Source organism: Felis catus, chromosome B1 (genome assembly GCF_018350175.1).
Source record: "Felis catus isolate Fca126 chromosome B1, F.catus_Fca126_mat1.0, whole genome shotgun sequence".
NCBI classification, from domain to species: Eukaryota; Metazoa; Chordata; class Mammalia; order Carnivora; family Felidae; genus Felis; species Felis catus.
This window is the reverse complement of record NC_058371.1, coordinates 155,544,962-155,689,140: the sequence shown is the minus strand read 5'-3', so window position 1 is coordinate 155,689,140 and position 144,179 is coordinate 155,544,962. Positions and strand designations below refer to the sequence as shown.

The 144,179-nt window shown below is 36.8% G+C and overlaps 1 protein-coding gene and 3 long non-coding RNA genes across 41 annotated transcripts in view; 3 read left to right on the top strand and 1 right to left on the bottom strand.

Annotated features, from left to right (window-relative positions):
• The first annotated feature begins 35,278 nt into the window (after positions 1 to 35,278).
• On the top strand, positions 35,279 to 75,085 carry LOC102901912. Of its 9 annotated transcripts, XR_006597061.1 has the most exons (8): positions 35,279 to 36,015; positions 36,336 to 36,486; positions 41,589 to 41,682; positions 43,610 to 43,840; positions 44,426 to 44,496; positions 62,535 to 62,609; positions 65,948 to 67,273; positions 74,715 to 75,085. It is a non-coding gene; the product is annotated as an uncharacterized LOC102901912 (long non-coding RNA). The 9 variants fall into 9 exon arrangements; XR_006597063.1 differs by lacking the exons at positions 62,535 to 62,609; positions 65,948 to 67,273; positions 74,715 to 75,085 and adding exons at positions 46,499 to 46,666; positions 47,939 to 49,547 and having other exon boundaries at positions 35,283 to 36,015; XR_006597065.1 differs by lacking the exon at positions 65,948 to 67,273 and having other exon boundaries at positions 35,284 to 36,015; positions 62,521 to 62,609.
• A 2,263-nt stretch (positions 75,086 to 77,348) lies between these two features.
• On the top strand, positions 77,349 to 93,326 carry LOC109499148. Of its 2 annotated transcripts, none has more exons than XR_006597437.1 (5): positions 77,349 to 77,503; positions 91,021 to 91,143; positions 91,532 to 91,640; positions 91,970 to 92,107; positions 93,193 to 93,326. It is a non-coding gene; the product is annotated as an uncharacterized LOC109499148 (long non-coding RNA). The 2 variants fall into 2 exon arrangements; XR_002741528.2 differs by having other exon boundaries at positions 92,606 to 93,326.
• Positions 93,327 to 123,559: 30,233 nt separating this feature from the next.
• Positions 123,560 to 137,538, bottom strand: LOC109499147. Its single transcript, XR_006597059.1, has 2 exons — positions 135,266 to 137,538; positions 123,560 to 123,802 (listed from the first exon to the last, which is right to left on the bottom strand). It is a non-coding gene; the product is annotated as an uncharacterized LOC109499147 (long non-coding RNA).
• A 3,014-nt stretch (positions 137,539 to 140,552) lies between these two features.
• Positions 140,553 to 144,179, top strand: part of ADGRL3 (adhesion G protein-coupled receptor L3) — an 823,449-nt gene continuing 819,822 nt past the window's right edge. For all 29 annotated transcript variants that reach the window (XM_045056306.1, XM_045056308.1, XM_045056303.1 and 26 more), the window contains exon 1: positions 140,553 to 141,132. The gene's annotated coding sequence lies outside the window, so the exon portion shown is untranslated. The remainder of the gene's footprint in view (positions 141,133 to 144,179) is intronic.

Sequence of the window (144,179 nt, the reverse complement as noted above, 5' to 3'; positions counted from 1 at the left end):
GAGAGGTAAGAACATTAGAGAGACAAGATGTGACATTGATTTGGGATTAAAATCCTTGATCTTATTCTAAGCCAGTATTCCCCAACTAGTAGTCCCAATATTAGTGGTTTGCATGAGGTTAAACGATGAGGCTCTACCCTTTTGGTAGAAAGGGAGACCAAAGAGTTATCATTAGCCAACATTCAGAGCAACAGGAAGATGAGTATATGTGATGCCAAAGGAACCCAGATGAGGCACCAATACCATTTATTGTATAACTCAGATCCACTTGTTTGTCACATTAAATGTACTTCATCTGAGCATAGCTTTTCTATGATTCTGGTTAATCTCATTTCCATAACCCTTACAAGAGAAGGGTTAGTGGGATGAACTGCCTCACCTGCTGCTGTACCTGTTTCTAAACCCATAACCAAAACATCTCCCTCTTCCATTACCCTTTCTACGTTCTCTTGCTCACTTTCTGGTGTTTCTGATTGTCAGAATTTCTTGTTTGCCTTGTGAGATAACCCTTGGTTATCATGCCTTTTTCAAACCATGGTTACTATACTTACCATTCATTTTGTTACAGCTATAGAGATGTCCCAATATATAGTAGCAACTATGCTTCCTCATGATGATCAGAATCAATTATCCCTGCCAGTATGTTAGAGTCAACATACTCAGAAACAAACATTTCCTTGTTTACTGGTCTCCTAGTTTGAAGTGTACAAAGAAACCAAGTAGTATCTTTAGGTTTAAGTTTGGTGAAAATCTCACTGTGTCCTCTAGCAAGGAATCTCTGGATCCTTCTGCAAATCAGAATCTCAGGATCTATAGAGGCTGAAGTTGCAAAGATGAAAATCTCAAATTCCTAAATGGGTAATGATTACAAAAGGTTAGCCACTCTTGTTTCCTAGACCTATGTATTCTAACTATTGGAGACACAGCTCCATATAGTGTTACCTATTAGTTAATGGCTATTAGTTTCAGACGTCTTTGAGGACAGCACCCAAACAGCTCAGTGATTCATTACCAAACTGATTCTCTCAGCCAGCAGCTTTTAGATGGTGTGCTATGTGGATTCTATGGTTAGAGTTCACCACTACAACTTATTTCTAAAACATACGTATATGAAGTCAGGGCAATATTCTACAAAATCCCACATTGTTGGGTCAGATACCATGAGCCCTTAAATAATGTTGTGGAGGGAGGAACTGAAGGGATCTGGATCTCAGATCAAGCTCAATCAGAAACATTTTCTTTTTCATAATGTGTCAAGAATGATATAAACCACTTGACACCAAGCCACTTAAGTGGTATCCTCAAAGAATTATGCTATGCTGGGAGCTCAATGTCATTCTTTGTTGTGGGCAGCTTGAATGTCCAGCCTTCATGTAAGGGAGCCCATGCTGCCAGGTCCATGCCTCCTTCACTGCCACCATAGGGCACTAGCATTAAGAAGGCCAAGGACAGAATCTGACTGATATCTATTAACTGAGACATTTTGTCCATCTGGTTCTTCAATTCTTCTTCAGCAGTGGATGCTCTCTGGTGGGCATCAGAATATGATACAAAAAGCCTCACCCTTTGTGCTTACTCATTTGGGCCCATCCACATGTTTCTTTTCCAGACCTTCTTATCCCTAATCTTCCAATCTTGAACTTTCCAAGCCATTGATTATAAGGTAAGCAATTTGATACTGCTCGTGTGTCTGTATACACATTTTCCTCAGGCCATTTTTCTCTTCACAAAGAGTGGATGGGGTGCTACTCTTCAAAATGCAGTATAGACTTTTAGCCAATGGTAGTTGTATGGTGATGTGTTCCTAGTAGTTAGAATGCATGCGTCTGGAAACCAAGGTTTAGAAGTTGAAGTGACCCAGATGGAAAATTTGCTTCCAGATATCAAAGAAAGGAGTCACCATACTGGCAATAATTGACCAGTGGTCATGAGCCACTGTTCATTTGCGGCTGCATGCTAGGAATATGTTGGGCAATTCTATAGGTAAGGGACCATCTGTGAGATGAAATGAGATAAAACATACAGCAACTAGGGAATAAGTGTCTGAACCAGTCAAGAGGAGCTGAGAGAAACACCAACAGCATCTACTACCCCCATTGCTTCCAGCAGTTAGAGAAAAACTGCTTTCCATCAGTCTATCCATTTCTGCCTGGTACGAACTCTGCTGCTAGGTATTGTTGCCATTTTGAGTGCATATTACCATCATGCCTCTTCCAGACAATGCTCTTTCCTGTGATATATCACCACTTCCACAGAGAACTGTCCCATCTGTGAACACTTCCACCTCTCCCTCTGAATGTTATACAACAGCCTCATGCAAACACTGCTGCCTCCTCACAATATACCACCAGTTTTTAAGGAATAACTGATTCTGCTGACATCTACTGCTGCTCTCCACAGCCAATATTATTGATACACGGGAGATCTTGAGAAGCCAAACTCCATTATGATCTTTGGCTACATGGGAGAGAATGTCTCTTGCTTTTTTGTGTCTCTTAGGGAAGAATTTAAACAGCACGGCCATGGTCCCCAGTGTTTTGCATGATGTACTCAGAGCTCTCTTGACTTAGGATTCAAACATGAGTTCATGAAAGGCAGGATAGGGATTAATTTATATGGCAAACCTTTATGAGTATTCTCAGCATCATTCCTTCTATTTGAAAACTGAGGATAACTCCCTCATCTCTTAGGAGATAATTCTTTCCTAGAAGGCTTCTCTGTCATACAAATAAGTTTCTGCAAGCTCCACCTGCTCAGTCTGTCTGTCTGAGATTTCCAGATGTATCTAAATCCCAAAAGTAAATATTGCTTAGGTTTAAGCCAAAACAGTATATATAATACTTTGGCAGATATTTTATACACTCAAGTGTCTTCTAAATCTAATTGTTTCATCTGTCTCCCAAGTCTGGTCAGAAGCCCACTGAAGACTGAGTTTATACCCTGAGCCTCCATGAATTTTCTCAGGCAATGTGACGCCATTAGGCCTCTCTGGGGACTTCAAACAAGTTTCTCCTCTATGTACCCCAGACTCATTATTGTCTCATCTCCTTCCTAAAACAAATGCATTTCCTACTCTCCTTGTTTTTTCATTATATTCTTATGAACTACATTTTTATCATTTTTATTTAATTTTGTAACAGATGCAGATTACAAACAGCAGCAATGATTCAGAAGCTACCAAAAACAAAACCCAAAGGTTGTAAAACACATGCTGCATATGGTTTATAAACATTTTCATTTCCTAATTGTCTCTGTGAAGATCTGAAATGTTTGAATAATGCTTGAAGTTGATAGTATTCAACAGGCTTAAAATTGTTATTTTTTAACTGCTTTTCAAATGTTAGATTTGCTATTACTTTATCTATCCATCTATCTAATTTTCATATACAGATAATCTTTATACGTAAATATATAAATTTATAAATAAATAAATAGATATAGATATAGATATAGATATAGATATAGATATAGATATAGATATAGATATAGATATAGATATAGATATAGATATAGATATAGATATAGTTACAGATATATAATCTCTACAAACATTAAATCAATAGGGGCTCCTGGGTAGTTCTGTTGGTTAAGCATCCAACTCTTGATTTGGCTCAGGTCATGATCTCATGGTTCATGAGATTGAGCCCCACATCAGGCTCTGTGCTGACAGCGTGGAGCCTGCTTGGAATTCTCTCTCTCTCCCTCTCTCTCTCTGCCCCTCCCCACTCACACAAATGTGTGTGCTCTCTCTCTCTCCCTCTCTCTCTCTGCCCCTCCCCACTCACACAAATGTGTGTGCTCTCTCTCTCTCCCTCTCTCTCTCTCTGCCCCTCCCCACTCACACAAATGTGTGTGCTTTCTCTCTCTCTCTCTCTCTCTCTCTCTCTCTCTCTCTGTCTCTAAAAATAAATAAGTAAACATTAAAATATTTATAAAAGAAGATTAAGGCAATAAGGTATATCAAATAGTAAGTAGTAGTCCCTGGAAAATAGACATAATTAATTTTTAGATGACTCTAGGTATAATACTTCCAGTAATGTGTTTTCAAATGAACAAATACTATAATTTGGTAAGCAACAAAAGGAGCATAGTTTCTCGTATAAAATCTTTGGTTTTAACTTCATGATACATGGTATTCTTGTGACTCAAAAAATTATTAAATATATTTTAAAAAGAAAATAAGGTTAAACAATTTGGACTTACATTTCATCTCTCAACAATTTATTGAAAAAGATCAAAATGTATTTTCCTAGAGAGACATGTCATGAATATTTCTGGGGGGAAATAGATTAGAAAGCTCATGCTATTTTAGCATTTGTTTGAAGTCTGAAAATCTGAGTTCTATTTACAACTCCAATCAACATAATCAGCTAAGACCAAACATTTCACTTATTCTTCCTGGAGTTTCTATTTGTGTACTATCAAATAATAATTGCTGTGCTGAATTAAAAGAGTAACAGTAAGTTCTTGAAGTAAGTTTGGTACTTTAGAAATGGAGCATGTAGGGGCGCCTGGGTGGCGCAGTCGGTTAAGCGTCTGACTTCAGCCAGGTCACGATCTCGCGGTCCGGGAGTTCGAGCCCCGCATCAGGCTCTGGGCTGATGGCTCAGAGCCTGGAGCCTGTTTCCGATTCTGTGTCTCCCTCTCTCTCTGCCCCTCCCCCGTTCATGCTCTGTCTCTCTCTGTCCCAAAAATAAATAAACGTTGAAAAAAAAAATTTTTTTAACTAAAAAAAAATAAAAAATAAAAAAAGAAATGGAGCATGTATTACTGGAGAACCTGTAACATGGTGATATCGAGCATACATTCCACACAGTCAGTCTACCTAAGTTCAAATAACAGCAACAACTGTACAACTTTGAATAAGTTATTTATTGTTTCTCTGCCTCAGTATCGTCATCTACTAAGTAAGGAAAGTATTAGTACTCATCAAGTACAGTCATTTTGAGCATTCACAATGTCAAAATCTATAAAGCTTTAGAAGAGTAATTGACACATAGTAAATGTAGCACATGAAATGTTTGTTTAAAAATACTTTAAGGTAACTGTCAAAAATTTAACATTGCTTAATTTATATAAATGTCTAAGACAACAGAAACAAATCATAATTTTTTTAAATATATAAAATAAATACACCCATAGCAGAAACAAAACAAAAAGTGTATTTTTCTTGTTGTTGTTTATCAGCTAGTAAGCCATCAAGTATAGTGTTTCTGTCTCTGTAGTGGAAAGAATGGTATATCCAAAGTATATGATTTGACTTAGATTTTTAAAAAATGGTTGAAACGGTGAAAATCAAATCTATATATCTTATCAACATAAATTTAACTTAAAAAGCACCATGGAATTCTCTAGGCTTCATAAATAACTTCAAAATAGTTCATAGAAAATTTAAAGTTTTAGACATAGAAGAATCTGAAATTTTATTTGCAGCATAGGGCTTAAAGTATAATTTTCTTGCACCCCTAGACCAAGTATGTTAATGTGACTCTGTGCTGATAACTAATATCTAAACATACGTGCTATGTAATTCCAGCATAGTTAACATATAACATTTTATTAGTTTCAGGTGCACAATATAGTGATTCAACAATTATATATTACAATGTACTCTTAAAACCCGTCACCTGGGGCACCTGGGTGGCTCAGTCGGTTGGGCGTCAGACTTCAGCTCAGGTCATGATCTCACAGTCCGTGAGTTCAAGCCCCGCATCGGGCTCTGTGCTGACAGCTCAGAGCCTGGAGCCTGTTTCAGATTCTGTGTCTCCCTCTCTCTCTGCCCCTCCCCCGTTCATGCTCTGTCTCTCTCTGTCTCAAAAATAAATAAACGTAAAAAAAAAAAAAAAAAAAGAGTGACAACTGTTTAAAAAAAAAAAAACCCGTCACCTATTTCACCCATCCCCTCATCTGTCTCTCCTCTTATACCATCAGTTTGTTCTCTATAGTAAAGGGTCTGTTCTTTGGTTTGTTTCTTTATTTCTTTGTACGTTTTGTTTTTTAAAGTCCACATATGAGAGAAATCTTACGGTGTTTGTCCTTCTGTGACCTACTTCACTTAGCATTATTCTCTCTAGATCCATCCATGTTGCAAATGGTAAGATTTTACTCTTTTCTATGTCTGAGTAATATTCCAGTGTGTGTGTGTGTGTGTGTGTGTGTGTGTGTGTGTGTGTGTGTGTGTACCACTTCTTTATCCATTCATCTATTGATGGACACTTGGGCTGTTACCATAATTTGCTTGTTGTTAAGTAATGCAGCAATAAACAAGGGGCACATAAATCTTTCAATAAGTGTTTTTGTTTTTGTTTTTGTTTTTTGATACAAATATCCAGTAGTGGCATTCCTGGATCATATGCTAACTCTATTTTTAAAATTTTTGGAGGAAACTCTACCCTGTTTTCCACAGAGGCTGTATCAGTTTGCATTCCCACCAACAGTACACGCAGGTTCCTTTTTCTCCACATTCTCACCAACACTTACTGTTTCTGGTATTCTGATGTTAGCCACTCACACAGGTGTGAGGTGATATCTCATCATGGTTTTGATTTGTATTTCCCTGATGATGAGTGATGTTGAGCATCTTTTCATATGTCCATTGGCCATGTGAATGTCTTCTTTGGAGAAATGTCTGTTCATGTCTTCTGATCATTTTTAATTGCATTATTTGTGTTTTGGTGTTAGGTTGTATACATTCTTTGTATTTTTTGGATACTAACCTTTTTTTTTTATTTTTTTTTCAACGTTTATTTATTTTTGGAACAGAGAGAGACAGAGCATGAACGGGGGAGGGGCAGAGAGAGAGGGAGACACAGAATCGGAAACAGGCTCCAGACTCTGAGCCATCAGCCCAGAGCCCGACGCGGGGCTCGAACTCACGGACCGCGAGATCGTGACCTGGCTGAAGTCGGACGCTTAACCAACTGCGCCACCCAGGCGCCCCTGGATACTAACCTTTTATTGGATATGTCATTTGCAAATATCTTCTCCCATTCAGTAGGTTATCTTTTAGTTTTGTTAATATTTCCTTTTCTGTACAGAAGCATTTTATTTTGATATGGTCCCAGTAGTTTATTTTTGCTTTGTTTCTCCTGCCTCCGGAGACACATCTAGAAAGAAGTTGCTGCGACCAATGTCAGAGACATTATTGCATGTGCTCTCTTCAAGGATTTTTATGGTTTCACATCTCACATATAGGTCTTTGACCCATCTTGAGTATATTTGTGTGTATGGCATAAGTGGTCCAGTTTCATTCTTTTACATGTAGCTGTCCAGTGTTCCTAACACATTTGTTGAAGAGACTTTTTCCTGTTGTATATTCTTGCCTCCTTGTCAAAGATTAACTGACCATATACATAATCATGGGTTTATTTCTGGGTTCTTTATTCTGTTCCACAGATATCTGTGTCTACTTTTGTGCCAGTTCCGTGCTGTTTTGATTACCACAACTTTGTAGTTTATCCTGAAATCTGGGATTGGGATACTTCCAGTTTTGTTCGTCTTTTTCAAGATTGCTTAGGCTATTCAAGGTCTTTGGTGGTTCCATACAAATTTGTGGACTTTCTGTTCTAATTCTGTGAAAAATGCTATTGGTATTTTGATAGGGATTGCACTAAAATTGTAGATTTCTTTGGGTAGCATGGACATTTTAACAATATTTGTTCTTCCTATCATTGAGAATGGGATATCTTTCAATTTGTTTGTGATGTGTTCAATTTTTTGCATCGGTGTTTTACAGTTTTCAGAATACATGTCTTTCACTGCCTTGGTTAAGTTTATTCCTAGGTATTTTATTCTTTTTGTTCAATTTTAAAAAGATTTTTTTAAATTTCCCTTTCATTGGTGTAGAGAAATGCAATGGATTTCTGTATATTGATTTTGTATCCTGAGACTTTACTGAATTCATTTATCAGTTCTAGTAGTTTTATAGTAGTGTCTTTAGGGCTTTCTATACAAAGTATCGTGTTACCTGCAAACAGTGAAAGTTTAACTTGTTCCTCAGTGATGTTATCTCTTTTTCTTGTCTGACTGCTGTGCTAGGACTTCCAGTATATGTTGAATAAAAGTGGTGAAAGTGGACATCCTTGTCTGGTTCCTGACCTTAAGGGAAAACTCCTAGTTTTTTACCATTGAGTATGATGTTAGTTATATATTTTTCAAATATGGCCTTTATTATATTGAGGTATGTTCTCTCTAAACCTACTTGTTTAGGGTTTTTATCATGAATGGATGTTGTATTTTTTCATATGCTTTTTCTGCATCTATTGAAATTATATGGTTTTTATTCTTTCACATGTTGATGTGATGTATCACATTGATTGATCTGTCAATACTGAACCACCCTTGCACCGCAGGAATAAATCCCACTTGATCATGGTGAATATTTTTATATGTATTGTTGAATTCAGTTTGCTAATATTTTGTTGAGGACTTTTGCATCTATGTTCATCAGATACATTAGTCTACAGTCCTCTTTGTTTGTAGTGTTTTTTATCTTATTTTGGTAATAAGGTAATTCAGGGCTCATAGAATGAATTTTGGAAGCTTGTCTTTCTCTTCTATTTTTTGAATACAGTAGGTATTAATGTTTATTTAAATGTTTGGTAGAATTCACCTGTGAAGCCCTCTGGTTCTGGACTTTTGTTTGTTGAAAGTTTTTAAATTAGTGATTCAATTTCATTGCTGGTAATTGGTCTGTTCAGTATTTTGATTTCTTCCTGATTCAGTTTTGGAAGGTTATATGTTTCTAGGAATTTATTCATTTCTTCCATGTTATCCAATTTGTGGACATATAATTTTTCATAGTTTTTGTAATCCTTTTTATTTCTGAGGTGTTAGTTGTTATTTCTCCTCTTTCATTTCTTTTTTTTTTTTCTCCTCTTTCATTTCTGATTTTGCTTATTTGAGACCTCATTTGTTTGTTTGTTTTTTTGTTCATGAGTCTGGCTAAATGTTTATCAATTTTGTTGATCTTGTCTAAGAACCAGCTCCTGTTTTCACTGAGCTGTTCTTTTTTTTTATAGTTTCTATTTCATTTATTTCTGCTCTAATCTTTACTATTTCCTTCATTCTGCTGTCTTGGGGGTTTTTTTGTTCTTGTCTTTCTAGTTCCTTTAGTGTAAGGATGTTTATTTGAGGTTTTTCTTACTTTTTGAGGTAGGCCTATATTACTATAAACTTCCCTCTTAGAACAGCTTTTGCTGTATCTGAAAGATTTTGGACCACTGTGTTTTCGTTTTCATTTGTCTTCATGTATTTTTTAATTTCCTCTTTGGTATCTTGTTTTACCCATTCATTGCTTAGTAGCATGTAATTTAGCCTTCATATATTTTTTCTTGTGGTTGATTTCTTGTGGTTCCAGATTTTTTCTTGTGGTTGATTTCTAGTTTCATAGCTTTGTGGTTTGAAAAGATGTATGGTATGAATTTAATCTTTTTTTAATTTGTGGACACTTGTTTTGTGGCCTAACATATGATCTTGGAGAATGTTCCAGGTGCACTTGAAAATAATGTGAATTCTGCTCTTTGAGATGGAATGTTCTGTATATATCTGTTAGATTCATCTGGCCCAATGTGTCATGCCACTGCTTCTTTGTTGATTTTCTTTTTGCATGATCTATCCATTGATATAAGTTGGGTGTTAAAGTTCTCTACTATTATTATATTATTATCGATTATTTCCTTTATGTTTGTTATTAACTACTTTATGTATTTGGGTGCTATCATGTTGGGTGCATAAACATTTAGTACTGTTATATCTACTTGTTGGATTGTTCCCTTTCTGATTATGTAGTATCCCTTTTTGTCTCCTATTATAGTTTTTATTTTAAAATCTATTTTCTCTGATGTAAGTATTGCTACCACAGCATTCTTTTCACTTCCATTTGCATGATAAATGTGTTTCCATGCCTTTACTTTCATCCCTTCACTTGTCACAAGTTTGAAATGAGTTGTAGGCAGCATATAGTTGAGTGTTTGTTTTTTTTAATCCTGTCACCCTATGTCTTTTGATTGGGGCATTTAGTCCATTTATATTCAAAGTAGTTATTGGCAGGTATGTACATATTGCCATTTTGTTACTTGTTTTATGGTTGTTTTTGTAGTTCTTCTCTGTTCCTTTCTTTTGCTCTTTTCTCTAACAGTTTGCTGGATTTTTTTTAGTGATATACTTGTATCCCTTTCTCTTTATTTTTTTTGTGCATATCTATTACTGGATTTTGATTTGTGGTTACCATCAGGTTTATATATAATACCTTATGCTTATAGCAATCTACATTAAGTTGATGATTGCTTAAGTTTGACCTCATGCTTTCTCCTTCTCCACTACACAGTTTAGGTATATGGTGTCATACTTTATGTCCCTTTTACTTTGTGAATCTCGATTGATTTTCATAGATACACTTAATTTTATTATTTTTGTATTTCTTACTTTTCTTACTGCTGCTATGGTCTTTCCTTCCCACCCAAAAAGTCCCCTTTAATATTTATTGTAGTGCTGGTTTAGTGGTCATGAATTTCTTTAACTTTTGTTTGGGAAACTCTTTCCCTTTCTATTCTGAATGATAGCCTTGCTGGGTAAAATATCCTTAGTTGCAGGGTTTTTTGTTTTGTTTTGTTTTGTTTTTTGTTTTTTGTTTTTCCCCTCTCAGCACTTTGAATATATCATGCCACTCCTTTCTGGACTGCAAAGTTTCTGCTGGACAATCTGCTGATAGTCTTATGGTGTTTCCCTTGAGTGAACACATTTTGAAAGTTCCTTACATATAAATATTTTCTCAAAACTTGGTAGTTAATAATTGAAGAGGCAGTGACTATTTTCTGTATTGCCTTTATGTTTCTGAAAATGTACTAATTATATTTATTCTGAAGTAATTTTGTTGTATGAAGTTGCTAGATATACTTTATATCAGGGGAAGTTTGTATTATAGTCCTCATCTACTTCCTCATTCAGCACTGGACACATAGACATTGAACTCTTAATGGTAAAGTATTTTCACCATAGTTATGAATTGGTGGGCCTTTTAAAATGCAAATATTTGGGTGCCCATCTTTTACCATACAGGAGTGTTTTAATACATATTATTTACTGGTTCAGAGTTCAAGCTACAAAATGCATTTGGATTAGATACTCCTCATTTTCCATGTCAGTTCTTGCTCATTCTATTATAATGTCTCTTTTCAACAGTTTCAGAAAGAATGTCACTTGCTGCAGGTTACACAGTTGATTTGTTTTCAGAGTCAGATCCACAGTCTATGTCTATTGACTTATAATCCAGGGATGTTTTGACTACATCATTTTGCCTCCTAGTTGGTAAAAGAGAATATATACTATTTTCTGATGAAAGGCTCTCAATATTAAATATTTCTTCACAGAAATTTCAGGTTCTTAAAATTACACTTTGCCAGTAAAATCTTAAGCTCTTTCTCCTCTATTGCCAGTATTTGTTTTCTTGGCAAGATTTGTGTTTTCATCAAAAATTTCTCTTAATTTTATTCTATTTTAACTATATAAAATGGTATCTAACTTGTGCACTTGCAGCTTGCAAGAAATAAAGACAAGGTGATAGTACTTCAGATATTGCGGCAAGTCAGGCATCAAAGTGAATGGTGAACCAACATACAAAAAGCAAGTCTTTTGGAAAGCATTTCTTGGGGGGAAACTCACAGAAACTAGTGCCCTACAGTCTACTGTTGACCATCACCTTCAAAGGCAGAAAACAGATGTATCAATGACAGGAATCTAACTTGAAAATTTGAGGTCTGTTAAATATCTTTATTAGGAAATCATTAGTCCTTCCTATGTCATGCATCATCAGGAGCTGGGATACAAGAGTAGCATCAACAAATAGTAAATCCTAGTTTAGCCCCATTCCACCAGTATGGTAGAACAAGCCTCAGACTCTCCCTTGACATAATCAGGGAGGACACATTCCAAGATTCCTGCTACAGCCTTCCTGAGCTAGTCAGTAGACCAGTGACCTGGTAGACCACCTCCACATCCTGCTAATATTGACTGGCTTACACACACAGTTGCAGCCAATTTCCATGGTGTTCTAGAGGAGCCCTGCTTGATAGTTAACAAGTAGTTTAATTTTACCTCTCATGCAAGTAAGAAAAACAGAAAATAGTGTCTAAGGTTACTAAGCTAGGTCTCACAGAAGTGCGGCCTTGTTTAGCGAGAGTAGAGTCTAGAGATGGAAGGTCAAGTCTCATGGTTTCCCTCAACTTTGATGTTCATAATGACTCAGTCAGTTATGTGACTCAGTTTATTTGTGTGTTTTGAGTATAAACCTGAGAGAGAGGAGAATTTTCTTGTTTAAAGATTATCCCAAATACCTGTCCATATCCTTAAATCATCTTTATCAAGTTTATAAGAGACAAGTAAACTGTTATATTAATAATTTTTATTTGTCAAAAGGATTATTTCTATATTTGTTTATTCCAGTCTCTTAGACAATATTTTTTTGAGGTGTTTAAAATAACTGTCTGCATGGTCCAAACACTCTTCACTGCAGGCAAGAAGAAACTCTGCAGAGGACTAACCTGAGGAAAGGAGCAGCCAAAACACAACAACAGAGTACACATTCTGAAACACTTCCTGAATCACCAGATGCGAAACAGTACAGGACCTCTTCTTAATATAGCCATTAATATAGCCTGCTCTCAGGAGCAGGAATATACCAGGCTTTCCTAACACACACACACACACACACACACACACACACACACACACAAGAAAACAGTAAACTAGACAAAATGACAAGATGGAGGTATTCCTCCATTAAAATAAATGTCTATTCAAGATCACCCAAATCTACTCCTAAAATTTAATTTTAGCTCACATGTGGCTGGAGGCATAAGTATTTAGATCATCCAAATCTCCACAGCCAGCCATGTCTTTGAGTAGTTGTTGATCATGACACCAGGCTCTGGCAATATCATCCATTTTATTCATTTTCATGATTGATGTAGATTACATCAGACTTACAGTGGTTGATATCAGCTGTTATATTGGCTGAAATAATGGATTAATTGTGCCACAATTAATATATTTCATATGTAAAGACAACACTTTAAATAAAGGTCAGAAGAGGGGCTGAAATTTCAGACTTTAGTAAAACTGAAATAGTCATGATGGAAAATTTCAACTTACAAATGAAAACTGTTCTATCGTCACATTTTGGTTGTAATATAAAACATATATATGTATATATATATATATATATATACACACACACATATATATGTGTATATATATACACATATATACACATATATATACATATATATGCACATATATACATATATATATATATACACACATATATATGTGTGTGTATATATATATATACACATATATATGATCTTTTATTTGAAATTGTGTTTAACTATTTGATTATTGCTATGGACTCAAAATTCTGGAATTCTGGGATTTGGGTAACAATGACTTCAGTGAAACTTGACCTTTAATAGTTGATTGAACATTTATAATATATTTGTCAAAGTGAACTTTGGAGGTTAGGAACAGTAGAAGTCTTTTGCTTTGCAATTCAGAATTGTAAAATCAATCCCTATGAGTCCAATAATAGAGAGAAATTATAGTTGAAAGTTTTGTTTTACCATCATACTAACCTCCATTAGAAGAATGCAAGGCTATTGTAAAGAAGCACATCATAGAAGAGACTAAATTTTAGTTCCATGATTTCCAGTTTGATACATTAGGCCACTTGTTGAATAACTGTTAGAGCAAAAATAATGTTTCAATTTTTAAGAATAGTATAAAATTTTGAGTCTGTATCATTTAACTCCTTTTTCTTTCTAGTAAAAATCCTCAGGCATCTGGGAAGAAATAGGGAAAATTTTTAAAATATTTTCTGTTGCTGGGGTGCCTGAGTGCTTTGAGATTCCAACTCTTGATTTCAGCTCAGGTCATGATCTCAGGGTCATGAGGTCAAACCCCACATCCTGCGCCATGCTGGGTGTGGGGTGTGCTTGAGATTCTCTCTCTCCCTCCCTCTGCCCCTCCCTGATTGCAGGCTCTCTCTTAAAAAAATATTTTCTCTTGCATTTGGTTAAGTATTACCACCTTTTGAGATGTTATAAAATTCTCAACCTTTTAAAATTATGCAATTTAATGCCAAAATATTATCATGAGACCAAAGGCATGGATTTTTTATAAGTAACTTCTTGACATTATAATAATATTTCTGCACATATATAAAGAAATAGAAAATTGTCACCAAAAAAAAAGTTAAAGATAAATGATTTTGTGGTTGGATATTCTTGAAAGAATAAATGGACCTGCCATGTTACAGTCTGCTCTTTCAGAACATTATCCTTTTGGTATTATTATTAACCATATGGCCTTTATAATTGCTAAATATGTTGATCATTTTATTATGCTTTCTACTAATAAGGTTACTGATTCTCCTATAGTATAAAGAAAAGAGGCTCAAGCCAGGCAAATAGCAGTGTCTTGCTGTCCTTATTTTTCTTCCAGAGGATATTTTCTTTAACATGGGAATAAAAAAGGTCAAATAAGTTTGAGAAACATGAAATTGAATAGAGTTTATAAAGTTCATTTTGTAGGATTTCTTTGAGTCTTTACCATGCTAGTGTGAACTATGAATCATCAAATAAGGATTTTGTCTCTTTCTTTCAATATATTTTATAACCCTCACCCATCACCACAAAGTATCTATCAGCTGTGGTGTTTTGAGCAACACACTTTGGTAAATATTGGTTAAGTTTGAGAGGTAAAAGGTCTTGAGTAGATTTTCTTTTATCTTTAATGAGAAAATGATTAAAGTTTGTATTGTACACTTAATTAAAGTTTGTATTGTACACTTCTGATGTCAGACAAAATGTTATTTTCTATTTGTTGATAGATATTTGTTTTCTATCGCTATTGTAACAAGTTACAACGTACTTAGAGGTTTAAAGCAACACAGTTATTTTCATGCAATTCTGTAGGCCAGGACCCTGACACAGGTCTCACTAGGCTAAAATCAAGGTGTTAACAGGTTCTGTTACTTATTGGAGGCTTTTGGGTGAAAATCTTCCCTTGCTTCCAGTTGTTGCCAGAATTCAGTTCCTTGCAGTTGTAGGACTGAGATCCTCGTCTTCTTGCTGACTGTCAGCTGAGGGCCATTCTCAGCATCTAGAGTTCTCCCATATGCTTTGGCTCCTTTTTCAGTCTTCAAAGCCAGCAATGATGAGTTGAGTTCCTCTCTTCAAACATCTCCTCCATCTTTTATTTTTCTGAGCCAGGAAAGGTTCTTAATTTTAAGAACTCGTAATTAGATTGGGCCAACCTGCTGTAGTCCAGGATATTTACATCTAAAAATCCCTTTTGCTATTAAAGTAATATACTCCTAGTTTTCAGCCATTATTCGGCCTACCACAGATGATAATAGAAGACTGAATGAGACTCTGCCCTCCAGTGACTTTTAGTTAGTATGGGTTCAATGCTCCCCTAACTCATATATAAATATTAATCATTAATATGATATTTTAAGACATTTATGATGAGATCTGAAGGTCACAATATTCACACATCCCTTCAGTATCAGAATACTTGCTAGAGCAGCTGTGATATATTTTCATGTTAGGTTCGAGTGGATATTCTCGAGAGAAATTCTACCTACCTGGCCATGATAAAGCATGTATCCTCAACCCATTCCCCAGTCCTTATTTGGAAATGACTGCGCTCACGCTCTCGCTCTCTCGCTCTCTCTCTCTCTCTCTCTCTCTCTCAAATTCTCATAGTCTAATATATGAATCTGGACCCAATATGTTTGAGAGTAAGTTGTTCCTACATCTAAGGCACTCCATTCATAATCCTTTGAATTACATTTCTCTCCTCTCTCCAGGACAGATATAGAAATAGGATTTGGTAAAGACAGATGCTGATAAGATTGTACTGAAAATATACTACTCTCTACCCTGAGTTACTGCTTTTTGTGGTTACACACTTTTTCTCACTCTCCTCCTGCCAAACATCTTTTTGATTTCTAGTCATAATTTTGCTTTTAGTTTCTTTTAATGTGGATGACTCTTTTACACATGGTTATTCAAAGCAAGAGTGTGTCCTTTGGATAAAATTAAGTTAAAGGCTGCGTTTCTCCCACCTACTTCTTTGTTTTAGTAATATTAGCTTGTTAATTCTTTGGGCAGTGCATTTTAAATGAAATAGGATGACAATCTCTTTTGAGCATGCATTTTATTGAGTGTAAGGAACTCTTTCTTTCGTCAGATCTAGTTTCCATTTTCCTTCAGAAACACTACATAAATATTCCAACTGTTTTTCTTTGGATTGGCCTTTCTAAACTCTATGCAGACCATTTCCCTAGGGTTAACATATTCTCTCAGCCTTAAATATGGAAATTAGTTCAGTTATTCTCCCTCAAGACTATCTCCTGGTCACTTGTATTAGAATCTGAGTTTCCCCAATGTGTGACCCATTCTTTTACAGATTATTTTTCAGAATGAGTTACTTCTATATCCTATTAAGCCCAGTGAGTACTTATATAACTCCTGAATTATGAACATGGAGTGATTAATTCTGTTTCATCCTTTCTGTGAATACTACATCTCTATTAGGCCTGACCTTTTCATATCTCTGAAATAACATTCTCTCTCCAGCTTCTACTACTTCTTTCCTAGGGAAAAAAAAGACAAACAAAAACAGTCTTTTGTGTGATAGAAGATCCATTCGTTGATGGGCTTTCTGAAATCCTATAACGTTAGTTATGGCTAAATAAAACTATAAAAAATATTGTTTATGATAAGGAATTGACAAATCATACTGCAAATGTATCCTCAATATTGGCAATATTTAAAATCACTGTTTTTAGAGAATGGGCAAGCTATTTATTCCAGATATTCTCACCTAATACGGTTATTCATTTTGATTAGACCTATAATTCCCACATAAGTTTTAGAAATTATTTCTTGGGAACACATACTTAAGGTGAATCTTGTTCAGTGGAGAAAATCAGCAAAGTTTTGATTATTAAATAAACATCTACTCCTTGTTATAATCATTGGCTCTTTAAGATATGTTCAGTATTAGCCCATTATGTTACTGCACCATATAAAAAGAAAATAAAATTAGATAAATGTCCTCAACCTTCTTGCTCAATTCTGAGCTATTTAAAACTTGACTCTAGACATATACTGAAAATTAGGTCCTTTCCTTTTTTTTAAGTTTATTTATTTTGAGAGAGAGAAAGAGACAGAGTGTGTGTGTGTGTGTGTGTGTGTGTGTGTGTGTGTGTGTGTATGAGTGGGGGAGGGGCAGAGAGAGACAGAGAGAGAGAATCTCAAGGAGTCTCTGCAAACTGTCAGTGCAGAGCCCAATGCAGGGCTCAATCTCATGATCCATGAGATCATGACCTGAGCCAAGATCAAGAGTCCAATGTTTAACCAACTAAGCCATCCAGGCACCCAGCTCCTTTTCTAATAACATATTACCATCATTAAGGAATACTTTTTGGCCAAATATCATAACCAAAGGAGGCTGTGGCATCTTTGGTGTATGAACACTGTTAGAGACACTTCCTGGACAGTAGATGCCAAAGCTCCAATCAGTTTCAGGCAAGGAATTGTGGCGGGACTGGTGCTATGGAGAGGAAAAGGGGCATCAAGATGTTAAATGACTTCATGAACAAGGAGCCCAGAAATATAAATACCTACCACCCACCCCGAGAAGGAAAGGGAATAAAACCAAATTTTCTAATTTAATTTCCCCTAAATTCCAAAGCAGCAAATCTGGGTAACTTGAACTGGATCACTAGAATACTTCTTTTTGCTAAGATACATGATTTCAGACCAGAGTAGGGGAATAATGCCTGCTTTATTTCATATCCCCTGCCCTGCTTCTCTCTATACCATATGGATCTCAAATCTTTCCATATTTCACTGAGTACAGGAAAGAGACGAATCAGCTTATGTTCTTTCTGTAGGAGTAGGCCTCTTTAAAGACTAGATTTGGCTGCATATAAGGAAAACATAAAAATGTCATTGGTTTAATTAATGCAAAATTTAATTTCTCTCTCAAAATTAAAGACATCAGGTAGGCAGTTTTAAAGGCAGGCTAGGTGGTTCCACAAGTGACAGTTCCCCTATCTCCTACTAACATTCTGCTCCACCAGCCACAGCATAATGACCTCCATTCCCAAGGTAGCCTCATAGACAAAAATGGCTATTGGAGGAGCCACCAATACATCTCCATTACTAGAGTAGAAAAGGGAAAAAAAAATAAATGTGTCTTTAAGCAGACATCTTAGAAATCTCACATAGTCAATCAGAAAAGAAAAAAAAAATACATGAAATCCAAATGGTTAAGGAAGAAGTTAAACTTTCACTGTTTTCAGATAACACGATACTTTGTATAGAAAACCCTAACACCTCCACCAAAAACTACTAGAACTGATAAATGAATTCAGTAAAGTCTCAGGATACAAAATCAATATACAGAAATCCATTGCATTTCTCTACACCAATGAAAGGGAAATTAAAAAAAAATCTTTTTAAAATTGAACAAAAAGAATAAAATACCTAGGAATAAACTTAACCAAGGCAGTGAAAGACATGTATTCTGAAAACTGTAAAACACCAATGCAAAAAAATTGAACACATCACAAACAAATTGAAAGATATCCCATTCTCAATGATAGGAAGAACAAATATTGTTAAAATGTCCATGCTACCCAAAGAAATCTACAATTTTAGTGCAATCCCTATCAAAATACCAATAGCATTTTTCACAGAATTAGAACAGAAAGTCTGCAAATTTGTATGGAACCACCAAAGACCTTGAATAGCCTAAGCAATCTTGAAAAAGACGAACAAAACTGGAAGTATCCCAATCCCAGATTTCAGGATAAACTACAAAGTTGTGGTAATCAAAACAGCACGGAACTGGCACAAAAGTAGACACAGATATCTGTGGAACAGAATAGAGAACCCAAAAATAAACCCATGATTATGTATATGGTCAGTTAATCTTTGACAAAGGAGGCAAGAATATACAACAGGAAAAAGTCTCTTCAACAAATGTGTTAGGAACACTGGACAGCTACATGTAAAAGAATGAAACTGGACCACTTATGCCATACACACAAATATACTCAAGATGGGTCAAAGACCTATATGTGAGATGTGAAACCATAAAAATCCTTGAAGAGAGCACAGGCAATAATGTCTCTGACATTGGTCGCAGCAACTTCTTTCTAGATGTGTCTCCGGAGGCAGGAGAAACAAAGCAAAAATAAACTACTGGGACCATATCAAAATAAAATGCTTCTGTACAGAAAAGAAAATATTAACAAAACTAAAAGATAACCTACTGAATGGGAGAAGATATTTGCAAATGACATATCCAATAAAAGGTTAGTATCCAGGGGCGCCTGGGTGGCGCAGTTGGTTAAGCGTCCGACTTCAGCCAGGTCACGATCTCGCGGTCCGTGAGTTCGAGCCCCGCGTCGGGCTCTGGGCTGATGGCTCAGAGCCTGGAGCCTGTTTCCGATTCTGTGTCTCCCTCTCTCTCTGCCCCTCCCCCGTTCATGCTCTGTCTCTCTCTGTTCCAAAAATAAATAAACGTTGAAAAAAAAAATAAAAAAAAAGGTTAGTATCCAAAAAATACAAAGAATGTATACAACCTAACACCAAAACACAAATAATGCAATTAAAAATGATCAGAAGACATGAACAGACATTTCTCCAAAGAAGACATTCACATGGCCAATGGACATATGAAAAGATGCTCAACATCACTCATCATCAGGGAAATACAAATCAAAACCATGATGAGATATCACCTCACACCTGTGTGAGTGGCTAACATCAGAATACCAGAAACAGTAAGTGTTGGTGAGAATGTGGAGAAAAAGGAACCTGCGTGTACTGTTGGTGGGAATGCAAACTGATACAGCCTCTGTGGAAAACAGGGTAGAGTTTCCTCCAAAAATTTTAAAAATAGAGTTAGCATATGATCCAGGAATGCCACTACTGGATATTTGTATCAAAAAACAAAAACAAAAACAAAAACACTTACTGAAAGATTTATGTGCCCCTTGTTTATTGCTGCATTACTTAACAACAAGCAAATTATGGTAACAGCCCAAGTGTCCATCAATAGATGAATGGATAAAGAAGAAGTGGAATGTATATAAATATATGTGTATACACATATATGTGTGTGTGTGTGTGTATACACAATGGAATATAAAGAGTAAAATGGAATATAAAGAATAAAAACTTACCATTTGCAACAACATGGATGGTTCTAGAGATAATAATGCTAAGTGAAGTAAATCAGTCAGAGGAAGAAAAATACCACATGATTTCACTCATGTGTGGAATTTGCTAAACAAAACAAAGAAAGAAAGGAAAGAGACAAACCAAAAAACAGACTCGTAACTATAGACAAGAAATTGATGCTTACCAGAAGGGAGGTTAGTAAGGTGATGAATGAAATACGTAAAGGGTATTAATAGTACACTTATCATGATGAGCACTGAGTAATGCACAGAATTGTTGAATCACCGTATTGTACACCTGAAATTAATATAACATTGTATGTTAACTGTTCTGTAACTAAATAGAAGAAGAAAAATAAATAGATAAAATTTCCTCATTCTAAATCTAGTAGCTCTTTAATCTACATGCCATTGTTTTTGTAAAGAACTTGAAGGTGCTTCACATGATTCCTTTCATCCATTACAAAGCTTTAATTTTCAATAAAGGAAAGATGTCCAGATATGAAATAGCCATGTTCATAAATATTAATAAGTATGCCCAAATTCAGGATTTTAAGAAGAAGAAGAACACTCCCTGTAATACCAGTCTTAGTTTGACAATTTTTTTATTTTGTGTTTATTTTGTTTTTCCATCATGCTCTCTTTTAGAAATTTTTTTCTTTTGATATTTTCCATCTTATTTATTTAGAGATGTATTACTTGGAGTTCTTATAAGTCAATGATTTTAAAACTTTATAATTAATAATAGCAAGGATAATTTATTTTTAGTTTAAGTTAGTAGATTATTTATTTTAATTATTTATGTGACTAATATTGTCACAGACTACTCCCTCCTGAGAACTATATCAGGACATCTTATTTTGCTGACATTCTGGATTTTCACACAACTCTTTGTCTTTACTTTTAAACCAAGAAGGTGGAAGATGAATATAGTCAATGGTAATGGTGACAACCAGCATGAGAAGGGAGGATGCCCATGTATATGTGTGTATTCTTACAAATCTTTGTAGTTGTTAGTTATCATCTCCTTTCTCCCTCAGAATCACTCTATTGAAATCCCATTTCTATTATCCTGGCATGTTCACGGATGTTTCACAGACTGAGAAACATTGGGCAACACTGATATATAGAAACACCAGTGTGGAGAAAAACAGAAACACACCCTGAGGAGGAGGACTACTGTCTTGTCTCGACAAGATGGTGGCAGCATAAACTGGTTCAATGTATCTTTAAAAAAAAAACAATTCTATCAGAGTTCTAGATGAGTGCTCTGTCTCTGCATGCTATTAGCATATTTTTGACAATCCATGTTAATGCTCCTGAGCTATAGTTAAATGTTAGAAGTTCTAGATCTTTTTATCAAATTACATAGTATTCCATAAGTTTACAAAACATTCTGAAATATATTTTCATATGGAATAATCCGAGTAGCATTTCTCCAGTCTCTTTTTAAGTTAACTTTTTGTCTCAATTCAAGAGTGATAGTTTTACATTGTTTTATCTTTAATAGGAAGGGTATTTTATTCCAGGAAGACAGCTAAGGATGAATCACAGTCTTTTATTTTGGAAGATATGACAATCATCCTAAATTCCTAATTCTGTACAAATAAATAGCAGAGTTCTCAGAAACATATTTATCTCTTTAGAAGTATGAAACTGGTTGAGAGAAAAACAAATGCAATTTTGTAAAACTCAGAGTGGGTTCATAACTCAGCATTTTATTTTAACTGAGAGCCTCTTTTCCCTATTTCTTTATTGGTCAACTCATTGGTTCATTTTAAGAAATATTGAGCACATTTGTCTGTACAAAGAACTGTATGAGATGCCAAAAGTAAGAAACAGACTTTATTTTTCAAAATTTTTACAGTCCTCTAGGAAGAAGGACAGTAATACAGAAAACTATAACATAAGATAAAATATGGAAGTACATACTAAAAATATTTCAAAATAATTTTTTAATGTTCATTTATTTTTGAAGGAGAGAGAGAGACAGAGCATGAGCAGAGAAGGGACAGAGAGAGAGGGAGACACAGAATCCAAAGCAGGCTCCAGGCTCTGAGATGTCAGCACAAAACCCGGCTCAGGGCTTGAACCCACGAGCCCTGAGATCATGACCTGCACCGAAATCCAGATGCTCAACTGACTGAGTCACCCAGGCGCCCCAATACTAAAAATATTTTTAAGTGATACAGAAATGATTAAAGAAAATGGATACATTTACTTGGGTGGAATCATGAAAAAGTAACTGAAATTGTTCTGGAAATGTTGATGTAATTATGTTCTCTATAGATAAGTTGGAGAAAGCTTTCCAAACAGAGAATTGAAGGAGCAAAAGCTCAAAAGCAATAAAGGACTGAGTATGCTTATTCTATTATGGGCCAGACATTGGGCTTATTACTGGCCCTACAATGATGAATATGAAGGAGTTTCTACATGATGGATTCACAGTCTGTTAACAATCTGAGAAGAGCAAGTAGAGAAGTTTCGTCATTTAGACCAGGACCATCCAATGGAGTGACAAAGTAAAGGATACTGAAAGCCAGGAAAGGAGATTATTTAGCAAAATGATTGTGTGTGTGTGTGTGTGTGTGTGTGTGCGCGCGCATGTCTGCTTTCAGCATGTGAGACACATAATTATAGTTGTGATTTAGGAAGATTAATTTGCTAGAAATAAATAATGTGGAGTTGGTAGAATGGAAGTAATGAAACCAGAGAGGAGTTTACTTCTGCATATTAAATTCACTTTTTTCTAAGTAAGGTTTTACATTTATCTCTCTCTCTTAATGTTTTTATTTCTTGGGTTCTGGCCTTTGTTTTTAAATGGGAGGTACAGGGAAGTAAGCAAGGTCTCTTGCCCTTTCTTCACTCACCACCTGCTTGGGCTTCTCTTATCATATAGCTTACATGGTCTGTCTGTTGCTTCTCACTGTTTATTCCTGCATCCATTGTTTTTTGTTTTTTGTTTTTTTCTGTAGTCTCTTTTGTCCGTGATGCCAATTCCCAGTACTCAAAAGCTGGTTGAATATATTACTGCCCACTTTCTGATCTTTAAGTTCTTACATGAATGTATGTTTCATTCAGGTTGGCAGTTCAATTTATTATAAGCAGAGCTTATACTGACAGAATCATATATTCAGGTCTTTTCATTTAAAAAATATATAAAAGAGAAGAAATTCTGGTGCCTCCGATAAAAAGGCTGCCCAATTACAAGGTGGGATAGGACCAGATGTACGAGTATAGAGGAAAAGGATCAGGAATCATAGCAGATAAGATGACAATGGGACACCAGTATAGGACTGTAGTTAAGAAAAGGAACACGATAGTGGGATACATGATAGTAGGATCATAAAATGTAAGAGCCATAAGGTAATCAGCATTAATCAGTCCCTACAGATCTGGGCTTAGCACCAAAAGGAGTGTGATGACAGGGCCTGCCTAAGGCACAATTTCAAGGTAAGTGAATTTGACTGCAGCAGCTGCTGACCAGTCTTTTCCACACCTTTTTCCATTGCAGTGATGCCCACCCCTTTGGTAAGTTATCAGTCAGCATGCCACCACCCTATGGCCAACCACCCTGGCACTACCTTACATTGCAATATCATCTGGCTCTCTGACTCTCTTTCTACCATCCTCAAAATTTGCAGTCAGGATCCCAGAGCTCTGATAACAGCTTTGGAAAAAGAATGTAGTTGTGTTTTCAAAGGACAGCTTGGAATAAGACTTAAACTCAATGTAATGTGACTCTGCAATGGTGCAATTTCAAACAATATGGCACGTAGTTCAGAGATATATTGGGATGGGAGATACAGTATTTCCCTTAGTAGCGTAGTATATATACATATAGCATAGTAGTATAATATATTACTGGCCTGTAGTATATTTTCTTGTCCTGTAAAACAAGATATTTTACTATTTTCTTACTCTATAAAAATATTTAAACCAAAACCACATTATGCATGCAACTGTCTACCATAATACGTAAATCTGGCACATAATATTTTACAAGAGCTTTAGGTAATTAAATGGGTACAAAAACCCATTATTCATTTAATCTCAAGACATATTGCTCTGTACTTTTTCTCACTGAATTTCAATCTATTTGTTTCTGACCAGTTCTTTAAGTTAATAAGGATAATTTAAATTCAGAGTGCACTCTGCAGGTACTGTGCAAACTAACAACCCTATGTTGGGTATTACGAGCAAACTATATATGTATACACCCATATGTCAGTATGTATGTATATGTATTCATATATTCTCCTGTTTGAAATCCAAGTCATTCACTAAAATATTTTAAAACATTAAAACATATTAGAAAGTGGTTGGTCTCACTCATTCCCTTTTTCTATACCAGAAAATAGGACTGTATATATTGAAACTCAAAGCCACATCTCTTGAATTGTCCCTATTTATCTAAGCATATATAAAAGTCTTCAGAACTATATTTTGAAAGTTTTAATCAATATGACGATTCCCAACACATCAAAAGAAAACAGCTGAGGAATAAGTCTTTTAAATCCATGATCTTTTACAGGGAGTTCTATTTAAAGCAAATCATCACAAATAGTGTGCTTTCATCACATTTTCTACTAAACTCAAAATCTGCCTTCTAGATATGCACATTCATTCTTCCACAAATTGTTTATTAATATTTTTATGTACCAGTATAAATAAGACAAAGTCTTTGCTTTTATGACTTCTAAATTCTACTTGAAAGGGAAAGACAATGAAACAAAATAATGACTATCAGATGAGAATGGGTGCTATGAATAAAATAAAACACAGTGACAGGACAGTGAGCACATGATATGATAGCACTTCATATAGGAGGGAAGTAAAGGCCACTTAGAGGAGGTGATCTTTGAGGTTAAACCCGAATTTTGCCATGGATCTAGCTATGCAAAGATCTGAAGGAGAAGCATTCCATGCACAAGGAAGAGCAAACTCCAAGACCCTCAAAAAGGAACAAACTTAGGAGATCTGAAGACTAGAATGTAGACTGATGTAGCCATGGTGTAATGACTGAAGTGGCAAGAAAAAAAGCAATCAGAGAGAAAGGGGTTTGCCCCAAACAATGGAATGCTTTTTAGGCCTGTTAAAGAACTCGGGTTTAATTCTAAGTTAAAGCAGAAGCCGGTGAAGAGTGTTAAGCTGGAGAGTGAAATTACTTTTTTTAAGAGATGGTTTCATTGCTGTGTGAGAGACAGATTGCAGGGGGACAGGAGTATAGAAACAGGGGCTACTGGGAGACTGTAGCAGTTCTTTTTTTTTTAATGTTTATTTATTTTTTAGAGAGAGATAGTGACAGCACACAAGGGGCAAAGAGAGAGGGAGACAGAGGATGCAAAGCAGGCTCTGCGCTGACAGCAGACAGCCGACAGCCTGAGGTGGGGCTCGAACTAACTAACGTTGAGATCATGACCTGAACAGAAGTCCGACGCTTAACTGACTGAGCCACCCAGGCGCCCTGAGACTGTTGCAGTTCTTAAAGAGAGTGTCTAGGTGGCTCAGACTAGGGTGGTAGTAATTGGGATGGAGAAAAATTCAGGCTATATTTTAGCAGTATAGCAAACAGTATTTGTTTTATATCGGGTTGTGTGACAAGGTACAGAAAGGAATCAGATTTAACTCTAAATCCCAGTCAAGCAATGGCACTTACTCATACTTGTGACAAAGGTAAAAAATAATTAAAAACTAACTCATATTAAAGTCACTTGTTAAACTAATACTATCGGAAACAAGATTCCTTTCATTTTAATATGATAAAATTCTATTCAAAAATATTTGTTAAGTGCCTACTGTGTGCAAAGCACTTTGGTAAGACTTACAAATCTAATACAAAAGATACCAATCTGTGCCCTCAGTAATTACTAAAAATAGAAGACATATAATTAGCTGGAGAACTAATTTGTAGATAACACTTTCAAGTCGAGTAAAACATTTATTAAATGCCTACCGTGAGCACAGCACTGCTAAGAATAAAAGGTGGTTATACACAGATGAAAAAAATGTGCCATCGGCAGCAAGTAATTTAAAAGCTAAATGAAAAACATAATTTCTCCTGGAATTAGCTACCAGAAATTGTAAAATATATATCTATCCATTCTATCTTCAATAAGTTGGGAATCATCATTACATCACTTTGGAGATATATCTCTCTACTTACCAATAGCACCTAGCAGTCATATTCCTTTCCTTCCCCTTTTCATATCACGGCTCAGCAAAACATGTCAAAGGGACTACAGCAATCAGCACATTGTGTTTGTCTTATACTTTGCTTGGCTCATGCTGTTTTAGGTAGAGAGGCTGCACTGCTAAATTAAAAGGCTATGTACTCACAGCAAGTGGGTTCTGATGACCTAAATGATTGGAAGGAGAGTAATTTGCTATGCCATCTGAACTCTGAGTGTGCAGAGCAGAGTTGTGCATGGGGCACAGTTCTGTGCTTTCCTGTGCATTCATGCATTAGGATTTCTCATTCCACATAATTAGTCACTTTATATTAAAATAATTAATAAGAAAAGGTTTTAGGATCTTGCATGTTGCTAATGTTATGTTGCCACCAGCATAAAAATGCTTCAAATATATCTGTGGAATGTGAAATGTTTTCAAATTATCATCAGACATTTTCATGGCTGGGTGGGAGGACAGCGACAAAGGGTTTCAGTTTTACAGAATGACTGAAAGTACGTTATCTGCTACGTATAATTGTAGGTGTTAAATGCCAATAGTCTGTTTTCATTGTGAAGAAACGTTTCATATTATGTCATAGCCAATGAATGGTATGTTTATATTCGTGAGGTTTGTGGCAAAGGTGTGTAGAAATGCTTAAGGAGTGGAAGTCCTACATATGGAAGCAATTGAAGGTCAAAGCACAGAATCTTACAGGTGAAATCTATTCTCAGGGACTTGGTACAGCTGACTCCTCTCTGAGTTCAAATGAGTACCTAGAGGCTGGATCTGGCCCTCACAGTGATAAAAATAACATGTCCTCACACTTATGATGATAGACACCTGTTATTTAGACAATTTCTACCAATGGCAAAAAAATGAAAAGCAAAAATCCTCATTGCCAGCGCCTCCCTACTCACAGCTGCTTCCTTTCCATACTAATCACAGCAAACAGACACCCATCTCGAAATTGACCAGAGAATGCAAATGGAAATAAAAATCTTCACTAAAGCATCTGAATATGATAGCTGTCTGATGACAGTGCTGAGGAAAAAGGGGAAATTTAAAAGAAGAAACGGAACTGAAATGGAACCAGAAAGAGATAAAGTAAAAGTTTAATATATTTCAAATTAGGAAGTCCATCTTCAGATTTCAGTGCCCTGCATGGATATGAATATAAAGTAAGAAAAAAATCTGAGCAGGGATGTTTATCTTTTTCAAGATGACACCACTGTATTCACTTAACGTTTAGAAGAGCCTATCACGAGAAAGGAGAAATTATTTCTTCTTGTTAGATTGAACTGAGCCTTATGGAAATGATGGCATTTGTCCTGGGTCTTAAAGAACCAAAGTCTTTGTGCAGGAGAAAGATGGAAGAAAATAATATTGAATTAACAGCCCTTTCCATTCTGTGGACAAGTATGATCAATCCTATTTTGGTGAACGTCTCCACTAGGCCTGGGGAAGCTGCCTTCTAGACTCAAGGTTGTTTTTTTTCCTACCAATAGAACTGATCCTATCCTGACATCCATTGGCCAATTTTCCAGTTGCACTTACTTCTAAGTTATCTAGAGCCGTATCTTGTGGTTTAAGATTGTGCAACTCAGAAGTCCATCTGCATTTTCAACTCTCCTGAAATTGTCCCAGCTGAACTTTAAACAAGGCAGGTGTTCAGATGTTCTGCTGTATTCCACTTTTCACATTGGCCTTGTCCAGCTTATCATAATTTTAAACATTATGGTTTAATGGTGACAGATTGTCTATGTTCCAGGACCAAATTGTTTGCATTGGTCTTGTACTGTCACTTGATATTCACGAAAGTAGAAAGAACCTGGTGTCACAAAAACACAGATGATGAGAGAAAATAACTACCTTATAGACGTTTTGCTTAATATGGGGTTTACTCCATATTTGTGAAGGTAACTTGCAAGCTAGGAAATTCTACACAAATATAAGACAGTAGTTGCAGAAACAGTATGATGCTGTTGGCCTTCCAAAGGATAAACTAACCTTGAGCCAATTTTCTCTCTCATTTTCAGTGATGGCATCATTAAACAATACAGATATCTCTATGTGGTGTTCATATGACTCATACCTAAACCCTGCCAACCATGAGTGAAGTTTGGTTGCTGCAACTTCTAAGCACATTCAGCTCATTGAGAACTAACTTACTAAGGTTGTAGTTGATAATATGAACTATTTTAACTGGGCCACTCTCTAACATCAGCAAAGGGAGCAAGAGCTACCCGCTGATTCTAGTTACAAGCTCACAGAACGTCAAAGGGACCCGAGAGACGATCTGGCTGGCAGGTCCCAACATGCAGCTTCACAAAGTTTCTAAAAATTATGAAAGGAATTGGACATTTTCCGTATAATAATAACACACATGGACACAAAAATAAGGTTTTTATTTTAATTATAATTATATATATACTATTGGGGAAAATAATAAATGTATTTTGTGAATTGTTATAAGTAATTATGAACTAATTTAGTAACCATTGTTTTGAAGCAAATAAAGCTACTAATTTTTTAAAAAATCTACTTGTCCCTTGTCTTATCCTCTTACTAATGGAGAATGGATTAGTGGCTAACTAATGGCTAACACTTTGCCATTTCTAAAAAATGAAAGATCGAGAGTTTCCTTATTTATATATCCCTTTGAAGATTCTCATTTGGCTAAGGGACAAAGCCCAAACTCTTTATCAGACTGTATAAGACATTCAGTGTCCAAGTCCCAGCCTACCTTTCCAGCTACTTCTTATCAAGCTTCTCATTTTCTTCTCCCACTCATCCACCCACTCTTCTCAACCTCAACTCATACAACACTGCATGCCTTGCAGCTCTTCAAAAATGCCAGGATATTGCACACTGCCTTGCTTTTGCATACACTGCTGCTTCTGCCACGAGTGTTCTTTCCATCTTTGTTTGCCTACCAAACAAACACCTACTCGTCTTTCAAAATTCAGCTCAAGCATTTACCTTTTCTGAAAAGTTTCCAGATCCCTACCTCCTGGATGTCCACCCCAGTGGAATTCTCACTCTCCCATCTAGGGTGTACATATCATAGTGCATCTCCCATCAAGCACATATCCTCATTTACAAGCCTGCTCTTGCACCCTCACTCCTTTCTACCCGCCTTCCCACCTCTGCCTTGTTCCTTCTGATGGTAAGGAAAGTTACCATAATTATCTCAGGATCCCAAATACTAGCACCCTGCCATTCAGCATTTGTGCAAGAAAGAAAAAAAGGGAGGGAGGGAAAGAAGCAAAGCTAGAAAGTCCTGTCAACTCTACTTAAAAATATATTCCATATCTAACAGATATGAATCTAACAGAGCCTGAGCATCCAGTTGCTACCACCCTCATCCTGGTCACTCTCATCTGGCGTTCTGCAAGTCTTTCTTGTTGGTCTGTCCTCCATACAGCTACCTTTGAAGTGTTCACATTTAACAACAGAAAGATCTTCACAATCCATCTTACCTCTCCAATCTCCTGTTGCATGGTACAACAGTGTACTTAATTCAGTACCATCCAGCCACACTGTTCTTATTCTTTTCTCTCCGAGACATCAGAGTTTTCCTGTCTTGCGGCCTTTGCACTTCATGTGTCAAGAATATTCTTCCCCAGATCGTCACATGGCTGCTTCCTTCACGTTATCCAAATACAAGTTCAAATATAACTTGCTAAAAAGAAGTCCTTCCTGACAATCTGGGGTAGCCTCAATCCCAATCCAAAGACTCTTATTGTCTAAATGGAATGCATCACTATCTAAAGTTATCTTTTATTTGTTCAGTTATTTATTGCTCATGTCCCTCACTGGTAGAATAAAGATGAGCTTTGTCTTCTTTAATACTCTGTCCCCATGGCTTAGAACAAGTCAACGTGCAAACTCTATACAGTAAGCACTTAATACACATTTGTTGAAAAGAGAGGGAGAAAAACATTAAGATGCTGATATAGTCTTTATCTTTTTCTAGTTCACTTATGCTCTCATTTTTCCAGATAACTACTTCATGATATGTCTCTCCTTAAACCTACACTTCCTCTCCAAAACTGCCAGTGTCTTCAACTGCTCCTACCTCTAGGATACATACCCTATCCTTAACTACTCTGGCCTCTGGGAATTGACCCTATAAATTTACCCAGAGTTTGCCAGTGGCAGTTTTCATCAGGATATCAAAGTGTCGAAGAAAGGGGTCATAATATCTCCCTGCTGCTCCCTTTCTGCTATAGGCTGTGGTTCTACCATTTGCTGCATCCTTCCAAATCTATAGCTTCGGAAGGGCAGTGCCTCCAGTTACTACTGTTTTCTCCCCTTTCCGCTTTAGGCCTAAGAGTGAAACATCTTTCTGGTGGTGTTTGTCTCCTTTGGGTTTTCCTTATATTTTCCAAAACATTAGTAAGGGTCTTGAACAAACTTAGATTCTATTTCCAATGTAGTCCAGACTAATGCATTCATCCCAGGCTGAAAATATTACTTCTGACTTCACTAATAAAATTGGGACACTCAAAAGAAAATTCCTAAGACCTGCTCACCATGTCTAATTATCGACCAGCATTTGTTTCAATGTCCTCTACCAACCTGCCTGTGACTGTAGAGCTGCCCGTCTGATATTGCCACTAGACACTTGTGGCCATGGAGCACTTAAATATAGCTAGTATAACTGAAAAACTAAGTAATCTTACTTCAATTTACTTAATATAAATTTAAATTTAAAATTACTCAATTCAGTTATTGGTGATTTTAATTATGTCTGGAACACTTGCACATATATATACATATAAATGTGCTTTTAGTACATTTTTTGAAATCTAAATAACAATCAAGTATTTTTGATAAAAATTTAGTAACCAAATTAAAATGTTCACTATATAAAGTACACACAGGATTTTGAAGATCTTATATAAAACAAAGAATATAAGTTACTCATTAATAATTTTTATGTTACTACATATTAAATTGATAATATTTTGAGCATATTAGATAAACAAATATATTAGTTCATCTGTTTATTTTTACTTTTTAAAATGTGACTACTGGAAAAAAAGTGAATTACATGTATGACTCATATTCTCTTTCTATTTGCATAACACTGATCCAGATCTAGTCCCTCCATACCTAATGTAAGTCAGTCTCTCACTCATACCCTAGCTCATCTCTTTTACCTACCTAATCACACCACTTTAGCAATTCCTTCTTCTCTATCCAAAATTATCAAATTCTCCTCTCAACTGGATCCTTCTCATGCACAAGTAGATATGCTGTTTTCTCCCCCTTCAAAAAACATTCTCTTTACTCCATTTCAACCATTTTGCTATTCCACTAGGCACCAAAATTCCCTGCAAGTGTCTGTGTTAATGGTCTCTAATTCCTTTCCTCCCATTCTCTCTTAAACCACTTAACCCCTCCATTGCTGTTTTATTTCTTCCAAGTTTTTATTTAAATTCAAGTTAGTTAACATATAGTGTAGTATTGATTTCAGGAGTAAAATTTAGTGATTCATCTCTTACATATAACACCCAGTGCTCATCCCAACAAGTGATGGATGTTCCATCACCCATTTAGACCATCCCCTGCAACCCCATCCCTCCATCAACCCTGTTTGTTCTCTATAGTAAAGAGTCTCCTATGGTTTACCTCCGTCTCTGTTTTTATCTTAGTTTATTTTTCCTTCCCTTCCCCTATGTTCATCTGTTTTGTTTCTTAAATTCCACATATAAGTGAAATCATATATTTGTCTTTCTCTGACTTATTTCACTTAGTATAATACACTCTACCTCCAACCACATCATTGCAAATGTCAAGATTTCATTTTTTTGGTGGCTGAGTAATATTCCACTGTATATATCACATCTTCTTTATCCATTCATCAGACATTTTGGCTCTTCCCATAATTTGACTATTGTTCATAGTGCTGCTATAAACATTGGAGTGCATGTGTCCCTTCGAATCAATATTTTTGTATCCTTTGTATAAATACCTAGTAGTATGATTGCTGGGTCATAAGGTAGTTCTATTTTTAACTTTTTGAGGAACCTCCATACTGTTTTCAGAGTGGCTGCGCTAGTTTGCATTCCCAAGGACGTAAGAAGGTTCCCCTTTCTCTGCAACCTCACCAACACCTGTTGTTTCCTGAGTTAATTTTAGCCATTCTGACAGGTGTGAGGTGGTATCTCATTGTGATTTTTATTTGTATTTCCCTGATGATGAGTGATGCTGAGCATTTTTTCATGTGTCTGTTAGCTTTTATTAAAGTAACCAATTATTTCTATACCACTTGCCCACTGGCCTATTCCAAGTCCTGCTGTTAGTTGATCTACCAAATAAATTTGAAAAATTGGATAACCCCTTCCTCCTACTATACTTTCATCCTTCTGATTTCCATCAGATTCTCTTGGTTTTCCTCTGGTATCATATATTGCTTCTTTTTGGTCTTTTTAATTGATCTTTCATCATTTTTCAACCTCTTAATATTGGAGTGGCCCAGGATTCAGTCATTGGTCTTCTATTTCTCTACCTTCATTCCTTTGGAGTTTGACAGCTAGTCTTGTGGCTTTCCGTATCTTCTGTTTGCCAATGATTCAAAATTTGTATCTTGATACCAGAGATTAATCTGAATTCAAAGTTCTATTTCTTACTGCCTACTTGACATTCTGAACTTAATTTTTTTTCCAAACCGGATTCCAGTCTTTTGGATTCCCATCCTTTGTGTTGTTTTGACCAAAAAATTCAAAGTCATTCTTCATTTCTATCACACAACAGCACAACAGTCAGGAAACCCTACAGGCTCTATCTTCAAAATATATCAAGAATTTGATCACTTTTTTACCACCTCTACTTTAATCCAAGCCCCTATTATTTCTTACGAGGATCATTGCAACAGCTCCCTGTTTTCTCTGCTTTATCCTTTGCCCTCAACTGTCTAGTCTCAACACAGCCACCAAGATAAGCATAACAAGAAAATCAGATCTTGTCTTCCTTCTGATGAGGAAAACTTAATGATTAACATTTTGTTTGGAGTAAAAATCAAACTCTTAACAGCCAATGAACCTCTACGTGATATGGCTAAGACCACATTTCCCATTGTTGTCCAATTTTCTCTCTTCAGACACAACAGCTTCCAAATTCTTTCTAGAGAACACCAGACATGCTCCCATCTTGGGCCTACTTGTGCCAGCTATTTTCTCTGCCTGGAACAATTTTCCGGATATCCATGTGCTACTTCCCTCACATTTTTCAAATCTTTACTCAGAATTTACCTTTCCTAGGAAGGATTATCTGCCCCCCCCCCAACACGTTAAACTATGACACTCACCCAAATCCTAACCCCCTTATCTTGCTGTTTTGTGTTGTCATCTCCTAGCACTTATCACCTTCTTACATACTATATGTTTGAATTATTTTTATTTTTTTCTTTCCTACTACATTAATATGTACACTCCACAAGGTTAGAGATAGTGTAGCTGGCACACAGAAAATATTCAAAACTGTTTGTCAAATGATATGATAGCTCAACTTCTTCATTTAGTCTTAATTATTCAATTCTTAAGAGCCACGTTTTCCAATGCAAATCAGGGGCCTAAGCTCCACTATAAGAAACACACACACACACACACACACACACACACACACACTCCAGACTCATTCACTTGAAAGTCCTGGTGGGGCGCCTGGGTGGCGCAGTCGGTTAAGCGTCCGACTTCAGCCAGGTCACGATCTCGCGGTCCGTGAGTTCCAGCCCCGCGTCAGGCTCTGGGCTGATGGCTCGGAGCCTGGAGCCTGTTTCCGATTCTGTGTCTCCCTCTCTCTCTGCCCCTCCCCCGTTCATGCTCTGTCTCTCTCTGTCCCAAAAAAAATAAATAAACGTTGAAAAAAAAATTTAAAAAAAAGAAAAAAAAAAGAAAGTCCTGGTACCCAGATATCATGGTATGAAGATGGTGGTGCTTTTTAAGTGCAAGAAGATAGAAGGCAAGTGATCTATTGAGGAACTGCAGCCTACCAGTTGTCTTAAAGACTGACCAGTTTGCAACAGCAGCTCTTCATGAAGCCTAAGACTTTTACTCTGTAAAAGAGTTAAAAGTGACTTCTGATTTCTTCTAGTAAACAAACAAAATAGAAGCATAAAACTCCCCACCTTGAAAAGTCTGGGTATTATCTGGTCCAATTTCCTCGCACAGGTATTCACTAGTAGCGCCTGATCTCGGTAGTAGTCTCCCAATTAAGGCCTAGTCCCCTTATCCCACACTGCCTCATCTTATGTGCATGAGTGTCTATCTTTACATGCACAGACAGGGATTTTAAATGCAGGTTATTGGTTAAAAGACAGAAAACTTGTGGGGGGTTTTTTGTTGTTGTTATATATATATATATAATGCAGCTGTGAAGAAACTGCACATTTTCTTCCTGGGAAAAAATAATATTATGCTTCTAGGCAAGCAAGCCCATGTAAGCATATTTTACCTAGAACTTAGTTAAGTATAATATTAACGGTATTTCAGCACCTAACCACCATTTGTAAAAGTACCACTGTGGGAAACTGTGCACAAGGTCTTACTTCGTTGCACTGAATGCACCTCACTGCAAGATCCATAACAAAGAAAACCCCCAGAAATGTTTCTGTTGTTTCTCCACAGTGAAGGTACATCATGGACAACAACACCATTGCTACAGTGGAAGGGGCAGCATTTCGTGATAGTTGGGGAAACAGTCTTTAACAGGTTTGTTGTCAAGGTATCACCATTGACAGAGTAATAATTATCAATATGATTATGATTATTTCAAATGTTTATTTATTTTGAGAGGGAGAGAGCACGAGCGGGGAGGGGCAGAAAGAGGGAGAGAGAGAGAATCCTAAGCGGCCTCCACAAGCTCTGGGCGCAGGGCCTGACACGAGGCTCCATTTCACAAACCGTGAGATCACGAGCTAAGCCGAAACCAACAGTCAGATGCTTAACCGACTGAGCCACCCAGGAGCCCCTTAACTGCTGTTTTCCGTCAACCTTATTACCATTTTGTGTTTAGGAGTCTGTGAAAGAATAGCTTAAGACAATGCAGTGGCTGTTCCTACCCGGCAGGGTCTGCAGGGTCATCTCAGTCGCCTGCTCAGGGCTCCAATTGTCCTCAAAGAACTGCTGAATAGGCCCAGAGGGCACTGCACGCCTTCAGGTGAATCTGCAACCTCGGACTGAGTAGCAGTAAATTCGGGAGCTGGAGCAGTTCAGTCACCCTAAAATTCCTCCTTGGTCACAGTCTTTTCAGCAGTGGTCTGCTCTTCCTTTTCTACCTTTTCAGGATCTTCTCCGTAGAAGGAGAGCTGGAGCCTGAGCTCCCGCAAGTGTTCACGGGAGATGGCGCTGTACATGCGCAGAAACTCCGGGACCAGCATGCACCACATCAGTCCCACTAAATGAGCTTTTCCTCTCTCCTTGTCTCTCTCTCTCTCTCTCTCTCTCTCTCTCTCTCTCTCTCTCTCTCTCTCTGTCTTTTTTCTCTCTTTTTTTTCTCTTTTTTTTTTTTTTTTCTTGCAAGAGACAGCAATGCCTGCATAGTGCCAAGAAGAGTCTGGGTTACACAGAGCAAAGGTAAGCAGGTTAACCTGAGACCTCTGTGGGAGCCTGGTATCAGCCCTGGGGTCAGCTACTATCAGAAGTTGCAATCCCAGAAAGCTGCCTGGATCTGGTTAGTGAAGATTCCAGGAACGAAGTGGCCAGCAACAGGAGTGGCTCCAGCAACAGCAGCAACAGCAGCAGCAGCAATTTTTAGCACAGTCACTGGCCAGTATTCCTGGACTGATATGCCACTGACATTAGCCAGGTTTTTCATGGTAACTTCAGGAGTTGCTCCCAGGTTCTCTTCAAATTTCCGACGCAGATGCCATCACTTTCCCTTTTATTCCATTTAGAAGTCAACCCACCTAACTGGATTCCTGCTGCAAGGAATTTGAGGACACCCTCCTCCTTCATTTGCAGAACATCAAGGGCTCCAGGGAGGGTGACGTTTCCCCTTCAACTTACAATGGGAATCCAGAACAATGCCATATGGACTCCTTTCTGGTTAGTGCAGAAATCTGCTCTTTTTATTCAAGGATGAGAAATACGTACAATATCAACAGGATACAAAATTCCTGAGAAAGGATTGTTTTAGAGCCAAATAGTGCCCTCACTTCACATATGCTGCTACTCAACAAAAATATGTTCTCTAATAGTTTTTTTTTCCATGCTTTCAAAAAGAGGCAATTTCTTAGGAATAGAGTTAAGAATGTAAAAGATATACTGGATCTTTATTTAAGAAGCCATACTAAACTTGACTTGGCTTAATCGAGCTAGCTTACAAAATCCATAGAACAAGAAATGTTTTAATTGCAGACAAATTAACTTGGAACTTCAAGTGTTAAGATATATTTAGCCTATAAAATTTTGTAGCTCCTATAAAAATACTAACTAAAGTAAATCACAATACTAAAAAAAAAAGATTCAGGCTTAGTAGATCTATTTACCACAAGATTTTTCACAATCACAATGAAAAATTGCTATAATTGTCAGGATATATGTAAGAGGCATTTGGTGAGTTGTTAGGTTCTTAGAACAGATTTCTCCAATTGATAGGAAAGAATGGCGACAGTAGAAAAGCAGGACACTAGTGTATCATTTGGCTTATTAAAAGAAAAAAATTACTGCTTCTACTTAACTAAGGTGAGTTAGAGGTACTTTCAGAAACAAAACAGAAAACGTAAAGATTATGCTGCTTTGAAAAGATTTCCAAAGAGACTACAGGTCTGCAAGATACTTGAAAAAATTAGAAAGAGTAGTGAGGAGTTTAATATTATTTATTAGTCATATAGCTTGTGACCAATCACCCTAGTGAGGTTCAACACATGTTGATTCCTAAAGCAACAGTCTTTTCAAAGACCGGACAGCGTCTAGTGTTTTTCCTTATCCCAAAAATGTTTATCTAATATATTCTAAGTGCAAGGTATTATTCTAAGTGCTGGGTAATGAACTAACACACTATATCCAGTCCCTGACCACCATCACCAAAAAAATTAAAGAATAGGACATTATTTCTGCTGAGGTTCAACTTAAATACCTAGTGGGCCATATAAGACATGTAAACCAACCATGGTAAAAACAGTATTTGAAAGGTGCCTAATGAGTACAATAAATACTCCTCAATAGATGCTCCAAAGGAAGATGTGGCTAAATGAACAGGGAAAGATTAATGGAGGACAAAATATTAAGCAAAGCATCAATCCCACCATGGTCTTCATCAACCATTCCCTCTTGTGACATGATGGGGAAATCTTAGGCTTCAGAATATGAGCTGGCTTGGTTTGAATGCTGGTTCTGGTACCACTACCTGTGAAAGAGTGTTAAACTTCTTATCCTGTGTGAACCTACTTCTTTTAGTAAAGTGGAAGTAAACAATATCCCCATGCCTTTTTCAAATTTCTTTAGGGAAACAACTGTCCTCAGTTGGTTGGTTGTTAGCCCTTCCCAGTCTGGTTTTATTCCACATCTGACCATGGAAATCAGTACTCAATAGGCACCACTTTATTATTATTTTATGATTGTTAAATCCAACTGAGGCCTTTGAACCATTATCTTAATATTTCTGCTGTCTTTGACTCCCTATATGAATCTCCTTAAGATTCTTAAAACTCCTTAAAACTCTTTCCTCTCAGGTCTTAATGGCTCAACACTTGCAGCTATTTTCTTCAGTAGAAGTATTTTTCAAAGTGCAGGTCAAGACTCACTAGTGAACTCAGTGGGTTACCGCCACAAATTTGTGGCGTTTTTTAATAAAATAAAAGAGAATTGACTTGAAAACATCTGATGCATCACACTAATGTTTGGTGACGTTTGTTTCATGGTGTGTGTGTGTGTGTGTGTGTGTGTGCACTCACAGGCGTGTAGATGGGTGATTATGCATGTGTATACCTGGCCAAAATATGAAATGTATTTCTCATTTCAAGTCATGATGAAAATTTTGCAAGCCATGATTCTAGAGCCATTCCTTCTCAGTTTAATTTTCTAGTTCCTAATTTTAAACTCACCTCTTTGATATTGATTCTCTTCTAACTCTGTAAAACCCTTAATTATCTCTTTGCTAGTTCTCTCACCTGAACTTCCCACCCATCTTACCAGCTGGTTTTTTATAGATACCTAAACTCATTATAAATTATTGATTATTTTAACCGAGTGACAAGAAGAAAGTGACATGTTAGCATGCTTAAACTGACAACAATATGAAAGACAGGTTTAAAGAAGAGAGACTGGAAGCAGGACATCAGAAAATTATTGCTGTGATCTAGTTAAAGTGATTAGAGAATGAATACGAGTGAAAGGTTTCTAAGAGAAAACAATATTTGTAATAGCAATTTCAGAAAGAAATATCTATCTATATATAAAGGTGGTGCATGGCAAATTTGATGCCAAAAATAAAGAATAAGAAGATTAGATTATTTTTCCAATGTTTCCTATCTGAAGATGAAGCAGTTTCAGTAATGATCATCTCCAGGGGCACCTGGGTGGCTGAGTTCAGCGTCTGACTCTGGATTTTGGCTTACGTCATGATCTCATAGATAATGAGATGGAGCCCCCCTCGGACTCTATGCTGACAGCGCAAAGCCTACTTGGGATTTTCTCTCTCTCTCGCTCTCTCTCTGCCCCTCCCCTGTTTGTGCACACTTGCACCGGAGCGCTCGCTCTCTCTCTCTCTCTCTCCCCCTCCCAAAATAAATAAATAAACTTTAAAAAACACAGAGTTTTAAAATAATAATAACAATCTCCAGTGACAATAATATCGTGTTTATTTTATTTTTAACTTGCACTAACAGGATACTACAGCTAAGCAGTTAAAAACCTTAAAATCCAGGGCACCTGGGTGGCTCATTTGGTTAAGCATCTGACTTCGGCTCAGGTCAGGATCTCACAGTTCATGGTTTTAAGCCCCGCATCGGGCTCTATGCTGACAGCTCAGAGCCTGGAGCCTGCTTCAGATTCTGTGTCTCTCTCTGCTCCTCACCTGCTCACACCCTTTCTCTCTCTCCCTCTCTCTCTCTTTCTGAAAAATAAACAAACCTCACAAAAAATTTTAAACACCTTAAAATTTTTCCAGAACTAAGCCCAGTTGGTAACTTAGTTTCTTTAAAATGTTTGTTTAGGGGCGCCTGGGTGGTGCAGTCAGTTAAGTGTCCGACTTCAGCCAGGTCACGATCTCGCGGTCCGTGAGTTCGAGCCCTGCATCAGGCTCTGGGCTGGTGGCTCAGAGCCTGGAGCCTGTTTCCGATTCTGTGTCTCCCTCTCTCTCTTGCCGCTCCCCCGTTCATGCTCTGTCTCTCTCTGTCCCAAAAATAAATAAACGTTCAAAAAAAGAAAACAAATGTTGGTTTAATAAACAGTATTTTTAATCAAAAATAAATATATATTCAGCAAATTAGTTCCCCTGAAATTCTAGTGTTGGCTGAACCTCGTATCTGTACTTGTATTATAATCAAACATACAAATAGGTCATATTTTTTAATTTTCCCAGTAGTTCTTTGTTTTATAAAAATTATAGTAAAAACAAGATATAGTAAAATCCAAATGTTTGGATTTTAAGTTCTAGATTTATAAGTGAAGAGATTCTTGTCCCAGATGGGTTCCCTTTATGTCACATTAAAATATCTCTTGCTCTTTTCTAGAAATGGTTTAGCTTTCAAATTATGTGTCAACAACAACAAAATCTGTTATACTGTTATATCAGATAATTAGTACCTCATTTTCTCTTCTTCAGCTAAAATTCATAAAATGCCCTCTAACTGTATTTTAACAGGGTGAGGACACTCTAATTAGATCAAGACCTCAGCAAAGAAGACAGTTATGGATAACAGTTTGAGGTTTTGCTACTACCCTTCAATGAATCCAGCAGCTATATAACTAAGGTCTACCTGAAAAGTCAATGAGTGCTTACAAATTCTTGTTTTTATTTTCACACCAGTAAAAGAGCCAATGAGATACTACTTATCTATTGGACTTAAAAATCAGAGGACTCTTCTTTACATCTGATTTTATCATTTGCTACTGATGTGGCCTTGAAGAAATCACTTAAACTTTCTGAGTCTCTTTTTTTTTTCACTTGTAAATAAAATTAATGTATTTTATAATTTATAAGGCACTGACACATAAAGTACCTAAATAATCTTCTTTCAGGTTTTCTGCTGAAAAGCTCTATGAAACAAGCCTAAGGTAAACGAGACAGACCAGCCATTGAACTACCAGTTACAGTAAGAAAAGTAAGGAAAGAAAGTCTAAGTCCAGAGAAATGAAAGTGGCTCTTTGTGATAAAGGCAAAGGGAACATGGTCCACACAGTAGCTCAAAGTATGCAAGGTCAATAAATAAGACAGAAGAAGGAGAAGAAGAGGAAGAAAAGAATGGATTTCATACAAATTGATGCACTGTAGTAACAGGAAGCTGCATTCGAAAGTGCATAGAAGCACATAAGGATATAATTGGTTTCGCAAATAAGGGGTGCTACCAGGGGCATGGTTTCAAGCTGAATATGTAAGATTGTGTAAACTTATCGGGAATCATTTAGTAAAAACATGAGATTGTCAGTCAAATAGTAGGTAGACATAAAGTAGAAATGCTGTTGTTACATTTGTATCCAAGAAAAAGGGCATTACAACACTGCTGATGGAATATTATAAAAGAATCATACAAACTGCATTCATGACTTGTTTCTTTTACTTCAGGTATGTATTGAAAAATGCAGAGTGGAGAATAAGCTGGAGCATAAAATATTCCATTGTCAAAATATCTTATATAACGTAAAATAGCAAAAGCCACATAGGAAGGGAGTAAACCCAGGTTTGTGTCGGCCTCTCAAAAATAGAAATAACCGTGGGCACCAGGTCCATCATTCCACCAACACACTAGTCCGTAGGGCAAGTTACTTTCTGATGGCTAGGTTCCCTAAGGAAACCTTTTTTTTTTCCCCCTGAATTCATATCAAACAATCTTATCCCACCACTGATGGGAGGTTGCTAAGCCCTGGGAAATTCTTGGAGGCGATAATTCTACCAGTGTGTCTATGATTCAAAAATATATATTCTTTCTATGAAACAAGATGTCTTTTATCAAGCACTGTGAACTATAACTCAAACTTTCTTTCAGGTGAACGTTGAGTGAGCTTGGCTTCAAAGCAAGCATGATGAACAAGAAACATGGCTAGTGGACAAGAGGAGGAAACGAGGACCATACGAGAGAGGTAACTGAAAACAATTGATATTTCTCTAGGGCAAGACTCTGAAGGAGGACACACTGTATAAAGAATAGTGCCCAAAGAGGCCATGTTTTTTTTTAATATTTTATTTACTTTTGACAGAGAGAGAAAGACAGAGCATGAGTGGGGGGAGAAGCAGAGAGAGAGGGAGACACAGATTCTGAAGCAGGCTCCAGGCTCTGAGCTGTCAGCATAGAGCCTGACGCAGGGCTTGAACTCACAGACCTTGAGATCATGACCTGAGCTGAAGTCAGATGCTCAACTGACTGAGCCACCCAGGCGCCCCGCCATGGTTTGTTTTAATAGCCACTGAAGATGGAGGAACTCCAACCAAACAAGTAAGGGCACAGAGTCAAAGTTCAAAGAAGCAGGAATGACTTGAAATCAGGTGTATAACAAAATCCTGGTATCAGGCTATGGAGTCATTCAGAAGATACGAAACAGGTAATAACTGTATCAGGAATAAGACATAACATATACTATGGCAATACCACAAGTAAATCAAAGTGTTATTTTCTTTTTAGGTAAGTAGTTGAAAAAAGTTACCCCCTGGAGAAAATTAGTAGTTACCAGTACATGAAGGCACAATTGAGCAAACTGATGAGGTCCATATGGAGAGTATAGATGGGTAAACATCCAGATACAATAAATTCATTTTAGGCATATCGGATCCTGATTGAATAACATCAAAACTATTTCTAGACCCTGTCACATTGGTGGGATGGAAATAACAAATGTGTTCCTGTTATTTGCCAACATGAGTTCAGGAACTAAGCAAGGATGCATCTTCACATAAAGTGCAAAGAAGTCCACAGCTGAGCAGGAGTGGGAGAGGCAGACATCACCACATATGTAACAAAACCTGTCCTTGTTCTGAGTCAACAAGATCTTTCATATCACATAAACCTACATCCAGAGGAAGAGAGAAAGTGATAGGATAAAAAATAGAAAATTCAAGATGTCTATTTTCTCTATATTTTTCCCACTAGAGACTTTTTTCCTAGATGAACTAAGTTTAGCCATTTAGTTTATGTCCCTGAATATATCAAGATCATTCCAGATTTATACTAGTGATATTTCTATGTTATATTGTTTCTATTTCTCTTGTTAATGGACTGGGTTTTATTCAGCAATATTTAGAATAAGCAACTTGGGCTTTCAATGTCAGATTCATAGCATTCATACTAAATTAAGCAGTACCTTTTTAAAAATAAAAATGAGTTAAATATTGTTTTCACCTTGTAATTTACAAATTAAAAGCATAAAAGAAGTTAACAAACTTAGGATCATCTTTGAGTCTTGGGTCCTTAAATGGAAACTCAGCTATGAAATTGTTAGCCTCTAAAAGGAATTGCCCACTGTTGATTGTGGTCATCTTCCTGGATTCTTCTCAATTTAATCCTGTTCTTCCCACTTCTTTATCCATGTTCTATTTCATTTCTCTTAACCACATTTGCACCACATTAGTCATTTGGTCTCTACATTTTGATCCTTCACTTATCTTCAAGGATTTTGACAAAGATCACTTAATTCTTCCCTCACCATGGCTCAGTCAGAACATAAGATCATCCTTCTTATGGATTGACTGTTTGTGTACCACCCCCCACCCAACCCTCCCATAATTCAGATGTTGAGGCTCTAACAACCAGCATGGCTGTACTGTACCCCTGGAGTATAGAAGTAATTAAGGTTAAATGAGGTCATAAAAACTGGGCCCTGATCTGATAGTATTATTGTCCTTTTAAGAAGAGATGGAGAAAGATCACAAGCTTTATCATTCTCTCTCTCTCTCTCTCTCTCTCTCTCTCTCTCTCTCTCCCTCTCCCTCTCTCCCTCCCTCTCTCTCTCTCTCTCCCTTTCTCCATCTCCATCTCTCTCTCTTTCTCTCTCCCTCTCTCTCTCTCTGCCCAAGCTTAGAGGAAAGAACATGAGGGCAAAGTGGCTGTCTGCAAGTCAGGAAGAGACCTCTCAACAGAAACTGACTCTGCTAGAACTTAATTTGGAACATCTATGCTCCAGAATTGTTGAGAAAATAAATTCCTGTTGTTGAAGCCACTCAGTCTACAGTATTTTGTTATGGCAGCCTGAGCCACACCAAGATGTTCCCAATATGCCACTTTTAAGCAAAGGATATGAGTTGGAGGTGAGAATCCACAGACAAAATGCAACTCATAATAATATCAGAAACCATCACTTGTTTGTACTCTCTTTATTACTAAAGGATGCCAAATCTGGGGGAAAGGCAATGCAAAGATGTATAATTAAAAGAGTTTTCCCTCCTCCAACATTGTAGTCCAGAGTTGACACTATTAATAGTGTGATGTTTATCTTTCTGGACATATTTTTGAAAGTCAAGAATTAAAAAGTCAAGTGCATTTCATAGTTTTCTAGTTCCTGCATCTACAAGAATCATTGGAGACACTATTTTACAAAATAGATTTTTGTGATTCACCTTCACAAATTCCGATTTATCAGATCTGGGGTATGATCCCGGAACCTGCACTCTAAGCATCCAAGTAATTCTGATGATGTACTTCAAAGAGCACATTTGGTCAAGCACTAACTTAAATATTCTAGCTATTGGTTCTCTGTTTTTATTAATATTACTACATATTTTAATGTTCAGTTTCATGCATTTTTACCATTACTTAAACACATATTCATTTTATGACTTCTTCATAATATATTATTTGTGTAACAGTCTTTAAACATTTATGTTTCCCTTTAGAAAAACAGAAAATCATATTTTAATTGGGCTGTGAAGTTGGATGCAGGCCTACAAGAACTCATAGGAAAAAGGTGTTTCTCTATTTTATTTTCCTTTTTATTAGTTTACAGTCACCAATTACTTGTTTATTCCCACATTTTATGGTTGAACAAATCTGATCCCATAATCTCAAGGCATTCATAAAGACAGAGAGATTAGCAAAATAAAAGACAACCAAATGTGCTTTTTTTCTCCTCCAATGAAATGTGAACTAGAGCAACTGAAGCTAATTGTGAACTGCCAGTGATAAAGAAAAAAAACACTAGAAATTTATTTTATTGATGAGGAATAAACAAATAAGAAACACTCTGCTCCCTTGTAGTTACCATTAACAGTTTTAAAGCAATTAAAAAATAGTCCATTAAAGACTACAGGTGATTTGTAATGTGAGTTGGACATTGTTGTCATTGGGGTCAGTCAAGATAGATTTTCATTCAATTACCTACACATCTTGCCTCCCCAAGGATACTTGAAGGAGTCATCTATACCAAACTCCTCAGTGATTTTCAACTTGAAGTTCATTAGCTCAATGGCAGATTGATGTATTGCACTTAAAATACACTCAAATGTCATCTTTTTAAAAATCTACTAACACAGCCTTACACTATGGAGTTAAATTCAATCACTCAATTTAGCTTTTGGTTCTTTGGAGAAATTACTTTCCTTTATCAAATTCAAGCTGCAAGGCTGCCAGAAAAGGTGTTAATCATGTCATTCGCTACCATTAATGTAAGCTTTGTTTTTATCCAGTTCTCAGCTCAACATCCTTCTGCATCAATTTTTTTCAGCCAGAGTCTTCCACTGTATAATTACTTCCTAAGAGTAACTTATGTGCATTAGGAAGCATATTAAACAATCAATAAATATTTATTAAATGTCAGCCATGTTTCTGAAAGACCTGTGCCCTTTACTCAAAGAATATATCCTCTTATTGGCAAAATATGATTTTGCATACATGGAATTATTAAAGGGGCATAAAATAAAATTAAGTGTTAAATTATGTGGTTCAAAGAACTATATGCTACACAAGTTCAACAATGGAAAGAAGGTCAGAAGATTTAATCTGGGCTCTGAGGAAGGAGCAAGGTTTTTGCATTACGAAAAAACCATTACCAAAAAAAAAATGGTGTGAGCACAGAAAGTGAGCTCAGAAGCAAGGACTGTGGCCAAGGTGAGGTAGAGTGAGCAGTCAGCCTGCCCAAACTGGAAGCTTCATTTATTAGATAATATTCTAAAAAGAATTGCATTCTTGCTTCTTTGAGTTATTCACCTACAGATTTTTCTCTGCACTTCAATTTCAGTCATTTTCTACCATCATTTGATTTGCAGGATACCAGAGAAGAATTTAAACTCAACTTTGATTGTTTAAGCCTATCCCCTCCTTTTTCTTCAAAGGTTGGGAAGTGATGGATTTAACTCAATGTAATTAATCACTGACTGTACTTTATTATAACAGCCAGACATTTGTTAGGACCAAAATGCTGCATTGTTTTAAAGTAGAATCATTCCCTGTGAGAATTATGAATTGGGAACTATAACAAAGAGGAACTTAATTGAGAATATCTTAATCATAACTTAAATGAATTTACCATGGGAAGAATATATGTGTGTGTGTGTGTGTGTGTGTGTGTGTGTGTCTATGTGTGTGTGTATATATATATATATATATATATATGAATATTACATTTGGATTTGACCATCAATTCCTGTTTATCTAGGAAGTTGGAGAATCTCTTGTCTCCAATTTTTTTCACCGTCCTCTTTTTGAAAGGAGGGCTTGATTTATTGTACTTGACTTCTCTGCTCTTCTGTTTCTTCTTTGGTGTCATTGTCAGGGTTTGTGGGGACCCTTGACAGTGATACATAGTCTAGTTAACCCACACATTTAGACTTGGTGACCTCCTTCAGAATCCCAGCCATCCCCCTTCCCACCCTCCTTCACAGTCTTATGTATTGTTTTCATTATGTGTATATAAGTGTTTGCTAAAAGTGTCGGTTGCCAATTTAAGCTATTTATTGTCTTCACTGCTTCAGCTGCTGCTGGATTTCTGAACTTAATCTGCCAAGAACTTCCGTGCAACACATGCTCACTGCAGTTTTCAAGTGATTGCCAGTTGCTGAACTCTTTGTACACGTTTGCAATTCATTGTGTTACCCCCTTACTGCTGTTTCTGGCATCTGCTCTGACTGCTGGATTTTCGGGTATGGAGAAGTTCAGCAATTCTCTTTACAAACTCTCTGCCCAGTGGGAGGTGCTATTATTTTACTTTATTTGGAGAAATTAGCTATTCCCCCAGGAAATCAAACAAAACCCTTGTCTTTTATACTTCCCCATTTTCTCACTCTGACTGAAGTTGAAAGGTATTTCACCCAGGGGCTACGAGGATAGCAGAAACATTTTTTGTTGATTTTATTTTAAACACCAGACTCTCCACTAAATGTGGGTATAAACTCCAACTTCACAGAATTAAGATCTAGCTAATGGCTAATGTTGCCTGAGTACCTAAGTGCCAAATTTGTATGCTAAATATTCTACCCAATTTATTTTAATTAATTTCTACAACAAACCTATAAAATAAGCATCATTATCCCCCCTTATTCAGATAAATAAACTAAAGTTTGAAAGTTAACAAGTTTTCCCAAGTTAACAAAATCTGACATTTAAATAGATGCCAGTTTGTTTACTTCTGTATTACATTGCCTATCACCCCATCAACAACACTGAGGAAATCAACTTAGAGTGAGATTGTGACCTCCCTGTCCATGACCATTATTTTTTTAAAAGGTAGGCAGCTCTCTTAGAGCTTAGGACAAGATGAGAATAATGGACAATGGACTTTACATTATGGGATGTATTATTTAGAAAAGGTACAGCTATTGTTACAAATAGAACCTCACGTATAATAGAAGTTCATTATTCATTCACATAACAGTCCAAGGGGAGAGAGTTTAGGTCAGCAGGGTAGTTCTCAATGCTGTTATTCAGGCATCAAGATTTACAGGGTTGGTCGTTTGTAACATATGGTTTCAAATGTCCTTCTGGTCACCTTTGATTATCACCACTCAAGCCCAAAGAAAAGTGAGAAAGAGCATACAGGGGCATGTCTAGGAGTTTTCATAGCTTGCATCAGCAGTGACACACATTATCCCTACTCATATAGAACGCTGGAACCAACATGAAGAGCATGGTTTCATGACTACACCTAAATGCAAGGAAAGTTGGGAAACATTGTGTTGTTGGCTGGCCATGTGCCCAGCAATTCTATCCCAATGGAAAAAGGGGAAGTAGGTTATGAGGGACATAGAGTCCTCTCCATTACAATCTACCTCTGTGATCATCAAATATCTGTATGCAGATAAAATAGACTCTTTCTCTTCTCCAAGGAGACAACTCACTGCATCCACTCCAAAGTCCAGTATCTCTGGAATGTAAAGTTTCCCCACCAGGGCTCAATGGGTTGTTTTGTTTTGCAGCACAGAGAAGCATCATAAAGGTTATCTTCCCCAAGTCCAGTCAATATACATTCATGAAGCAGGATAACCACAACAAAAATATGTGTTAAAAAAGAAAAAATACATGAAGAAACAGAAACTCTCTTCATTACTGGGAAGAATGCAAAGTAGGAAAGCCACTCTAGAAGACAGTTTGGCAGTTTCTTACAAAAGTAAGCATACTCTTACCACATGACCCAGCAATCGTGATCCTTGGTGTTTATCCAAATGAGCTGAAAACGTATGTCCACATAAAAACCTGCATATGAATTATTCATAATTGCCAAAACCTGGAAGCAACCAAAATGACCTTCAATAGGTGAATGGCTAAACAGACTGGTGCATCTATAAATGGAGTATTATCCAGGAATTTTTTTAAAGGAGCCATCAAGCCATTAAAAGACATGGAAAAATCTTAAATGCAGATTGCTAAGTGAAAAAGAAGGCCATTCTGAAAATGCTACATGCCATATGACAACTGTATGACATTCTGGAAAAGGCAAAACTGGTGACAGTAAAAAGATTAGTTACCAGGGGCTAGGGCTGGGCCAGGGTGGGTGGAGGTTTGAAAAAGAAAGGAGGCATGAATAGGTGGAGCACAGGAATTTTTAGGACAGTGAAAAAGAAACTATTCTGTGTGATATTAAACTGGTGTCTGCAAGTCATTATATATTCGTCAAAACCCACTGAATGTACATTACAAAGAGTAAGCCCTAATGCACACTATGAAATTTAGTTAATAATGTATTAATATTGGCTCATCAATTATAACAAATGTACCACAGTAATGGAAGAGGTTAATAATAGGTCAAACTGGGGTGAGGAAGGCTTTGGGATGAAGGAACACAGAGGAAATCTCTATACTTTTAGCTCAATTTTTTCTGTAAACCTAAAACTGCTCAAAAAAGAAGTCTATTTTTCTTTCAAAGAGAATACTAGGGAATTCAGCAATCATAGTCCATTAAAACAATGCCCTCCTACTGAGCTGGCACTGTATAAAACCTTGACCTGGTAATAGAAGGAATCCCCAGATTAGTTAGGATTCTGCTCTGTGGGAGAATGTACGTGCGTTCCTTGATCATGATGTTCAGAGGCTGCTGAATTTGCCTTCTGAGAGATTCCTTCTTCTCTGCCACCCTCCATGGCACATTTGAGATGAACATTGTGTGTATGTCTTCCTTACAGATCAGAAAGTCCAAAGCTTTCTCAGGTGAGGCTTAAGATATCCTTAGCAGTACAAGTGCCTCAAAAATGAAGTAGGTTTTTGGTCTGTTTATTTCCTGTCCCATCCAAGTGTCAGTAGCCCATACTCAAAATAATTTCTTAGAGATAATCCTTCAGCCTGTTTTTTTTAACTTCCTTGCAGGGTGTGTGTATGTGTGTGTATGTGCGTGTGTGTGTGTGTGTGTGTGTGTGTGTGTGTACACTTAATGATAGCTACCTTAAGGACATCTAAAATAATTGGGTAAGGAGTGCCTGAGTGGCTCAGTTGGTTGAGCGTCCAACTTCAGCTTAGTTCATGATCTCATGATTTGTGAGTTTGAGCCCCACATTGGGCTCACTGCTGTCAGTGCAGAGCCTGCTTTGGATCCTCTGTCTCCCTCTCTCTCTGCCTCTCCCCTGCTCATGCTCTCTCTTTCTCTCTCAAAAATAAATCAACATAAAAACTCAATAAAACAGTTTTTAAAAAATAAATAAAAATAAATTAATTAAATAAAATATAGTTGGATGAGAAGATATCACTCTTTATCTGATTTTTTGTTGGAAGGTGGAATACCTTCATGTAACTTAGACATTTTATTGGGCCTTTGCATTTGAAGCCTTTCTCAATCGTATTTCCTATTAGGGTTTCAGAAAGAAGCAGCTAGCTTCTCCAACCCTGTGAGGCCCTTTATCTGTGAATTTTCTCTCTCCCCGTCAATCTCTGTACACAAACCAGCCAATTCTTACAATATCTTACTTGAAGCAATGAATGGCAGCCAACATGTATAAACATTCTGTCTCTTTTCAACTACTACACCTAAAACTATATGAGCATGTGGTCTGTATTCCAAGTTATAGTTGGAGATGGTTTCCATAAATGCTAATGTTTTGCCATGATATCATATATTTTTCCAACTTTTTAGCCTGTGGCACCACTGCCCAAACATTAACTTCTGGATTGGTTACAATAGGCAAATTGGTTGAAACAAACACCAAAAATTTAGTGGTTTAAGAAATATGTCTTTTTCACATAAAAGTCAGAGTGAGGGTTACAGGCCAACTCTGGCTTTTCTCCATGCAGTCATTCAATTAGTCTGATGGTGACTCTGCCATTTCAACACATCTGAGTTCCAAGATCTCTCTGGTCATTGTCATACTAGTTAGGCAGAAGTAGAAAAGAACATGGCAAAATGTTCTGATAAACCAGGACTTAAAATGAAACGCACTTCCATTCACATTCCATCAGAGACAACTCACTCATATGTCAATATCTAACTCTACAGAAAGGTGAAGTATGTAGTATAGTTGACCAACCAGTTGTCCAACATTTCCAGTCCAGAGGAAAAAGGGAGAATACATTTTAATAGGCAGCAATATTGCACAAATCACAAAGGTCCTTAGCCTCACTGCAGTTAAATTTCATAGGATATTGAACAATTTATACCCCCTCCCAACCATACAGGAGGATGGAAGTCATCTACTTCCATGTCTGCCCACCCAAAGAGTCCTTTCATCAAAGCCAATAAACAATTTCCCTTCCACCTCACTTAAAAGTTTACCTTCTAATTTTCTGTCCCAGAATCTTTCTGTACTCAAGATAGTTGTGGGTGGGAAAGTTAATAATAAAAAAAAAAATACTCCCTTCCAGGAACAGACAAACATGGCAGAGCATAGTAGTGCATATTACTCTAACCATTTGGGTTCATTATGTGTACAATCAACAGCCATTCCCATGTTGCACTTGCAGCCTTAGACTTTATACAAGGTCTTGCTGCAACAAGCAAAGATCAGATTTACAGTATATTCAGCCATCTTCTTTCAAAACAAAGTACCCACATCTACAGGAAGAATGAAAATCCATCTACTGGCAAATTGCAGTCCCAATAAAATGAAACTTTTCTTTCAAAAAATAATGATATTCGCAGAAGCATCATCCCTAATATTACACTTACTAGATGTGAGACCCCATTCAAATTGGTTTACTTGTATTACTTTCTTTAATCTTCCCAGATATTATTATCCCTACTTTACTAAGGAGGAAACTGAGGCTAGGAGACTTTCACTAACTTACACAAGCAGAGGCAGATTCAAACATTAGCAAACAGCACACTTAGCTGCATAGTGCAAAATGTTTTTATTCAGGTGAACAATTACATCACATTTTTCTTCAAGAACAATACATTATTCATAAGTGATTCTTGCTTTACATTTATGCAATTAAAGGCCCATTCAGAAGGTTTTCCCAGAGTGAAGGAACAATCAGCTCCAAAGCAGTCTTCAAGTCCTTACCCGTTAAAGAAGCTGCCTGTAGCTTTTTATATGACAGTTTTTACAGCTTCTACCTACCAAGATTTCAGAACACACTGTTAGAAAACCTTGCAACTGTAGAGAGTTGTACGATAGTGATTTTAGCTTCATCCCATGTAATATTTGAGTCATCTAAACCTACTGCTTCTAATTCTACACTTGCCAACCAACATTTTGATTATGAGTTGGCTTCCCATGTGGTTCTGCAACAGAGAAAGAATGTGCTGATCAAAAGGATTTTAGAGCAGTTATGGTTTCTGTGACAATACTTTCTTATGGCAAATTAATAAGTGGCTTAGATTACAATATGACTTCCCATGCAAATTACGAAGAGAGGAAACTGCAGCAATCATGCAAACTTGGATAGTCTCACCTGCACTAATTAAATTTATCATTGAAAACCAATAGACCAATATTCTGGGATCTAGGAAAGAGGATTGAATGCACACACAGCAGAAGACCTCACTGGCCATTCTGTTTGGTTCAAAGATATTAGAATAAGAGTAAAAGAAAAGCAAACAAATAAACAAGAAAAGAAGAGCAATGAGAAGACTGCAAATTAAGTCATCCAAAATTCAAATTGGACACAAATGTCAACAAGGAGAAACTACAGGATTTTAAGGAAAATGAGGATTTGGTCAATTAAAGAGTATATTTTATAATATTACACCACAAGAAAGGAAAGCTTTAGAAGATTATCAATAAGAAAATAACTTACAATTTCCTACATGATTATTATTCAGACTCAGGTGCTAAGAATAAAGAAATTGAATTTAACTGAAATCCGTGCAGGGGAAAAAAATAAAGAAGCAAAGACTAATATAAGTTTCATGTTTGAGAGCAATGGGAAAGGGGTGTGCTTCCAACAGTGTTGAAAATGTCAAGTGGGGAAAAAAGGTTCTGTTTTCTGAAAAGTTTTGTCTCCCTGTGTTCAGATATTGAAAAATTTATTCTGACAGATGTCTGTTGAACATCCATTTGAGCCCAGTGCTGTACTAGACACTGGATAAAATATGAGAAAAATAGAAATGAAGCTTTGAATTCCATAAGAAGCTTTAACTAAGTCTATATGAAGTTTGATTATTATTGAGTAAATAAGACAGATACACATAGTTTCACGGTAACAAGACTGTAAAATGAGTGATAAAGATTGCAAGCTTCATAGATATTCAAAAAGAAAGACAAGGAAGACAAAAGTTGGGAGAAAATTTCATGAAGAAAAGACACTGAATATGGGTCCTTCACAAAAGCTTTCAGTTACTGGTATCTGAAGACACACAAAAAAAGACAGCTAAATTATGTAGCAATTGAAGGAGAAAGCTCTGGAACCATTATACCCTCCTCCCCCACCATAAACAAATAAATAAATACAATAACATATATAATTATATATATGTAACTCATGTCAAAATAATTGTGAATTCAAAACTTCTATTACTAAGAAGTAATGATAAATGACTGGAGATTCCAATTAGTTATGTTCTGACAACCCTCCAGGATTAAAAGTTTGCGGATGCTTATACTGGGTGCCACATTTGCTAAGACACGCATGTATGTTTAGAGAATCAAATAAAAACCATAGAGCATTAGTGGTAGAATAGCAGTCTTCCTTGGTATATTTCAGTTGTCTGTCAAAGGGAGACCAACAGAATTATTTAACATTTTAAACTGATTTCCAATATCTAAAAATCAGAATGTCTCAGCTAAATATTCAGATTCTCAGATTGCATATTTTAAAAATCCAAAGATTCAGGAACACTCGATCTGCTTAGTCTCATGTAACCAATTTACTCTTTCATTCATAGAGTGTTCCCTGAGCTCTGACCATGGGCCAGGCACCATTCTATATGCTGAGAATATATTAAAGAACAACAGCCAAAAAAAAAGGGAAGGGTGATAAGAAAGAAAAGTTTCCTTGATTTTGTAGAGACCATTTCAGTAGAAGGTACTTGAGCTAAGTAGCAGCTATCATTTTAAACACATAGCATGATGGGCCATCCTACCTCTCTGTGTTCTAATGGGAGACAGAGAGATAGAGAGATACAGAGAAACAGATTTTGGAGAAAAGTTTAAAAAATTAACTCAGTCCTTTAACAAGGAAATAAAATGAAATATTGAGATCCCTTTTATTTTTTTTCAACATTTATTTTATTTTGAGAGGTGGGGGGAGAGAGAGAGAGAGAGAGAGAGAATCTCAAGCAGGCTCCAGTGTGCAGAGCCCAATGAGGGGCTCAATCCCATGAAATGCAAAATCACAACCTGAGCCGAAATTCAGAGTCAGATGCCAAGCCACCTGAGCCACCCAGGAGTCCCTGAGATCTGAGATCCCTTTTATTTGTATTTATTTATTTATTTATTTATTTATTTATTTATTTATTTATTGGCCTTTTGTTTGTTTGTTTATTTTCTTGAGAGAGAGAGAGAAGGGAGGGGGCATGGACAGAGGATCCAAAGCAGGCTTTGCACTGAGAGCAGAGAACCCAATGTGGCCTCAAACTCAGGAACCCTGAGATCATGATGTAAGCCAATCTTGACTTAGCCTACTGAGTCATCCAGGTACTCCATCCCTTTTATTTTTAAGCTGCTTAAGTCATTTAGATAGATTTTATGGTTCGTGGAACCCCAAGTTTTGGGAACTGTAGGGTTCACTGATTAAAGTCAAGATCTCCTACCTGTCAAAGATGGGGCCAAATCTGGATCTGAACTTCAGTCTGCTTGTTCTTGTAGTTCGTATAAATACAATCATGCAGGTATATACCCTTCTGTGTCTGGCTTCGATCACTCATCATTATGTTTGCGAAGTTCATCCACATTATTAGTTAGACATGTAGATCATTCACTATTATAGCTACATAGTTTTCCATTGTATGAATGGAGCCACAATTCATAATCCATGATGGATTGTATTCATGATGGATGTGTGGGTGGGTTCCTGTTTCTGACTATTGAGAATAGTGCTACTAATTGACGGGGTCAAATCTGGATCTGAACTTCAGTCTTATTACAGTTTAAAACCTTCCCAAGAATTTCTACAAGTTCCTGCAACCTATTTTGTCATGGTTTTCTCTGCCCCCATCACATTGCATCCTTGAAAGTTCCATCCCTTGCCTTGAGACATCCTGGAAACAATTCAATCTCTTCATGATTCAATCTCTTCAAGACTTGAATAGAAGGCAAAGGTGGGATGGGATCTGTAATCTCTGCATCAGGAGCTCTCTCTGCTGCCTGTAGGCACAATTCTAGGCACTGTGGAGTGGGAAGGAGTCAAAGGCAACCCTAAATGAATGGAAAATGGGCTTAGGGGATGCCCCAGCCTCCCCATCAAAATTATCCTCCAGTGGGACATCTAAGAGTTTCTAAGAGGGCCCACACTGGGGTGGACTCCATAGCAAAACATACTTATTAATGCATCTTTCATTGCATTGTTACCTTCCTTGTCTCATTTCCCCCTTCTTCACATTTGACTATAAAACCACTTCCCAATAAACTACCTTCACCAAAGGCAATATCTCAGATTCTTACATTTACTGTTTTTGTTCCTCTTTTTGTTTGCTATTAATTTCTGTTTTTCTGTTGTTTTTGTTGGGGTGGGATACTGAAACTAAGATGGTGTCCTAAATAGTGGTTATATGCAAGGGTTCATGACCATGACTTTGCAGCAGCTCACTGATTCCTCTTTCCTTCCCTTGCTCATCCTGTCTCCCCTATGCCTTTTTGGAGCAACAAACAAATCTTTTACCCTCTAATTAGCAGAACAGTCCCATTCATATCCTGTAGATTCAGAGTCCTGTTCTATTCACAAATGTTTACTTGGCTTTTTCCAAATAAATGTAGATTCTTTCCTAAGGTGGATTTGAATGCCAATTGTTAATTATTTTTTCCATGTTATTACAAAGAGAATACACAGTTTGAAGCTGGGACTAATGTCTTGAGTTTCAGAAAAGATTGTAAACTAGAAAAGCTTGTGGGTGACGCAGGGGGAAACCACCAAGTCAGATTTCAAAAACTTTTTTTATTCAAAACCTGCTAAGTGAAAATGAGTGATAAAGTTAGGATTTAATCCGGAAAAGAACTTACCTGAACACTGACCATAAAGTAGAAAATAACTTAGCTCAGCCTTTCTGTAGATAGAAATGAAGCATAGACAAATGATTGCATGGTTCAAATTACAGGATAAACTAGGCTTCCTAAGGAGAAAAATAAAGGAGACCTTGAAAAATGCTATATGAGCTCATTGAATAAATTCAGACAGTATAGTCCTAATTTACCTGCTTCTTTTTATGCAACAATTGTGAATGGACCTCAAGATTCTTCACATTGGGATAAAAATAAATTTGTTCATTTTCAATAGCTTGCTAGAAATGTTTTTTTTTATTTTTTTTTTTTTATTTTTGGGACAGAAAGAGACAGAGCATGAACGGGGGAGGGGCAGAGAGAGAGGGAGACACAGAATCAGAAACAGGCTCCAGGCTCCGAGCCATCAGCCCAGAGCCCGACGCGGGGCTCGAACTCCCAGACCGCGAGATCATGACCTGGCTGAAGTCGGAGGCTTAACCGACTGCGCCACCCAGGCGCCCCGTACTAGAAATGTTTAAATGCAGAGATTACTGGGAAGGAATGAATTCCTGTTAAAAAAAAAAAAAAAAAAGGAAAGTTATGATTCCTCCTCCTGTAAGTTCACCTCCATTGGCTGCCCCCACTACCATTCCTTTCTGGGTGGCAAAAGAACAAAAATGTTCAAACAAGAGATGGGGAAGGAATCTTCCTGAGCACTGTGCTGAGGCCCATTTTTAATTGGGAATTCAGAGTGTAAATGTGGTGTATGGTGAGCAGAGAAAAAGGAGCTACTTTTAAATACAGGACCCACCCACAGATGTCAAAATCAGGAAGAAGAGTACTATCTAAAATGCATTTTATTTGTTTGCTCTGAAAGCACTTTTAATGACTACTTGACAAGCAACAATTATCTAGTTATGTCTAGCAACTTTCTGAATTTCATTATGGGAGTAAAAAATGCAATACAAAAAAAGAGTGGATGAGATTTGCTTACCTTCTAGAAGAAAGGTAACTAGGCTTCGGTGCAGATAAACAAAGAGTTACTTTCATGAAAAGAAAACAAAATCAACATCAATGTGTGCCTGGACAAATTTAATTAATACAGTTTAAAAGGTAGATTTGGAAACTCCGTAAGTATAGCCTAGACACCGATGAGTTTCTTATATATTATGCTAGTAATAGAGATGCACTTTGAAAAGTTTGCCAAAACAGAACAAATGTTAAAAACCACCCTTACCTTTTTGGCATATTACCTCCACATTTCTTCCTATGATAAGTTAAAGAAGCCCAGTCCTTGACAGCAGCGACATCTCAATGGCTGACATGACCAGGAAACCATCTATGCAAGACGAATGCTGTGCAAGCAATCTGGAGCATCTCCATCTTTCTTCCCTCATATCCAATCCATTTCCAAAATCTGTCACCTTAATTCCTAAGGATTCTATTTACTTCTCTCCATGTCTACTACCACCACCTATGTCCCAGCTGTTACCATCTCCTACCGGAAATACTGCAGTAGGCTTCCAACTTCCAATATCCTCAACCACGCTCACATCTTCTAACTGCATCTCCATACAATTTCAGGGCAATCTTTTTAAAAATATCAACCTGATTGTTTATCCCCAAATTTAAAATATTTAAAGGCTTTTGAATGCTACATGATGGAAGACAGAATTTCTTCATATAGCCTGCAAGCTTTTTGGAGGCCTGTCTCCAAACTATGACACTAGTCACAGCTGGCATTGAATTCTCTTTTGCTCACTATTTGCAACTGTTCTGGAGGTAACTTCCAGTTAGAAGAATAAGCCATGCAAACTCTAATCATATTCAGACACTGCTCATTCTAAAGTATCCCCCCTTTTTTTTAATCATCTTAATTGTTATATTTGGGAATGCAGAATATCCTCAACTTACCATAGTTCGGTGATCCATACCCAATGCTCCTTCTGGAATTAATTAGGTTCAAAGCATTTGATCAAGAAAGATTTATATAATGTATTAGAAATATTCAATTTTTAACTAAGGGTAAAGAAGGCTTAAAGTGGTAGTTACTCAAATCAAAATAATAATATCTTAGAATTTTAGTCCTTTGTGTTATAAAAGTTTTATATCTATAATAAACTTCAAAAATGTCTAACAAACTTTGAGATAATAGTAATAGTAAAAAGTCATAAAATTGAGTAACTTACAACACATTTGAAATCACTTTAAACTTCCAATTTATTCAATTTAAAATAAATATATATATATGTCTTATCAATAAAGTTATATCAAGGTAGATAAAAATCTAAATGGTTTAAACACGTTAAAGTCATATTTAAAAATGGTAATATTCTGACTAGAAACAAAACCAAGGTTAAAACACAAAGCAAAACACAACCTGAATGTTCTTGGAGAAAAAAAAATGCCTTTTGAAATTTGAATTTGCACACTAAGGCAGGCAATCATATACAACATTGGAAAATCAAAGCTATCAAGCAAGAAAAAAGCTTTCCATTTCAAAATAATACTTCAGTGTGTAATAGACTTTAAAAGAACACTTTCAGGGTTGTTAGGTCATTTTTGTGTCCTCTCTCAAGGGTTGTTATGTTGTGAGACTCTTTCCCAAAGAAATTCAGATATTTTATGACCAATTTATTCTTCCTCTATTAGAAGAACAAGGAAGGAAAAAGTCAGATTGGCCTACAATTTTTTCCAGAAACACACCATTACACCCATTCTTTAGTTCCTCTTAAAAATAGAAAGATCTAGAAGTAAATTTCTACTGTTTTTTAATCTAAAGGCATTCTGCATAGTAGATTCTTGCAGCAGAACTTTATTAGATGGTGGAAGTACTGAATGACAGAAAGAATTATCAGCATACTTACAAAACATAAAGTAATGCATTTGTCAATGTTTTTTGGCATTTTTTGTTCAATATAAATAGCAAGATCACAAGTTTGTGTGTTAAAGATAAATTAGATATATGAAATAAAGTGCAACATATATTAAGAAAGAAGATGTGATATATATATATATATATATATATATATATATATATATATACACAATGGAATATTACTGGGCAGTCAAAAAAGAATGAAATCTTGTCATTTGCAACTAATGTGGATGGAACTGGAGGGTATTATGCTAAGCGAAATTAGCCAGACAGAGAAAGACAAATATCATATGACTTCACTCATATGAGGACTTTAAGATACAAAACAGATGAACATAAGGGAATGGAAGCAAAAATAATATAAAAACAGGGAGGGGGACAAAACATAAGAGACTGTTAAATATGGAGAACAAACAGGGTTACTGGAGTGGTTGTGGGAGAGGGGATGGGCTAAATGAGTAAGAGGCATTAAGGAATCTACTCCTGAAATCTTTGTTGTACTATATGATAACTAACTTGAATGTAAATTTAAAAAAAAAAAACTAAATAAAAAAAAAAAAAGAAAGAAAGAAAGAAATAGGATGTGAACCACGCCAGGCCAAGAAATAATGCCCTTACTAAATAAAGGCACAACATCTTCGGACTTAGTTAGCATGAACTTTCTTATATAAGCCATATGTAAAAATTGTTTGTATGATAGAAACTAAGAAATAATCTTCCTATTAGAGATGTGAAAATTCAATTCAGAGTCAGAAACCATTCTGGTGCTAGCCTGAACTCTATTACATAAGTATATCATTTAAAAATAAACCATTTTCACTCTCTCAGACATTTGGTGTTCCCGTGACTAAGATAGTTTATGCTACCAAAGAGACTTTCTTATTTTGACAGACATAAAGGTAGCTTATGAGCCACCAAAAATGCTTGCATGTGACACTAAACATGTAAGCTTGCCATCAACACACAATGCTTCTTGGCTAAGGCCTTTACCAAAGTGCATAAACAAGTTCATAAGGGTTGATTGTTTTGCTGCTTCAACCGATTTGCCTGCTTGCCATAAAGAGCTCCAAAGTGCAACATCTTGAAGATATTCCTTATATTTAACACCACAGGAAACCACTTTGGCACTCTCAATTTGTTGAGATTTTTTTTTTTGAAGTGGGGGCACTACATGGTGGAAAAACATGCCGGGGTTGTTTGTTTCCCACAAACAGGCCATCTTGCTGTGAGAAAAGGGAAGCTCCTATCACAAGCTTCTGCAGAAATGCACTGATTGGCACTCTGCTGACTCGTTGATCTTAAGCACAGCCAGCAGAAGCCTGATTGTAATTATACTTGTTCCTGCTCTCTATGTATACATCAGGTGCAGCGGGGCTCTCGGGATGTGCTGTTTAGTATCAAAACCCAACAGGGCTGGAGAGTTCCCCTTTCTCATTCACTGGTAGGCAAGGAAACACATTTAACATGGGTAAGTTGTTTGCAAGCCAAGTCAAACATAGCAGGGCTCATGATCGGAGCCTAGCCAAGTGCTCAGAGTGGGTGGTCAATGCACATTTGTCTAATTTAATTGAATGATCACAGAGAGCTTTAAGCTAAATTGGAGCTTTAAAAATTTTCCATTATAAGCGCCAGTTTTTAACACTAAAATATGGTGGAGGATTCATATTCTCAGAATGTGATTACCGGGGTCTTTCTGAAAATCTCCTGTGGTGTAGGCTAAGATTAGCATATGGGACCAGTATGGTCACAATGGAAACTTCTGCCATAATTTTTTAGCCCTCCTATAAAGGTAATCAGCTATTCAGTATCCTGTTAACAAAACCATTCTCTTTTTCAATTATCCAGTTATTTCTGTTTCTTACAACTGAGAATCTTGACTGATACCAGAGATTCATTAAGAATATTCCCGAATTTGAAGCCTTTAGGCAATTAAAACAGAGAAAATAGATTTATGAATTAACACAGAATTGGCAAACATCATGATATTAAAATATGACATTTCAAAATAATATTTTTAAATGACATCATAACACTAAAAATGTAAAACAAACATAATTTATTTAAAAGTCTTTTAGGGTTATCATTTAGCCTTATACAAAGATAACCATTTTTCAGAGTGCAAAGAGTGCTCCATAAGCATCTGGGAATAACTGCTCTAGAACAAAGTATATTCCTAACTGCCCTTCTCACCATGCCTCATAAACTACCATTTTATTTCATCTTTATTACCCCCTAATTTGTCTCCTTTTATTCCTTTGTAATGACATTGTAATGGATTTAAATAACATTAGTCTGTGGATAAACTAGGTTGGGAAAAATGGCTTAAAAAGAAAAGGATCCCCAAATCGATCCATAGAGGCAACAAATCTTTATGATAACCCAACTGGCCTTCTTGTTGAAACTGACAAGCTGATCCTAAAATTCATAAGGAAATGGAAGGGACCCAGAATAACCAAAAAATATATATTGACAAAGAACAACGTTGGAGGTTTTCCACTTCCTGACTTCCAAACTTACTAGAAAGCCACAGTAAACAATACTGTGTGGTATTAATATAAGTATATACATATAGATTAACAAAATAAGGTTAATAATTCAGAAATAAACCCATACATTTACAGTCAATTGATTTTCTACAAGGAAATCCAATAAAGAAAGAATAGTTTCTTCAACAAATGGTGCTGGGACAACCGGATAGTCACATTCAAAAGAATGAAATTGAACATGTATTTACCACCATATATAAAAATTAACTCAAAATGGGTCAAATACTGAAATGTAAGAGCTAAAACTTTAAAACTCTTAGAGAAAAAAAAACATGGGTGTAAATATTTGTGACCTTGGATTAGGTAATAATTTCCTAAACCAAAACCATAGAAAAAATAAGTTGGATTTCATCACAATTTTAAACTTTCATGCTGCAAAGGATACCACCAAGAAAGAGAAAAGACACCCAGAATAGGAGAAAACCTTTGCAAATTATATATATGGCAATGGTTTATTATCCAGAACATATAAAAACTATTACAATTCAATAATAGAATGTCAACCCAATTTAAGAATTTAGCAAAGGAATTGAAGAAACGTTTATCCAAATAAGGTATACAAATGGCCAAAATACACATTAAAAGAGACTGAATCTCTTTAGTCATTAGGAAAATGCAAATCGAAACTAAAAAGAGATACACTTCAAACCCACTAGGATGACTACAATCAAAATATCAGACAATAAAAACATTGGTGGGGATGTGGAGAAATTGGAATACACACACACTGCTGGTGAATATGTAAAATGGTGTGATCACTTTGGAAAATATTTAGCCAACTGCACAAAAGATTGAATATAGAGTTACCATATGACCATTCCGGGAAAGGTAAAACTTTAGGGATGGAAAACAGATCAGTGGTACCAGAGATTGGTAGTGGAGGTAGAACTTTGCCTTCAAGAGTCTGCAGAAGAGAATTTTACAGTGATGGAACTTTTTTACATAGTACTCTGGCGTTAGGTACATGACTCTTGCCTTTGCCAAGACACATAGGATTATTCACAGCGAAGATTGAAGTTTCTAGTTTGCAAATTTTGAAAAATCAACCAGGATGTCAGTTAATTGCAGGATGGAATATAGACTGTGACATAAAAAAATCTTATTAGATTACAAATATAAGGCATAATTTCACTGAAGGCTAAAAAAAGTCAACATAAATAACTGTAAAACAGTGTTTTGATTAGATATTAAAGCTAAGGACAAAAAGAACTGTATACAACCACTGTTGTCTTGTTGGTAAATTTGTGTGTCAGGGGCAGTTTAGCAACTCTAAAACTACTTTACATGTATATAGGGTTGAACATATAATTAAATAAATTGTACATAGTGAGACCTAGTTTCTCACTGCCTCACTGAGAAGGAAGTTACAAATAAGCAAGGAAGAAAGGCTACAATGAACTTCATGGTGCTGTTAGTTTCAAAAATATCAGTATGAATTTATTTTTATGTTAATATATATACATACAGGTTCAGTAGATATGTGTATCCATGCATACATACAGGTATTTTCTAACTTTGTCAGCTAAGGACCTAAAAGTTGATATCCAGTAACAATAAGTACATCTCACACCCAGATCTTGGTTTCCAGATACCTAATTCCAAAAAGACTTAGAGATCCTTGAAGAAATGACTTGTTCTAAGGCTGAAATTGAGAAAATACAAGGTGAGCCTGGAGTATCTTACAGTATAAAAAAAGTAAGAAAAGGCTTGGGGTGCCTGGGTGGCTCAGTTGGTTAAGTGTCTGACTTCAGCTCAGGTCATGACTTTATGATTCATGGGTTCAAGCCCCGCATTGGGCTCTGTGCTGAAAGCTCAGAGCTTGGAACCTACTTCCAAATCTGTCTCCCTCTCTCCCTGCCCTTTCCCTGATCACACTCTCTCTCTCTTTCTCTCAAAAACAAATAAACATTTTTAAAAATTAGAAAAAAGAAAGAAAGTAAGAAAAACCTCAAGAAAAGGAGACTGAGTAGGGGCCCCTGTCTTAGGGGCACAGATGTGAAACAGAAAGAGTTCCCAATAGCCAACCTGAAACGATTTCTGCAATACAATAAATAAGGATCATGTTGAATTACAAACCCAAAGAATATAATAAATATTCATACACCCATGCTAATATAAATAATTGAATAAATAAATAAATGAGGAGAAGGAACAAATCTCTTTATGGAAAATTCCAATAACTAAATGTAGAAGGAATGAACAATACACAGGCAGTCCAGTGATGAATGCTAAAGCTAATAAGTAAACCTGTAAGCGAAACAGAATGTTTGCCAAATTTCAAAATATTTCCCCAAAAGTATTTATTAAAAATTGTAATGGTTTTTACCATGTGTCCACAAATGCATTGCTACTTCTCCTTCCAGATAGTGAAGTTTAATTACCTTCCTCTTGAGTCTGGGTTGGCTTTAGTGACTTGCCTGTAACAAGGGAAGTACAGTAACTTTACAGTGGAGAAATTTAGAAGATACCACCTTAAGCAGTATGTTCGTTTTCTAAGACTATGGTAACCACAGAGTGCCACAAAGTCAGTGGCTTAAAACAACAGAAATGCATACACTTCCAGTTCTGGAGGTTATCAATCTGAAATCAGTTGCCGGCAGGGCCATGCTTCCTCTGAAGTCTCCAGAAGAGAATTCTTCCTTTTCTCTTCTATGATGGTTACTACCAGTGTTTGGCATTCCTTGGCTTCACTCCAATCTCTGCCTCTGTCTTCCCATGGCTTTATTCACTGTCTATCTGTGTCTATTGCCAAATTTTCCTCTTAAAAGGATAACAGGCATTGGTTTTAGTGTCCAACCTAATTTGTATGACTTCATCTTAACTTGATGTAACTGCAAAGACCTTATTTACAAAAAAGGTCACATTTTCAGGTTCCAGGTGGATATGAATTTTGTGAGACACTATTCAACCCAGAACAAGCGATCAAGAATAACACCAACAATAAAAAGTCATATATCTTTCCACTAGATTTATAAGGGCTGATTTAATGTCTTTTTAGAAAATTCCTACATCTTGCCATTAGAGTCTGTTGATCATCTTTTCCATGTGAGTTGTCATTTTCCTGGCTCTTCACATGTTGAATAATTTTGAATTTTACTCTGGGCATTTTGAAAACTGTGTTATGAGACTTCGGGTCTTATTTTAAGTATTATGGATAATGTTGAAGTTTCTATGTTAGCAGGCAATCGACCCCATGGGGTATAGGCTTCAAGAACTGACCAACATTCTATAGGTTTTGGTTTCCTTGTCACTTCAACTTTTAGAGCCTTTACCATGTTATTTGGATCTGTTCTCTGTGTGTTCCACTCATTGCTCAGCCTGGAACTTGAGTGGGGGGTCTATCTCTTAGTTCAGTTCTTAAAGTTGTTAATACGCTATTTAGGATTACATCCATGCGTATAGAACTCAGTGGTGAGCCCAACAGTTCATAACAAATTTATGTAGGTTGCTTTTTCAAGCTCCCTCTTCTCCATAAGTTCCCTTGTACTTTCCAATTCCCAAGGACTCTCCTTTTCAGTCCTCCATCCAGAAAGCTGGGGCTATATTTACCTCACTCAGCCACATAATTCTTGCATACAGAGTGGAGTCACGGTAGAGTAGAGAGAGACTCAAAGCTGTAAGGGCTGCTCCCACCTCTTGGGAGCACAGTCCTTCTGATCGAAGAGGAAGTTTCCCCTCTCTCATTTTAGGCATCATTGTAGTAGTACTATCACAACTGTTGCTACCAAATTTTCTTCCTGCTCCCTAAACATGAAATAAGGGGCTCCTTCTAGAGATCTCTATATCGTTGCTGATGTCCACTTCTGGATAGCCAATGACTTGAATCCAAACTAGAAATAATGGAAAAAAATGGTAAAATCACTACCAGTCCTGAGTCACTAAAAGTTATTCTTGTTATTTTCCTTTCAGAGTCCTCAAATTGCTGCTTAATCATTATGTCCGAGTTTTATAGTGTCTTAAGCAGGAGAGACAGGGTAAACTATGCTTATTCCATTTACCTGGAATAAGAACCACTATAATGAACACAAACTAGAAATAAATAATGTAAATATATTACGAAAATCTACAAATATTTGGAAGTTAAACAACATATTCTAAATACACAGAGCATTCTAAATGCTTCAAAAGACCCTAAAATAGATTTTTAATTAAATGTAAATGAAAATACAACATGTCAAAATTTGAGAAAAGCAGCTAAAGCAGTGCTTAGAGTAAGAACTATGCCATAAATATTCATACTAGAAAAGAAGAGGGCACCTGGGCAGCTCGGTCAGTTTAGTGTCTGACTGTGGCTCAGGTCATGATCTCGTGGTTCATAAGCTCTGAGTCAGGCACCCACATCAGGCTCGCTGCTGTCAGCCTGTCAGCACAGAGCCTGGTTTAGGATCTTCTGTCCCCCTCTCTCTGCCCCTCCCCTGCTTGCACTCTCCCAAAAATAAAAAATATATATAATTTTTTAAAAATAATTAAAAAAAAAGAAAAGAAGATATCAAATATAAAAACTAGGTTGTGAAGGGTAGCAGAATATGCCACCCCCAAATATACCACTTTGGCATAGTGATTATTTTGAGCTGTAAGCACATGAGAAACAGCAAATGCATGGAAAGGTTTTCTCTGAATTCCCTTTATCTGCCTAAAGACAGATCCTCCAAAAGGAACTCTATTGTCAGAAATCCCTGCCCTAGGAGATTCATCAACCAGGAAAGATCCACTTCTTACAGGAGGGGAGACTAGAAAGCTGACCCCACATCCAGACAGATTTTGTCAAAAACTATCATAGTTCCCATCTATTCCTCTATGGACCTATTCGCCTTTCCTAAAAATCATTTACTCTCCCCTAAGACACTTCTCTTTTCCCTATTAAGATGGTAGGTATGCCTGAATTCTAAGCCAGCTCTTTGAGTGACTTATATTTTCCTGGTTATTTTCCTTATATACATAAAGTAAACAGGTTAAAAACTTGTGTTTATTTTTGGCATGTTAATCTGCTTTTTATTACAGAAATACCAGCTGAGAACTCGGAAGTGTAGAAAGAAAATTATTTTTCTTCCTTTACTGTTTTCACTCTCAGAAACTGGATACATAAGAGTTGAATAAAACTAAAGCAAGGGGAAGGAAGGCGATAATAAAGACAAAAGCAGAAATTAATACAACTTAAGAGAGAAGAGAAACAATAGAGAAAACCAGCATAACCAAATGTTCTTTGAAAAGATGTATAAGCCAACTGACTTGTTGCTTGGATCAAGATGATGATAGAGTAGAGATGGTGAGAAATAGTCAGATTCTGGATATGTTCAACCTATAGGTTGAACCTATAGGTTGAGCCTATAGGACTTTTGATACATTAGCAGAAGGCTATGAGAAAAAGAATCAGGGATGTCTTCAAGGGTTTGGATCTAAGCCACTAGGAAAATACATTTGCCATGCACCAATAAAAGGAAAACAGAAGAAGGAGCAGGTTTAGGAGGTGCATCAGTCAAGATATGTTTTTTTCTCTGAACATGACAGAGGAAACCATATAAAAATTACTTTAACATTATGTAAGTTTATAGTATAGCTCATGTAAAACAAGTCTGGAGAGAGATAATCAAAATATCATTGGAGATTCAAATTCACATATTTATGCTCTGCTATCCTGGCACATGTTTCTCCTTCTCAATTTCAACTGTTATTATTCAGATGAGACCAAATCCAGTAAATATGTGCTCATTCAAGCTGAAAGAAGGAAATTCAGGCTCTCTTTATGGGAACGCTTTCAATTGTGTTAGTTCTCTTTAAGCAGCCACGTGAAAGTCCCATGTAATAGATCCACTGATATCACATTGGTTAGAGTTAGATGCAGGACAAGCCCTTTTGCAAGAAAGGCTCTAGACAAAGTAATATCTGATACTGGACACTGATCTATTCAACTAAAACCATGGCTCCAGAGGGCACATGCTAAAAATTCTGTGGAATAAGAAGGAGAGGGAGAGGGAGATTAGGAAATATACAGAGCCACATGGGGATAAAATATGGCAATGAGAAAATCTTGGAAATTCTGTGATAGATGCACACAGTGATATGACATAATGACATGAAGAACAGTATGAGAAATGTTAGCATTTGTAGTGATCCAAAGGCAGCAATCTAACAATCTAGCCTATTCAAAAAGCCAGTCAGATGGTCACAAACATTTTGAAAAAGAAAATTCAGGTGTTAAAGAACAGGATAGAAGTAAGAAAAAAAAAAAACAGGCAAAAGAGTTTAAAGGAGAAGACAGAAGACAGAATCTGGAAAAAATATCTGAAAAGGAGCAGCAAAGACTCCACAGAGTGCTTGTAGACCAAGGTATGGAGCGGAAAGGAGAGGGGAACAGTAACTTGGACTGAAAACTTTGGTCATTGTTACAAATCTAATTTCAATTATAGAACAGCTCCAATATACCATCCATGGTACAGATGGGACACAGTTACATCTTTATCACTAATTACTGGTAACTAACAATTATTGGTAATGTTGGTAATTAATAAAAAATGTTGGTCAAGTAATTTAGCATAAGAAAAAAATCATTTCATTTACTTTTTATAGGTAGCATTGGATTTGAGAGTTTTTTCAGCGACCAAGTTTCATTTGGTCACTCTGAATGAATGGTGATAACAATTTATATATTAACTATTACAAAACACTGACAACTATCAACAAAGGCTGTGTTTTTATTAATATATTTTAACAAATAATATAGAAGGGATGTTGTATACATACATGGTAGTTTATTGATTCAATATATTTTTGTTTAGTACATGAGACAGAAAAAGAGTAACATTTTGTTATTTGTATCAATAAAGAATTCTTTCATTGAAGGCACATCTCATCATCCATACCAATGATAAGGGAATTGCTAAGAAGAAATCTATACAAATGTAGAATACAGGAAATAGCTGGGCAATCTCCTTTATGGTTATTTCTTATTATTATTTACAAACACCTGTATAACAATTGTCCAAAAAAACATTCCCCTTCCTTACCTTTCTTCTTTTCTTTAAAGAATCTTAACCTATGTGAAAAAAAAGAATCCAAAATATTTTACTTGCAACTATATTATTTGACCCAATGTTATAGAAATACCTAAGTTTTCATTGACAGTTTCCTTTCCCTTGTATTGAAACGAAGCTGCTGGAGAAATTATTTCTTGTAGGTTTGAAAATGGTTGCAAATATCAACAATTGGTTCAGTAACTACTGGAATTATTGTTTGATTTAAATATAAACTATTTTATTGTTTTAAGTGGATCAAGGATAGTAACAGTTTTATAAGAACAGAGACTTTAAAAGATAATACTTCCACTCTTGTGTCCTAAAAACTGTCTGAATAAACCTCTGATGAAGGAGATTTATCCAGAGTTATACACCCCCATCTATAAATGAAGAATTGAGTCTCCATAATATAGACAAAAGGGAAACATGTAATGAAACTTGAGCAATGTATTAAAAAGGAAACTGCCCTTTAGAGATAATGGATCTATTCTCTACTCCATGCATGAATGCAACTCTCATTAACACTAATGGAAGTTACTCATGAGCATCAAGAAAATATACCTGGTATAACGGATTTCCAAAATGGGTAATGGCATCTAATCTATTCCTAGTATGGTTGCGTCTTTATGTAGCCAAACAAAAGTACCTCTGAAATTTGGGGATAGAGATAAGCGTTTAAGTAAAGAACTTTAAAGTATTAAGAAACTCAGAACACAGCAGTACCTTTGCATGTTTTCTTCCCTCTCAAACAACTTTTTCCGCAGGGTGCCTGGGTTAAGCATCCTACTCTTAATCTCAGCTCAGGACATGATCCCACAATTCGGTTCGTGAGATCAATCCCCACATGTAGAGCTCCACTTCCAGCTCTGAGTTGACAGCGTGGAGCCCACTTGGGATTCTCTCTTTCCCTCTCTCTGCTCCTCCTCTGCTCGCTCTCTCTCTCCTTCTCAAAAATAAATAAATAAACATTAACAAAATAATAAAACTGTCTTTAAAAAAAACTTTTTCCAGTCACAGTGATTTACTTATATTCTGCCACTGCATAGATTTTAGGAGACTGGTTTCAAACAGTGATGTCATCTGATTAAAACATCATAACCTATAGTGCACTACCATGATGCCTGACATAAAATTAGTGCACAGATAAGTTTGGTTGTTTTCCCAATTTCATTTGGATATTCTGTTTTAAAAATTGTCATGATATTAGCTATCAATAATCCAGAAAACTTTTTTTCTCTTCATCAAGATTCCTGATTAAACATTACCTATTGATGTGTTGGTAGCTTCAGTTAGCTGCCTGAAAATTTTTTACTGTAAAATTTTTAAAAATCAAATAGTCACAACATTCAAGTAAATGAAAATGTTTTATTAAGCAAGTTATAGATATAATTTACCTAATTTATTGAAAATAGTCAAGTTAGATATTGATAGAATATTCCAATATACATCAAAATAAAACCAGGGAAGTTCTGTTAACACTTCACCTAAATATCCTCCATGATTTCTGTCAAAAGTGTAATGTCAGTATTGAACACCAGTACTTATGTTCAGAAATACTTAAGGACAGGCTCTCTGTAGATTTGTTCTGTGTTCAACCATAGGACAGAAAAGAGTCCATTGTTTTGAAATCAGTTACTTCACAGTTCATGGTTTTGGTTTCTGTATAAGTAATTAATTCCCCAGTTTATCTAAATGAGTTCTTATCTGTTTCATGTATTGACATTTCAGGAGTTTTCTCTGATCGTTTCTCTGCAATTTTTTCCTACTAAAATTAAGTTTCAGATGTTTGCCAGTCACATTTCTTCTTGTTCAATAATGGGGATTGCTTTTGTTCAACATGTAGATCTTTCTTTCTCTCACTCAATCTTCCTCCCTCTCTCTCTCTGTCTCTCTTCCTCTCTCTTGCCTTTTGCTTTCCTCTTTGTCAACTGTATATAAAACTTAAGCATTTCTCCTCTTCTTTATTTAACAGGGTAAAACAAATTAATTTTATTGAAGCTTTCAAGAATCATGTGCAAGATAGAAACCAAACTGGCTTAATGCTGATATAAACAACTTCATATTTTCCATGATAATCATATATATATATAAATACACTACTAAAATTTTTTGCAAAAGATTCAAGCCATTACTTCTGAGATCTAAAACTTGAGAAATGAGAGAAAAATAGAGATTTTAACATGGAATGTATAAGCATCATAGATCAAACAAGTAGTAGGGGAAGCTGGCAAGAATAGAATTAGCATGACTGAAAATTTCCTATATGTATAACATTTGAAATATTAAGTAGTACTATCATACATTTAGGATCTCTTTGAATGCAAAGATCCTGAAGCTTAGAGAGATTTAGTAAAATTCCTGAAGACATATACATTATAAATAGTATATGTACACATGCATACACACATATGTGTGTGTGTGTGTATATATATATATATATATATATATATCCAAAACTCTTGAATTTTCCACAGCTAGACAAGGCTGCCTCATAAATAAAATGGAATTTTATTTACCCAAAACTCCCTAGCCCCTGAGTAGGTAAGGCAAGCCAACGAATTAGAATGCTTTTGGTCTCCTACAATACTTCTAACTATATGCACCTCTAAACTACATGATCTATACACTAGAAAACAACTTTTATTTATTTGTTTGTTTATTTATTCATTTTTTTATTGAGAGAGTGATACAGAGCACATGAGTGGGGGAGGGGGAGAGAAAGAGAGAGAGAGAGAGAGAGAGAGAGAGAGAGAGAGAGAGAGAATCTCAAAATAGGCTCCACACCCAGCAAAGAGCCCCATACAGGGCTTAGTCTCTCCACTGTGAGATCATGACCTGAAGCAAAAACAAGAGCCAGTTGTTTAACCTACTGAGCCACCCAGCACCCCCCAAAAAATATCTCATTTTCAAAAGTCTACAGTGGCCCAGTTATTTCATATTTCATATTGCATGTATATTGCTATTAATCCCAAATATAATTTTTTCAAGGGCATGTTTTCCCATTCCGATTCAGAAGAACCCTATTGGTTCCCCCATTTCCTAATATAAAATGAGGATAACCTGCCCTCTACCCTCACACAGTTGTTGAAGGATAAAATTTATGCAAAATCATCTTTTTTGTTGGAGTGAGCTATGTTGCAATTTTTCAGTTCCATTGTTAGGGACTGATCTATTCCAGCTGCTAACTCAGGAAAGGAAAGGTAAGCCCTGGAACGCTGCCAGGGCCAACTGCTCAGACCCAGAGAATCCCAAGGGGGCTGGACAAATCAAAAGCACAGCTCCTGGCTGGTTTTGCCAGCAATGTTTCCAAACCAACTCAGATAAACTCATCACAAGAGAAGCCTATAATTCAGGAGAGGAGGGTTTAGAAAAGAGAAAAGGAGAAATTTATTTCGGGTGCTGGCAGCCAGAGAAGGTGGCAGGCTCAAGCCCCAATAACCGACTGCTCCACCAGCTAAATGGACACCTAGGTTTTATAGAAAGGGTTTGTGGTGGCGGGCAGGGTATGTGAAAGAGAGCAAGCAGAAAGCGTGTGATCATGAGTCCATAGGTGTTCAGCCCAGGATCGTGGGCAGGGAAGGGGGTGTGTTGGGTGTGGTCTCCTAGGCATTCTGTTGCTATCAAGACTTTTCTGGTCTGGAGGTTGGAATGTTCCTGTCAATGCAAAACATCTTCATCATGCCTCAAGAAAGTGTTACAGGAAATAAGAACAATGAGTTTCAGTTACAGCACCCGTTAAGTGGTCTTGTCTATTTCTGGTTTTAACTCTTGAGCAAGAGGGCTTATTAACACCATGACCTAAAATAATGCTTTACACATAATAACTCTAAATAAATAATTGAATGGATGATCTTTGACCTCTTGGTTCCACATATAACTCCAAAGAAGAAACACCATAAAAACTATTACTTATTACTATATTATAATTAAAAGAAACCATTTTTAGTGTTCTAAAAACAATATACTTTACATAGGTAACTATCATTCTCTTTACCATTTTCTTTATATACATCTGTTAATTTTGCATTTGAAGGGGCATGAGGGCATAATACAAAAGCATGGGAAATCCCCAAAAATACTTGTTCAAATCTCCAAAATATTGTTAATAGTATTTATGGTCTTTATGAAAGTTAAATAACTTGTTTGTGCTTCAGTCTCCATAGCTGCAAAACTGGAGCTAAATATTTACCCCATTTATTTGTTATGATAAAAAGGCACTGTACCTGGTACATATTACACATAAAATAAGTTATTATTACTTTATTGTCATCACCATCAACATGTTCAAGCCAATACAATGAAGTTAGAAAGAATTACTTCATAATCTACCATTTATATGTACAATTTACTAAAATGTGTTTTTTTTAGGTGTGAACAATATTCGATAATTGATGGGCATTAAGTTAATTAGGGTGCACAAAGCACTAATTGCAGGGAACCAAAAGGATTCCCTAATACAAATGCCTCTCAAAATACAGAATTATTCTAATATCATCTACCATAGTGTAGTAGTTCTATCGGCACACCATTACATATTTTTTCTCTGCAAAATCTAAATTTGCATATTCAAACGATGAATTTGTGCCCTCAGATGTTTAAACTGAATTTTTTTCTTTTCTTTCCTTATTGCTTTCCTTCATTTTTTCCTGTTTTCTTTTATCTTTCTTCCTTTTTTTTCATTTCCAAAAATTTAAACTTGATTCAATATTCCAAGAAAATGAAACATTTTGCTAACTTCCTCCCCTTATTTTGTTATTTTATTCTCTCTTTACCCAAACTCTATTTTTAAATCCCTTTACTTCCAAGAAAGTCTCAAAACTCATTCATTCTAGAGTATAAACATATAAAGGCCAGATAAGAATTATAGTGATATTTGTGGAAAGGAGAAAGGTGTTATTTTACATTGGTTTAAACTTAAGTACTCAATCATCTAACAAACACCACCAAGTATAAAAAATTGGCCCTCAAAAATCTCACCCACTCATGGCTGGCTCCTGCCGAATTTTCATAACTGCATCTCTACAAAGTCCTAAATTATTGACTCAACACTTAAAGAAAAAGTATAACTGTCAGAAGCAAAATAGAAACACCAAAAGCACAAGAAATCAGTTACATAACTTTTAAAGCACACATTATGAGTTTATTCCAAACTTCTTGTCAAGGTAGAATATTGAATATTAATAATAGTTAAAAAGACCCTAAATACAATTTTCTGTAAAGATCTACCACAGCTATATCCAAGTTATCCTTCCAAACTTTTTCTCCTTGCTCATATTGTATCTGTATCTCCTAAAAATAAGAATATTAGTTATATTTGCTTAGGAATCAGAAAAGAAAATACTCATCCTTTCATTTTGGTTCATATTTACCAACGTATTACACCTTCATGTTTATTGTAACAAACCATATTCCAGTTAACACCTTAGCTATGTGCCCTTCAATCTTTGACAAATGTAATGGAATTCTGAGTATGTCTAACAGAATTACTTTCTAGTCGATTCTCAACCGGCATTATATTACGCCATGTTTCTTTTCAGGTCTGAATAGCTAAACCTTACATTTGATAGATTAAAGCAATGCTTTTTTTTATTATTAAAAACACATACTGAGAAGAATAAACTTAAGAAAGAATAAAGATTGACTCTGTAAATTGGACCATAGAAAGTGCAAACCACAAAAGAGAATGGAGTTACATTAAAATAAGTATAATTTAAAAGTCAAATTTAAATATATGCAGAAAGCATATGAAATTGTGTGTATTTTAGCCATCAAGAACAGACAATATTATTTGCCTCCAAATTCTTAAGTTTCTTTAATGAAATAATATAATGTTTAAAATATGAGGAAAACCACTGTAAAAACTGAGTTGTGTTACTATGGCAACAGAAAACCATTCAACTGGTCTTAGGCACTAAGGAAAGTGAAAATGAATCCTTGCTCCATGAGAAATAATTATTAAAGACGGATATGCACGATGCTAGTTACACTTTTGAGTTAAAAAATAGTGCAGTAATATTTAAAAGCATATTTCTTACATTTCTTCTAGGAACATTATGCTCTGAGTCTTTAGAAATAAACTTTTTAAAAATTAAGAAAACATAGCTCTAATTCTGGAGACAACATGTGATGTCTCTTGGGATAAAGATGGTAGATCAAAACAATTGATTTCATTTTCTGCTTCACTCAACATATATTTATTAGGCTTCTATGTCCTAGCACTGTGATGGGTACTGTGGATAAAATATTGAACAAACAATACAATCCCTATTATCTTGGTTACAAAGTAAAGTAGGAAAGACAGCAATCATTTACTCATATATATATATATATATATATATATATATAGTTACATGTAATCATAGGATCTTTGCATATGTTGTTTCTGCTGTCAGAAGCAATGGGTGGAAAGGAGGGTAGGAAACAAATTCCTGACATAGAGAGAATGTTTGGTGATTTCCAGAAACTGTTTTAAAAAAATCTGGTAGGGGCCCAAACATTCACGACCTTCGAGACCAGTTAAGACTTTGGTATTTAGTCTGAAGGAAATAAAGAACTAGTGAGAGAAACGATTCAGAAAAAAATGAAATAGTCATATTTTCATCTCAGAGAAAATTAAATTTCAGTTTTGTTGGGGAAACAATTATCAAAATCTCACAAAACAACAAACGATTTGTATGTGAATGGCTGAGTTTCACGTCAGTTCCGGCTGCCAGGCTACACTTCCGCTCCCCACCTTTTTTTTTTTTCATTTTCAGATTATGCTGAAGGAGCAGCTCCTACTGGAAGGTGTTCTTCTCATGGCACAACAAAAAGAGTTCTCGGCAACTGGCAATGTCCTAAAGCCTCTAGCTTTAAAGTGAAACAAGATCTCTTTTGCTCCAATGCCATTGGTTCCCACGAGCCAGATGGCCAAGACTGACTAAGTAATCTGAAAACCTACTTTATCCACTCAGAGGCATGGTAAACTACACGGCAAGTGGATGGGAGAGGAGATATGTAATTATTAGAGAAGGGAGAGTATGATTAGGAATAATAAAACAATCTACTGTAGAGAATATTCTAACTTACCCACATATGTATGTTTAAATATATTTTTGTGACTTTAATAAAAGTATACCATACCATTCTTAAAATCACCTTTCTTGTTATTTAAGTATGAGGAGACAGGTGGTAGATCTATCATTAATGAAGCATTTAGAGGAAGTATTCAAGGATGACTACTTCAAGCAATAATTTGAGGACATCCTGCAAAATGTCATAAAATATGTATCTTCTAATAAAACAAAACAAAATTAAAAATCTTCTAGCTAATGGATTTTGAATCTCACATTGTGATTCATATTTGTTGTTTTATCTATATCAAGCAATTTACTTTTAAAGGTCCCATGACCAGAATATCAGGGCTTATGCCCAGCTATTTGTGCCCATACATATCACAAATATACACAGTAATATCTCATGTAAATAAACCTTAAAACTTAGCCAACCACTTCCCATAAAGTAGTGCAGTTAATTGATGAACATAGTGAGGGTAATGATTTGGCATTTAAAATCTGAATCATATTTTATTTGAGAATTGATAGTTTAACTTTATTAGAGATAGATAACCAAAATATATGTGCTAAGGTAGTAACTTCATTGTGTACTTTTTTTTTATTTATTTTTTTATTTTAAAAAAATTTTTTTTTCAACGTTTATTTATCTTTGGGACAGAGAGAGACAGAGCATGAACGGGGGAGGGGCAGAGAGAGAGGGAGACACAGAATCGGAAACAGGCTCCAGGCTCTGAGCCATCAGCCCAGAGCCTGACGCAGGTCTCGAACTCACGGACCGCGAGATCGTGACCTGGCTGAAGTCGGAGGCTTAACCGACTGCGCCACCCAGGCGCCCCTCATTGTGTACTTTTTAATGAAGAAGGAATTTCTAAAGCCATAAACAATTATCTCTTTGCCACTGAAAACGCTGCCTAATGATCTGGCCTCCTGGAAATTTCACCATTTTTTCTGGAAATTTGAACACCTCCTGCCTGATCAAACTGCACAGGAATTGTAACATTTCTTAAAAAGTATCTTATTAATCCTAATAAGTACTTATTTTCATAAGTATTATTTCATGGAAGTTTATATTCATTGGGTTTACCTTTTTAAAAGCCACTCATTTGTAATGTTAGTGTTCTTTTGCTATGTAACAAATTATTACAAATTTAGCTATTTTGAGCCATACAAATTTATTGTCTCACATTTTCCTTGGGTCAGGAATCTAAGTACAGATTAAGTTGGCTCTTGTGCTAAGAGGGTCACCAGGGTGGAATCAAGATGGCAGCCAGGAACTGCAATCCTGGCTATTGGCAGAATCCAGTCTCTTGAGGCTGTAGGGATGGAAGTCTACATTTTCTAGCTTGTTGGAGGTCAGGAACACTCTCAACTCCTAGAAGCTCTCCTGAGGACCTTACCAATCTCCCACAACCCCCCTAAGGCAGTTCACAACATGGTAGTTTGTTTCTTCAAAGACAGCAGGATCTACTGTTTGATTCTTTGTCTTAAGGGTTTGACTGATTATATCAGAATCACTCAGGAAAATCTCCCTTTTCATTAATTCAAAGTCAACTTATTAAGGAGTTTGTTTATATATACAGAATTCTTTTTGCAATATATGGTCACATAATCACAGGAATGATATTCCATCATATTCACAGGTCCTTCCCACAATCAAGGGGAGGGGATGGAATCCTCAGGGCCATTTTAGAATTCTGCCTACTACACACAGTTATACTTTTTTTGTTGTTGTTGTTGCTTGGACAACTGGCCCTGCTGACTCACTCAACAATCTAAAATTGTAGAAATGAAATTTCAATCCACACAATTCATTGTAAGTACAACTTGACAATCTATACATCTAGAAGGTCCTTGAAAAAAAAATGTTCACAATATATACCATGCTGAAAAACATTTATAATTAAAAACTCACTTCGCATAAACACATATTTAAACCTAAAATAATTTTATTATAAACAGTGAGTGAATCAGAGAGGTTTAAAGGGGAAGTAGGATGGGTTCTTTAATCATTTTACTCTCACAAGTTTCTCTAATTCAATCCTTCCCTTTCACTTACTCCCTTTTCTCTAGGGATAACCCTGGGCAAACATCAATACAGAGAATCTCTACTAGCAATTTTATTAATTAGTAAAAACCATAATCCTAGGGTACTCTGGGTTCCTAAAAATTGTGAACTAGATTTTTAGTGAACAAGCAAACAAATCAATGAGAGTGAGAAAGAGAAAGGGAGAATATTGGCTGGCAACCCTAAATTTATCCCAACCCAATATAAGTCCTGAAATTTGTATTTTAAACTGAATGCTCAGTAAATTTCAAAAGTTGCATTTATTTCCCTTTGTTTTAAATTCTTAAGGCAGCCTTTATATATTCAAAAAATATGTATATATCTGAACTATTTTTTTCTTTCATTAGATGTGTATAATAAATTGAATATCTGAGGATGGAAGTTGATAAATGTTAAATGATGAAGGAAATTATTACCTTTAAACGTAAGTAGAAAAATCCAAAGGCTAATAAGGGCTTAAAAACCTGGACACCATTGGTGTTGCCATTTATTAGTAAAAAAATATATCTAATTTCATCATGGTATACATTACAGTATAAATATTTAATTGTTGATCAAAACCACTCAAGGGAGAAATGGGTTTTTAGGTACATTCTTCAGGCAGATATAAAGAAGTGCTCAATTATTCAATTCAGTTAGAACTTGAAATCTGAACACTTTTGAAATTCATGGCCAATTTGAATGGATTGACACTAACCTTCTTATTTTTCTGTAATACTTTTTTTATTGTTTATAAACTCCCTTTACTGTTATATATTTTATCCTATCATGAAATAATGATTCAGATTTGAAAATATGGAGATGTAAACTATAAACAATTAGCTTTACCATACTGGATAAGATAAACCTATATATATGTATATATATGAATATGAAAAGAGATTATTAATCAAAATATAACTTAAAAATATAAGACCATTCTACCTACCAGACTGGCAAAACTATGAAAAATGTTTGGAAAAATGCACTGAAATTTCACTGTAACACTTTAATCCTAAGAAAAATTTAACAAAAAGCAAACTACCATTCCTTTTACCAGAGAAGTTTAAAAGGTAAAGATAATAAAAGGATCTCAATTCTAAGGTGATCTCTTGCTCTGAGCCCTTGAGGACTGTATTACAAAAAGATTTCACAGTATCCCTTTAACCATCAATAAAATGAACAGATATTCAGAAATTTAGGACTTTATTCATAATTCTGAAAGTATCTTTGTCAGCTCTTCCTACAAACCATTTATACATCATTCTACCATTTAAGGTAATAGAAAAAAATTAAGACAGTACAAAAAATAAAATCATCTTAAAATTTTTTTTTATTCTACAAATTTACTTTAGCATAATCGATCTTTTGGGGTGTTCAGTTCAAGAAATTGTAACATGTGTATAAATTCGTGTAACCACCATAATGATCAGGCTTCAGAATAGTTCCACCGCCACCCAAAAAACTTACTGGGCTATTATTTTTAATCACGGCATGCCCTGACCCCTGGAAAATACTGATCTGTACTCCTCACTAGGGCTTTGTCTTTTCCATAATGTCACATACATAAAATACACAGTAGGTGACCTTTAAACGAAATGTGGAATGTTGGATAGGTACAAACAAGAGTAACCACCCCCCCCCCAAAAAATCTTAATATAATCACATAGAGCTTATTAAAAGTAACTTTGTGGAAATGGAGCTTAGAATTCCTCTCGCAGGCTTAGAACCGAAGACGAAACTAGTCCTATAATATATGAGGTCAGAATGGAAGGATGGAAACGATGCCTTCTGTTACCAGACTAAGACAAGAAAATGTAAAGCTGTCCTCAAATTCACCTCTCAGGAATATTTATCTTTTAGATATGTCCTACAACTTTGGAATTTATTTTAAGCTGGCTGTACGCATTTCCCCCTTTGGAACACGGGGCACAGTATATCCACCTGTTAGGGTCAATTAATTTGTGAAAGAGCTCCAACAGCTTTGAGCAAAAGCTCTTTTCCATTTATTAAGGCATCAGAGAGTTGCCATATGTTAATTGCTAATCCATTTCTCACTTTGAATAGTGAGACAACAAAAGACATTTTTTGCGCAGCATATTAAATTATTTTTTAAAATAGCAATAGATATTGCCCTATCCATGTGGGATAAACTTTTCCCTAAGAATTTCTCTCTTATTTCTGAACTTGTTTTCTCTATTCCAGTTTTTGGAGACAAAAACATGGACAAAGTTAAAAAATTCTTTTAGGGGTACCTGACTGGCTCAGTCAGTGGAGCATGAGACTCTTGATTTCCAGGTCATGAGTTCAGGCCCCACATTGGGCCTAGAGCTTACTTTAAAACAAGAATGGGAGGGGTCTTTCAAATGATTTTGATTCATCTTTACAAATCGGTTGAAGTCATGAGTATAATAATTTATAATAAGGAACAACTCCAGGGGTGCCTGGGTGGCTCAGTCGGTTAAGCGTCTGACTTCTGCTTATGTCATGATCTCACAGTTCATGGGTTCGAGCCCTACATCATGCTTCTGATTCTGTGATTCCCTTTCTCTCTTCCTGTCCCCTGCTCATGTTCTGTCTCTCAAAAATAAATAAACGGGGGGGGGAAAAAAAGAACAACTCCCTAAATATTGGCTTATGATGAAAATCACATAACTTTGTATCAATTAAGATATTGTTTTGTTAGCTAGACCTTTCAAATAGCAAATTATTGGAGCAGACAACATTAAATAAAATCATTGCAACTAGCTGGAGCTGTCACATCTAGAAAGTGATAAAGAAGCTTCCACATTCCCACTTGAATTCACGGTATTTTATTGGTTGTTGGATGGTTTCAATGACCACTTCAAACTCCATAAAAAAGTAAAGGAGAACATTTCCAAAGTGTTTAATTATCTACATAAGGATCTCTATCCATTACAGATGTATGTTTAAAATAATTCAAGGATTAAAAAAAAGGAATGCATATTTATTTCAATTTATACTTCCTATTATCTTCCCATTCCTTAATATAATATAAACTTCAAAATCCATCAGTCATTATATTTATAAGATGGCGAGAATATCCTGATTCACATACTAAACTTCACTATCTTAGAGGGTTGCAAAGTCTTAACAATGAAAAGTCAATAAATAATAAAATAACAAAGGCTTGTCTTGAAATACTGTTTTTTGTTCACTGCAGATTAGAGAGCTGTCACAGAAAATTACACAAAGATAAAATCTGGTCCACAATCTGCAAGGCCTTAGGAAACAGCTATTTTCCAAATAAATCTCAAAATATTATTTTTATTTTGTTCTTGAGCACTTCACACTCATGCTGCAGCTGGTTCATTTCTCCACTGAGGACAGTTAGACAATTCCTGTATTTTCCTCTATTGTATATTCTATTCCATAAGCTACTTAAGAAGTCATTGGCCTCGACGAACAACAATAAACATTTATCGAGCCTCAACTATGTGTTAGGTACTTTATTAGTCACACGGCTTAGAACAGAGAGTCACTTCAAAGCAAACATACCCAGTTAGATTTCCTACTTCCTATCTTTCTGAGGACTGTATCTAACCAACCACTTGGAGCAGTCATTCACAAGAAAAAATTTGTTGTTCATCAGTTGATGAATTTTGTGCTCCTGAAAATATGATATAGAAGAGTCAGCATTGCATCTGGGGAGTAGCTAAGGATTAGTCATCTGAGTAAGCAAATAAGGAGAGGACAGGAGTAAGGGCTCTGGCTAGGAGTTTATGGGTCAGAAAGGGAACTTGGTGTGGAATGAGAGTATAACGAAAGAGGACTTGATGTGACCTGGTGGAGAGAAAAGAGGGACCAATGCTATGCAAAAACGTGGAGTGGTGTAGATTTACTATGTGCCACTCATTTTGTATTTTCTTTGGCTCTGTGGACACAACAGTTCCTTTTTACTTACCTCATATAACTAATATTTCTCTATCCACCCACCAACAAAATTTGTTCTTAAAAAAATATAACTTCCTTTGCTTCAAATTCTACCCCATTTGTCAAATGCTGGAAAAGAGTCAGCTAAAGATAAGACTCAATGCATTATATATACAGCACCCATAGATCCTGCCACCTTAAGGTCAGCCTTTGCCCTTCCCTTAAAGAAAAAAAAATAGTGTTTAACCCAACTCTGGACATCCCATTCTCCTTTTGAGGATTTAGAATACCAGAAGAGAAACTAAGCAAGAGCCACCTTCTTCAGGGGGAAAAGGGAGAGAGTAAAATTTTAAATGTCTCGTTTTTCTTCTCTGGTTATTTCAGTTTTATCCTTGACTTATTTTTGGGTTTGGATCCTATTAATCTGTCTTTGCATCTAGTCGCTGTAAGCTCATAAAAGCAAATCACAGATGACAGCTAAGCAATGATTCAGAACCCACATCCTTCTCCAAACCCACCTAGCCTGCCTAATTGCACTACATACTCCTGCTTTCGAATTCATGATTCCTCATGGTAACTTCAATAGTCTTCTTCAAACTTCACCCTCCCTCTGCTTTTGTACTGGTTTGTTAATAGACTTCAGCATTTTAGATGCTGGTGATTCTCTACTACTTTTGGCATTATCTGTGGGCAGCAAATGGTTAACTCAGCAGTCTGAGTTACTTAGAAGTGGCACATTCCAAAACACAAAGGTCTGCCTTTAGATCTGGTCATGGGCAGCTCTTACAAGATAATCTCTGGACACACACACACACACACACACACACACACACACACACCAGTAAAAAAGTGCTTTTTATTAAAAGAAGCAGCAACATGAAGGGCAGACCAAAAATAAATATCCTTGACAGAGTGGCACTTAGGTTTTTTAAAATGAAATCTATGCCTCATTTTTGCTTTGTGTCCCACCCCCTCCTCCTTCCCCACCCAACTGTGGATCCATCTTTAGTTATAAAAGGTCACTTATTGTTGTACGATCATATGCTGCCATGCCTCTATGTCTCTGGTCATCCTATTGCCTGTGTGTGGAAGATCTATCCTCTTCATTTCTAACTTTTGAAGTCTTACCCTTCAAGACTCAGTTCAAATATAACTTTTTTGATGACACGTGTCATGATCCACCAGTCAGAATCAGTTGTTCACTTTGTGCTGCTTCAGGCGTTCGGCTCACACTTTTATTATGAATTCACAGTCTTAGGATTGTTGTTTGTATCTCTGTCCATCAGCTGATTAAAGAACAGGAAAACAAGTGTTTAAATTGTTTTTATATCCTCTCATTTGTGGTGGTGCCCATGAGCAGGTGGGTTTGTAGCCCCCTCTATATCCTTTTCACTCCTCCCAGTTCCAACCGATCAATTTATAATCTAAGTAAAAAGCATAATTGTTACCCAAAAACAGTGTCAACATGAGTCTTCTCATCTCACTTTCTCATCAGATTGCAACCAATATACACAAACCATATGAATTTTTTGGAATCACTTCTAATTCTAGTGCTTTGTTCACAAGAAACAGTGTTTCAATTACATGTGATTGAAGGCAAAAGCCACCCAGTCGCTCTTTAACTATTCTCCATTGACCCACAATTAATCAACCTCCTAGTTAGATGGCAAGCTATTGAAAATTAATGTTTTAAGTAACAAATGTTAGTGCAAGACAATAGGATTAAAAATGTATAAGCATAAAAGTGAATTTAATTTGGGTACATTATATAAAATATAAAATTTTACATATATGTCTAAATAAATAGAAAGAATTAAATAAATGGGTTATAAGTCGTTCACAAAGAAATGACAAAGGCCACTTTTTAAAAAAATAGCACATCCATAATCAACATAATTAGTTCTGTGACCATACCTATTGCTGTCTTTTTACAGAACTATGACTACCAGGTCACAACCAAATTTGTCAGCTGAATTCCAGCTGCAAAATTCATGTTTCTCAGAGATATATGAGGGGGAGAAGAAACACGGCCTCATTTTCAATCCCTAGGTTGAGACCACAGTGTCGGCTGGAAAATGATAAACTTTAACTTTTTAAATGAGCTCATTTTACGTGGATATCACTTACAAAGAATAAATGTGAAGCAGTAATAGTGTATTTTCTGATACATTTCAGACTTCAGCCAAAGCTAGAAAGGGTGGCTGTAGCATTACAGAAAAAAATGTCCTGCCTACCAACACATATTGCATACAGCTGTCTAAAATAATCTCATCAAACTGATACATAGTATACAGTTACAGATCTTCATAATATAAATATTCACTGTAAGGCAAAAATGATCACATTAGATTTTTAATTTCATTTAAACAACGTATTTTTGCTTTTACTTTCATATTTTTTCCCAAAAGCTGAAATTTATCCCATGACCTAGTAAAAAACAACATTTTTTAGTACATGTACAATTGGGATTTTATTTTACTTTTTTTTTAAACTTTTAGTTTCCTAAAATTGAAGTGGTATTTTCTTTAATCTTATACCTTTGTTAATTTTTTTTAATCTGAGTTTTTAAAATTTTAAACAATAATGTTCAATCTTTAAGCACATAGATGCAAAATACGGCATTTAAGATCTCCAATGTCAACCCATGTACCTACTATACCTTCTTAGCTAAACTTTCCTCCGAATCGTACAATAGCAAGATGATTTGTTATGTTGACCTCAGATTGCTGACTAGTTCAAGAACAATGTCTTTCACCGATACGATGTATTAGTCACAGTACCAAACACTGTATACACTCTAATGTAAATCGACATAGTAACATGATTTAGGGGCACCTGGGTGGTTCAGTCACCAAGCGTTTAACTTTTGTATTTGGCTCGGGTCATGATCTCACAGTTCTTAAGTTCGAGCCCCACATTGGGCTCTGCACTGTCAGTGCAGAGCCTGCTTGGGATTCTCTCTCTCCCTCACTCTGTCCCTCCTGTGTGCGCTCTCTCTTTCTCTCTCTCTCTCTCAAAATAAATAAGTAAAAAAAAAAAAAAAACTAAAAAAAAATAGTAGCTTGATTTAGACACAGATATTTGAGTTCAAATACCAGACCAAATAATTTTCATGTCACCATGGTAAACAACTCAGAACTCTTTGCACCTCCCTTTCCTCATTTGATTTGTGATTTGTGATTTGATGTGTGATTTGATTATAATAGAGTACTTAATTCATGGAGTTTTTATGAGGATGAAATTAGTATCTGAAAAGTGTTACACAACTTGCAAGTGCTCAATAATTGTTAATTGGTGTTTTAGTTCTAGCTCTGTCACCAAATAATGTGGAACACCAGGCAAGTCATTTACTCTTAAGCAAAGATAATAGCACTTTCACGAACTAGTTATTAAGGATGCCACAATGCAAAATTTTAGTAATTTATGCATTAACTTAAAAAGATTTTTTTAATATAAGTAATCAATCTTAATGGAAATGGAGTAAACAGAGTTAACAATGTGCTGAAAGAAAGTATAATGGTAACTGGGAGATTTGAGAAGATAAAAAAAGAGAGAAAAAGAGAAGAAAATAAAAAAAAAACATTGTCTATTCCTGAGCTGGGAACTCGATAAACTCAGAATAGAATGTGTGACATGTACAGACCAAAAGTAAAAAAGTTTAATAAAACACAGAAACCTGGAAAATATTATGAACTTATGATAGGGTAATTATTTTAGAAAATGTAACATGATAAGTACCCAATAAATAATATGAATACATATGTATTCAGAACAATCTTACCATGTATGTATTTTTATCTCCAATTCATTAATTGGGAAACAAGTTCCAAAAATTTAAGTTTTCTACCCAAGATCCACAACACAACTTGAACAATGTTAAAGCTGGAATTCAAACGTAAGTCCTTGCCTATAAAGCCTGTGTTATATCTAGGATATTAAACTGCCCCTCAATTCCATGAAATCACATTAGAAGTGTGTCTGAAAGCAATGGCAGAAACTGAGGCTGAAACAGCCAATACATAAAGTGCCAAACATTTTAGAAAGATTATGTCTCTTTTCCATTAAAAAGAAATGAAATGTATGGTTCAGGTGGCCAGACAAATAAGTGGTAATGGTATCATCAATATCCTAAAGGAAGAAGTTGAATAATTAATTAACACTAGAAAAACATTAACAATGCAAGAGTGAAAAGAACGGACATAATCTTCTATAAGGTTGTGTAAGGTTGACTTTGTATATTATATTTTATATTGTACTATTATACATATATATATATATATATATACACACACACACACACATATATATATCAACTTGTATAGGGAATTCCAAAAATAGTTCTGCCACGGGCAATTTTAACCTTTCATATTGGCTTTAGAACCTAACATTACACTTCTTATCCACTGGTGAGAAGCAAATTTAATCTATCATCCATATGACACTCTGTGTCTTATATTCCCTATATTAGCGAAGATAGGCTTACTTCTTACTTGCTGTAGCCCACAAGTGTCAAAATTTCTGTAGCTTACAACAGAAAACATTTATTGCTCATTGAAAAATACCTAAAACGGGTTTTTCTAATCAGTGGCTGGCTCTCCTTCAAGCTGTGATTTGGGGATCTAGGCCTCTTCCAAATTGTGAATATCATCTCTGATCTTCATTATTTGGCTTCTGAGATCCATAGACTATGCATCAAGGAAAAGAACAGGGCAAAAATCATACATGGGATGTTTTGTAGGCCTGACCTAGAACTCTGTAGACTTTATACATTTCTACATTGTGTATATATTCCTTTGGCTAGAATTCATTCACATGGTTATACCTACCTACAAGGGAGGATGAGAAAGGTAGTCTAGTTCTATGCACAGGAAAAAGATTTGGTGACAAACTAGCCAGTCTGTCTACTTAAAGATGATACCTCATTCCAAAGTTCCACATATCTCAATGAATTGAGGTCCATTACAAACGCATCCCTCCTAAGACGCTTGAGTTCTCCCAACATAGATGTGATTTCTGCCATGTGTGAGTCATTAAACAACTTTGTAGGGTTTTTGTTTTGTTTTGTTCTTATATTACTTTTAAAAATTTCATCTTAAAGACAAAATAGGTTAACAGTGTGATTCAGAAGCCAACATCACAAGTTCAAATTCCAACATGCTTACTTATTAACTTCCTGACCTTGAAAAGTTGCTTTAACTCTCTGAGACTTAGTTTACTTATCAATAAAAGAATACTCATCTTGAAGTACAGGTAAAAGGCTTGATTGGTATAATGTATATAAAGCTCTTAAATGAGTGCCTGACACAGGATGAGGATTCAGTAAATGTTATCAATTATCTTAAATATGCATTTATTATCTATTTACAAATCTCATTACTTTTACTAAATCGTAAATCTCCTGAGGGCCACCATCATGCCTTACTCATTTGGGACTCTATGTATTCTTTCTATAGTACCTTAGGAATATTAGGCAATCGAATATTTATTGGATCAAGCAAATAATATCTTTTTTAGTTTTTAATACAGGTTTCACACACACTGTCGTTTTCATCTGATGAAAATGATAATATATCAGGATAAAATATATAATGATGTTTCATATTCAGTTGCAAAATATTAAAATATGTTTATAGTTTCCTCATGATTTCACCCAGTTTAGTACAAAAACATCCACTTAAATATATAGGGTGGTATTTATGATTGAGTTTTACCCTGTGTGCCCTTTATATTAACGTAAACTCTTGAACAGTGACCAAAAATCATTACAGCTTGATGTCTTTTCAGTAGCCAGAATGAAATGAATTGGTCTCAGTCCAATTCCTAGTGGACAAGTGTCTAAATCAAAAAACGCCACCACAATTAGCATTACTTTAGTTAATAGTTTTAACCACTAAGGTCAAGGATAAGCTGAATAATAAAATTTGAACTAATCTTGCAATGCAAATTGTAACTGTTTCCAAAATAAAGGTTAGATAAGCTTGGAGGGTTAGCTGTTAACTAGTTAATTCACAGAATAAAAGGGAGAAAAGTGCTCTAATGAGGCTGACTCGGAAATAATGTAATTTTATGAAACTGAATTTTCTTTAGTAGTCATTCATTTCCACAAACAACTTTATATTTTTTCATGAAAAATTAAATTTCTACCAAAACTAACAAGAATTTTCAACCTACTATTAATCCTGAAAATAAAGTTGAGAATCTAAACATATGCGCATTTATTTCACTCCCAAGTCACAATATAGACAACTCACAGGGAAATTTCTAAAAACAAGGAGAAACACAAATGTTCCCTAAGGTCCGTACAGAAAAGTAGAAGAAACAAAATTCTTGGCTCCAAGGAACTTCAGCAAAGACTTCCAAGTACAAAGACTAAACATGTTTCTAGTAGCAAAAAGGTAAAAGCTGAATATTCCATCCCTTCATAGAATGATGGGATTTTCTATACCTTAAGGGAACCTAAACATTTTATGTTCACATATAAAATAATTAAGATTATTACAAATTGAGTTGATTTATCCAGAGTTATATAGTGACCTTCACTCTTCACATTGTTCTTCGTGTCTACCCTAGACGATTATGTGCTAACAAAAATCCGTATGTATACATGCGTGCATGTATGTATGTGTTCAACATTGTTCAAAGACCTGAGAAAAACATCAGTGAATAAAGGAAAACTCCCTGCCTTCATGGAATTTACATTCTAGTGATGGGAAAAGGACAATACATAAGAAATATATTTAATAATGTGATAGTACAAGGTCAGGGAGATCAGTTTGTGAGGTGATGAATTGGTTTGGTAGAGCTGCCTTAACAAAGCACCACAGACTGGGTGGCCTACACAGCAGAAAGTATTCCTCACAGTTCTGGAGGCTGGAAGTCTGAGATGAAGGATTGGTTTCTTCTGAGAGCCACAAGGAAAGTTTCTCTTGCAGGCCTCTCTGGTCGGCCCTCTACTTCCTGTATCTTGACGATATCTTCCCTCTACGTGTGTATCTGTCCAAATTTCCTCCTCTTAAAAGGATACCAGTCATACTGGATTAGGGCTCACACTAATGACTTCATGTTAACTTAGTTAACTTGTTTAAAGATTCTATATCCAAATACAGTCACACTCTGAGGTACTAGGGGTTATGATTTCAACAGGTAAATTTTAGGAGCTTTCAACTCAGCTCAAAACAGGAAAGGGAGTAAAACTGGCATGATTTAAAATGCCAAGTCACGAAGTTGGGTTTGAATGGAAAGGGGATGTTTGGGCAAAGTCATGAAAGAGATGATTTGTAAAACAAAACAAAAGCTACAACATTTTTGCAATAAAAGTTTGTAATAAAAACCAAAATTTGGCTTTAGCTTGGCTTCAGGAAGGTGTGAAACTCAGAACCCAGAATACCTCCAAGAACTTAGGCCGTCCACGCTCTGTTTATCACTCGTCTCTGCTCTCTGGACATCTGCTTCATTCTTTTCCTATCGACCTCCTCTCTCTGCTTGTCAGTCCACATAGTTGTCAAAGGCTCTTCATGGTTTGCAGTTAATACATAGCCTATTTTTAGTTTGTTGTAGAGATGTACTAGCTCTTCCTAAATGCTAATTCTAAATTCCCAGGAAAGGGAGTCCATTTGGCCCAGTCGATTGTGGACAAAGACCTAGGACATGTAGAACAAATATAGCTGCCCAGGATTCTTTTCTGTGGAAGAAAGATGAGGGTACAGCTTGTACCCATAATGTAAATAAATGACTCCAAAATAGTTTGTGACAGACAGGAAAGATTTTCTCCTCAGCTATTAGATACCACATTTTTTTCACTTTTATTTATTTATTTTGAGAGAGAAAGAGTATGAACACTTAAGCAAGAGAGGGGCCAAGAGAGACAGAGAGAGTATCCCAAGCAGGCTCCACACTGTTGACATGGAGCCCTACTTGGGGCTCAAACCTACAAATTGTGAAATCATGACCTGGGCTGAAGCAAAAAGTCAGCCGCTTAACCGAATGAGCCACCCAGGTGCCCCTAGATACTGCATTTTTTAAAGAAACTTCATTGTTTCAGTTCTTTCTCTTTTTTCTACTCTTATACTTTCTTTATCCCAATTTGCCAATTCTGTGTCAAATCACTCTGAGCATTTCTTCTCTGTTGGGAAAAAATAGAAAGAGCACAGGAAAGGGGGTCATAAAAATAAGGAGAAATCTTAAGTTTCATATTCATACTCCCGTGATCTTAACCAGGCTCCTTTACACCTGGCATATATTAAAGCTCCTATCTCCGTATAGTATAATTGCTTGTTAATTAAATCCCCAACTATTTACTCAAAATTCATTAAAAATATATTTATTAATTTTTCGCTTTCGGCCAGGCACTCTGATAAGCCAGGGTATCCAATGGAGGGAGAAGGAAGGGGGACCTGATACAGTATCTGCACTTAGAAATTGCTATAGACTGAATGTTTGTGTCCCCACCCCTCAAAAAAATTCATATGTTGAATGATACTCTGAAGCGATATTGTTAGAAGGTGGGGACTTGTTAGAAGGTTGTGAAAGTAGAACTCTTATGAATGGGATTAGTGCCCTGATAAAAGAAGCTGAGAAAGCTCCCTCACCCTTCCATCAGGTGAGGTTACAGTGAAAAGAATACCATCAATGAGAAAGCAGGATCTTACCAGACACCAAATCTGCAGGCGCCATGATCTTGGATTTCCCAGGCTCCACAACTGTTAAGAAGCAAATGTTTGTTGTTCATATACCGCCCAGTTAGGATATTTTTTATATCAGCCCAAATGGACTACGGCAGAAATTATTACTATTTGCAGTTCAAATTTTTAATCTGCTTTACTTATCTCAGGAAGTTTGAAGCAGGGTCCTCACATGAAAGTGAAACAGAGACAGTGAAGACAGAGACTGTAAGTTTCTAAAGAACAGGATCTGAATCTTGCTACCTTAAGTGCTCAGGATTTCACATTTTTTAAAAGACTAAGTAATGATCTTCTGTAGAGCATATACCCCGTTCTCATATATTTTATTTATAAGCAACTTTTGAGGGAAATTTCAGACTAAATGGATAACAGAATGATTCTATGACAGACTAGTGGGGGATAAATGAACCAATGTAAAGGTAGGACTGTAACGTAATGTGAGAGAAAAACATTTTGGTTGTCGCATACTAATCATATCATAGAATCTTTTAAATCTCAAACGATGTTCAATCTTCGTTTACCTCTACATGGTTACCAAAAATGTCACGTATGGTGATGATTTTGTTTTATTTTACCTCTAATTTCATCCTCCAACCTCAACATTTATATCTCTCAAATATTAACAATCCATTAATAGCTATCCAATTTAGGGTTATTAATTAGAATAAAGTTGGCAGTTTGACTTCAGAGTTCAGCCTGTTTTCTTGTGATTCTTTAATGCGGTTGACTGCCTGCAAACATTTAAATGATTCCCCTGCCACTTGTCTATGTATTTAAGCAAATAGACTATTACAAGAACAAAGACCTACTTGGTTTTTCTAATTGGACAGAGGATAAAAGAAATCTTTTCCAGCTTTGTTTTATTTCTAAACTCATTTAGCACCAAGTGCATATCCACTTCGACTTTTTTGGAACAGGTTCATTATGAAAATGGTCTAATAATGAGTAGTTGGACCCAGAGTTTTTATACATCCCTAAATGAACGCAAGCTTGTTTCTCATCATTTCTTTGTTTCATAATTATGTTCCATTTCAGCCCACCCTTTCTGGGGTATCTTCCTAAACGTACTCTCTTTTGTACTATGTTTCCTTTGATTGTGAATACCTCGTTATATGTAGTAATTTCCATTATAGGTCTACAATATAAATTCATCAACTAATTTCTAGCTGTCTTCTTTTCTTAAATAACTCATTGACAATCTATAATATAGGTGCTTGTTCAAAATCTTATTACTCGTATGAGGGAAATATAACTAAGTAAGCCTTTAAATAAATAAGAATATAAAATATAAATGTTTTGTAAGTCTGAGGTTGAGGAATTCCCAAGCCAAAGATGCACATACTTGGTTTTTTTTGTTTGTTTTGTGTTGTTTCATTTTGTTTTTTAGGGAATGTGACTCCAGGAAGCAGATCTGAGGAGCAGGGACAGAAAACATGGAAGGAGGAAAAATAATGTAAGATTGCAGGATCTTTAAAACTAAAGATTGGGACAACAGAACCTTCACTTCTATGTAAGTAAAACATATTTTTGTAAAGCCCTTCAGTTGTCTTGTACGGGCTCCCAATTGCTGATGTTTGATTTTCGGGAATTTTACATGTTGGTTTTCAAACCATTGGTAGTTTGAAATTAGCCATGGTGGTGATAATTTATACCACAGAAATCAGCAAACACTCCCTTCAGGGCATTTATTTTTACCCCCAGAACACCACTCATGCATATTTTCATCTATTCTATCAGAGTCCACAGACTAAAGTGACATTTTGCCAATACAGCTTCACTGAAACACAGCTACACCCATTCCATGACTGGGTTTGCACAACACAGTTAGATGTGAGTAGCTGGGACGTATATCACATGGCCTGCAAGCCCTAAAATAATTACTATATGCCTCTCTACAGAAAAATGTTTTCAAGTCCTGTGTTAAATTATGCTGAATGCATTTTCTGCTTTGATATAATAGACCCCTACAGCAAGACTATTCGATTTACTTCTTTGTGTATCAATGTGGTAAGTAGGCTACCTTCACTCTTCCTCAAGTAAGGTTCATCCATATCTGTCCCAATCCTTACGCTTTGCTCTCCCTATGTGGGTATATTTCTTGGCTCCCTAAATTTATCTGACACTTATAGAAAGATTTCAAATTGCAGCAGATTTTAAGGTCCCAGACCCTGGTATGATCACATCTTAGAAAAACAGCATAACAAAATTATCTTTGTGTATGTGTGTGTGTGTGTGTGTGTGTGTGATGGATTTTACTCTTTTTTCCCCCTAGCACTTTATATATATATATATATATATATATATATATATATATATATGTTTTGTCCTTTGTATAGATGCTGGCTTAACCCACGAATCCATTTTGGTCTTCTGAGTTTTGTATGATCCAAGGTCCCCACTATATCACCCATTGATTTTAGTATGTCTCTGATCCAGGAGAACCAGGGACAACTTTGATCTTCAAAACAATGACGGTAAGCCTCTTCTTCTTTACTTGTTTTCTAGGACTTTGTTCAACTCTATTTTTCCTCTTTCATTTCTTATGCCCATCATCCCACCACTAAAATAAAATGTCCATAGCTCATACATACCTAAAACAATATATAAAGCTTCTCTCTAAGTCTTGGGTCTTTCCTACATTTCATTATTCTCAAGGAATTTTTTTGAAACATTATTTAATTCAATATTTGCATAACTGCACTTATTTTTAAGGCACAGCTGTTCTTCTCCATACTTAACTGTTTCACTTATTAACTTCTAATCCCAACACTAATCATAATGGCTGATCAGAATTTAATAAAATTCAAAAACATGAGAAAATCCCTGAAGAATTGGATGCCAAATATAACTCATGCTCATGATTAAAATTCATTATATTTTTTCAAATAAATTTTGAAATTATCTTGATTCAAAATGCAACCATAAAGGCCAAAACTAAAAACATACCATTTGTTTTTATTTTCTTTTCTAAGATTTGGAATATCAGAAGAGTGTCACCTTCTCATAATTACCAGGAAAAGAAAAAGGGATGAGTTAGTTGTCTTGTTTCCATCATCAAAGCACATTTGAGGTGTCATATTTGTCAAAATCTTTCAATGAATGAAATCCAGCTTATTCTGTTTAGAATAAGAATAGGATAAAAGTGAAACCTGAATATATTAGGCTAGCTTCAGAATTCTCTCTCTCTCTCTCTCTCTCATATCTCTATCTGTTGTCTCTGCTTCCCCTTCTGTTGGCTTTATTCTCTACATGTAACAAAAATGATGTAACATCTAACAAAAACTTAGAATGTTTTTAACTTACATATTACCAGTTAGGCATCACAGAGTTTTTTTAAAAAAGTCTCTTTACCAGTAGCTCAAGAAAATGTGTCCTAAAGGTACTTTGATTGTCCCAGCCAATAAGAGCATATTTGTCTTTTCCTGACCTTACCAGTATGGCCAGAGGAAAATGACATACTGTGACTGGCGGGGACTAGACCACATGCTCTCACCTGTAGTATTTGAGGGAAAGGCAAAAACCTCAAATAATAATGAATTCTCTTCAAAAATACAAACAGCAGGAAAAAGGAAAAGAGGATCATTGTACCTACCAATCTCATCCCTATGGACTATACACAGCTGCGTGTTCCTAATGTGAAAATGTCCACTATGATGCAGGTATATACTGACATGAAATAAAACTAAAAATTGAGCAACACTGCTATTCTCTTAAAGGGTTTGATTCATTTCAGGTGAAAGAATAATGAGTAAGTGGATGAATGAGTGAGTTTGCATGGACTTGTCTTCTTTGTCCAACCTGGCCTGCATTCAGAAACTTCAAGGTCAAACTGAACACTTGTCAGTTCTTAAAACTGGTTTATTAAACTGGGTGTTGAAGTCACCGTCTGCCCCACGTGTATCCGCACTCTGAAGCTGCGCCAGTCCCAGGAGAGCTAACAGAGACATCTTAGGCTTGAGAAATAGCCAAATTTGAACTCAACAGCAACATTGTCAGGATCACGAATGTTAAAACTTTTCTTCAAATATCCCTGTAAAGGGAGGAGGTCCTCATTTTAGGGCTTGCTTGAAACTTATGAATCCGTAGATATGGTAAGTTGTCTTGTTTTCCAATGACTTAAAATCCCAATCACAACAGATTTTTAAAACAATGAAATTTATTATTTAACTTGATCAACATAGAACATTCAATTACTTATTCATTCATTGAAATTTTTTTGCCATGTTACTTTGAACAAATCACAAGTCACCTTTAAAAAGAATATATTCCCCATTCTTCCTCCCATCACCTGAATCTTCACCTCCCATTTTCTCTCCCCATTCTTTCCAAATTCCATAGTGAATACTGTGAACTAAATGAATCTATTTCATTGGTAAACACAGCATTCAATTTTAGCATTTATTTTATTAACTTGTAATCGTGTCTGTATGTATGTGCATTTCTCCATTAGATGGCAAATATGTTAATATCATAGACTTATTAATAATTATATGTCTAGCCCCAGGTCAAATGGAAGATTAACAATTATTCAATAAAATAATTCAGATTATTTCCAAATTTTCAAATGAAAGCACCTGTTTCTGGTGTTTGGTATAAAATTATTTTTAATTTAGAAAGAATTGAAAGCCTTCTGAGGACTCTGAGATTTCTTGGTAATTTTAAGGGCCCTAGAGATTATTTCCTATGATTTCAAGTTCGAAATGTAAGACTTCCTTTCCTTGATAGGTGTAAGAAATCATATTTTTCTCCTTGTTTAGGATATAAATAAAAATTGTGTGTTCTGTAGATAAAGGCAAAAGTGAGGAGAGAGTAGAGAGAATGGTGAAGAGATGCCTAAGGAATCACATGTATAAACATTTTACATTTGATGGATGTTTACATATCATCATTTTGGAGTCAGTTTGATCCTATGTGAAGTGAGAAGGAAAGATATTGTTATCTTTACTTAACAAATCAGTAACTGGAAAATTAGAAAGTTAAGGGACTAGGACAAGTTCATGAATCAAGTTAATACATGAGTTCAGCCTGTGATATGGAGCAAAATTATAATTACAGTGAAGTTTTCCAATCTCCTTCACTTATTATTGCATTACATTGGGCCAGAAACATCATCCCTTTGAGCATCATTTTTCTTCATTTGGGAGTAGGGATTAAATAGCAGCCACCTAATAAAGTCATCATGAGCAAAAGGAAAGAATACCTAGAAATAATTGTTCAATAGGAAGGATGGTTTTACAGCCAGCCTCTTTGGCTGTTCACTCTGACTTCACTATGTAAACCTGCCTGTTTAGAACGTGTTTGCCTAGAAGATGTCAAGCAAAAGTGGAAAATAACTGTATGTTGTACTTGCTAAGATGTAAAAAGAAGGGCATTAGAAAAACCTTTGTCTGCAATTCATTCTGCAGACCAATAAGCAGTGTTACTGCCTGGGAATGGTTTGATTTCCATGGGAGAAAGGGCTTGTGGCTCAAGATGATGAAGTAACCGCAGGGTAAGATGGGAAGAAGGAGAATATATGAACACTGAATACTATTTACCCATGAGACATTTGTAGAGAGGTTGACTGAAATATTACCCAGGACCTATCTTGGCCAATACAAGGAAATTTTTGCAGCCTCATAAAAATCTTCTATATTGAAATGCTGGTTTTAAGGACTAAAACACTAGATTAAAAGACAAACTTGATGTGATCTAATGCTGGTGATATGGTGCATTTTTCACATGTAAGTTGCTTGATATTTACAGACCATTAATACTTAAAACCACAAAGTTGTTCCAGACTTTTATATTAGGTGTGAGAAGAAATTGTGTGTGTGAGCTAAGTGTTGTATGAGCTAAATATTGTGAGGTTTGGGTTAGCAATGTAGACAATTTGTCAAAGTCCTCCCAGATCCATCAATATCACAACTTTCTATTTCATTTAATATTTGATGAATATAGACTTTAATTCATTCTAGTTCTCATTAACCAACAGTACTTCCATTTTAAAAAGAAAATATGGACATTTTAAATGTTTTTTTCAAGTTTATTCACATGATTTGCTTGATCTAACTGGAAAATAAAACGTAATGTAGTAAATAAAGCAATCATCCTAATGTTTGTATTTTGATAGCAAGTAAACATGTTATTTACTTGAACAAGAGTATATACCTCTGAACTGAGAGGTAAGATATAATTTCTCACAATATTCCCTAAAGTCAAAGATGATCATTTGGAAGAAAATACAACTGAAGAACAGAAACAGATATTTCTGATATTATTATTTGAAAGACACTGTTGGGTTCCCACTTCAATCTTGATAATGCAGTAAATTCTAGGATTTATAATGTTCAGATGCTCCTAGAATCTGGGAGACATGCAAATCCTATCCGTCACAGATCATGTTCTTTGACCCTTCAGCTTCCCCCCACCAAACATCCCACCTTGTGCAATCCAATCCTTTTGGGCTGCAGAATCTGACACTGTGCAGAGAAAGATGTGAGGAATGGGAGAAGAAAAACCACAAGAAGCCAAATAGATACATGTAATAAATCTGAGGGGCAAACAGAGAAGTCACATGGGCTAAAGTAGCATGAACAAAGAGGGATATTTTTTGATGTCTGGGTGGTGGAGGTAACTGAAACCCAGAGTAAAGAAGGGATTCTGACTCTGTATTGAGCTTCCATTAGATGGAGCTTTATCACTCAAACACTGGAATTCTTTGGACACATGGATCCAGCCCTTAGAGGGCTATCCAAGATTTCAAAATAATCCTCAGATAAAAATCAGTACGGCTAGGGATTTAGGATGATGATACAATCAAGTTTATGTACCTTATAAAGTTTAAGAGTCATTATGAAGATGACCATACGAAGTCAAGGATGCAAAGTTGAGAAAAATATCTATTTAGAAGTGGATATATGAGCCATAAATCCAAATACATGTAGCCCCACATAGTCCACTACATTGAGAAAAGAAACCTATTCCCTTAAGAAGTGTCGAAAGTGAGGGGTGCTTTGGGTGGCTCAGTCGGTTGTGCATCCAACTTCGGCTCAGGTCATGATCTCACAGATGGTGGGTTCAAGCCCCATGTTGGGCTCTGTGCTGACAGCCCAGAGCCTGGAGCCTGTTTCAGATTCTGTGCCTCCCTCTCTCTCTGCCCCTCCCCTGTTCATGCTCTATCTTTGTCTCAAAAATAAATAAACTCTAAAAAAAAAAGTGTCAAAAGTGAATATAGTCTTTGCTTACCCATTGACAACACATCCACATATCTCCACATTCAGTTTCTTAAGAAATTGGAGTCCTTATTATAAATAAGAAGAGTTCTAAGTTCACCTTGCATGGATAAGTGAGTGGCTTCTTCTCATCTCTCTGTGGACAAGACCAAATCTTGTGGGGGGCATGGGAGGGCAGGTGTGATAACAGAAGACTTAGAATTGAAAGAAACTTTGAAGTTTTTGTTCAAGTTATTTGCCTAAAGAACTTGGAAAACAAGCAAGAAATAATATTTTACAAAGGCAGTTAGATGCTGAATCATAACTGGAATATACTACAGACATTGAGTAGAAATGTAAAAAATTACAGGCAGAGAAAAGCCACCATTTTTAATTTGTTTTCAAGCCTTACAATGGGAATTAAAACTGTAAAAAAATAGTACTTCTACAAAGACACTAACTCAACTGTAGTAGAACAGGGGTAGGCAACTATGGCTCAGGGACCCACTACACATTTCTTTCTTGTTTTTTAAACCACTCACAAGGGGTGCCTGGGTGGCTCAGTTAAACATCAGCCTTCTGCTCAGATCATGATCTCAAGGTTTGTGAGTTTGAGTCCCACATCGGGTTCTGTGCTGACAGCTCAGAACCTGGAGACCGCCTCAGATCCTGTGTCTCCCTCTCCCTCTACCCCTCCCCTGTTTGTATTCTGTCTCTCTCTCTCTCAAAAATAAACATTAAGGAAAAAAAGTTAAGCCATCTATGAAAACAGTTTTTACTTTTTAAGTGGCCAGAAAAAACATCAAAAGAAAAATTATATTTGGTAACATGTGAAAATTATATGAAATTCACATTCCAATGTCCATAGTAATGTTTTATTGTGACATAGTCACACACATTCATTTACACAGTATCTGAGGCTACTTTCATATACAAGGCCAGAGTTGAGAAGCTGGGATAGAGACCAGAGGTGGCCTCAAAATCTAAAATATTTACTACCTGGCTTTTTACAGAAAAAGTTTGCCAACCACTTCACTAGAACAAGTATACAAGAGAATAGAAGACACCTCTGTTCATAAATGTACATTAAAACCAGGGGGAATGTATTCTCTCTCATGTGCAAGCTGTATTAACTCTAACTGGCAGTTCCACAAGGGACAGTTGAACAAGACGTTGAGGCTCAGAAGTTAAAATGAAAGCAATATAAAGAATTCATAAGCCCTATTGGAAACCATGGCTCTTTTGAAAATCTCGCAGAATCTTACTGTTGGTAATACAAATCAGAGCTGTAGAGGAAAATGAGGACAAATTAGAAGCTATCAGGAATTCGGATCAACTAAAGAAATTCCAACTGAAAAATGGGATGAATCTGATAAACCAAAAGGGCTTTGTTTGTTCCTGGCTTTAAAAGATGAAAGATCCCAGATGGCTGAAATAAACAAGTTACCTGGTCTTAATCAGTGAACTCCACTAGTTACAGGTTAAGAATGGCCCTAAGAAGAATCACCATGCTTACTTGGATATCCATTCAGAACTCAGCTTGAACAGAACGAACCAGTTACACATTTGCACTGGTTTTCGCAAAGATCTTTCAGTGGTTAACAGCTATTAATATTGTTATAAAGTAAACAAAATTTCTTTCTCAAACTACTGTTGTGTAATACCTGAAAAGTGAGGGAAATAAATCATCAATAAGCCCCCTTCCCCCAACCTAAAATTAGAGAGGCAGGACTGTGATGAACACAGTAAGGCTCTTCTTGCTACTCTTTCTGGAGTTTTTCCAGGTAAATTACACAGCACTCACCAAGCCTCCTCCTCCTCTACCCCCAGTAGAAGAGTAAAAAGAAAGGGAGTCAATGCATGATAGATTGTCAATAAAAGGATCATCTGGAAGTCCTATTTAAATATTGGATTTGCCTTTGAAGGCATCTGTGAAGATTGACCAGGGTAAATGTGTTAAAAGGGTGAAAATATTAACTCATAAATTTCCCAGTCTTTGTACCTCATTAACTAAAGAGAATGTACTGTCTCTCTACTTAGTTTCTCTGTGCTATCTTCTCTTTTATGCGGTATGTCTTTGTCAGAATATTATGATACAGAATTAGATAATAGGCTGACAGAAAGAAGAAAGAATATATGGAGTAGGAAAAGACCTTTTATGAGACACTAAGATTGTCTACATAATAAAAGTAATTAGAGACTGGAAAATAAAACAAGAAAGGTGTGCATTGATTGGAGACAGTGAAAAACGTGGTTCATTGTTATTTATTTACATTCAGCTACACTGTGAGGTATTCATTGTAGACAAAGACAGAGTCCAAAGCAATATAGAGTAGGAGAGAACTGGGGAGAGAAGAGAAGAGTTTCAGAATTTAAGTAAGTGTCTGCACATCTATTCAAGTATAACCATAAATACAACAGATCTGGAATTCTAAGATTCAGAAAGGTTATAACATACTTCTATCACATAAATCATATATTTAGTAGGTAACTGCCGCATTAGATCCTTTACCTGGAATAATACTCCTTTCACAGTAGTGAAAAAGATCCATAGCCTAGGTGACCATCCAAAAAATTTCACAGCAACCTGAAGATTTTTGGCTGACCTGCATTCGGCATTCTAGCTCAAGCATTCCGTTACTTTCTGTGTTAATGTTGACAAATGAAATTATTTTTCTATATCTTTTCCCTCTAATTTGTAAACATATACCTATAAATCCTCACTTTTAAGGTGATACAATGACTATTCACTTCTCTGGAAAAACAATAGACTCAATTTTCTCTCTTCTCAGGAATATTTGACAGCATATTTGCCTATTATGCTCTAAAAGGGTGATAAATATAATCAATGCAAAGTGAAATATTTATGTGCACAATTCCATTTCTAATGCATTATCAAAATATCTGTTAACTGCATTTAAATAAAATTTTAAAATATTGTGTTTCTTCAACCAGATGAAGAGTATGCCACAAAATCTTTAGAATGCAAAGACTAGCACTTTTGTGTAGCATTTTAATACATTGGTGCGGCAGCCTGACAAAATCATCTCTAATTAGACCTTCTAGAAGTGAAGAAATAACTTATGCTGAATGATTGAATTTTTTTTCAAATTGGAAAATATTGTTTTAAAAAGTGTCTTTTAAATATATCCTGCTACTGGATAGTAAGGGTTATTATAAGTGAAAAGCAAACATATCAAAGAGAATGACTTTTGATGAGTGGCAATTACTCCTCCACTGCAAAGAATTATTATGTCAAAGAATCAGCAAAGCAGGATCCACACACACTCATTCAATTCAACGATTATTTACTGAGTGTCTTCTTTATGAAAGGCAATGTGCTAAGCGTTCGGGTGCAAAGATGAGAAAACCACAAGCTAATGTGAAATAAATGTGTCCGTTTCCCCCCTGTGATACCAAATGAGCTATAGAGCTGCACTGGGCTAGTGGAGAGGGCAAAAAAATATGCTGCATGCCACATGCAGGTTTAAGCTGGACTTCAAGGATTGTAATTAGCTGTGATATGGGGGGAATGTAGGGGAAAAGCGAGCAAAAGTAGAAAAGCAGACAGGGTCTGACATAGGGAGTAGAGATGTGAATAGATTAGAAGAACTACTTCCAAAGACACTTCAGAGACTGAATTAATAGGACACAGAGCATTATGGCATAAGACTTGAGTAAGAAAGTCGAGGTTGGAAAGTTCTGTTTCGATACATCTGCTTGCAAAGTTATGTCCTTAAGTGACACTAAAAATCCGGGATAAAAGGAAAGTTTTCAGGATAAGGAAATCAATCCTGTTTTGAATATATATTATATTTGGGGCAACTATAGAACATCCAACTGGAAATATCCAGCAGCTTAAAATCCTAGTTTCTGGACATAGAAAAAGCTTCAATCAATTATTTATTCAATAAATAAACATCAAGTAGCTACAATGTATTAGGCACTGTATTGGAAGCAGGAAGTGTAAACAATAATCCACATGAATCCACTCTTTAAAGACTCCCAATCTAATGGTAGAGTTAGACCTATAAACACCTGTATTTACAAATCAGTGTGAAACGTGGCCTCTTAAAACAAAAAAGGCTATAGAAGGAAATGGGAAGAGAGGGGAGAAAGAATTCTACCTGAGAAGAAGAGAGGGCTGGTTTCAGGATCAAGGCAGTGCTAACTATGAAAAGGTAGACTCTGTCATCTTGTTCTTTTTGGCCAGCACTCCTCTTTATAAATCTTGTTACATTCTGCTAGGAACTTCCACAGTGTGCCCCTCCAAGGCAATGTTTCTGCATTTAACATATTTCTACACCCATCTGTATCTGAACATCTGCACCTACCACTTGGAATGAAAGTTTTCTCATAAGACTAAAGTACGTAGCAGGATATTAAAGATATATATTATTTCCACTATAGGGTTTTCCCCTCTTGAATTCCAAAGTTGTCCATACAACTGTCTTTTGGTTATCTTTACTTGACCTCAGACATGATATTCAAAACAAATTTGCTGGTAGCCTTCCATCCCTCTCACCTTGCATGACCCTTGCTTCTCCCTCAAGATTCCTCATCTCAGTAAATGACACCTTTGTTCTTCTGGTTGAAGAACCAACCAGTCAAAAAAAAAAATGTTGGAATCTGTTTTTCTCACATCTCCACATCCTCCAGTGGTCTTTCTGATCCTGCCCTGACTCTTGTGGGAGCAGTTAGAGTTGGGTTTTGTTTTTTCTTTTTTTTTAATATCCATTCTAGTTTTTCTTCAGTTTTAGCTTTCCAGTCTTCTCAGAGTAAAAGCCAGAACTCTTACTATAAACTATAAGACCCTAAAGACCTTTCTGATTTCTCTCTTGAATAACACCAGGCAGTCACTCACACTTCCCTGAATTTTTTCAAACACAACAGGCATATTCCCATCTCAGGGTCTTTGTGCTTGCTGTTTCCTCTGCATCAAATGTTCTTTCCCCAGACATTCCTGTACTTGTGCTCTCACCTCATTTGAAGCTTTCCTGAGTTTCTTGTTTCCGGCAGAACCTACGGTGCTTACACTATCTAAAATTTTTATCGCATCCTTCAATCTACCCTTAAGTTCAAACATTAGTCACCTGGAACCTGTATCTTGATGCCTACAAGAAATCTTGTGCCTTCCACCAGTACTTCTGAGACTCCTCATCTTCTTTGACCAGTAGATACCTATCAGTCCAAAAAGTCGTAGGGCTCTTTGACTTATTTCCACTACAAAATACAACCTCTCCCTCTATTCTTTAAATTACTACTCATCTGAGACTTTGAATTGAACATCCTAAGAGCTTAGAAATAACATAAGTAAAAATTCAAAATTAATCCTCAAGTCTGAAAGATCTCCTCGAACTGCATGTCCCTAGTGGTTGTCCTTCCTCTTTGCCCAGATTTGTCTCGATGGTCCTAGAACTCACATTTAGTTAAGCTAAACTCCCTTTCTTAAATTCTGTCTTTTCTAACTGCCTAAACTCCACATCTAGTCTGAGCCCTCAGATAATATAATATTTATTTGTACAAAGATATCCCTACCTAAAGCTATTCCATTACAAAACAGATTGCTTAGCTTCCCAGCCCGAAATATTTCTTTTGGATTATTCTCAGTTTGTGTGTCTCTATAGAAAAACAGACTTATATTTTTGTTATTTACCTTACATGTGCATGACTACAAAGATTCTTTTTTTTTTAATTTTTTTTAACGTTTCTTTATTTTTGAGAGAGAGACAGAATGTGAGCAGGGGAGGGACAGAGAGAGGGAGACACAGTATCTGAGGCAGGCTCCAGTCTCCGAGCTATCCTATCGGTGCAGAGCCTGATGCGGGGCTTGAACTCAGGAGCTGTGAGATCATGACTGAGCCGAAGTCGGATGCTCAACAGACTCAGCCACCCAGGCGCCCCAGCTATGAAGTTTCTTAAATGTGTTCACTTCCAGAAACAAGGGAGAGTCCACCACCAAAAATTTACAACCTCTACCCTTAGAGCTATTGAGAAATCAGAAAAATTGGAATTCAGTCCCGAAACAATGTATTAAATAAATTAACTTAAGCACAGCAATGAAAATTGTGGTTGTGTAAAGTGGTTTTAAGCCCTGAGGACTCTTCAACTTAGTACCAAGGAGAGTGGGACCATTTATAGTACCCTGAGACATTGAGAAATGCATTCAGGTTCCTGGAATATTGCAGCGAGACACCTAAAACAATTTTTGAAAATAAGTAAACTTTTTTGAGTGCTTATGTTACAAAGATATAAACCTCACTGTCCAATGAAAGGTGATAATTTTAAATTTGAGCTGAAGTTGTTTTCTTAAAATTTTCACTTACCAAAACTTTCAGTTAAATAACAATTGCTTTAGGCTACATTTTGAGAATGCATGCTCAAACCTGTGGCCAGTTGCTTTGCTTAAGTGTTTTTGAATCTTCACAGCCCTCCAAGGTGTGTCTTACTTATTTTTTCAGATGAAGACAGATTAAAAAAAAAAAAAAAAAGATTTAATGTCTTTACAGCTCATCTACTATACTACCCTACTCCAAAGAGAGCAAATATAATAAACTGTTTACTTCTCTGATCCTTGCATTATCGAAGAATCCCATGAAGTTAAATATAATACAAGGGGGAGCCTGAAGATAATTATTGAAGTGCAGGCATATTAATTGTGAATATGAGACATTTTTATTATTCATCAATATTTCCCTTACCTTTGTCATTGTGCTTATATATATTTAATAGGCATGTGAACACTAACATTTCATTTTAACAACAGCCTGTCATCTGAATAATCTGCCAATTCCGTCAAATGTGTTCTTACATTTATAAAACACAAAAACTATATTTTCTACTCAAATAAATTTAAAATACAATCTATATTCATGAGGGTAGTTATTATTTAATTCTTACAAAAAGCAAAGAGAGGCTCTCCTTATTTCCACAAAGATTTTTGTGGGGGGTGAGGGGAAGAGGGTTGGATAATTTGAAGATTTTTACATTACAAAGTTCATCCACAACACAAAGATTAAGGAGCTCTGTAAAACAAAATTCAGAATGAAATCTTTCTTGAGATCTGAAGCTAAGAAAGTATCTTTTGTCTTAAGAATGAACTGCCTAGAGTACTTAGACTAGTATGCACAGTTGGTACTTAATAAATACTATTTTAATAATATGCATTGATTTAATGGTTTGTAATGAATTGCAAAAATGAGAATATGGGCATTTTCCACATATATCTGCTTATAACATTGTCATTTAAATGCTTTACATTAAGATTTATAAAACATCTTTAAAAAATGTTTTTCATGTGTGTGAGTGTTGCTTGTATAGTGTGTTAAAGTGCTAATGGGATTAAATAATTAATGTATTGACTTTTGTAATTGCTCAACTGCAAGCAAGCATTTGACATATTTTCTATGAATAGTTAAATGCACCTAAAAATTAGATACTTATATATAATGTACTTAATTCAACTGAACTAAAAATGGAATTTAATTTTTTTCATTATTCTTTTTTTTTTTCAATTTCTTCTCAGATTAATTATATGAATTTTGGAGTGAAATAATGTGTCAACTTGGTTAGGACTAGCTATTTAAAAACTTTAAAAATAATCACACTCAATACCCAGTAAACAAATAATCCAGTGAAGAAATGAGCAAAAGACATGAAGAGACACTACTCCAAAGAAGACATCCAGATGGTCAACCAACACATGAAAAATGCTCAACATCCCTCATCATCAGGGAAATATAAAGCAAAACCACAAATGGGATACCTGCTCACACCTGTCAGAATGGCTAATGTTAACAACTCAGGCAAGGATAGATGTTGGTGAGGATGCGGAGAAAGAGGATCTCTTTTGCACTGCTGGTGGGACTGCAAACTGATGCAGCCACTCTGGAAAACAGTATGGAGGTTCCTCAAAAAATTTAAAAAAAGAGAGAGAACTACCCTACAACCAAGCAATTGCACTACTAGGTATTTATCCAAGGGATACGGGTATGTTGTTTTGAAGGGATACATGCACCCCAATGTCTATAGCAGCAGTATCCACAATAGCCAAAGTATGGAAAGAGCTCATATGTCCATCTATGGATGCATGGATAAAGAAGATGTGGGATATATATACAATGGAGTATTACTCAGCAATCAAAAAGAATGAAATCTTGCCATTTGCAATTATGTGGATGGAACTGGAGGGTATCATGCTAAGTGAAATTAGTCACTCAGAGAAAGACAAATATCATGTGACTTCACTCATATGAGGACTTTAAGATACAAAACAGATGAACATAAGGGAAGGGAAGTGAAAATAATATAAAAACAGGGACGGGGACAAAACATAAGAGACTCTTAAATATGAAGAACAAATGGAGGGTTACTGGAGGGTTACTGGGGGGATATGAGCTAAATGGGCAAGGGGCATTAAGGAATCTACTCCTGAAATCATTGTTGCACTATATGATAACTAACTTGAATGTAAATTAAAAAAAAATAAATTTAATTAAAAAAAAGAAAAATCCCAGCCCTTCCTGTAAATAAATGAACAAATGAGCAAAATCTATACATAAAACTAAAAAAATAATGAAACCTAAATTTCAAAATAAATACAAATTTAAAAATTCTAAGGATTCGAAATTTCTAGTTGGTATATGTTACAGGTTGTGGTAGCAATACTAAGATTTCCTCCCTCAAAATCTAGAGGAATGCCAGAATTAACATTTCCTTAGTGCAGAGTAACTCCAGAATTTTGCACGTTTTCTAAAGAACATTAATAATCCTATTGACTGAGTTTATCCCAGTATGTCATCTTTTTTAAAATAGTTGCCTTCTTTCTAAATACAATTAGAAATATTTTTATTATTTATAGATGCTTCAATTTAATTTGGTGAAACTGAAAAAATGTTCAAAATCCCAGAGTCTCAAAATCCTAACATGATTTTCATATGTATTTGATTATAAATATTTATTTTAAAATATTATAAATCTCGGGGCGCCTGGGTGGCTCAGTCAGTTAAGTGTCCAACTTTAGCTCCAGTCATGATCTTGTGGTTTATAGGTTCAAGCCCCATGTTGGGTTCTGTGCTGACAGCTCAGAGCCTGGAACCTGTTTCAGATTCTCTGTCTCCTTCTCTCTCTGCCCCTCCCCCACGTGTGCTCTGTGTGTGTGTCTCTCTCTCAAAAATAAAATAAAACATTAAAAAACATTAACCAAAATCTATAAAGAACTTACTAAATTCAACACCCAAAAAAACAAATAATCCAGTGAAGAAATGGGCAGAAGACATGAATAGACCATTTTCTAAAGAAGACATCCAGATGGCTAACAGGCACATGAAAAAATGCTCAATATCACTCATCATCAGTAAAATACAAATCAAAACCACACTGAGGTACCCCCTCACACCAGTCAGAGTAGCTAAAATGAACAACTCAGGAAACAACAGATGTTGGCTAGGATGTGGAGAAACGGGTACCCTCTTGCACTGTTGGTGGGAATACAAACTGGTGCAGCCACTCTGCAAAACAGTGTGGAGGTTCCTCAAAAAATTAAAACTAGAACTACCCTATGACCCAGCAATAGCAGTACTAGGAATTTATCCAAAGGATACAGGAGCCCTGATTCATAGGGGCACATGTACACCAATATTTATAGTAGTACTTTCATCAATAGCAAAAGTATGGAAAGAGACCAAATGTCCATCAAGTGATGAATGATAAATAAGAGGTGGTTTATATTACAATGGAATACTACTTGGCAATGAGAAAGAATGAAATAATACTATTTGTAGCAACGTGGATGGAACTTGAGGGTATTATGCTAAATGAAATAAGTCAGTCAGAGAAAGACAGATATCATATGTTTTCAATCATATGTGGAACTTGACAAACTTAACAGAAGACCATGGGAGAAGGGAAGGGGAAAAAATAGTTTCAAAAAAAGGGGAGGCAAACCATAAGAGACTCTTAAATACAGAGAGCAAACTGAGGGTCGATGTGGGTGGAGGGAGGAAGGGGAAAATGGGTGATGGGCATTGTGAAGGGCACTTGTTGGGGTGAGCACTGGGTGTTGTATGTAGGCAATGAATCAAGGAAATCTATTCCCGAGCCAAGAGCGCACTGTATACACTGTATGTTAGCCAAGTTGACAATACATTATATTTTTAAAATTTTGTTAAAAACTCTTTAAAGATATTAAAATCTATATAAAAATAAATGAATTAAAAACCAACATAACCGCATCTAACAAAACAAACATTCTGATATAGACATTAGCCTGGTCCCTGCACAAGAATGATACACAAATTCATGAAGAGTTCCATATTAAAAAAAAAAAACAAAGAAAACAGCATTCTGATATGAGTTATACATAGCAATTACCAAACCAAGGAACCAAGAGATATCATCTTTGTGAAATCACTTTTTGTTTAGTGAACTGAGATAATATAAAGGATTAAATCATGGCTCGCTATTATCATTGTAGCTAGAAATTTGTAACTCAAGGATTGTAAAGACTTAATGGGGATGTCTATTTTCAAGTGGAATGGAGCAGCTTGCAACACAATGCTCCACCTAGAACAACCAGAAAATCTGGATAAAGTGGAAAGCTCAGAGAGTTGTTTAGGCAGTGAGCATCAAGGTCGATAAATCTCCAAAGACAGAAGAACCTTGAAAAAAGAAGTTTACTATTACGATCATTTTTCCCCTGGAGTATTTGTCAATCATGAGAAGGGCCTTGAATGTGACAGTTATCATTCCTGTGATTTGGTTATGCAAAATGGTATGGTTGACTTTAGGAAAGAGAGATTATCCCTGATGGACCTGATTTAATCAGGTGCGCCTTAAAAGGGACCTGGCTGTTCCTGGTGAGAGATTCCAGATGTGAGAGGTAATGAAGGAAATTCTCCTTTGCTGTGTTTGAGAATGGAAAAGGCCACAAAGCAGGGCATAGCAAACAGTCCCTAACAGCTAAGAGTAACCACTGGCTAGCATACATCAAAAAGTTGGGGACCTCAGTATTACAACTACAAAGAACTAGATTCTGCCAACAGCCTGAATGAGTATGAAAACTGATTCTTCCTTATTCAACCTTCCAGGTAAACACACAGCCCAGCTGCCACTTTGGTGTCAGTCCGGTAAAACTGTGAGCAGAGAACTCAATCATGCCATGCCCAAACATTTGACCTACAGAAATACAACATAATAAGTGGGTGCTGTTATTCATGCTGCTGAATTTGTGATAGTTTGTTATGCAGAAATTCTAAGCAAAGACAGAAGGCTGGAATCTGATATTTATACTGATAAAAAACCCAAAGAACTTCTTTGCAAGAAGAACCTGAACAAGCTTTTGGGGGAAACTTTTGCAAGACTCAGGCCAGTCTCTGTGTGGGGTTGGAGACTAAAACCTTAAGTAGAAGACCTCTGAAAAGCTGATCAGATTTTTCAGCAGGTAAGACAGAAGTAAGGTCTAAGAAAATGGAGTGCACTTTCAGTTGAAAATTCTGGAGAAACAGGGGTGGATCAGAAACACACTGGTCTTACCAGGACTACAACCAGCCTCTATGCAATAAACTCTCTGATGGATTAATGAGTCACTCTCTTCAACTAATGGAAAGGGTAAACCCAAGATAACATTATCTGGAATCTCTATATCCATCATTCAGTCAAACATAACTGGTCATGCCAAGTCAGGACCATGTGGTTGAAAACAACAGAAAAACAGTAAGTGATAAAAGAAGATCCACCAGTAATTCAAATGTTAGTTACTTAACAAAAAGATTTAAAGCAACTGTTATGAAAATGTTGTAGAAAATAAATGAAAACAGTCACAAGGGTGCCTGGATGGCTCAGTCGGTTAAGCATCTCTGACTTCGGCTCAGGTCATAATCTCATGGTTCTTGAGTTCGAGCCCCTCATCCTCTGTGCTGACAGCTAGAGCCTGGACCTGCTTCCTCTCCTTCTGCCCCTCCCCTGCTCATGCTCTTTCTCTCTCAAAAATTAATAAAACATTTTAAAGTTAAAAAACACAAGCCACAGTCACAAAAAAAAAAGTGAAAAATTTCACTAGAGAAGAGAGATATAACAATATATTATTATATGGAAGTTATAAACTGAAAAAATACAATAATTAAAATAAAGCATTATAGTCTTCTATTATTTTTTTTTATTTTTTTTTCAACGTTTATTTTTATTTTTGGGACAGAGAGAGACAGAGCATGAACGGAGGAGGGGCAGAGAGAGAGGGAGACACAGAATCGGAAACAGGCTCCAGGCTCTGAGCCATCAGCCCAGAGCCCGACGCGGGGCTCGAACTCACGGACCGCGAGATCGTGACCTGGCTGAAGTCGGACGCTTAACCGACTGCGCCACCCAGGCGCCCCTATAGTCTTCTATTATTTATGAGAAAATTAGCGTCAGAGTTTTTTGAAATGAAAAAAAAAAAGACCAAATAACCATTACTCAGCCTATGTTGTTTTTAGCTAAAAAAGCATAACATGGACATTACAAAATGACACTTAGGGACCAATTTCCAAAATCCTCATGACAAGTGGATCAACAGTTAATAACAGGTTGATAGTTATTTAGATGATTCATGTCCAGCTCTATACTTGAGAAGAGTTTAAATTTTTGTTCTTCAAATCTGGCAAATCAAATCTACATTAACCAAGAGAATACCCAATCTTTAACATTAAAGTTACCGGAGTTCTGGAGGCACAAGAACTCCTAGATTGGTAATGTTTAGGAGGAAGTCCCAAAAGTTTAAAGCTAATTTCTCTGAGGACTTCCAGTTAGAAAAAAAAATTCAAGATTTATTTTGAAAGATACTCCTAATGACTATGTTTCAAATTCATAAACCTTGTCACCAGTATCCTATATGAAATGCCTTTAATGAGATTCCCCTCAGAAATGTGAGAAACTTGGGGTACCTGTTTGGCTCCATTGGTTAAGCATCTGATTCTTGATTTCAGCTCCGGTCATGGTCTCACAGTTTGTGAGACTGAGCTCCACATTGGGCTCCACGCTCACAGCGTGGAGTCTGCTTAGGATTCTCACTCCCTCTCTCCCTCTTTCTCTGCCCCCCTCCACTCACACTTTCTGACAAAATAAATAAATAAACTTAAAAAAGAAAGAAATGTGAGAAACTGAGAAGATTGTTGCCATATCTGGTTCAGAAGGAAACTCAGAAAGTGCTTAATAATAAATAAGAAGCTCGGTGAAAATCATATTCTACTCCATCTAAAGAAACTCTGATCTTCATTTACATATGAGGTATTGATTCTACTTATATGCCAATTGTTTTGTTTGGTTCTTGAATATAACACTGAAGATTTTTTTCTAAATATGTGAATTAACTAAAATGTTTAGGAATACAAGAACAAGCATACAGTAAACTTTTTCTTTTTTCTTCATTTCTACTTCGGAAAATTTTACTTACCCAAAATGGTATCAACTTTCTTTTGAAAGATTGTTTTTTTATTAGTAAAAGCCTACTTGTTGCAGAAGTTTTGAGATATTACACTAATAATGGATATTATCTAGATATAAAATTATTAATGCCCAAATAAAAAGAAAAAATATGATGCAAAATTCCTTATTCTGGTTAAGAAAAATGTATTAATATTTAGTAATCAGAGGACCATAATTTTATTTTTTTCAAAAATCAAAAGCTTTTCTGTGATTATAGTTAACTATATCCCACAAGGTTTGAAACCTATTTTACATAATATAAAATAGTAAAAGCTGTCACAATAATAAAATTGAAATCAAATACAAAATCATGTTGGAAATCGTAATAACAAATGTAGGCTAGAAATATGTGGGATTATAGTAAATTGTTATGAAATAGTTAGATTACAGATTTATTCATATATATGAAGTATAAACCCTTACCTTTAAAACAAGCCAATATTAACACCTATTATTGAATATTACAGACAAGTCTCCTGAAATGGGGTAAAATGAATTCTTTCTGCCAATGCTTCCTTTTTTAGTAGTCATTAAAATGAAACAAACCTGTAAAACATTTAAGATCTGAGCTTTAGACGTCAATGTGAATTACCTTTTCTGAATTTTGGACCCTTTCAATAATTCAACACGTGTATTTATTTCAAGGTTGGTCAGTATAAAATTTCACACTGGTATGTGAATGGTTTTTATTTCTGAACTAGATCTTAAACTGTGTACTACAGGTGTATGCTAAAAATTACTTAGCAGAGAAAATCATATTGAAGTTTCCAGCTTCCCAGATTCTAATTGCTAGATTGAGGAATGACTAATAAACACTAAATAAATGAGAGAATATCCAAGAACTCTTTATCCACATTTATCATGATTAAATATGGTTTATGGTTTATGTAACTCATGTCTGAGATGCCTGGGGCTTGCAGTACACTTTATTTTGCAGTTGGCAAGGTGAAGAAAGAAATGACATTTTGGTTGGCTTGAGCCCCTGTTCAACACTTGGGTGGAAAAACAGTATTTTCTTGGATTCAGTTTTACATGGAGAATGAATTTTGGAATTGACAGATCTTTGTTCTAATCCTACTCTTGCCCCTTGTTAGTTTTTGGAAGTTAAAGAAGTTACTTTGTTTTAACCTGAGTTTCTTTTATCTGTGAAATAATATCCATGTAGGTAGTCATATAAATATGTATAAATATACGTGTGTGTGTGTATATATATGTGTGTGTGTGTGTGTGTGTATATGTATATATATATATATATATATATATTTTTTTTTTTTTAAGTTCTTGGCCCTTAGTAAGCATTCGATAGATGGATAGATGACAGATACTCCTGGGTGGCCTCCCCCTCCACCCACAAGTGTCCTATGCAGTGGTTCAAAAGAGTTAATAGAAAACAATTTTAACAAACAGTGTATCTGAAATATGTGTAAAATGACTAAAACTAAAATTCAGGTATACTGTGTCTATTGGAATCAAATCCCACAGTGTACATTTCTCATCTTGCTAATATACAAGTGTCATGATAAGTTTCTCAAAGGTTGCTTTCATGGTGAGCCCTCCCAGGCCTTGGTCCTGGATATTACTTTAGCTTAGGCACTCAAGACAATTTTGCCTGGAACACATTTCAGGCTTAGATGAAGGAAGCCTCTGTATTTACTCAGAACATTCGTTGATACCTTTGTTTCCTCCTCCCTGCTCATGAAAATTAGAAAATGTGATGCATCTGTAATGTGCCTCTCCTTGCCAGACTCTTTCATCGCAACTGCCTGTCTTCACCTTCCATTCCCTGGGAAAACACCGATTTCCTCCCCCCCCCCTTTTTTCCCCATAAAATGAGGTATATGTGACTTAACAGGTTTCCTGGCCATCTAAAAGTAGAGCGTTCCTATGAAACCTTTCATAAACTGAAATGGCATAAAGTGAAAAAGCAATTACCATTAATTTACATGGAAAATTTTTTGAGCATTCCCAGAGACAAAAAATAACCTCTCTTAGGCTTTTCTGATACCTTAAGACGGGATAAACAAAATCAATCAAGATAAAGCACAGATGCTCACAGAAACAGCTCAAAGCTATTGGGGCTTGATGCTGAGATGTTGAGTGTAGTTCCAGGGAAGGAGCTTGGCTGAGCCACTCTGGCTGCTTGGGGTGCGCGCGCTGGCTCTCTAACAGCTCGCTGCAAACAAACGCTGCAAATTATTTTCCCTTTCCGCCTTATTTCATAAAAGTGAAAATTCTCTTCAGACTTCTTTCCATTTGTGGGAACAGGTACTAACAATGCAGGTCTTTCGTAGACAGGAAGTGGTATGGCACAAACTTTCAAAAAGTTGGGGACACCTGTGTTTTTCTTTGGGTCTGTATCTCTTATTTGAAGCTCATTTTCCAGACTTAGTATCCTTACAAAAGAATTACAGAATTCCTAGGGAACATCATGAATGTACTTATTGAAATAATGTTAAGACCTGTGTTACTGTGCTAAATCTGGCAAAAGGGGATTGAGTTAAAGGGTCAATGCCACCATTAAAGTTTCCAGAATCAGTCCAGTCTTCCTCTGAACTCTACCCAATAGCAACTTATACCACGTGCAGGTCATATAATACTTGGCTTCATATTACAGTTTTGTAGGTACATGGCTTCAGTTGTTTGTTTTTTAAAGCACCAGGGACCAATATGAGAAAGAAGAAAGAGCGTGAACTTTGGATGTCACACAACCCAAGGTAAAATTTCAGCCTCACGATTACTGGCTTTGTGACCTTAAAATAGCTATCTTAATCTTGACTCAATTGCTCATTTACTGTATGACACGTACCCTCTACGTGTCCTGGTCTCCTCACCTATAAAATGAAGATAACAATATCTACATATATATTTTAATATCGTAGTGTTGTGATGAATAAATCAGGTATTTCATATTGTGATTAGAACAGTTACTGATTACAGTAAATGCATCAATATTAGCTTTTATAGCAATATTAATAATTATATTACTAAAGTATATTATTAAACTCTCTTAAGTTTTAATTTTCACATGCTCTGACAGGTTTATAGAGATAAACAAGTAAATATATATGTGCTATTCCTAAAATGCCTACAGAGTAAGAAAATTTAACTTCTAGTATTTTAAATTTGCTTGAATTAAAAAAAAAGTCTTCTTTTTTTTTTAAATTTTTTTTTCAACGTTTATTTATTTTTGGGACAGAGAGAGACAGAGCATGAACGGGGGAGGGGCAGAGAGAGAGGGAGACACAGAATTGGAAACAGGCTCCAGGCTCTGAGCCATCAGCCCAGAGCCCGACGCGGGGCTCGAACTCACGGACCGCGAGATCGTGACCTGGCTGAAGTCGGACGCTTAACCGACTGCGCCACCCAGGCGCCCAAAAAAAAATGTCTTCTTACAAAAAGTAACTCAGGGTTCCTGGGTGGCTCCGTCCGTTAAACATCCAACTCTTGATTTTGGCTCGGGTCATGATCTCACGGTTCATGGGATCAGTCCCCGGGCCAGGCTCTCTCCCTCTCTGCCCCTCTCCTGCTTCTGTGCATACACATGTATGCGTTGTTCTCTCTCTCTCTCTCTCTCTCTCAAAATAAATGAATAAGCATTTTAAAAACATAATTCTGGTTTAGTAAAAACAAACCATGCCTTTTCTCTGACATAGTTTTCAAATTTTCTCTATTTTAAGTATAATGAAAGAATATAGTTTATTCCATTTGGACTTGTTCTTCTTCTTTTTTTTTAATATTTATTTATTTATTTATTTATTTATTTATTTATTGAAAGAACAGGTGCTGAACCTGGAGCCTGCTTAAGATTCTCTCTCCCTGGGGCTCCTGGGTGGTTCAGTCGGTTAAGCATCCGACTTTGGCTCAGGGCAAGATCTTGTGGTTCATTAGTTGGAGCCCTGGATTGGGTGAGCTCAAGCCCTCCTCCCCCTCCCCCGGCCCAGGCTCTGCACCCTCTCTCTGTCTCTCTGCACCTCTTAGGATTCTCTCTCTGCCCCTTGGTCACTAGCATGCATGCACTCTCTCTCTTTCTCTCTCTCTCTCTCTCTCTAAAATAAGAAAAAAAAAAAGATTCTCTCATTCTCTCTGCCCCTCTCCCCTGCTTGCTCTCTTTCCTCTCTGAAAAAAACTTATTAAAATATGAATTTGTATTCAATTAAATTGAATCATTGTTCTGAAACTTGTGATTTCAAAAGTAGTTACATTTTGTAGATAATTTCCAAAATCTTTTAAGGCACCTTAAAACTTGGGATTAATATTGAATTAATTAATAACCATTAGATACCTAATTAATTTGTAAAATAGAATACTGAAAAATCAAAACCATTGATTAATACTCAACACATAAAGTTTATATATTTTACTTATTCTTTCTGTGCTATACAGAGATTGTATCTTGGGGTGATGTTAATGAATGCTCATTTTTGCCACTTCAAGAAGGTGTAAAAGGGATGTGTGACTATCAAAAACTTAATCAAGTATTTATTTTCAAAAACTTTGCAATCTGTTATAATAGTGTAACAGATAGTTCTCTATTCCACTCTTCAACCCACATAGCTTCCTCTATGAGATAAAAGTTACTTGGGGTGCTTGGGTGGCTAAGTCGGTTGAGCATCTTTGACTCAGGTCATCAACTTGTGGTTTGTGAGTTGGAGCCCAATGTTGGGCTCTGTGCTGACAGCTCAGAGCCTGGAGCCTGCTTTGGATTCTGTGTCTCTCTCTCTATTCCTGCCCCGCTTACAGTCTGTCTCTTTCTCTCTCAAAAATAAATAAAGAGTAAAAAAAAATTTTTAAAGAAATAGAAGTCACTTTGTTAAAAGTTATAACTGATATGAGTGGTTGAGATCAGGCAATATAGTGAGAATGCAACTTTTTTGGTTTTTTGTGTCTTTTTTTGTTTGTTTGTAGGGAAAAAGTAATTTGTCCACATCAGGAGTTCTCAAACTTTTTGGTCTTTTCCTACCTTTATGATTGAGGATCCCCCAAGACTTTGTTTATGTGTAGTTACCCATATTTACCACATTAGAAATAAAAACTGATGATTTTTTTTATTTCTCTGAAGAGAGTAATGATGAATACATTGCATGTTGACAGTAATAATATATTAAAATAATTATGAAATTAGTTTTTACCTGGTGGATTCCCTAACAGCTATCCTAAAGTAATGTGTCCCTTCTAAAATCTGAAAAAGCATAATGAAGAACAAAACTTGTATACAAACTTATTTATCTTGGATTATAATATTTCAATCGGAAGAGAAGCTATGAAATATGTTAAAATTTTAGCAATTTGTTCAATCCTGATTCCTTGGTTTACTAATACCTTCACCTACAATATGAAAGGTAATTGTTCACCCTCTGTGTTATCTGCCTACATTGTAAAATTCTGTGATTTAGCAGAAAAATTTTCTGTGCTTTATGTGAACTTTATTATAGCCTTGATTATTTAAATGGGGGGAAAGAAAGAAAAACTAAAGTTATAGCTTATCAAAGAACTAAGGTTCTTTTCAATCCTGTTATCTAAATTTTTAGTGCTATATTATCATTTTAATTAGTTCAACCAAGTATTATTTCTCAGGTACCCATGATCCTATCTAAACCAAATGTCCAAATCTCTCCTGAAACTTTTTTTGATTTCTACCTTTCAAAACTCAGATCTTAAATGTAAAAAAATAAGATTAAAATTTCAGGATATTTTTATATCTAAAACTATCAGACTATTTCAGAGGGTCCCTGGAAAACCACAAATATTAGCTCTTTCACTTCTTAAAAGATGCTAGAAGTATCTTAATTATATTAGTTTGATAGTTGCATGGGAAGAATTGTCAAATCAAAACAGACACTCAGACTTCCTTAGGTTAAACTGAGAGTGGTAAAACGTTATTAACATAAATATTCAAGAAAATTCACACTTGATGGGAAGCCTTTAGGCATTTGTTAATGCCCTTGCTTTCAAAATGTTTCAACCTTAGGGAAAACATTGATCAAAGCTCTTAAGAAAGAGTTTTTTCAAGTTTTCCTATATTTCTATTTTTTCAGAATCCTGTTCATGCTTTAATATTCATCAATAATAATATAATATCATCACTCATAGTTTTAATTATTACTTAAAATGTTCATAGGCCACCTTACTTCTTTCATTTGAATATACCATCTTCTAGGCCATTTGTTCTTAAATGATGATACCCATCAAATTTATAAAACTGTAGATGTCATAGGTCCTACTTCAGTGTTTATTTGATATTTTTTGTATACTCTTGATACATGTGTTTTATTTCAGTATCATTATATATCTCAAGATTTTTCTTCTACAAAAAAAAAATAAACCATTTAAAAAAATAAGATAAAACAGTCAATGACATCTTTAAAAACAAACAAAAAAAACCATCAGTCTCCTTCAACAAAGGACAGTCTCAAAGCCTTTTGGAAAAGGACTGTACTTGGGACTTCAGACTATTGACACTTTAGGTAAAAGAATGTTGGATACACGCTTCTGACCTGACACTGTTTAGACTTTCTTTCTTTCTTTCTTTCTTTCTTTCTTTCTTTCTTTCTTTCTTTCTTTCTTTCTTTCTTTCTTTCTTTTTAATAATTTATTGTCAAGTTAGCTAACATACAGTGTATACAGTGTGCTCTTGGCTTCGGGAGCAGATTCCCATGATTCATCCCTTACATACAACACCCAGTGCGCATCCCAAGTGCCCTCCTCAATGCCTGTCTCCCATTTTCCACAGCCTCCTACCTCTACCTTCATCAACCCTCAGTTTGTTTTCTGTATTTAAGTATCTCTTATGGTTTGTCTCCCTCTCTGTTTGTAACTTATTTTTCCCTCCCTTCCCCTATGGTCTTCTGTTAAGTTTCTCAAGTTCCACATACAAGTGAAAACATATGATATCTGTCTTTCTCTGACTGACTTATTTCACTTAGCATAATACCCTCAAGTTCTATCCACATCGTTGCAAATGGCAAGATTTCATTCATTTTTATCGCCGAGCAGTATTCCATTATATATATATATACACACATACACACCACATCTTCTTTACCCATTCATCAGTTGATAGACATTTGGGCTTTTTCCATAATTTGGCTATTTTTTATAGTACTGCTATAAACATTGGGGTGCAGGTGCATCTATGAATCAGCACTTCTGTATCCTTTGGATAAATTCCTAGTAGTACTATTTCTGAGTCGTAGGGTAGTTCTAGTTTTAATTTTTTGAGGAACCTCCACACTGTTTTCAAGAGCTGCTTCACCAGTTTGCACTCCCGTCAATGGTGCAAGAGGGTTCCCGGTTCTCCACATCCTCCGCAACATCTGTTGTTTCCCGAGTTGTTCATTTTAGCCACTCTGACCAGAGTGAGGTGGTATCTAGACCACTTTTCAACTGTGCCAGTGGACTATGTCAGGATTTCTAGGACTGTATGAACTGATGAGGGGAATTTTTATGTTATGCTTAAGCAGGGACTATTGTTCTATTTCATGAATATGTAAGAAAGGTTTGTGTTTTCTTTTTTTTTTTCTATTTGTTAAGCTATCTGAAAACCAGAACAATTCAGTAAACTCTATTTTGGTAAATTGAAATGCAGTCTCTTAAATGATACCTAATTCTCACTGATCACCAAATTGAGAAATTCTTACTACTTCTCCTTACTTTTTATGCAATATAGTTATTTACATAGGTTTGATAAGAAAGTCTTTCTTTTTACCAGATGTTAATAGAACAAAATGATTGTACAACCATGGTCTTATCTTGAGTGTCATATTTGAAAACAATGCTTATTTCATCAGACAGACAAGATGCTTTTGAGAAACAAAGGCTAGCTTTATTATGAAGACAATGCTTATAGAGCCCTCCTGGGGAAACTGCCTGATGGCTGGTTTTCAGGGTCCAGCCTAGCAGGTAGTAAGGAAGGGTACTTCCCAATAGGTCAGGAAAGTTTGGATATTTGGATCACTATGAGAAGAGAGAAAAATCACCCAAATTTAGAACTAATTCAGGTGAAATATAGTGGAGGGAATGTCATGAGCTTCATTTGGTCACCTTGTGATAGTATGTAACAAAAGCTTTTATAAGTCAAATTTGAACTGACTTATGAAACTTTCCAGAAAGAAGTTAACCTTGTGCTGTTTGTAATGGTTAAATATTATATGGCTCTTGATTTGTAAAAAGTTTAAGAAGGCCTCTGTGGTAAATTCATACTTTTAGTGTACATATATGAATAATCAAGTCAAACCTAGTGAGACCAGACTTATTTCATAATCAAGAAAATCTTTCTTGGGGCTCCTGGGTGGCTCAGTTGGTTTAACATCTGACTTCAGTACAGGTCATGATCTCAGTTTGTGGGTTCGAGTCCATCAGGCTCTCTCTGTTTCTCTCTGTCTCTGCCCTTACCCCACCTGCAGTCTCTCTCTCTCTCTCTCAAAAATAAATAATTTTTTTTAATTTAAAAAAAGAAAAAAAAGAAAATCTTTCTTTGTGACTATCACAATTTTAAGATAAGCAGAGACTGTCAGGGAAAACTGTGAAAGACTTTCAAAGGTATCAAAAAAATTGCCAACTGTTTTCAGTAGAAAACTGTGCTGTCTAGGGGCGCCTGGGTGACTCAGTTGGTTGAGCGTCCGACTTCGGGTCAGGTCACAATCTCCTGGTCTGTGAGTTCAAGGCCCGTGTCGGGCTCTGTGCTGACAGCTCAGAGCCTGGAGCCTGCTTTGGATTCTGTGTCTCCCTCTCTGTGCCGCTCCCCAGCTCATGCTCTCTCTCTCTCTCTCTCTCTCTCTCTCTCTCCCTGTCAAAAATAAATAAACATTAAAAAAATTTAAAAAAAAAAAGAAAACTGTGTTATCTAGAACACACCCTTCCAGGTTATCTGACTCTATCGGGTTTGTACTATTCATTGTCTTTAACCTATTTTATAATTTTGTAAATTGTAGAATATCAAAATACAGTTGACCCTTGAACAATATGGGTTTGAACTGCATGGGTCCCATTACACAAAGAATTTTTTCAATACATTCAGTATAGTACTATAAATGTGTTTTCTCTTCATTATAATTTTAATAACATTTCTTTTCTCTTGTTTACTTTATTGTAAGAATAGTGTATATAATATATGTAATGCACAAAATATGTGGTAATCTACTGTTTATGTTATCAGTAAGGCTTCTGGTCAATAGTAGTTAAGTTTTGGGGGGAGTCAAAAGTTATATGTGGATTTTCAATTGCATGAAGTTAGGGATTGTCAGCACCCCTAACTCCTATGTTGTTCCAAGAGTCAACTGTAATGTGAATAATACTCGAGCATCGAAGTGCAAATTGTGTTTAGTGGATTATTGCTCTGTAGATATTAACCAGTTTGCCAGTTGTACATGTATTAAGCAAATTTATTTGAACATGTACCATAGGCCTTTATGGGTACAGCTCTTTGGATTCTTATGCAAACTGGTAGTAACATCTTACTGGTTCCCTCATTGCTTAGTGATATATATAGGATTTTTGGCATGTGTTCATTTAAAATATAAGAAGTAGTTTATAAGTAGAATAGTTGAATAAGTAGAAGGAGGGTAAATACATTTGGATAAACAGAAAGAAGATAAATTATACCTTCACAGGTTCAAGATAAAGCATCTTAAATAAAATCAAAAGATTACAAAAAAGATTAAAAAAATATAATTAAGCCTTAATTTTGTACTCATTGATGCTATAAAGACAGAAGCCATTCAATAAAAAGCTTAGATTTTAAACTTGTATGTTGGCACATTTTATATATCTTTATTTTCCATAGGACTGGTTGGCCTACCTCTCAGAAACTACTTTTATGAGCACCATACACACAGTTTCATTGATTTAAATTGGTTAAAAGTCACAACGGTTGCATTTCTGAAGCTGTGTAAAAGTTCTGTCACCTAAAAAATGATATCTCTGAAATGAGAAAAATCAAACTCTATACATTGAGTTGTGCCCTCTTGAAGATGGATTTCGAAAAACTGACAATCGTCATCAACCCACAAAATGTCATGTACCTGCTCTTGCCAGTCTCATGACAACAAGGCACCCGATGTAGAGAACATTTATAGTCTTAGGGACTGATAACCCTTATTTCATGCAAAAAGGGTTCAGTGGCAACTAAAATTGGGAAAGAAGATTCCCAATGAAAATTAGCATACTAGAAGTTGTATGTATTCATAACATTATGTCATGCCTATGAAATCTTAATTAAAACAAAACTTTCCAAACCTATGTGAGGATTTGCCCCTAGAGATACCTATTAACAGCACATGGAATAATATTCCCCACAACAATGGTTTGGGGTATCTGTACTATGTCATAGGTCATATTTTAGGTTCTCACTAAATCCTTAATAAATTCTCTAAACATTTAGGTATTTTTAATGATAGGTATTATAAATGCTTATAACAGAAGTATAAACATACACAAGAAAAAATTTAAAAAGTCACATGTAATCCCATTATGTAGAAGTCACCACTTTTAACACTGCTTTTTTTTGTTTGCATTAGTAAGTACATCTATTTTTATAAAAAAAGGAAAATCATACTGAGTGTTATTTTCTACAGCCTCTACTTTTCATTAGAATATTATAAACATATTTCTAGATGTTAGATATTCTAAAACACTTCTTTTGAAAGGGTCAGAGAGAAGCAAATGGAGAGAGAGAATCATAAGTAGGCTGCATGCCCAGCACTGACCCTGATACAGGGCTTGATCTCATGAACCCAACCATGAGATCATGACCTGAGCTGAAATCAAGAGTCGGACACTTAAATGACAGAGCCACCCAAGCACCCCTCTAAAACACAATTTTTAATGGGTTCATGATATTCTACTTACAAATGTACCATAATTTTACCAGTAAGTATTTAAGTTAGTTTCAGTTTTTCAATATCCTCAATTCTACTGTGGATATCCTCATGGTGATATCTTGGGTACATCTGTAATTACTCATTTAGTATAAATTTCTAGTCCAAACATAGTAGATCAAAGAGTATGCAAAATTTTAGTGCTTTTGATCTGTATGCGTTTAGCTTTCAACCTCATTTGGCTCCTCCAAACTGAAGACCTGTATTATTATGTCTATATTTTACTAGCAGCTCTCTTTCTAGTTTTTGAAGATATTTAAAATCATGCCCACGCTCTTCAAACCTTCAACAGTCTTCATCCTCAGCCACCTGACTATATCCTTCTTTGGAGAGAAAATGGAACACACCAGCAAAAAAATGTCTTAACTTCCCTAGCTAAAATAATTCTACTTACTTATATCACCCTCTATCCTTTTCACCTTTCCTCAAATTAAAAGATAAATCTTTGTTCCACATATTGGATTGTATTCTTCTGGCTTTCTCAGAAGACGTTCATGTTTGCTCAATTACCTGTTCTCTATTCTACATCATCAGCCTCTCCTATTTCTTCCCAATACATTCCCCCACACCCCCCCAAAGAAAACCCCAAAATTCAACACCACAGTCCACCCCAGTTACTAACTTATACTTCTTTTCTCTCTACAAACTTCTTCAAAATGTTGTCTCTACTTCCTGTCTTCATTTCCTTACCTCCACTTACAGCTCACTGCACCGTAAGTGTGATTCACCTCCTTCTCTTCCACTGCTCTTGCCAAGGTCACGTTTTTACTTATAATTCTAAAGGAAACTCATCATTTGGTCCTTTTCTTTGCCCCCTCTTCAACACTTAGCGCTCTTGATTATTCCCTCTTTGAAACATTCATTTTCCTTGTTTTCATGAAATCATACTCTTCTATTTTTCCTCCCACCTTTCAGACTCTCTGATCACTCTCATTTGACAGCTTCTTTTACTCTACCCATGTTTTAAAGTTAGCTACTTCTCGAGTACTGCACCAGGCTCTTTTCTCTTGTCTCCTCTTTTTTGTTTTATTTATTTCCCATACAACATACTGTCTCTAAAATATGTCATCCACACTCACGAGTTTGAGTATCATCGACCTCATCTTTATCCTGTGCCAACAGGATAACTTTATCCTAAGTGACTAACAATTTTCATGTACCACCTATAACTTTAACGAAGTTACTTAAGCTTTCTCAACCTTAGTTGTCCCATCTGTAAAAAGGAATAAAGATTGTACATCTGCCGTGGGTCACACTATAAAGTGCCAGTGAGACTATTTAAATATTTTGGCACAGTACCTGGCAAAAAGCAAGTGCTTAATTGTACCCTTCATTAATAGTAATTCAAATAATTTTGGATTAAAACATCACAAAATTCAAGTAACTTGTAGTAAGAAAGTATTTGGTAAATAGAAAAAATTAAGACCAAAGTAATGAATTGATGTTTACACAAAAGACGGTATTAGTTTACGTGGCACTACCTGCAATAACATATGAACCTAAATTTTTAATGACCAACAAAGTAGAATTTCATTTTTCACTCATTTAAAATACAACAGGTGGGTAGAGGCGTTGCCCATTCATTAATTTATTCGGGTACTCTGATGGATGCAGATTTGGTAAACATACAGTTCACCTTCCAGGATTTTGCAGCTGGTCTTGCCAGATATTTTGCCACTGTATACCTTGGGTCTCCATCTTTCTAGCCTCTTACACAAATTTTCTTGCCATCCACTGAAGTCTTACCAAGCTAAGAGATATATCTTTTAGGCTTTTGTTGTTGTTGTTTTTGTTGTTGTTGTTGTTGTTGTTGTTACACCTCTCCTCACTTCTAAGTACAATTTGGGTAATAGTTCTAGTAACACAGGCTGCCTAAGAGATGAATGCCAAAATCTCAGTGGCTGAACACGGTGAGCATATAAAATTAACATCACTTGTATAGTATCTTTCTCAACTTCTTGCTAAACTATAAGTCAAGAAACATACATCAATTCTTGCAGTGTAGGTAATTAGTAACAAGCAGCATGACTTGGGTGAAGTTATTTACCTTTTTCCTCTCTGGGGTGTGGGGGGGCACTTTCTATTGCCACGTATTTTTCAAAGCACTTCATACCTATTAACTTATTTAATAATCACAAGGACCCTCTATTATTGGCCCTGAGTTACAGACAAGTAAACTGAGGCCCAATATATCTACATTCAGAAACACTGTCTTTCTGATGTAAAATGTTACTGATGATCTAAAAGTTAGTATTTGAAACTTCTTAACAAACCTTTTTGGGGGTGGGGAACCTTCACACATCATCACGTGTATCTCATGTGGTTACTTTTTAACAAAAGCCTTCTAATGACACACACTTTGTCACACTCATAGGTTTGGGTAAATGATGAAAGAATAGTAGAAAGTCCGACAAATCTTTAATCACTGCTTTTAAGACGCACACACATTTCTTTCATCTCTGCATAAAGTCAGTGCAGAGGTCAGCATTTCTCAGAAGTTACCCTGGGTCCAGCTGCTGGAGAAGAGCATAGATCCATGTTAATGTCCCACGCCTTGTGATCAGGATGAAAGGGGCCATTCTAAGGTATCTACTGACTCCTTCCTCCAGCACCTTAGGTTACACCGCCTTACGCTTTATGAGATCTGGAAAACACATGGGCATAATGTCTTTATTAAGTTCAGAGAATAATAGAGGAGCCAGAAGGTGATTTAAAACCCAGAACATAGCATGTTAGGAACTCTGGTATTCATCTCAACTGCCAGATTCAAGAATCAGTGAAATGTCAAATCAAGCAGTGACATCTCTGCACTGAGTGAAAGTTGCCACAAACACTTACTATATTGTATTCTCTACCTTGAGATAAAACATTAAATACATATGACATATGTAATACTTTGTGATATCTTGATTTCTGCATGATGCAAGAAAAAGTTCACTTTTTATTACCTATAAATAAAAATAAATACCTAGAATATATTGAATATCTTTCAAATATGCAATAATACTTACATAAAATATTGCTTTAGTAAACTATATATTGTGTATGAAATTCTATATTACTACAGTTGGGCCAGTATGGTTGTCTTTTAAAATTTAATCTTCATGAAACAGAAACTTACGTGTCTTATACACCACCGTATCCTCTAAGACAACTTTGTGCCAGGCACATACATTATATGACAATATTTATACATTTAATAAATACATATGACTGCATATTATTAACAGGTAAATGAGCTATAGAGAGGGTAAGTAATCTATTCAGGTTCACATGCCAGCATACATGTGTTTGAATTCAAGATTATTCCTAAAATAATCCAGTACTACCACCACTATAAAAAAAGGGGCGCCCGGGTGGCTCAGTCGGTTAAGTGGCCGACTTCGGCTCAGGTCATGATCTCACGGTCCGTGAGTTCGAGCCCTGCGTTGGGCTCTGTGCTGACAGCTCAGAGCCTAGAGCCTGTTTAAGATTCTGTGTCTCCCTCTCTCTGACCCTCCTCCGTTCATGCTCTGTCTCTTTCTGTCTCAAAAATAAATAAACATTAAAAAAAAATTTTTAATGGGGAAACAGGTGACAGTGACAGCTAGTGCTCTGAAACTCACACAAGTCCCTGGGTCTAACCCTGAAGTGTGCCACTAGGAAACATGTCAGCCACAAAATCTGAATCACTGTCAAGACCCATATCTCTCTCCACTTATATCATAGGTATTTTTGTCTCCAGCATGGACCATGACTCCATAAAGAACAGACTTCACATCTTATTTGTATTTGTTACTATGGAGCTAGTGTAGTGCCTTGTACATGGTAGAGACCCAGTAAAGTTCTGATGAACTGAATCAGAGAAGGAAAATATGTCAGTGGCACAACTAATTTGTAGAATGGAATATTCTTTTTATTGGATATGGCAGAATGTAAGTATATACGTATAAACATATGTAGGTACATGCAGGCAGGCTGACCTAATCTACTATCAACATAGCGTCAAAGTCCAAACCAAACTAAAGGGCTATAAAGCAATGTTTCCTTCTAACTTTTTAGAGAGATAAAAGAATTTAAAATGAAACCAGATTATCCTGCTGTGTGTTAAAGCTGGCAGTGGTGGGCATGAATCTCAAAGTAGACATAGATGCTGTGTTGTAAAAGGGACATTGAAAGGCAAATAGCAAGGCAAAAGCCAACCAACTAAAATATGGCACAGATAACAGAAACAACGCAGACAGTGTTTAGCATTAATATAAATACACACCGGCACCTTCTATTAGACTTTCTTAAGATCATTAACATGCATATGTGTGTATGTTAAACATGTGTGCATACAGGTGTGTGTGCATACATATACATAGCAACAGACAGATGGACAGAGAGGCTCATATTCAGAATTGGGGCTATCTGGCCAAGGATAACAAGACCTCCTGTGTAGATCTGGCATTCAGAAAGAAGGCTCCAATCTGGGAAAAAGACAGGCTGTAGAAAAAGTTTGACAAAATAAAGAAATGCTCCATTCCTAAAGGACATGAGATACGAACACATGTTGTCAAGCACAAAAGAGTAAATCAGTTGTCCCAGCTACTCGAAGTTGCATACAAAGCAAGACAGAAATTATTAACTTAAATTGGAAAAAACAGGGCAGAACCAAATTTGATGCAAAACCGATAAAATGTTTAATTTTCCCACGTCTCTTTCTATCTCTTTCAGTCTCTTTCCTCATCTTTTTCTCTTTTTCTTACCTCCAAAAAGAAAGGGAGGTCTCTTACAGATTAAGGTCACACATGAGAAAACCGTAACATCATTTAAACAATGACAACAGACAAGTAATGATGGGAACAATAATCATCCCAGACAACGAAGTCTAGGGAAACTATTGCTATTGTGCACAAAACCAAATGCTTACCTTTCAGGCATTCAAAGCAAAAGGGAAATATAATAGGATACATCACTCTCAATAGCTAATAAGGCAGAAAACCAAATTATCAGGAAAGAGATATTTCCCTAGCTCTGAAATCTGAGAAGAAGCATTGCATGGGTCTACACTGGGACTTCTTTGAATCACACAGATAGTATTGTAATAAGCTCTTTCAGGAGGACCAAAAAAAAAAAAAAAAAAAAAAGAAGAAGAAGATATAAAGAAACTTTGGATAAGTAATGAATTCATAGAAGTAAGATAGAAAAAAATCAGCAACGCAAGTGAAGATGCGACATATAAGACTAAAGGAGACAGGCAGAAATAAATCATCACAAAAGGTAAAGAAGCACAAAGAATATAAAAGTAGTAGAATCATTTTCACAATTGACCTGGACATGACAAAATACGGATGTAAAAATGATATAAAATTCCATGGACCAGTATCTGTCACTGTAAATGTCTTCATTTTTCTTAGCAATGTATTCATTATTTTCATATAGGTCTCTCTGGCAGATCATTATGATTCAAAATTCTTATTTTAATGTAGTGGCTACTGAATTAAAATTTAAGCTACTTTATAAAAATTCATTATGTTATCTTTCAATATCTTGCCTTAAAAGCATGCTCCATTCCTAAATGTCATATTGCTTTGTAGAGCTGATCTTTTGTTTGTGTGAGAAAGAATGTAAGTTTTGGTATTAGACAGATTTAGGACTGAATTTCACCCTTTAACTTATTGGCTGTTTGACCTTGAGCGTATTAGTCAGCCCTGGCCTTTTTTAATTTATCATATGAAGTATATAATTCCTGTATCTCTAAGTTGTTGTTATTATTAAGTGAGATCATGTAGGTAATGTCCCCAGCAAGTTTCCAGGAAAGTATTAGATAAGTAGATAATGGGTCCATCTTTTGCCCTACTCTGACAGGGTTGGGACCCCATATCTTAAGCAGGTAAATGAAACAGATACATGTCAGGTAGCAAAAAAGAAACCTTCAAAGGAAAGAATTTCTTAAATATTTATATAATGAAAACAAGCTTAAGAAAATCACCCCATGTCCATAGTTGTTAAATCATTTCACATTCAACAGTTCATTCATTGAATATCTATTCAGTATGAAAAGCATCATGCTGGGTGATATATGTACTAAAATAAACTGCTCATGCTTCCCCCAACAGTCTAATGGGGGACAGACATATATACCTAAATATTGACTGTTAGTCAAGTTCCAAGAAAAACAAATAAGACTGCTGCCTGTAGAACAAATGGGAAGTTTCACAGTAGTTCCAGAAAGGGTAAGAAAACCACCATGAAAGTTCCTCATCAGCTGTAAATTAGAATATTCTTCATATTATTAAATGTATGCCACACTGTAATGATTTTCGTCTCCCATGAAATAACATTTCCTCTCAAAAAGGTTTTAGTGGCCACATTTTATCCTAAGAAATTCATAAGTGCCAAGATTCTTCAGTAAAAAATAAGCTATATTTTACCCCTGCAAGTTTAACTTCGGTTTTCCCAAATCAAATTGAAGGTCTGATCTCCCCTTTTCTAATAAATACAAATCAAATTTAGTCATTCTCTTATCCTTGCTCTACCACCTGAGACCCACCAATTTTCATGGAGTTTTTTTTTCTTTTTTTTCATTAAAATGAATCTCTGTAATATGGCAACCACACTAGTTTAGTTTTATAAAATTATCTTAAGCATTTTCATGACTTATTTCGTTACTTAGAAGATATTTCAATATTATGGTTTATTTCAAGCTAGCAAGATTTTTTCTTATAATTGTTTAAGGAAGTTTTTTTAAGTTCAAAAAAAATGTTCCTCATAGTATTTGTAATAACTTCCAGACAGAGCATAGAACTTTACAGAGCACCAAGAACAGATACAGAAGAGTAACTCCTCTAGCTCACTCCCATGGTTCCCAAGAGTTGTATAAAGTTGGAGTCCTATGGTTAGTTCAAAGATTGCTTAGGCTCTTAAAGAATTATTCTTGAAGTTTTAAGTATTCAAGTGGAAATAACAGTACATTCTAGGTTAGGCCACACAAACCTATTTCACTAAGGGAATGGCAAACTAATGGAAAATCAAAATGATATTTTTAGCCACTTGTATATTCAGCAAATATTTATTGAACATTGTTGTATGCCAGGCCCTGTTTTACTTGCTGGGGAAATATCAATTGGTAAAATAGACAAGAGTCCTTGTCCTCCAAAAGCCTACCTTCTGATGGGGAAGCAGTTATAAACCCAGGGCCAAGTTATCCATTATACATGGGGCCTAATGCCCAGGATCCTTCTGGAGGCCCACAAAAATGTTTTAATTGTAATTTCTTTTAAAACCAGAAAAAATGTGAATATTACAATAATGCATCCACCCTGGATCATATTTTTCTTTATATCAATGCAGCCATAAAATACAATTATAAATATTTTTTTAATGGAGGAAGAGGCCATTAAGGCAAAATTGCCTTGAGACCACAGAAGTCATACTGCAGATTATAATAAACTCAATGAAGAAGTAAATTACATGGTATATTAGAAGGTGAGATGCGGCATCTGGGTGACTGTCAGTTGAGTGTCTTCAGCTCAGATCATGATCTCGCAGTTCCCGAGTTCAAGCCCCGCATCGGGCTCTGTACTGACAGCTGATTCGGAATCTGTGTCTGCTTAGGATTCTGTGTCTCCCTCTCTCTGTCCCTACTGCACTCGCACTCTGTCTCTCACTCTCTCTGTGTCAAAAATAAATAAACATTTTTTTAAAAAAGGTGAGAAGTTCTATGGAGGGAAAAAATGGTTGGCGATAGAGTGTGGGATAAGGTTGTTTGTAATTTTAAATAGAGTGTTAGAGAAAGCATCGCCGAGAAGCAACATTTGTGCACAAATTAGTAGTAGGTTAGGTAAAGAGTGGTGCAGAGATCTCTAGGTGAAAAACATTCTAGGTAAACAGATAAGCAGATGCAAAGCCCTGAGATGGGGGTGTGTCTGGCAAGTGAGGAAGCAACAAGGAGGCTACTATGGCTGCAGGAAAGTGATCTCTAGGAGAGGAGAGGAGTGGAAGATCAGGCCATTCAGCTTTCAGGGGACAGACTGAATAGTGCTTTGCAGGCCACTTCAGGTTTACTCTGAGTGATATAGGGAGTAAGTGGAGGATTTGGGGCACTGCTGTTATGAGTTGAATGCTGATGTTCAAAAGTTATGCTGATGTTCTAGCTCCAGGTACCTGTGAATATGACCTTATTTGGAAATAGGGTCTTTGAAGATCTGATCAGATTAAGATGAGGTCATTAGGGTGGGCCCTAATTCAGTATGTCCAGCGTCCTTACAAGAAAAGGAAAAGACAGAGACCCAGGAAGAATGCCATGTGATGACGGAGGTTGAGTTTGGAGCAATGCAGCTGCAGACCGAGAAATGACAAGGATTGATGGCCACCATCAGAAGCTAGGAAGAGGCAAGGAAAGATATGATTCAGACACTCAGAAGGAGCATAGCTCTGCTGACATCTTGAGCTCCAACTTCTGGCAGAACTGTAAAACAACAAATTTCTGTTGTTTTAAGACACCCATTTTGTGGTACTTTTTTATAGTGACTCTAGGAAACATATAAGCATTTAGTTCTAACAGCATCTCTCCGGCTGAATGCTGAGAACAAACTATAGCGAGGTCAAGGATAGGAATGAGAAGCCTATCTTAGGTCAAGTGTCCTGGGAAGCAGATTCTGAGACAGAGGATTGCAAATAAGAGATGTATCTAGGAGTGCTCTCAGGAAAAATACAGGGTGGGCATGAGGAGGTGGGGGAGGGAGGGGCGGGGGAGAAGGACTTAGGAGGAAAAAGTGGAACAGCAGTAGAGCCCTCAGGCACTCCAGTGGGGGCTCACTGAACCTGGGATGGTCCTTCAGAATCATCATGAAATAGGAAATAGGCCTATTATAAATACCCCTGTGAAGGTATTGAATACAGGTTGACCTCTGGGGAGGCAACAAAATCTTGAGTAAGACATCTCCCTTCAGCAGAGAGAGGGAAATACTTGAGGGACTCATTTGTGAGCAGCCTACATTCCTCCAGCTGTGCAAATGAATACTTTGGTCCTAGGGAGAAGGACAATGTAAGGTGTTTCATAGCATCCCTGAAAGAGGTTATTACATTATAGAGGAGTCAAACAGCATGGGAAAACATGGGAAGTAGAGTATACACATGGAATTCTATGTGTGCAAATAGCATAGTTGTGTGTGTGTGTGTATGTGTGTCCTAAGAAGGATCTTCCATTTGAACAGCACTCTACATTTATAATATATTTAATTTGGTAGCCACAATAAACTTGTAGTGTAGGTAGAACAGATATTTTAAAAATTGCTTTAATGTTTATTTTTGGGAAAGACAGAGCATGAGCAGGGGAGGGCCAGAGCAAGAGAGGGAGAAACAGAATCTGAAGCTGGCTCCAGGCTCTGAGCTGTCAGCACAGAACCTGACGTGGGGCTCGAACTCACAAACTGTGAGATCATGACCTGAGCCGAACTCAGACACTTAACTGACTGAGCCACCCAAGAACCCTGGTAGGACAGATATTTTAATACAAATTTTACTGATAGGGAAAATAAAGTCTAGAAATATTAAGCGACTTTCCCAGTACAGAGTGAGTCAGTGGTAAGAACAAAACTGAAAATACAGTCTTCTGAATTCACATCCTGAGCTCTTTGTACCATGTCATGTAGCCTAAATATCACTTCAATTATTTGGCAGTGATTGGGCTACACAATTCTCCATATTCTTTCGCAATTTTTTTTATTTCAGAACCACCAAAAGAGTATATGGCAAGAGCTGCATAGTTGCTTATAAACTTACATAGGTTTCTTCCTGGACCCAAAGCTAGAGTATATATGCCAACCTCCTTTACAGTTGGGTGTCACCATATGACTGAGTTCTTGTGAACAGAATCTGAGTGGATATGGTAAGGATCATGCAGGCCCATAAATAAAATGCTAAGAAACCTTCCCTCTTTTTGTTTACCTATAGTCTGTCCAGTACAACCTCAAAAGCTTTGTGTAAAAGGCTTATATATCACCCCCCCCCCCCGGCTCCACTTTCCATGATAGAGTCCTGACCCAGGATTATCCCAACCATTATAGAATCAGAAACACAGTATGCATACCTTAGTGTAAGATGTACGGTATAGATTTGGAATGTTATTCCATAACCTTTTATATAACTAATATATCTCACTACAATTTTTTTTCAACATTTTATTTTTATTTTTGAGACACAGAGAGAGACAGAGTGAGAGCAGGGGAGGAGCGGGCAAAGAGGGCGGCACAGAATCTGAAATCAGGTTCCAGGCTCTGAGCTGTCAGCACAGAGCCCAATGCAGGGCTTGAACTCACAAACTGTGAGATCATGACTTGAGCTGAAGTTGGATACTTAACCGACTGAGCCACCCAGGTGTCCACTAATATATCTCATTTAAATCTAATATTAAATAATTTAAGGTAAGAATATACCAAGCTATTAGCATGTATACATTCAATCTCTTCACCGTTTGTGAGAGAAATTGGAGGAAAGTTATTATTCTATTTTTCTAATTGTTAAATCCCTGAGAGAGAGAGAGAGAGAGCGCGCTTGAAATAATATAAATAAATAAATAAATAAATAAATAAATAAATAAATAAATACTTCAGATTTATACCATTTATACACATTCCTCCAGATGTGTTTCATCTGGAGGGAAAATTTGCTCATATAAAAAAAAATCACAGGAAAGTAATCTGAATATTCAGGCTTAAGTCATGTGGTCATCTGTAACAAATCATGGAGAGAACTATTTACAGTATCCAATTTGGCCTCGATCATGTGCCTTCCCTCTGTAGGCTGGGTATCAAAATGGACAGATCATTACCAACATATAAAGAGAAGAGGAAAAGGACACCCAAGGAAGAGGTATACTATTTCCAGAAGTGTGAGGAGAGAAATGACCAGACAAAACCCACTGATAACTACTTTTGGCTTCATCAAAAAGAAGAATGTAGTACAACACCACTAGGGCTATTTTCCAATTAAGTACAGAAATGCAGCTGGATATGAGGAAAGAAATAGAACCAGGGCCCAGAAAGCCATTCAAAATCTCTCTCTGCGGTTTATCTACATTCCTCTCTGTGAGTGTATTTTATCTTCTCTCTGCAACTTAGCCTTCTCATCGCTTCTGCTGGGTGGAAAAGCAAGTTTAACTGATGATAGAATAGTCTATATCTCTCCTCAAGAGTGAACCACCTCTGATTCTTGAATTAATACGGCAGGAAAAAAGGGTCACACCACAGTTTGGTCATTTACATGGCCAATTCAGAGAAAGAAACAATGACCCTCTCAACCCCAATTCCAATTTCCCTAGGTACAAGACTTGATTAGCTTGGTGATCAAGCAACTTACCTCCACCCTTCCATGATCCAATGAACTGCAGCTGAGGAGGGAGCATCTCATTGTGAAAACTTGCTTTTAGGATCTCTACCAATACAGGCAGAGGGGTAGTAAGATAAACTTGTCTAAATGGTATATTCTACTGACTGTTTAGCCTTGAGAAAGTTATTATACCGTATACAGTATCGGAATCTTAGTATTATTATTAATAAAATGGGCCTAATATGTTGCTGGTTTCTTGGGAGGATTAGACCCATCCCATAGCAGGTGATGATCATTACTTAAAAGAAGTTATAGTCTAAAATTAATCGACTGAAAGAATTAGTCATATTTTATTTATTCTGAACAGAAAATGTTATCCCCTGGCTTGATCACTAATTAGATGATTTCCAAGCTCTAATACAATTCTTTAATGCTGATGATTTTTTTAAGTCGATCGAAATCATTAGCCCAGCAACAACAAAAAAATCAAATGTACTTTAAAAGCAAGAGATTTGCTAATGTTGTAAGGCTATTCCAAAGCATGCTATAGTATAAAATGATTTTGAAAGAGTTCAATTTGTTTTGAGCAATGGCTGCCTACCCTAGTCAAGGTGACTAATTTGAATTTGATGGCTCTCATTTAGATGTACAACTTCTATTAATATATAATCTTAATAGAATGATAGATATATTAATATTAATTGGACATAGTTTAATAGATATACCTTATGTATTTGATAGTATATATGATGTAACACTCACCTTGAATTATTTCATTCGCCAAACATTTACTGAATATCTACTATGGGCAAGTACTCTATTGCCAAGTAGACAACAGCCATTATTTTTCCTACCACGTCTCATTTTGCTTTTATAAGAAGTGAGGTGTATGATTGAAGCAGATACCAGAAATGAGAAAATCATCTAACTGGGAGTCCTACAAAAATAATGTGACCAACATTCCCAGAAGAATAATGCAATATGTTTTCTACGAGTTCACCTTTCTGGAAAATCCAGTAGGCAATCTTAAGGGGAACCTAATTTCCTAGGTACCAACATAACACAGATTGCATGTTAGCACTATAACAACATGCACTTAGAAAAATCTCCCCTTGAGTACATCTTATCTGAGAATTTATATATAGGTGCAGAAGAAAAAGAAGTTCTGATTAAGACTAACCATTTTAAAAATCTGACTGCATTCTTCAGGAAATTATTGCACAAAGTCAGGTTTAGGTAGCACGATATAGCAGCATATATGGCCGTGGATAGCTGCTGAGCTTCCTCCACCCTCAGGGATATATTGAGACCCTTTGGGTAGTATAGTCTGAAAAATCCTAGAGAATGATTTTGATTAGCCAAGCTTGGGTCGGCTGCCTTTACTGAACCAATCAACCATGGCCAATCGACAGGACCATATAGTATGGACAAAGTCACCTCGCATGTAGGAACCATTCTTAGAGAAAGGGAAATAATTATGAGGTAGATATCTACTCTTGGTGTCTACTATAGTCTTAAAGGAGAGGCTGACGAGCAGAACCCAGCAGAGTGGCAATTTTTTACAAAGGAACAAAAAGTCTATTTCCTTCCTTTCGAGAACATGGCAGTCATTATTGATTATCTCTGGTTGACCATGATATTTTCATTTACAAAGTACAAGCATATTTGTCTTCTTAAGAAGGAGGCCTTAAGAAAACAGTGTTTGGTTTTTGAATATCTTCATATTTCTAGAATCTAGAATCTAGACACTGTGATGTGCTTCTTTTAAGACAACTGTGTTTGTATATGTGCTGAGTACTTCTGTAAGAGCCAGTGTTCTATTTTTTTTTAATTTTTTTTCAATGTTTTTATTTATTTTTGGGACAGAGAGAGACAGAGCATGAACGGGGGAGGGGCAGAGAGAGAGGGAGACACAGAATTGGAAACAGGCTCCAGGCTCTGAGCCATCAGCCCAGAGCCTGATGCGGGGCTCGAACTCACGGACCGCGAGATCGTGACCTGGCTGAGGTCGGACGCTTAACCGACTGCGCCACCCAGGAGCCCCTAGCCAGTGTTCTATTACTAACGTTTACAGTATATGGCTGAAAATATTTGGTGTTGAACCTAATTTGCAGCCATAAAAGGTAATTTAATTGTTGGATCTAAGGGAAGGCAATGGGAAAGTTACAAGAAGGAGAAGGAGAAGGAGAAGGAGAAGGAGGAGAAGGAGAGGAGGAGGAGGAGGGGAAGGAGTAAGAAGAAGGAGAAGGAGGAGGAGGAGGGGAAGGAGTAAGAAGAAGGAGAAGGTGAAGAAGGTGAAGAAGGTGAAGAAGAAGGAGAAGAAGCAGGAGGAGGAGGAGGAGGGGAAGAAGAAATAGAAGGAGGAGGAGGAGGAGAAGGAGAAGGAGAAGAAGGAAAGAAACAGAAGAAGCATCATGTTTCTTTCACAGTCCTCCAAAACTGACATGCATGTATGCAAACATTAGCGAAACTATGTCACAGAGTTCTAAGGAGACTCTTTCATTGGGAAGGAAAAAAAAAAGGATTTGGAAAAGTTTAGGATTAGTTAGGAGAAGCTGTTTTAAAAAAATATCTAGAGGTACTTGGGTGGCTCAGTCAGTTAAGCATCAGACTCTTGGTTTCAGTTCAGGTCATGGTCTCATGGTTTGTGAATACCAGCCCCCATCTGGCTCTGTGATGACAATGCAGAGCCTGTTTGGGATTCTCTCTCTCTCTCTCTCTCTCTCTGCCTCTCTTTCTGCCCCTCCCTCCTCTCTTTCAAAATAAATAAATGAACTTAAAAGAGTTTAAAAATATCTAGATCTAGATTTACCTTATCTATATGTATAGATAAGCTTCCAGGTCTTGAAGAATGTAGAATACACAGATCCTCTTATGGGTTGAAAAAGAATAAGGGTAAATTGCTTGAGGCAGGAGAGAAAAGAAGATACCAAATTAGCAGGTCGATATAATCTGGGTAAGATTTTACAGTCTTTTAAATGGCCCTTTGATGTATATTCCAGGGAACAGAGAGCATCACCAGGCACTTCTTAGACTTAAGCTATCCCTTAGGGCAATCAAATAGGTTGATAGTCCATATATTCTAAATTTAAGTCAATATTCTAGTGAACCCAAGGCCTCCTAGAATTCTCATCATGCCATGGCATACTAGGAATCTGAGTACTATGATTTGCTACCTGCTTTGCAGATGTAATTTAATCCTGATTACCTGGATTTGTCAGTGTGTCTGGGCCCAGTAGCATTTACAATATTAACTGTCCACTGATATTCGATCAGGTATTAGAGAGTATTTTTCTTGATGGCAGAGCTCAGTAATTTCAAATTTTGTGAACGTTTATATCAAGTTGAACCAAAAGGTCACTTCATGTGAAGGGGACATTGTCTAGTGTCTGCATTAGCCATTCAGTCGGTTACTGAAAACCTAATGTATGCAAAGCTCTGTTCAGGGTGGTGCACACGGATAAGTTATAGTCTGAGGAAAAGATAAATATGAAAAAATCTGATTTTGAGTTGGGCACATGATTGCCTGAAGTAGTCAGTGTTTTCCATTAGCCTTGTAGCTAGCTAAGTGTTACCATCTCAGCATTTCTGAGGATGAAATGAAAGGAGAATGGTGTGTGCAGCTCTAGGAAAACGTCACGGGTTTGAGTATACCTTTATTTTCCTCCTTTTCTTCTTTGCTTTTGCAATGGAGGCATGATTGCTAGAACTGAAACTGGGAATAAAGGTCATAGGTGGCCACACAAGAAGATAAAGAAGGCATCTACACCCAGGATGTTTTGGGGGGCCATAATAACTCTGGATCACCAACTGCTAGACTTTTCACTTGAAAAAGTAATAACCTTCTATCTTGTTTAGGTTGCTGTTATTTTGTGTTTCTGTTGCTTGCAGCAAAAATGAATCCTAACTAAAATAGAATGTATGGGTCATTAAAAAAAAATTTTTTTTTTTTTGCTTTAACCAACATTTTTCCCACTAACTAAATACCAATCCAATCAGATAAGAGGGCTTTTACTGAGCATGAAAAAACAAGATCTCTCTGAATATATACATACCTCACATACTCACTCCCCTTACATAACAATTATGACTGAGATGTATATCATTGTAAAAAATCCTTGTCCATACCTCTGTTTATTTCTGTAGAAGTTGTATCTGTAAATAGAAACATTGGATTAATGACATCCATATTTTATAAGTCAGTTGACATATATTTTCAACTTTCTTTCCAGAAAAATGTGTCAGTGTATGTTATTAGCATAGGGGCATGCCTGTCTCAACACACTTTTTTTTAGAGTATAGAGTAGGCCCCTGTTACTTTTCAGCTAATTTCCTGGGCAAAACATGAAACCTGGTAGATCTTGTAATTGCGTAAATTTTTATGTATGGGATTGTTTGTATAGGCAAAGCATCCTTCTCTACGTTTATTGGTTATTTATTTGTGTTTACCTATTCTGTGAACAGATTATCTATGTTCTTTTCTTCACGTTCACCCTGTTGGGGATCTTAGTGTATTTATTAATTTGAAAGAATCCTTTGGTCAGCGAGTTTTACTAGTTATTAAAATATGTTCATATTGGTTATCCTATTTCATTGGATATTCAGCTTTTTAAATTTAGGAGAGTTCTTTTACACATGGTAAATATTGACTTTTTTCAACTTTAATAGAGCTAAAGTCAACTGTACCATCATATTCAAAACCCACTCTAGCACACAGCACTACCATGTATAATAGTTATCTTTGCTCAGTCATCATCTTGGATACTATCTTGTCCCTGAGAAAATGTTAAATATAGTTGTGTAGCAAATAAGGCACAGAATTTACTAGATTTTATTTTTCTAGAAGGTTCACCATAGAAAGATATTGGCAACAGTCATGGATTTCTTGGCAATGGAGTAGGATGCTTTGTGTCTTAAATATAGAAGACTATGCTTATCAGATTGAAGAGGATTTGAAAGCATGAAGTTTGAGCCTAACATACAGGTAGCTGCTATAAAAGCTGCTACATTGACATTTGATTAAATTGTATAAATAATTAACCTATTCTCTTCCTTTCCATGCTTTTCTTTAACTTATTTTTTACTCACTCCCCCCCCGCCTTTTTTGGTTCTTTCTTCTTCATTTTTTTTTTGTCTATAACTTTATTTGTGATCAATTCTTTGGTGAATACTTTCAATTACTTATTTGACTTAATATGCTTACTTTTCAGTTACTATGTTTCATATTTAATAACTTAATAATATAGTTTTCAGTTAATATATTTTATTTCTTGAAATATTAATTTCCATTTGAAATTTAATTTCTCTCTCATATACCTCCGAAACTGTCAAGATGTGATAAGATTGATTCTAAAAATTGGTCTATAGGTACCGTTTACTTATATTTCTGCTGCTACCATTAATAACATTTAATACCTATACCATACTTTTCATTCCCATTTTATTATTTTATTGCTTTTCCACATATATCCATTTAGGAGATGAATTGGGTACTTTCCATTTTGCCTCCTTTACAACGTTTTTTATTTATTTTTGGGACAGAGAGAGACAGAGCATGAATGGGGGAGGGGCAGAGAGAGAGGGAGACACAGAATCGGAAACAGGCTCCAGGCTCCGAGCCATCAGCCCAGAGCCCGACGCGGGGCTCGAACTCCCGGACCGCGAGATCGTGACCTGGCTGAAGTCGGACGCTTAACCGACTGCGCCACCCAGGCGCCCCTTGCCTCCTTTACAAATAAGAGCCTCTTGTCACAACTGGCTAGAGCCTACTATTTCCAAAATTATTTAAGTAACAAGTGACTTCAGATGTCAGTTTATATTTTCTTTATGTAATCGGGGGAGTTCATGGATGCCTGATTTTAGGCAAATTCAAGTAGCCTAATTTAAGTGTGTGAACATCTCAGTCAGAATCCAGCAATATCATGAAAGCCCTCTCCCATTTTTTTTAAAGGAATTACAATGCAAAGTACTGTGGATACATAGTAATCTAAGGTTATACAGATTAAAATTTGGAATTTGCATTTAAGGAAGATCCAATAATCTGAGGAGGCATACAGACAAGCTACTCGTTATTTAAAAGAATAATAAGAAAAAAAAAAACAGAATGAAATGGGTGTTATCCTAGATATACCACCAAAGTGCTATGGGAATATAAGAAAAGGGGTGATTATTTTGATTGGGGTTGGTGAGAAAAGGTTTTTGGAGCATTTGGCACTGGAATTGAGCTTTGAAGAACCCATGAGATTTTGATAGTCACTTGTATTGGGTATGGTCTGTTAATGCTAATGAGGTTTTGGGTTCTTCAGATGTACTGTGGTTGATTATACCTCCGAAGAGCTCTGGACGGGCATTAGACCCTTCTGAATATATACATTCAAATACAATTTGGATATAATGTGCTTGTTGAATGCATATAATAAATCTTACTTTCTCTCATAATTGTAACTCAAATTTACTGGTACAGAAAATAACACCTTAGTCTTTTTAGATCATGAAATTTTAGAGGAGGAAAAGACCTTATAAATTACCGGCTTAACCTTCTATCTTATTTATAAAGAAAGCACAAAGGGGCTCAGTAATTGACCAAGGTCACTCAGTTAACTTGAGAAGGCTTTCCCCACCATCAGAAGGCATTGCTTTGCAATCGGCACCTTTCTATATCCATTATGGTAATTTTTACTGACATTATGAAATAAAATCATGAAATCCCCACGTCCGATTATCAGAGGATACTTAAAAGTCTGCAATGAACTTGCACGTTGAGGTAAGTTTGAAGAAACATAAAATGGACCAAAGGCAGAAAACGCACCGAGACTAGGTACCTGCATAATGAAAATACGGAATAATCTGCACCTAGAAAAGGAGAAGCTGGCAGGACTTTCATTCTGACGTTTACTCACCTGGGGTGGAGTGGAGGAAAAGAAGAGGGGCGAGAGTGCGAGAGGGGAGGGACAGAGACAGAGAGAAAGAGAGGCAGAGAGAGAGGGGCTGAGGTAGAAGCGTGCCTCAAAACCGGGAGGAGATGTACCCTTTGTTTGACAAACCCTGAAAGGGAAGCCTCTTGTAGCAGCCCTCTCATTCCCACCTCCAAGCGTTTGCCGAGCTGCTAGGTGGAGTCCGCGCGGCGGAGCCCGAGTGCACTCCAGATCCGGGTTTTACCTGCCACCCCCTTCCCCCCGCGCGAGCCCCCTCCCCAGCTCTCGGCGCTCTTGGCGCTCGCCAGCCCGCGGCTCATTCTGGCCTCGGCTCGGGCCCCGGCTGCGTCCGCCGCGCGCAGGCTGCACGGCCCCGGCGCGCCCGCGCTCCGACCCGCTCTCGGCGCGTCGCCGGGTCTCCGGCTCGCCCGGCACCGCTCGCCCCAGTTCCCGGGAGCGGGGATGCAGATGCTGCCGCTGGTCCGGGTGGGCGCCGCCGCTGCCGCTGCTGGCTTTCCCCGGACTGCTCGTTGCCTCCGCTCCGACAGCTGCCGCTGCCGCCGCCTGTGACTCGCCCCCTCCCCTTTCTTTCTTCTCTTTTTTTTTGCCTCCGTCCTCTTTCTCCGGGTGTGCGCGCGCGCGGATTGCACGGTTTGCTTTGGCAGGAGCTCGCTCGTGTGTGCGCGTGTGTGAGTGTGCGTGTGTGGAGAGCGCCAGAGCCTTGCTCGCTCTCGGAGAGTCGAAGAAGAGAAAGAACCGAAGAGGCGGCGGCGGCGGCGGCGCGGAGCTCGGGGCCGCGCGATGAAGCTCCCACATGCCCGCAGCTGCCCGGCCCGGCCGGCGAGCTAATCTGCCACCCCCCGGGCTCCGGGCTCCGCGACCCCCGGGACGCAGCCCTCGGCAGCCGGGCGCCCGCTCCGCCCGCGCGCCCCCACCGTGCACTCGGGAAGGAGTTTGCGTGGCCCTCGCTCCGGCTCTCGGCGCAGGTTGCGGGCGCCAGAGGAGACCCTCCGCGGGGAGAAAACCTCGGGAGAAGGAGGAGGGTTTGGCGGAGAAGAAGCCACCCCTGGCTGTCGCGGCTCCCCCTACCTATTCCACTGCTCCCTTTCCCAAGCGGAAAGGGGAGGACGAGGAAGAAGAAGAAAAAGAAAGAGAAGGGGGTGGGGTGGGAGAACTGGATATAAAGATCGGCTGGGGGGATGGTGGAAGATTTTTGGTCTCTCCAGCAGCGTCTTTTCTTGAGCGGCGGCGGCAGCAGCGGCGGCAGCGGCGGCAGCAGCAGCGGGAGGAGAAGCAGCCCCAGCTATGACTGCCGCATGTTAATAGCTGCCGCTTGGGTCTCTCGGCCGCTGCTGGAGACGGAGCCCGACTCCGAAGTTGTGCAACTGTGGACTGGGAGAGACATTTGAACCTTGCTCTCTCTTTGCTCCGTTTTTACCCCCTCGGTGTGTTTGAAGCGAGACAACGTACAGGAAGACAAATCTTTGGTTCTTTCCCCCCCCCTTCCTCTTTCTCCGTGGCTGTGTAGCAGAAGAAAGGGGGAAGGAGAGACTTTTTGTTGTTGTTTCTTTGGCTGGGGTCTCCACCCTCCTGCTGCTTTCTCTGCGCTGTGGTTATCATTCCTTGCGGCGTGTGGTGGGGGTGTCTTCTCCGGGGCCGGCCGGTCTTTTGCCCCGGGCTCCATGGCTGGATTGTGGAAACTGCACTCGGCTGCAGGTTGTTGAGCAACTGATGGGACGATCTCAGGGACCGGCGGTTACGAAAGGTAATTTATTCTTCTCACTCTTCCTAATAGTGGTGGCCCTGGCCCGGCGCAGGCGGCGGCGTCCGCGGGGCGGGCAACCGAGGGGGTGCGGGATTCACGCACACTCACCCACCCACTCACACAGTCGCCCTCACACACTCGCCCGCACGCACACTCATCCGATCGTGATGCGGGGCGGGAAAGGGAGCCTCCTGGCTGGTGGGCGCTGGGGTTTGGCACGGGTTCGAGTTCTTCCAGCAACTGGGCGATTTGGCGGAGGAGAGGGATGAAGGGGAGAGCCGACCCGGCGCATTCGCAGTCCGACACGCTGGGAGTAGGAACTGGAATTTCCACCCCGGGAATTCTCCCTCCACTCTCACCCCAGTGTCATCCCTTGGTGGGGGCTGAAAGCAGACCAGGGGGCGCCTTCTCTCCGCTGACCCGGAGCTGGTGCCGTTGGAGGCGGGAGCGGGCTGGAGAGCAGACAGGGACCGGGTGAGAGCTGCGCTCTGGGGTGATGGGGACTGAGGGGCGGCGAGCTCACCGTGATCCTTCCTAGACGCCCGTCTGGAGCATCCATGGTGGCCGCGGTTGCCCAGGTCGCGCCCCTGAGTGGCAGAGCTGCGCTGCCTTTCCGTACCCCGCCCCTGGTGTCCCCTTCACGGCAGTTTGGTTTAGAGCTGCTTGCCCAGGCTTTGTTAGGAGGTTTTGGTTGGAAAACGCTGCTACTTTCGTGGGTGGCCCGGGGCGGCGCGGTGTTGGGAGTGGGCACGGGGCGGGGGACGGCGTTGCACGAATCGGGGCACCGGGGATGCCAGGGCGGGGTGGAAAGAGCACTGGTATCCGCGGTCGGCTGGGTTACAGGTAGGAGGGCGGGCGACCCGGAGCCTCCGGCGGGAGAAGGGGACGCTCCGGCTCTGGGGAACGTAGGTGCCTCCGCGCCCCCGCCACTGGTCCCCGGCCGGAGCTCAAGGGCTGAGCGTGCCAGGCCCCCAGTTATAGGTGGGTGTGTGTTCCAGGGGTGGGGGCGACCTCTGCTACCAGGGTCAGTTGGCGGTGGGGTCGGCGTGTGCGTGACAGTGTGCGCGCGTTCCTGCGCGCTCTGGGGATGGCCGGAGGTATTTGTGGGGATGGCAGAGCCGATGCTAGTTGAGCTGATCTTGCTTATCGAAATCGCCTGGGATCCGCTTAACTCGAAAATCTGGTTTGAGGAGGCCGCGAGGCCCCACAGGGGTTGCGAGGAAGCCACACGGTGTCCCCTCTGCCCCCGTGAGGAGCACCTCCGCGAGATGCGTGGCGCGCGTGAGTCTCTGGTGCAGCGCTCGACGCACCCCAGATTGGCCCTGATGAGGACCAAGGGATAGAACAGTCATCTCCGGGGCACATTCACATAGCCGAGTCCAGCCAGCACAACCCTAGTTCCTGTAATTCTCTGGTCACTTCCTTCAGTCTGATAGAAACCCGCGCTGCTTTATTTACGGCCAGAGATACCCCAGAAATTGGGCTAACTGGAGGTGTGTGAGCCACCTCTGGGTGTCTCCTCCCTGTGCCTGTGTGTGACCCTGCCTGCGGTAGTTGGGGCACATTGTAAACAACCGTGTAAGCACCCCTGCCACAGTCTCCTTTACAGCCGAACCTGCTGGTGTCTGTTGTGTTTACTTTCCTGGGTGGATTACTCATTAGGAAGTATAAGCCTTCTTGCACCTCTGATTTTACATCCTTCCAGCCAGCTGCTGGGGAAATGAGGAGACGCATAGACTCTGGCAGGAAGGAAAAACTGCCTTCTGGGTTTTGCTCTGAAGTAAATAGGCGGTCTGCTAATTTAGTGTCATATGGGCTATCAACACTAGTTAAAGAATGTCGTTGTAGAATCTACAAAGGCACACTTCTTTAGTAATTTTTCACTTGCAGAATGCTCTTCATTTCCCTGTGAGATTAAACAGAATTTAGCTAGATTTCCCTGGTTTGTTTTTCAGTCTGTAATGGTACCAAATGACCCGGAGTTCTGGCGCCCAAGTTGTCTGTTCGTGGATTACAGACAGAATTGTCAGTTCTTTTATAGCATCACCAAGAGGTTTCCAGATAATTTGTGTAGGAGCTAAAAGGATATTTGTGTTGAAATATCTCTCAGCTTTGTTTCCCTCTTTTTTTTTTTTGTCACCAAAGCAAGGGTTAAAAATGTACAAAGATGAATGGTTTTTAAAAAGTTAAAAAGCTAACCTGCTTTTCAGTTTCAGTAATGAAAAGCTACTAAATTCCTTAGTTGTAGATCAGCTCCGACTGCTTTGGTGTTTGGCACAAATGACTGTGTTCTATTTTGTTTTTAAAAGTATAGCACTGTAAATGTAAAAAGGGTACTTATTTTCCAGGTACTCTAATTCTTTCTTTCTCCTTCCTTCCTTCCTTCCTTCCTTCCTTCCTTCCTTCCTTCCTTCCTTCCTTCCTTCCTTCCTTCCTTCCTTCCTTTCTCCCTTTCTTTCTTTCTCTCTTTCTTTCTTTTGATCTTGACTTCTTGAAAAAGCTTAGGCTTTTGCAAAAAAGAAAAAAAAAAGGAATAAAGAATCACTGATGCTTGATTCTGATTAAGTTCTGTTTTTATGCACGATTGCTAGTGGCCGTCATATTCATAGAAAACTTAGAGAATTGTGATTTAATTTATGAGGCTCTAGCTTCATACATTTGTTTGATATCTAGGGGATATGTGTTAAAGTCTTTACACTTGTAAATATTTCTGAAGATTAAGGGACACTTGTCCTGTCATTTCAGAAGATCTAATCGTAATGATTCCCAGCCCTTACACTAGAAGATTTGATCAGATCTGTTCTTTGTTTCCTAGCAGCCTGCGTTTGCTAGCAGTCATACATTCCACAGGTCCTGATGTCATTAGAACCAAGTCTGTCAGTGTATTTATTGTGCTGTCTTTAGCTGAAGGTGAATGTGTCAAAGTGGTGGAAGGCCATTCCATAGCACTTTCATATCACTAAATAGTCAATAACCTGCTCCATTGGTGTGTATGGTGGCCTAGACTATTTCTATACACTTGGGGTGGGAGGAATGATCAGTATAAA